Source organism: Salminus brasiliensis, chromosome 7 (assembly GCF_030463535.1).
Source record: "Salminus brasiliensis chromosome 7, fSalBra1.hap2, whole genome shotgun sequence".
NCBI classification, from domain to species: Eukaryota; Metazoa; Chordata; class Actinopteri; order Characiformes; family Bryconidae; genus Salminus; species Salminus brasiliensis.
Genome location: NC_132884.1, coordinates 44,113,844 through 44,216,343, shown reverse-complemented (window position 1 = coordinate 44,216,343; position 102,500 = coordinate 44,113,844). Strand labels below are relative to the sequence as shown.

The following is a 102,500-nucleotide window of genomic DNA, read 5'->3' as shown; positions in this document are numbered from 1 at the left end:
TCAGCACTTCCCTGGAATTAAACAAATGAGGACTTCTGTTACAGGAGTTTATGCTCGTGTTGCGTCACACTGAACCACATCTCTGAAACATCCAGGAATGTGCCGGCTTATCACTCCGAGGGGAAGGGCTGCCCAGAACGGCTCCCAGCGCCAAACCGCCCAACCGCCCAAACCGCCCAACCTGCCTCTTTAGTCGAGCTGGGCGAAAGTCCAACATCTGCTCCTCGGTTCTCAGTATGACGGTGAAGACCACAATCAGCATAAAGCTGAGACTGACTCATTTATCAACCCGCTCTCACAGTCAGTCAGTGGAAGAACGATGCAGCTCACATCCGTACAGACCCAGAACTAGAACCAGCACACCGTTAAACACAGTTTGGACTTTTTCTGCAGTTAAACTGGTTCCAGTAGAACAAGCTTTTGATCTTCTTCTCCTGCAACACCGTCTACCAAGCTTCCCACCATCAGAATCACATTTCTCCAGATCAGTCCTGAAGGCTGTTTCTGTACCATAACAGTGTGTGTGATGACTGAGGTGTGTGTAGAAGTGTACTGTAGATGTGATGGTGGGTCAGTCAGGAGTGTACTGTAGATGTGATGGTGGGTCAGTCAGGAGTGTACTGTAGATGTGATGGTGGGTCAGTCAGGAGTGTACTGTAGATGTGATGGTGGGTCAGGAGTGTACTGTAGATGTGATGGTGGGTCAGTCCGGAGTGTACTGTAGATGTGATGGTGGGTCAGTCAGGAGTGTACTGTAGATGTGATGGTGGGTCAGGAGTGTACTGTAGATGTGATGGTGGGTCAGTCAGGAGTGTACTGTAGATGTGATGGTGGGTCAGTCAGGAGTGTACTGTAGATGTGATGGTGGGTCAGTCAGGAGTGTACTGTAGATGTGATGGTGGGTCAGTAGGAGTGTACTGTAGATGTGATGGTGGGTCAGGAGTGTACTGTAGATGTGATGGTGGGTCAGGAGTGTACTGTATGTTATCATTTATTTGGATGCTGGATTTCCATATTTTCAGAATCTGATGGGATGTAATATTATAACCAATCACACTGCACCTTTGGCTAAGCCCCACCCCTAAATACTAAGATCTTGTAAGTCCTGTTGGACCTCCAGGCATATCAATCAGTCTTGGGCACCATGGCCGTGTGACTGTGTTGTCCTTGCTTGGAGAACTTCTGGTAGGTTCTAACCGCTGCTTACCAAAACGCCTCACAAGACCTGCCTGATGTTTCTGAGATGTTCTATATCCACTATTTGACATCCTTTCTTTGCACGGGACTCCAGACTGAGGTGTGTGTGTGATGGACTGAGGGTCCCTAAGAAGACCCTAAGAACATACTCACCACTCCAGAGCACTACAGCACTACCGGACTGGAGGAGAGTGAGATTTACCTGGCGGGAGCTCAGATGTTTTAACAGTTGGGAAGTACAGCTTCCTCCTTTCTGTTAATGATTTACAGCAGGTGTGCTGGGGGACAGGGGATGGGGATGGGGGGTCAGACTGACCTCATAACCACACCTTTGTACTCTCAGTTCCTTTCATGTTCTAATTGCTCCTGTAATTTTACACCATTACTAAGCGGCCAATAACAACCAGAGCAAACAGGGTAAACTGTAAGAATCAAACGGCCCTTTCAACAAAACACCACCTGCAGGTCACTGCAGTGTCACCTGACCTGGGCTTCCACTGGTCATTCCTGAATGTCCAGGCATTGAATGTTCAATATTATACAGTTGAAGGTCGGGACAGACCAGACGCTTCACTTAAAAAACTTAATACAATAAAATGTAACCATATTTTTGTTGTTTAAAATACATTACATTGTTACATTTGCATTTGTGATTCTATTAATAGTTTTAGATATTTTCATTATAATTTTTTTTTATTATTATTTTAAATATCAGTGAATATTTTACAGCTCATTCAAAAAGCAGGAAAACTGAAGTCGCTCTTTTTCTATTAAAAATCCTGGTTTGCTGTTATCAGTTATCAGCACCATACCCTAGCAACACCCTAGCAACCACCCTATTTGTATATGGGTGGATTAGAAAAATTTTAACTAGCATCACCCTACAAATATCCAACCACAAAGAAACACCCTAGCAACCACCTGAGACTCCATAGCACCCACCTAGTGAACCACTCTGGATTAAGCTTTCACATCTGAAGAATCGGGTGACGTTACTGAGCTGAGCTGATGTTCTGTGAGAGTCGCAATGGAGAGGAAATGATGAGAAATGTTTCCTAGGAGAACATCAGAGCAGCCGACCTGACAAGAGTCCAGACAAGAGTCCAGACTCCGGAGCAGGAGAGGAAACCCAGCAGAACCAACCACTCAGATATCCACTGTTCAGCAGCAGCGTTCCGACGCCAGAGAACTGAGGAACAAACAGAACCCAAACCCAGTCAGACTCGGTGAAGGACGAGGACACACTGAGAGGACCACTGGTCCAGACTGACTCATATCCTTCACCGAAGATGTTGGAACATTGCTGTGAGGAGAATTGGATTGCTTTTGGCCTTCAGAGTGAGCACCAGTGAGGTCAGGTTCTGATGTTGGATGATCAGTTCTGATCCTCCAGCTCAACCTGAAAGTACTGGACGGAGCTCCACCATAATCCCAGGGAACAGCTTCAGTGTCAGTGTTTTCTTTAGGGACTACTTTCTGTAGCCGCACTACACCCTGCAGCATGTATCCCTCCACCATTTTAATGATCTGGTTCTAAAAGCAGGTTCTAGAGCCGAGCTCTTCTCAGAACTCTGGTAGAACAGTGTCTCAGGCATCAGGCAGCGTCATCACCACCATTAGGTGAAGAACTTTCTGTGAGGAGCTTTTATTAGAGCTTCAGACGTCTGCTTCCCTTCACCTCCACTGTAGAACTCCAGCTCTGACTGGAGGAGCTTATCTAGAACCTCCACTGTAGAACTCCAGCTCTGACTGGTGGAGGTTATCTAGAACCGAGCAGATTCAGACCAACCCCCCCTCTGACTGTCTTTAAAAGATTTGATGGACTTTCTCTTTGTGTAAGGGGGGGGGGGATGTTTATGTTTACTGTTGTTTATGTTTACTGTTGTTGTTGTTGTTGTTGATTGGGGCTGTGATGTGTGGAAGGCTGTGGTGTGGATTTTTACTCTGGTAATGTTGGACTGGAGGGTTAATGGTGTGAGTCAGTGTCGGCTCTGTATGGATGAACGGCTCAAAGGAACTAAAGTAAAACTGTGACTGGTTTTGAATCTGCTCAGACTTATTCATCCAACACACACACACACACACACACACACACACACTTTCCCAAACTACACAATCTGATAATATAAGCCTTTCAATGAACTCAGTATGACACACGAATTGTCCAAAAAACACACACACAGGTTAAGGATCAGGTTTGCTGAGTGTGTGAGTGTGTGAGTGTGTGTGTGTGTGTGTTCTGTGGTTAAGGAAACTGTGTGGCAGAAGGCCAGCAGCGCCGGCTAATCTAACGCTCTGGAAGTGAGTCAGTAAACAAACTCAGCACTGGGATTAAAATACACAGAGTCACTCCCTATAAACCACCTCTCTCTCTCTCTCGCTCTCTCTCTCTCTCTCTCTCAGTTATTTTAATCTCAATTTTATTCAGAAAAACTTTGAATGATTTGTTTAATGATTTTTTTGAAGTGTTTCTTTAAACCCGACTTTATTTATATTACCATGTTGTGTTCATAAGCTTTTATTCGTGTTTAGCTCTGCAGCCCCCGAGTCTCAACTTCCATTTCATCTGGATTCAAAATAAAATACATTAAACATTTATTATTATTACTGCTCTAATTATTAATCATTATTTAACCAATATAGTCTCATCACCATCACAGCATACTCAATCATTTCTATAACCATCATCTTTAATAAAATCACCACCACTCCTATTTTCATCATTACTATTAATATCTTCATCACTGTGATCCTCCTCATCTTCTCCAGCATCATTATTAAGATATTCAGCAGGAGCTAATTCCCAAAGTTCAGCAAAAACAGAAACGGCAGCTGAAGAGAAACAAACAGAAAAACAAACAAACAAGATCAGAAGGAGGAGGAGGAGGAGGAGGATTGGGGTTGTTGTGAGCTGAGAGTGACTCAACCCCCCATTAAATCCATTTAGTGTCTGTCAGTGTTTTACAGTAACTCAGCTGAGAGACGAGCAGCTCAGATTATTTAACCTTCAGTCCTGAAGATCTCAGAGCTCTGCTGGAAAACAGGAGCTGAACTGGATTTACGGTCAGAGATAAGCCCGGAGTCTCTGTGAGCCTCTGTAGACCATGTGTGATACGCTCACATCAACTACCTGTCAATCAGCCAGGGGTGACCAAACTTTTGCATAAGACTGTGTGGACAGATGGATGAATGTTCTGTAAACACACTCTGAGCTATTTTGGAGCAGGGCCTGGAGGGGGGGGTTAAAGTGTTCACTCCCCCTGTAGGAGTCTACTGGAGTCTTAGAGGAGAAAACAGCGCAGCGTCTCGGGCGTCTCGCCCCTTTTTGGTGCCACACAGAACCGGTCAACTATCTATACTGATCTATAGCTTATCAATGAACATCTACAGGAGGATTTGAGTGTATTTAAAGAACATCAACTCAACCAGCCACACAATGATTCGGGTGTTCAGAGTTTCCCTGCAGATGGGCCGATACAGAACCAGAACCGCCACCTTTACGGGTGTACAGCTCAGTTCTACAGTAACTAGCCCAGGCAGTCATTCTGCACTGCAGAGCTGAGCGCTGAGGGAAACAGGACGAGAACATGAGGGCTTCAGGTCTGAGAACAGTCCACACTTTCCCTGACACTCCAGGACTGGAAGCAACTGCAGTGAGCAGCGGCCTCTAGTGGTGGAGGGAGGAGCGTGTGGGGAGTCAGAGCGATGTAACAGAGGTGCAATACTGAGTGGCATGTAGGTCAGATGAGATCACTGGTGTAATGTGCCTGGCAGAGTCACACCGCTGCTCTGAAAACGCTTCGTCACGATGATGTGGACTCTCTCCTCTGCAGGGGGGGGTGAGTCACCACTGCAAATAAACAGCATCAGACTCTGACCAGATCACACGTCTCACTGAGTCATTCAGTATTATATAATTTGAATAATGTTATGATCAGATTTCCATCAATAGAAGCTCAGGAGGTTTCAGTTTAAGTTCAGTTTAAGATCAGGACTGAGGTGATTTTCCCACTGTTCTACAGAACGTCCTCAGACCCAGTCCCCCTGGTCCTATTGCACAAGGCTGAGGTTAAAGGCCAGAATGGCCTCTAATAGGGGAGCAGGGCCGAGGGGGAGCAACCAATGTGGATCTGCAACTACGGGGTGTCCACACCGGTCAGATTTCTGGAGAAGCTGATTTGTCCTGCAGCGTAAACGGGTCAGAGTTCTGAACAACGTGACAGAAAAACAGACTCCAACACTTTCCTTTTTTGAACATTGGTATATTTTCCAAACCCACATTTCAGTTTAAGGCTTCAGCATCAACTACACAGACAAATGAGACAGTCAGCGTCGCACAGAGAGGAACATACCTAGAACATTGAGAGGTCAACTCTCTATTACACACCAACCGGGGAAAAGGAGCCGAGGGCTTTCGCACTGCGGTACATCAGCGCTCTACTGCAGCGCTCCACTGCTGGGTCCGGATGTTGGTTTTGAGGTGAAAACCTTCTACACTCCAAACTAAAAGGGTTCTATAAAGATGACTGGTAGAAGTGAAGACAACAATGTGAAGAACCCTTTATCAGCCAAGAACCATTAAGCATCCACAGGGTTCTCTGCACTCTCTGTTATAGAACCTTAGAAAGACATTCAGAGAGCGTGGAGCTGGAACTGCACCTGAATGTCTGAATAAACCGTTAGTGCTGGGCGATATATCGTCGTCTCTTCTGCTACGCCGACACACCGCGATACTGCTGCTCAGGTTTAGACTTTAATGATCGATCAGTTTCTGATTATTAAATGTTCTGGTGACCAGCAGTTTGAGCTCAGGAGCTGACCGTGAGGATCTGCAGCTGCGTCTAAAGCCCAAAAAGGTGAAACCTATAAACACTAAATAAACTGAGTTTCCTTTCTGTAAAACTGAATCAGGGTCTGGTTGAAGGGACACTCGGACCTCACTAGCTAAACACCCTTAGAATGATGCCTCTCGGAGGGGGGAGGGGCATTTCACTACTACCACTGCTTTTTTTTGGAGCCATACTGCACTGTTTCAAATTCACTGGTTTTGTAGCGCCACGTTACCCAATGGATTAACCCAGAGTATATCCACCCATTCAGTCTACAGCAGTTTAGCACCGCCCACTCCCATTGGTATTTCAGCCTGGACTGCTTTTAAATGAGGTGCAGCCAATCTGAACAGAGCTCATTTACATATAATCAGTGTTAAAGCACAGTAACTGAAACAAAAAAAAAACAGAAACTGATTTAAAAATGGACCCTGAATGTTTTTGGTACATAAACAAAAAAGAGAAGCTGGAAACAAAATTCAAGAAAAAGAAGGACATGAGCTCCTGATACCGCGGCGTGCTCAGAAAACTGCCAGATCATCAGCATCACCAGCACTACATCCAGAGCAGAGGCCATAACGACGAAAAGCAGGAAGACCAGATGACTGGAAATGAACCGAGGATTGTGTTTTCCGTTCCAACTGAAAAGGCAGAACGTCCTTCAGGAGAAAGTTCTTCATCTCACATTCCTTCCATTCCACTCATTCTGCTGGTCTTATATAAGAGGAGCGTTCTCAGCCCCCAACAACCTCATCCCTCCGCTTAATTAGGGGAATCAGATGACCGACTAAAGCTTCAGACACCCAAGAGATTTTCAAGGCCTTTGGAATTCCACCAACGTGGAGCACTTTATCCTGATTTGGGCTGATCTCAGACTCCACTACACTGCGATTCACATTTGGGTTAAGGGGAGCTGGACCCTGATTGTATATACGGCAGCAAAAACAGGCTCTACCTGCCTAAACACACCTGAACATCACTCAGTTCAGGCAAACTGGGCAGCTTCTACTGGACTGGACTGGACGCTACACTACATGTCCAAGAGGTACCAGCGCTTCTTCTGAAGGGTATTAATTAGGGGTTTGTCCCCCTTTGTTGCTCTTCTGGATAGATGTTGCAACATTGCTGTGAGGAGGATTTGATTGCATTCCACCCCAAGAGCATGGGAGAGCATCAGTGAGGTCAGGTTCTGATGTTGGATGATTAGTTCTGACACTCCAACTCATTCCCATCATTACCATCATTCCAGAGAACACAGTTCTCCCACTGCTCCACAGCTCAACACTGGGGGGCTTTATACTCCTCTAGCCCACCCTAACGGCATGGAGACTTTACAATGTTTGCACACTAGAGCTGGGCGACTTTGGGGGGGGGGGGGGGGAAGTCATTTGCGATATTGATTTTGACTCAAAATACACTCCATCCAATTAAATAAGACTGATTACACTCTTTGTAATGAAACGTGCAGATAATCAGTGTTCTTTAAGGACTGACGATATCTAGAAACACTTAATACAATCAAATATTGTCATACTGCCCAGCTCTATTGCACACAGCTGCTCCAGAGCGTCCTGTTTCACGGGTCAAAGCTGTCCGGATACTTTTGGACATGTAGTGTATGTGAGCTGGCAGCAGCTGTAAAGTAATCCTGCTAGCCTGACAGAAACTCTACCACACGTAAGCATGTTCCAAGTGTGTGCAGGAGGCGGAGGGAGGCTGTAACTCTATCTACACAGTGACAGGTGCAGGAGCGCTTTCAGGTATGAATCACAAGAAAGAAAAGAAAGCGCGGAGCAGCAGAGGAGGCCTCGAGGAGGATTGAATTACCTCAAGGTTGCACTTCCACTGCCTTCAAAAGTAACGAGTCATTATAAGAAACAAAAACAAAACAAGAGAAAAAGCCCACCACCATCTGCAAATGTGGGTGAAATCAAAAGTTCTAGATCTTATGAATCACTTTCAAAACTGCAGTAGATGTTTTTTCATTTCTACATTCAAAACTCAGATCGCTACAATAAACAGCCTCAACTTTCATGCTCAGAGTGTACTTCAAACAATGAAGGAACTTAATCCCTGACCAGTCAAACTGCCTCCTCGAAACCAGTATCAGAGCTCGAAAGGGGAAAAACACAGATTTATCATATCTGAGAGTGAGAGCTGAGCTCAGTCAGAGTCGGGGGTCCGGTGTGAAACTGAGCTTCACTGTAGAGAAACTGACCCACTCTGATCTCTCTACAGTGGAGGTGAATGGAAGCAGGTGTTGGTCGCCATGACAACAATACAGATACAGCCCATAATTCCTATCCAAACCCACCAGTGCAACACGAGTCTTCTGAGTTTTATATGGAATGATGATGATGATGATGATGAAGGTAAAATAGTGAATAGAGAATCTGAACTAATGCAGTTCTCTTTAGGGACTACTTTCTGTAGCCGCACTACACCCTGCAGCATGTATCCCTCCACCATTTTAATGATCTGATTTTAAAAGCAGGTTCTAGATCTGAACTCTTCTCAGAACTCTGGTAGAACAGTGTCTCAGGCATCAGGCAGCGTCTTCATCACCATTAGGTGAAGAACTTTCTGTGAGGAGCTTCAGTTTATTAGAGCTTCAGACGTCTGCTTCCCTTCACCTCCACTGTAGAACCACAGCTCTGACTGGAGGAGCTTATCTAAAACCTCCACTGTAGAACCACAGCTCTGACTGGAGAAGCTTATCTAGAACCTCCACTGTAGAACCACAGCTCTGACTGGAGGAGCTTATCTAGAACCCAGCGTTTCACACCAAATCCCACAAACCTCCCTCTAACTGATTCTTTTTATATTATAATAATTTAATTATGCAGTAATTTACAATGTTGTTGTATTTTCTTTTACACTGTTTCATTTGTAATGTTCAATATTACTCTCAGATACACTTGAAAAATAATGGTTATGGTCAGATAAGGTAAGGCTTAAGCAATGGCTATGCACTTGTCTGAAAGCTACTGACCAGCATTAGCTTTCTTTTAAGTGGGCAGTAAAATCAAGCAGAACAACGAGAAGAACCAAAAGTGAATTTCTCTTTGAGACAGTTCTTGAAGAAATACAATTAAACACAGTTTGAAAAAGCTGTAAAAACAAGGCAAATGTCAAAGATAAGAATTTGGACTGGAGATGCTGGAACAGAAAAGATTTTTCTTAGAAATAAAGGCCAAAACTTCACCAAACTGTCTTGAATGCCAAGGACAAGAGGAAAAACAAACGAAAAACAGCAGAAATCTAAAGCAGGGGGAAACACCAATGCTACACAATATAGCATGTCTAAACATAAAACAAATCTGTGGAGAAAAAAAACAACAATGCAAACTTCTGATTTCAAAATATAGCTAGCTCACCATGAGGCAAGCACTTCGAGCTGCTCATTTTCCGCAGTAAAAGCTTCAAAGGCCACTTGGGAGAGCTCGGCGTTTGCAGTGGAAAATGGGCACGTGATGTAATTACAACCCTCCATCTGACTCTCACTGTTTTGAATTTGAGTAAGTCTGGGGGGACGCAGATCTCACAGGGAGGGAACGTGCTTTTGTAACTGTTCTGTTTCAAAAGTGGCACTGTCTAAAAAATACAAAAACAAAACAACAATATTAATATAAAATCACTACTAATATCCTGTATAGACATGTATATTGCTCTAAAGACAACTCGTAGAACAGGCCAGTGTTTTCAATTTAAGCAAGACTAGCGTCTGTAATAGTGTTCTTGGCATTGTGCCTTTTTTAATCGCAACAACTGACAGCATTAACCTGAATGCCTCTTTAAACACGTAAAAACAAACTATCTAAACTATTTTGGAAAAATTATTTTAGAGACTGAAATAATCCAAGGATTTAAATTAAGAGATTCCAAAATAAAAATAAAACAAAAAAGTCTCCACCAGAATTCTGTCTTTGAAAACAGCTTGGAACTAATTCAAGAGTAGAAATTAAAATGCTGACCAAAATTTCCACAAACAGTCTGCTGCCTCATCGTCCGCCTGCCTGTGAGGTCCTCACGGTGAGCAGGTTTGGGGGCAGGGTGGGTTTAAAGTCCTCTAAAGGGCTTTAAGCTTCAAAGCTTTGGTGAACAGGCGCCGAATGATTAATACGATTCAGAATCGAACAGGAGTCGAAAGATCCGGTGTACGCTTCGGAATCGCACAGGTCGAATAAATAGCCACAGTGATGCCTCGTCGTCGTTAGCAGGAGATGAACAGTCCATGTTTCCCGTCCTTCCTTCATCAATCCGTCTGCACTCCCTCACCCCCACTTTTCGTCCCCTAATCTGAAGTCCGGTCTTTGGACAGATAAAGGCAGTGGAGCCACATTCTGTTACCCTGCAGTTAAAACTATACAAAAATAGATGCTCAAGAGTCACTTAATCTAGTAAAACTAAACAAAACCAGCCAGAAAATGTACTTCTCAAAGTTTCACTAATATATACATACCCCGTCTTCATATATATCTGACCGTTAGAGTATAATAAGACTGAAATAAGAGAAGCCTTGCTTGCTCGCTCAATGACAATATAAACAACTTGAATATATCTGAAGCTCAAATTCTTTGTCTATATCTCTACGCACATTTTTATATATATATATATATATATATATATATATATATATATATATATATATATATTTTGATAGCTAGATATATTTACAAGCATAAAGCACTGCAGAATTAATATTTAATTTATCAAGAGCTGACATTCATATGGACACGCCGTTGTCGGACACATTGCCACGAAGTCGTAATTAGCACAGTGTAGCTAAATTATGTTGATTTTTTTTACGCCTCAGTCATGACACGGACCTACAGCACGGAAACCTGTCCCCTTTAGAAACGTACAGCCGAAGCCTCAGACGGCTCACTGAGCAAAAGAGAATGCAAAAAGGAAAATAACTAAAGAGGAAGGAAGGACTGAGGAGGAAACTGATTCAGTTGAGATAGTTGGTGGTGATGAGAGGAGCCGAGCGGTCATTGGTGAGTGTCCGGCGAAGCTTCACTCCTCTACGAATCATGGTCAGCATGTCACCTCCACCGCTGGACGTCTGGCTGGGTTCGTCAGAACCGTCTGGAAGATCTGCCCCACCATCCACTGGATTGCTGGAACAGTTGTGCGCTATGGCGTTTGGCTGTTCGTGCGGCTGATTTACTTGTTCTTGCAGATGTTGGTTGTTCTGTTGTTGGTGGAGGTGCTGTTGCTGTACTGGGTGTTGTGTGGGAGGTTCTTGTTGCTGAGCCGGTTGGTGAGGTGCTTGCTGTTGGTACTGTTGTTGCTGGCTATAATGTTGTTGTTGCTGTTGTAGTGCTGGGTTGTACTTTTGTTGATATTGGGGAGGCTGCCGTTGTGCTTCACTGTAGTGCTGTTGATATTGTTGCAGTTGCTGCTGTTGATTGTACTGTTTTTGATATTGCTGCAGTTGCTGTTGTTGGTTGTACTGTTGTTGTTGATGCTGTTGTTGTTGGTTGTACTGCTGCTGCTGTTGCTGATATTGCCTTTGCTGTTGCTGATGTACTGCATACTGCTGCTGTTTGCTCATTTGATACAGTTGCTCTGTGCTGCCTACAGGTGGTGGCCCAGGGAACATAGCATAATATGGTGGAGGCATGGCACTCAGACTCTGGGTGGATGTGCAGAGAGTGTGTTTGGCATGAGCCAAGTCCGAGCCGTGGGCCCGGGGAAGTTGGGATAGCGCTGGCGGGAAGACTACCTCCTCGCTGCCGCTGTGGGCTGAAGCCAAGCCCACTGTGGATGTTGATGGTTTTAGGGGCACCTGTGAACAGAAACGGGGGGTCCATTAACACAGAGAAACAAAAAAGATTTGATAACGACAACAAGTTTAAATTATTAAGCTACGGTAACCATTTAAAATGGTTAGCTTGAAAATGTTTGTGCTACCAATTTCATATTTCAGTCTTGTGGCTGAAAGGAGATGCAGATGGCAGGTTCTTCTCAACCCAAACAGTCAGAAATAAGGAAACACTTCACATAAGTTTCTGCTTTATTAATACTTTTTTTTAATCAATTAAGTAATCATGTCCATGTATTTTTTTTAATTCTTCCACTGTGTGTTTATGTACTGTCCCCTTAAAAACATACTACAGTGTGGGTAGTCACATGACTCCGCCCCATCCAGACTGTGACATGGAAGCAACATGGAGAACTCAAACATTGAGCCAACTGAACAGCTTCTTTAATCGTTCAATAAACGTAAATCAAGTAAAATATTCCATTAATCGTCATATTTATTTGAGGTTATATCACCCAGCTTTGCTATGTACAAAAGTGAATGCAGCATGATCGTCCTGAGTGGACGTCTAGAGAACATCCACAGTAGAACTATGAGGAATCCTGAGAATGGCGAGGAACTGCTAAACCTGCTGTTAAACTGTAGTAAATAGTTAAAAAAAAAAAAAAAAAAAGCTACTACTACTTTTTAGCTCTGCTTTAGCTGCGTCAGACCAGCTGCCACCTACCAGTCCGACCAGCAGTTATCAATAATTTATAAATAGTTCAGATCAGAGGACGGGTCGGGTCCCCCTTGTGAGTCTTGGTTACTCCCAAGGTTCTTCCTCCAGCTCTAAGGGAGGTTCTCCTTGACACTTTCGCCGTTGGCTGCTCACTGGGGGTCTTCAATTTTTTCATGACTTTTTATGTTATTTATCTTATTTTACTGATTACTGATTGTATAAAGCTGCTTTGTGACAACAGTCATTAAAAAGCTATACAAATAAATTTGACTTGACTTTAGTTCAGCAAACTGAATGGATGCTAAACTGATCAGCTTCTCCAGACAGCTCCGGAGTGCTTCAGCTGACAGACCCACTCACCCAACAGCAAAGGAAGACGAGCGCTCTATTGATATCTTTGATTTAAGGAGAAACTCAGGTGTCTAAATGGTTATACATATAGAGTAGACAAAAGGGCATGTAGTGTAGGCTCTAAAACCACACCTGTGGTGTGCAAATGGGGATGGGCACTCCGCCGCTGATGGTCCCACGGCGGATGCTGGGTTTGCTGGACGGTTTGCGGCGGATGGTGGCTGTCTGGGGCTGCCGTAAGAGGGGCTCAGGATCCACCAGCAGGCTAACCGTAGACGCCGGTCTCTTATTCTGGAAGAGTTTCCGGTAGTTCTGGCTCAGGTCGCTGTTACGGGGAATGGTGGAGGACTTGTCAAAGTCAGACTGGCTATGGGCGTCGTCTCCTCCGTGCAGAGAGATATAGTCATAGTCTGGAGAAAGGAAGGGGGAGAGAGAAAGCAATAGAGAATATTTAAGAACAGTAACAGATATTGGGCAAAGGGGAATGTCTAAGAGTAACATTTTATTCAGAGTGGGCTTGGTTTGAAATGCTTCATTCTAGAGAAGCGGACAGAATTGTTTACAGTGAAGAATGGACGTCTAAGACAGTTTTAGTTCTGATTATCATAAATCATGTTTTTAAAATGGCATATCATTAAAAAGGGACACATGCAAAGTGTCACATGGCAAACATATGCTCTGCAGAGAACTTATTCGTTTAGATGTGCCACTATTTTACCATCACCAACATCATAAAGAAATCGGTCATATTCTTGATGATGCACCAGTTTTACACCAAACCCACTCTAAATGTCCTCAACGCTGAATACAGAAAATCAGTGAAGTTCTCCTTGAAAATAAAATGGTTTGATTGTCATATGGAAATTAAACTCTCGGGCAGTAAGGATGGGCTACAGTGCGAAGGACTTCTTCATGCAACAGGGGAGTTTTCTGGGATGTAGAATGAAAATTGTTTATAAACAACAAGCATTTCTCACAAAAATAAGTTTCATGATTCACTGAGAACTTTGATTTGGAAAATTGAGTTTGCTCACAATGACAATAGTGGATGAGAGTGAAGTGAAAACTAGGGGTGGGAGAAAAAAAATATATAGTATAATGTGATAGTTTGGGTTAAAAAAAGTAGTAATATTTAATAGGATCTTTAAAAATGTGTATTAAGTAGGGGAGCAACAATGCTGATATTAGATATCACATTGTTTATATATCTTCCTATTATTTTAGTGCTGCGCTGCCGGTGCTGGCTGACTGTAACAGCCCCAAGTGCTTGCGTACAGGCAAACAGACGCATCTGATCATTCACATTCATGTCGCATCCCAAAATCAGATGCAAATCCGATCTAGGATCACATATGAAAGTGACTCAGACATGTTCTCACAGCCCTTAGAAAATCAGACCTGTGTCACATTAAGCCAAAAAAATCGGATTTGAGTCACTTCAACCTGGTAACGTGAGCCTTAGCTTTAGTGGAGATACATACACGGTAAAATGAATAAGACGCAGATATTTAAGTGCATTAGTACAGCCTCTCCTAATCACTCTGCTCTTCTGGCAGCACAGATCAGATATCACCTAATCACCTGTCAGATGACAGGGTGTCTGTTTAACTGTGTATTTCTAATACTAAGCCCATAGTTAGACTAATACACTTCCAAAATGCATGTCCATCTCAATCCACAAGATGGCGGTGTTTCTCTCTGGTAATTCCGACGCACTCGCCCCACATACAGGACTACTGAGTTCAATATGGAGCAGAAATCTGGATTTTTTTTTTGGTGTAGGGTGTGGAGAAATGGGCAGCGTTTGACGAAACTTTGGTGAGGGTCAGACTGTTATATGTCCAGAGCACTGAATGGCTCCAAGGCTAGCTCCGTCAACAGTGGTAAGTACCTGCTGATGGTGGTCCAAGGAGGGACACAACACCAACCGAGCGGTCAGAAGTTCTACTGTGGTCTCAAATGTTTAATGATTGTTACGGGAGGAGGAACATGTCGCTCCCCTGCAGCGTATGGAGCTGTGCAGCTGCAGACACCTGCAGTCAAAGATCTCCTACACTGGACACGCAAGCATAAAAACTACCCCAGATATCACTTCCAGAGGTCTGTAGAGGGAGCAGTTTTGGCAGCACATGGAGGAGCAGTATGTGGTCATAACATTTGGACTCATGATTATCCTGTTTTTCTTTAACAGAAAGTTGTATAAGATGTATAAACTGCCCTTAAATCACCTATTTAATCATCTGTATGTCACAATTTGCCACAGCGATATACTCTCAAAATCCCCCAAAATTACAATAGTGATATTGTCCTTGTGTACAATAGTGTGATATTGTCCTGCAATGATTCCCACCCCTGGTGAACACACACACAATGTTGTGGGGTAAACAGGATGGCTCTGCATTACTGAACGAGTCATCATGTTCTGAAAAGGTCTGGTAGCTCTTGATGAAAATAAAATAAGAAAATTAAATCAAATCATTCTGTACAATTCAATCACAAACCTACCATATAGAGGAGGCTCTTTCTTTACAGCTGAAAAAGAACAATAAAGTAGATTTAACTCGTATAGAAGAGGTCCACAAAGACAGCAATCTGCCGTAAACATGTGACCCGGTGCCAAACAGTCAGATTAGCCTCACTTAAAAGACAGGAAACTGGGTAAAATAACAGAACCGTTAATATGTATATCCATACAGTAAATATAATATACACACACACGCACGATAATCAAATACACTGTCACAATATTTGACCTTTTGTAAGCTAATAGAGGATATTTAAAACATTGACATAGGTAATAGTTTAGCAGTAAGTTACATTACATAACATTAACATTTACTTGAGTATTAATGCTAACTTATTAACACTAACATTTATTTATATGCACAAACACACACTTTACTAATATATATTAAATTTATTAGTACTATTTATTTATTTTTAATGACATGACATGAAAGTGATTTTTCTTTAATAACAAAATGTTAGCATTAATAAATGTTATGAGATTTCCTGAACATCAAAGGGAATCTGACAGTGCTGTAAACATTAACAGGAAGGAAACTCATTGTTTATTTGGAGTATTCAAATGAACTTCCAAAAAATAATTAATTAACTTTACTACTCATTTTACTTTCAAAACTAAAACGAACCTTCTAGTAATTGACACAGCTTTAGGTTACTATGAGGAACACACACAAAACACACACTACAAATAACACTGACGGCTGATACTGAAGCAATGTTACAGAGTTGCAGTATCAGCAGTATATAACGGAATCAGATACAGAATCAGATGTGCATTAAATAAAACCTGCGCGGTGTTTCACTTCAAATCATCTGCATGACCACCGTAAAGACGCTGGCTTGATCGCAAAACGAAGGAAGAATGAACAGATTTTCAGATTTTCAGAGAGGACATGCTGCTGAAGTGATGTGTGAGTGCGCGGGAACTCACCGTGCTGTGAGGGTATCGTATCTTCAGAGCAGGACGGCGTGGTTGTCTGGGTGCTGTATCCGCTGGAGCAGTGCAGCGAGTCCCGACTGGTCCGAGGCGCTTCAGAGTTTAACCCGCCGCTCAGCGTCAGGGCCAGCTGCTCTCGGGCCGACTGAGGCTATGGAGACGAGAGACAGCTAATTAGAGTGCGTCAAGAGGAAGAACACCGGCATTTCAACTTGTCCTTGACATCAGAGTACAAAACATTGGCACCTCACTAAGCAAAAGCATGAACAGCTGGTTAATATTTGTAGCTCGTTGGTGCAGATGGCGTGATATTTTTGCTCGTTGATATTTTTGCTTGTTGGTGCAAAGGCGTGAAATTTTTTGCTGTTCTATCTCCTAAAATAAGTCTGTGTTGCCACTTCTAGGCTTAGGCAACATCTTTAATAAAAAAATATTACATTAATTAAAATCCAGTTTATCCAGATTAAAGCTTTCTACCCATTAATTGAATACTCCATAATTAACCTTAATTAATTAAGGAATGTCAGCATTCCTAATCTCTACCACCTGGCCAAGCTTTGTGTACCTTTCCAGATGTGGACTGCGCTCTGACTCGTTCTCCATGTCCACTGTACGGCTGGTGAGGAGGTGGCATCGAGGTACCGTTCTCTGTGCCCGGAGCATTCTGACCTGCCCAGGACTGACTGTTCACACCACTCTGATCCTGTACAACACACACATACACATACACATAAGCACACGACATTACAATCTGTAATACAATCTACACACTACTGTCCCACTCCAAAACCTGCTCATCTGACCAGCTGGTCACAGACACATGATTCAAAATGAAGTCATGCAACACTGACACGACCCTGTTCACCCAATATCCTACAAGAGGTGTAGTATGGAGAAAGCGGAGCTGCTTAAATGTGTTGGAGAGAAATGGAGAGGAGCAAGGCGGTGTAGTGGTCCACATGTCTGGACTAGGCATGTGCCATAGGACTTGTCTTGGCTGCAATAGTATTTGTACTTTGGTTTGTCTTGGTCCTGATAGTATCTGTACTCAGACTCAGACTTAATATTCACACTCGGACTCATGTCGGTCACAATAATATTTGTACTCTGATTTGTTTTGGTTTCAGTAGTGTTTGTACTCAGACTTGTCTCGGTCCTGATCCGATCTGTACTTTGACTCGGACTCAACAGTATTAGTACTCAGACTTGTGTAAAGCCTGAGATTAGAGTGTGGCAGTGCAGTGGGAGTGTGTAAAAACAAAGCAGCTGAAAAAGATCTCTACTGAAGGTGAAACATGTTTCAATTAAATGCGGTGATGATATTTTAGACTGTCCACAGTAATACTGTATATTCAATATCCTCACATGACTAGTTTGGACAGAGAAGAGGCTGCAGGGTTAAGTCTGTCCAGGAAGAAAACGTAACGCATCTTTGTGAAGCTTCTTCTTGAGGGGTGTTGTTCTTGTCAGACAGCTGTAGATATCTCTTTGTTTGCTTTTCTAAATGGCCTTATCTGAAGGTCATCTACTCCGATCTTTTGTCCACTTACAAAACCCTGAACACAGACAGATTACAGACAAGCTCCCTGAGCCGATAAAACTGAAGAGCCGTGCCATGCCAGTTCGTCCTCAGAACATCTCTGTAGCAGTCTGAGTGAGCTGAGCTTGAGGATGCTCTGGAGCATCTGTACCCAATGGAAAGCGTGGGCAACAGGGGGAATTAGCAGTTAGCGTCGACTCCAGACGCGTTGAGCTCCAGCAGTGTTATGTTAGTGGCAGTTTGAGTTTTTTCCACAGGTGTCTGAGGAGGACTGTGCTAGCCTCCATCCTTCCTGTGCTGGTAGCATTGTGTGATGGGGAGTTCTAGATAGTGGACTTGAACAACTAAACTGGGGAGAAACTTTATATTGATATCAAATTATTTTATATAAAAAAAAAAAGTAATTATATGAAACTGACACTTTTGTAGACAAGCTAAAGACTCGCAATCAACTGCAATGTGATACACTGGACCGTGTGATGTAATCAACATTAAATAAATATAAACCTTTATATAATATATATTACAGTACAAATACAGGCACACTCAACAAAACCATATCAAACAATGACACACACACACACACACACACACACACACACACAATTACACCCAGTCCACTGAATCTACACTGAGACTTTGCTCACAGTGTTCCTGTGGCGAAGGCGGGGGCCGCGGGGGCCACGTGGGCCACGTGGGCCGCGATGGCCAGAGCGGAGAGCTGTGGGAGAGTTCCCCTCGCTGAGCGAGCGAGAACTCCCCTCTCCCCCAACCAGGAGGAGAGGAGTGGGAGAGCGCTGAGAGTGAGATAGAGAGAAAGAGAAGGAGAGAATAGGACGAAGCAGAGCAAGAAAGCATGAGAAAACAATAAATGCAAAGAAGAAGAGAGAGAAGAACATACAGAAAAGGCCACGGAGGAAGAGTATGATAAAAAGGAATACAGAAAAGAAAGGAAGGAAGGAAACAGAGGGGAAAGTGAAGGAAAGCAGGACGTTAGGTGATCTTATGAAGTCTGGCAGCACTGTTTTTTGCCTCCACACAGACAGATGTTTTATGCGCTGTGAGTGGAAAAGATAATGAACAGTGCGAGTGACTGAGCGAGAGCGCCATCAGCGGAGAGTGTGTGTTACCTGTCCTGCTTCTCTGAGATGAAGCCCATCCACAGCGCTGGAGATGGAGTCCAGAGAGGGCACGTGTCGTACAGAGGTGTAGTTACTACAGAGACACAGATTGAGGAAAGGGGGGAGACAGAAAAGGAGAGAGAGAGGTGTCACCATTCACAAACACATCTGAAAATACAAACACATGTGATGTTCTGATCTGGTCCAGCGGATGGAGACTGACGGTCTGAATCAACACCAAGATTTCATTGGACAATCATGAATCTAAGGCTTGTTAATTAACGCTTCTGAGACTAATAATCAGCTTAACGACACCGGTGTAGACAACTATATCATTCAGGACATAAAACACAGGTGCAGCTATACCTGCTGATGCTGCTCTTGCGTGACAGTGTGTTGCTAGGAGAGGCAGGTGGGGTTTGGTATGAGTAGCTGTAGTCAGAGCCCTTCAGGTCAAGAATTACCTGAAAGAGTGAGAGAACAAGAGTTACAGTGAGCTTCAGGGTGGAGGGTACACTGTGGGTAGAGGCTGTGTAACAGTGGTGATTACCTGTTCACTAGCAGGTGGCAAAGTGTTGGGGTCTGCTGTCAGGTTGCAAAGGTCCTCAAGAATGGACTGTAGGTGTGTTACTTCTCCAAGCATACTAATCTCCTCATCCTAACCAGCAAGAAACAGAGCATAAAGCAGAGCGTACAATCTAAACAAATGGTTCTCTAAAGTACTGAAAAACAACACTTTATGGACAAAAGTATTGGGACACCTGTTCATTAATTGTTTCTTCTGAAATCAAGGGTATTAAAAGAGTTGATCCTGCTTTTGAAACTGTGCAGGAATCCGGCTCTCTGGGACCGGAAATGACCACAACTCTTTTAGATGACATAACCACATGTAACGTGTTTGTGATCATATAGCACCTCATTCTGGACTGCTTTGTCAGGCTGTGTGTGGATGTGTGTAAACCCACCAGGACAGGTTTGAGCATAGTAACAAAGGAGCAGAAGCGTCCTCTTTCCTCAACCAACGCTCGGCACACAGCCCTCTTCTCGGTTTCTTCCAACTCTGCGTAGCGAGTGTTCACGTCTTGAAGGGCGCTATCCAGCTGCATGCGAACCTCATCCTTACCTACACACAGACACAGACAAATTTTATAAAATACACTACAACATGAACATCCTGGGGTTTGTAAACTCCAACATTTCTGAAATCAAGGCTATGAGCCAGGAGTTTGTTCATCTTTGCTGCAGAAACAGCCCATATTCTATTACACTATATGCTGAAACACTGCTGTAAGGAGGATTTACTCCCCTAGCTCAACACTGGGCATGGTGACCATGTGTTCATGGCTGCTTACAAGATGTCGGCAACAGATATATGAACACCTCAAAGCAGCCGATGGGCTGACTGGACATTTTTGGACGTATCCTTTCTGATTTTGAAGAAAAACAAAAAACGCAATCTTAAAAAGGAGGGGGGTGGTTGGGGGGGTCTAAGCTCATCAAACAAATAAACCTCAGCTCAGCTGCTTTGGGTGCACCCACTGATCTTTGTTATGGAGACTCAAACACACAGCAACCCCACCTCAAATATGGTCAGAAACATAATTATAGTGGTTTGAATATAATGGCACGTTACATTCTAACACCACATAATTAAGAGATCAGCTTTTTAATGTTCCCATAATGAGTAGCTGAGAGGTTTATGTGGGAAGCAGGCTTGCCTGCACAGTGATGAATACTATGCCACCACCAGGTGGCAGCAAAACCTAGTGCACTGATTGAGTCAGTCTGATGTGTCACTTAATGGAAACACTGGCACTCAGTCATTTGGCAGAGGCTCATCGTTCAGTGTAAAGAGAAGTACACCGAGAAGTGTGCTCGCCCAGACAGGCCGACTATAAGTGTAAATTCAGGCAAATAAACTTTATAAAGTGTAACAGTACACAAATAAGCCCAACCTTGACACACTGAGCCTGATTTATTTATCCAATAAAAGTCTACAAATATTCAAACACTTCGCAGATCAAACACAGTATTTTGAACTGTGCCATTTTCTTCATCCAAATCTTTCCAAACTTAGATGATGGGACACTCAATAAATCTTTTGTTGTCATGGTGACAGCCAAGATGATGGATCAGCTGTGCCCGACGAAGGATCCTACCCAACAGAAGCCAAAACACTGTCCATATCAGCCACGCGTGACAGAGTGCCAAGTGTTGCGATTAGCCAACACCAGTGGGCACTCGTTAATGCTGAAGTTTTCAGCTGTTGTTCAGCCAGAATTGCTTTTTGAATGAGGCACAAGAGCAGCCAATCAGAACAGAGACTGTTTACATACATCAGTCCTAAAGGTGCAGCAACAAAAAAAGAGAAGCAGTGTTTAATTCTAAGGGGAGAGCAGGTGTGTAATGCTATGGAATGTTTTAGAGAATATTATTAATATTATAAACTGAGAGGATTTTGGATACAGTATTTGTGTCGTTACTAGGTCCTCAGAACAGTATCAGTATTGGTCTTGATGTTGGCCATTTGTTATTGTCAGATACTTGAGGATCAGTTACCCGTATTGGAAAGAGTGTAGTGGTATTCCTGAGCATCCCTAAACCCTTCTTTAGTCACAACCAGAAGAAAGCTTCATCTCTTCACCCCGGCTCAGAGTAATAAACGCTCTAATAGCTCTGATTAAGGGCAGGAGGAAAAAAAGTGCCCGTAATCAGATTTGGAGGTTTGTTTACAGAGAGAGGGAGGCTTCATGCCAGCATGCAGCATGTGAGAAGGGTTTGGATATCACATGACCAGGGCTTTCCTTCCATCTCTGCATGCATCATTCTCCCTCCTTTTCAGTGTGCTTTCAGTTTTTCCTTCCTCTGTTTGTAAAATTGAGCTATCAAAATACAATTTATTATTCAAATGTTCAAAGCAGGAAATGTATTTGAATGTTTAAACGATTTGGGTCAGTTAGTCACACGTGACTGCTTTAAAAAATACACAAATCTGCTTTAAGGTTCTGGATTTTAAATGAATAGGAACCAGGGACATCCCCATACAGTTTTTCTGGATCTGAACAACCTAACTTCCCACAGGCTCCCTATTGGTCATTACACTGGTGGAAATGAATATGGAAATGAGCTGGTTGAGTGTGTGTTTACTGGTGTAAATGTGCTGGTTGAGAGTGAGTGTGTGTGTGTGTGTGTGTGTGTGTTTACTGGTGTAAATGTGCTGGTTGAGAGTGTGTGTGTGTGTGTGTGTGTACTGGTGTAACTGCGCTGGTTGAGAGAGTGTGTGTGTGTGTACTGGTGTAACTGCACTGGTTGAGTGTGTGTTTACTGGTGTAACTGCACTGGTTGAGTGTGTGTACACTGGTGTAACTGCACTGGTTGAGTGTGTGTACACTGGTGTAAATGTGCTGGTTGAGAGTGAGTGTGTGTGTGTGTGTGTGTGTGTGTGTGTGTGTGTGTGTGTGTGTGTGTTTACTGGTGTAAATGTGCTGGTTGAGAGTGTGTGTGTGTGTGTGTGTGTACTGGTGTAACTGCGCTGGTTGAGAGAGTGTGTGTGTGTGTACTGGTGTAACTGCACTGGTTGAGTGTGTGTTTACTGGTGTAACTGCACTGGTTGAGTGTGTGTTTACTGGTGTAACTGCACTGGTTGAGTGTGTGTACACTGGTGTAAATGTGCTGGTTGAGTGTGTGTGTGTGTACACTGGTGTAAATGTGCTGGTTGAGTGTGTGTGTGTGTACACTGGTGTAAATGTGCTGGTTGAGTGTGTGTGTGTGTACTGGTGTAAATGTGCTGGTTGAGTGTGTGTGTGTACTGGTGTAAATGTGCTGGTTGAGTGTGTGTGTGTGTACTGGTGTAACTGTGCTGGTTGAGAGAGAAAGAGAGAGTGTGTGTTTACTGGTGTAACTGTACTGGTTGAGTGTGTGTGTTTACTGGTGTAAATGTGCTGGTTGAGAGAGAGAGAGAGAGAGAGAGAGAGAGAGAGAGAGAGAGAGAGAGAGAGAGAGAGAGAGAGAGAGAGAGAGTGAGAGTGAGAGTGTGTGTGTTTACTGGTGTAACTGTACTGGTTGAGTGTGTGTGTACTGGTGTAAATGTGCTGGTTGAGAGAGAGAGAGAGAGAGAGAGAGAGAGTGAGAGTGAGAGTGAGAGTGTTTACTGGTGTAACTGTACTGGTTGAGTGTGTGTGTTTACTGGTGGACTTTACTGAATCCATCAGCAGAGCTCTGTGAGCGTTTTACTGCTGTATAAAAGATGGAGGAGGCTTCTGTTTGGAACACTGAGCATGTGTCCTGATCTCACTCCCGCTCTCCTAGCCCACACCCCGCTCTCCCATCACTCACACTTCTCCACCAACTCTCGCTTTCTGACTGATCTCTTTCCTCTAACTCTACTCGCTTTGTTGGTGTGCTCTCTCATTTCAACCAGAGGAGGTTCTTCCCCTCGCTCTGATGGTCTTTTTCTTCTGGTTCATGTACTCAGGGTTGAGACCTGGATCTCTGTAAAACTGCTTTGCAACAAAGCTCACGGTTAGAAGCTCTACATAAATAATTCCCTTGAATTCCCTTGAATCTTTGAGAAACTGGTAACTTTATTTAAATAAAGCAACAAATTTGACGAACAACAAATTAAGAAAGTCTGAATTTCATTTCTAAGCCACAGTGACACGCCTAGTTTGGAATATGATGATTTGAAGTCCTTTGTGACCGTGTGTGTGTGTGTGTGTGTGTGTGTGTGTGTGTGTGTGTATACACATATATACACATATATATATATATATATATATATATATATATATATATATATATATATATATATATATATATATATATATATATATATACACATATACATATACACACACACACCTAAGGCTTTGCAGTCCTCAGCATTAGAGAAGCTCAGTAAAAATACACACGTCCACATTTCAAACATTCCAGTAGCAGCGCGACAGCTGTGTGCGGGAGGGTAGAGGAGGTCTCACACACACACACACACACACACACACACACACACACACACACACACACACACACACACACACACACACACTTAATGTCATCTATCTTGGCGGCCTCATTACTAACAATAACCAGTGGACGCTTCACAGGTCCTCGATCTGCTACAAGACTTTTACCTTGATTTCACAATTCTACAATCCAGACTTCAAACAACCATCACAATTTCAATTCCAATACAATAAACGTAATTTACATAATGAGTGCAATTTATTCATCTTTAATTGTTCTATTACTTCTATTAATTGATTCAGTATCATGCTTTGTTGTATTTATCATATACTTTTGTATTCATTATTTACTTTATATTTTGCACCAAATAGACTCTACGTCCAAAAGTTTGTGGACACGCCTTCTTATGAATGCATTCAGCTAAGTTTTAGGCATCCATTGCTGACACAGATGTGCAAATACACACACACAGCTTTTCTAGTTCCTGTACAGAAGTACTGCCAAAGTACTGTACAGAAGTACTGTCAATAGAAATGCTGCCTAATGCCAGGCGTGGGCTAGAGGGGTATAAACCCCCCAGCATTGAGGAGCTGTGGAGCAGTGGAAGAACTGTGTTCTCTGGAATGATGGTGGAGGAGCTCCATCCAGTACTTTTAAATGGGATGAGTTGGGGAGTTGGAGATGATGAGGTGGAGTGGTCATCATCCAACATCCTGACCTCCCCTAATGTTGAATGCAGTCAGATCCTCACAGCAATGCTAGAAAGTCTTCCCTGATCAGTAGATACAGTTACTCCAGCAAAGGCAGGATAACCTCTTTAATACCTGTATGTATAGTGAATATTCTCCCACTCTGTGAAAATGTGACCTCATTTTAATGCAACATTATTTCATTCACCCTCATCATTCCTGCAAACTTTCACAGCTGAACTCACTCAACCAATCACTGCTGTCAAACAGGGCAGAGTTTAGGACCAGGCATGGCCAGGGGGAGGAGTCTCAGAACAACTTACTACCTTTTACTATTAATGATAATTTACTCATTTGTTTCTGCTGTGCAGGTCAACCTAAGGTAGATGGCTTCCTCAGGGTTTCTCCCAAGGTTTTTTCCTCTCAGTTTGAGGGACTTTTTCCTTTCCACTGTCACCACCACCTCCACTGTGGTGCTTGCTCATAAGAGGCGTGGACCTGGATCTCCGTAAAGCATGTTGTAACGCATGTTGTATAGGTTATATATAAATACATTTAGAATCGAACTATTGCTGATGTGGACATATTAGGACAATATAATGATACTGACTTTATATGACCTGCATCAATATTGCCAACCCTTTTCCACTGATGATCTGGTAATGATAAATAATAAGTGGACTAAGTAACTTGGTTTAGGATAAAATTACATCACACTAAAGGAACTGTGGCACTTCAAAAACCACCAATTTAGCTTTTCCAAGCGATCATTGTGTGAGAAACAGAGCTCAGCACCATTAGTGCATTTAGGGACCGAAACAATAGACAGACCAACATTAAACCTCACCACAGTTCCACACAAGCGCGCACACGTGATTCCATTCACTACAACATTTTCACATCATCTTGTTTTGGGAAGCTGCTTTTAAAGGTTTTTTTATATTAAAACATCTAAAGGCCCCTAAACACAGCCTGTGTACTGGACTACAGTGCAGTGAAATCCTAAATCCTAATTTCTTATTTCTACATGGTTTTAAGATTTCATTTGTTCTAGACCTGTTTCTTTATCTACTAAAAGGGTTTGACTTTACTGGAAGATCATTTGGAAGCATCAGTACTTACAAATAGCAAAATTCTCCATCACTTTCTACTAGTTAAACATCATTGTCTCTAATGAGTTTCTAAATGCACTGAAAATAATATTTCTAATAAGTGATGGAGAATTTGCTAATTGAGCAATATGCAGTTGGATTCACTTTTAGTGAATAAAAATAATCAACTAGTAGAAAAGTCTAGAAATAAGTGGCTAAAAAAAAGATCTTAATGAGACATATTAGACACTCAGACCACATATCAGAGGACTGTACCTGCTAAGGCAGCACTTTTGCTGTGTAGACCGTAATGCTGCACAATGCTCTGCCAAAGCGAAGGTTAATTTAGGCTTTAAATTTTGTGTCCTGACAGGGAGGGTCACTTTACGGACTCTAAGGGTACAGAGGTCACTCTGCCTGAGTGGATTACATTTTTCTGAAAGGCAGGAGCTGCTGGTTCCACCATGACATTCTTGCATTCCCGGCGTTATTGCAGTGTTTTATCATCAGAAGACAATGCTTTTTGCAATTTCAACTAAATGACATCATATTCTGGCTATATGAAAGACCACTGGGTCTCATACCTGAAAACGTTCGGTCAGACAGGCGCTCAAGCCTGTGCAAAAACTCCCATTTTCCCAGAATTCTCACATACCACACACAACTGAGAGCTAAAGCTGGCATTGAAGTGAGAGCTGCTAAAAGAACATGTTAACAGAGCTCAATCTGATTGGACTGTTTTTTTTTCTTAACTTGACTCCAAAAGGAATCTGTACACGTTACAGAAGAAATCAATCAATATTTTAAATTCTCTGAATAATTCAGATGACTGCACTCAGTCAGGTTTGGAGTGAAACCGAGCTTCACTGTAGAGAAACCTACTCTAATTTCTTTACAGTGATGGTGAATGGGAACAGGCATCGGTTGCCATGACTACAACAAAGATACAGCCCATATTGTATTTCCTTTCCAAACCCACCAGTGAAGCTACTCAAGTCTTTTGAGTGTTATATGCAATGATGATAAAATAAAAAGACAGTGGCAAATCTGAGAACTTCATTATTATGAATATTAAGCTCATTATCCATCACGAAATACCAAAAGTAAACTAAACAAATGAAACCATCCAATACTCCGTGAATCCCACTTCTGGATTTGAGGTGTGATGGAAATCTCCCCAGCCCAAAAAACACCCGTTAAACTTTCCACTAAAAGGACAGTGGAGGCTTTTCAGCTGAGCTGTGTGATCAGGCCGAGGCGTATTTTCACTCAGGTCTAGACTTTCCGCAAAGGTTTAAGCCATGAGGTCATCGCCAGACCTCTTCCCTCAGTCAACAAACGTGAGTTCCAGGTGTGCAGGGTGTTCCCGCGAACACACACCCACACACAGTACTGTAACATCCCTGCCGACATCCCCCTGACTCATCACAGAGAGACTGCATAAATAAATGAGGAAAGCAAAAAGTGAACGAATGAACTTTAGGTTGACTTAACTTAAGTCATCATTCCCAGCCGGAAGTGTGTGAGGAGCATTTAGAGACATTAAGAGAACAGGTTAGACTCTGCAGTGTGGAACTGTTTTACAGTGGACTTGAGAATGATGTAAAATCTGCGGTTCTAGAGCTTCAATTGTGTTTGAGACACTTTTCCTCCAGATGTTTTGTCCATTTCCTGCCGACGCCATGTGTGGAAACACTCCCACCACGTCTTTACTCTTGAATTACAGATATTACAATCTAAACTACAGTGCGTTCCGCTCAGTTTTACTGGTAGGTGAACCATGCTTCTCTCTATGGTTCTAAACCAGCACTGAACAGCACGTCCAGAACCGAGAGTAAGAGGCTAAAGGCTAAACACACACTCATGCACACAGAAACCGAACAACCACAGCCCATTTGCACACAATTGTTATAAACACAAATTTATACAAACAAAAATAGTTATTACACATCAGTAGTCTTCAAACAACAGATATCACTCAGTGAAAGACACACAATCTAGTCTAATTGACCGTCCTGACCACTCTGCTGTGTGTCAAAGTATGCGTCTCCACTGTAATGCTGTAAATTTCTTATGGATCAATAAAGTACTTCCATATATATCCTATTATAAGATATAAGCACACTATATGACACTACAAAACCAATCAGTCCAGAATGTCTCATTACATAAACCATTTATAAAATCAAAGAGATTTTACTTCAGTATTAATTAGCAGCACATCATACCTAACTGTGTGGCTGAATTATTTATACAAAAGATCAAATAAGATCAGCTGATATTCAGCATACGGTGCTCGGACTGGATCAGGGGAATACAGACTGGATCATGACAGCTCTAGCACAGTCAGTAATTCTCAATCAGAGGGAGGTCTCTGGTTCTGCACAGCTGAACGAAGGGGGTCTTTCAGCTTGGTATCTCTTCACCCTCCAGCAAGCTGTAATTCAGGCTTCAGGCTAAAACAGAGACGGCATGGACTGCCGACTCCCGACTGAGAAGCCCCAAGGGCCTCAGATCTAACCCAATCAGGGCAAAACACACCCCAACATGTGAAACAGACCTGACCTAGATCGAAAGAGAGACTCGGAAGCGCTCCCCCTCTTTCAAAACGAGCTCCAACACCATTAGAATACTGATGCGCTTTAATAATTTAATAATGCACCAGAGCTGCTGCATTCACACCCAGCACACATCAGCATGATTAGCCTGTCACTCAGAAATAAGAAAGGCACCCTGGATTAGCTTTCATGTTGCGTGATGTGGATCCTTTAGTGTTGTATGTGGGATCACTGTGGAAGAAGCAATGTTGTACAAAAGATTTTAGAAAAAAAAACATTAAAAATTTGTGGCACATGCCACCACGTCCTGAGCTCCAAGGATCTGCAAAGGGCTGGTAGCACAGGCTCGGACTGTGAGTGGGGCAGAGTAAGTGGAAATCTGGTGGCATGCCCCCAAGCAGGGACACGCTGAGCCACTGTTGTATCGTAGTGCTGTAGTGCATCCCTCCACCGGTCTACTGCACCGCAGTGTCACTAGGCATATTTACTGTACCAAGACAAATCTCTTGTACACCTGGCACTTGGCAAACTGGTACTGGTCAGATTCTGATTCTATCGCACTGCACGTTAGTTGAAGCGCTAACCTACCTGACTTATCCGCTTCATGGGAGCCATCTCTCAGGGTCGGTTTCTCCTCCACCGAATGGTAAGAGGAGAGGTGGATGTTTTAAATTTAGCTCCTTCAACCTTCAGGTTCTAAGCCACTGGAAGTTCTAACAAATCCTTCCACTGCTTTATGGAAAATAAGGTGAATACTACACGATTATACTGTACAGCAGGATCATAACACTTGCTTTTAAAATAGATTATTTGTTTAGTTTTTTGCCAAAATACATTTTTCAAATAAAATACACAAACCAAAACAAGCCTGATCTTCTGAGTTTTACCAAATGAGCAGCAGAGGAAACGCAAACATGAAGGCACACATGACAATGCACAAGCACTGCAGAGACCTGTGATTCACCCAGTGACTGACCGTCTCACAGCAACAGAGGTCTGAGACACATTAAGGTGACTAATGTCGCACTGCTCAAATTACAGTCAGTCACATTCACCTTTCAGTGTCTGACGTCAAGGATAGACTTGAACTGTATCCAAAACTTTAGACACCAGCATTCCGTTGCAAAGCAAGAGTATTAATATGGTGTTTGTACCAGTTTTCTGCAGTAACAGCGTCTAGTCTTAGTTTCTCAGCATGTGAAATCGAGTCGATATCTAAATCTCATTTTGAAACGCATCTAAAATGGTTGCTTATTTCTTTACATTTATATATATATATATATATGTAAATATATGCCTTGTCTTGAATAGTGTAAAAAGCAGAATGAGTGATCTCTTAAAATACTGTAACAATCGTACTTCTTTAAAAAATCTAAACATTGTAGAAAAAAGATGAAAAATGATAATTCACTAATATTCTTACAACAATCTCAGAATGAAGAAACATTAGATCCAGATCTAAGCCATTGTCCCTCACAGAGATCATATTCTGCAGTGCATGAAAGCTCAGTAGTCCACGACCATCGCTGCTCTTCAGTTCTCAAAAGCGCTAGCCTGCAATCAGCCCCTTTTCTTTAATCTTCAATCTTAGTCCTCATTCATTAGTCGGTAAATAGCTTCTTTTATACTGAAGTGCTCTGAGATGTCGGACCACAGTCACACTGTATACTGTGGCCTAAATGCACAGTACATAAAGGAGGGAGTGTATGACCACAGGGTGTTTCCCTGGCGAAAAAGAGGACATACCAATGGTAGGAAGTGCTGGGGGGACTTTTCCCTTTTTGTTTATGTGTGTGTGGCCCTGAGCTAGAGGCTTTTTCACTTATCACTTTCTTTGACAAATTTACATTTATTAAAACACTAAATGCTGAAGACAGAAATGGAAAAATCTACCAACTAAATATCACAATAACTGCGTTCACTTCACTCGGTTTATTGATGAAGAAATGTGAGAAACTGATAAACAGATTTTGAGAATAAGTGACAACGTAGCAGAGTTTCGGCATTATGACCAATCAGAGCTGATTGCTGCAGAGTGGGTTCCCAGTAAACGGTCCAATGGCAGCTCCGTCTGACATCTCTGAGTTATAGTCGTGCACAGCGGACATAAGCTGTGTTTTGAGCAGCCTTTTAAGTGTCTACTTCCCTTTAACTTAGTCATGGGAAGATCTTTGTTGATGTGCTGACTGTGTGAAAAACATTTGAAGCTTGCCAAACATTTGAATAGAAACCAGTCTACCGTTTTACCTGTGGCTCATTTCCATTGGGCTAGCTACACGTCAACACTGGTTCCCCTCTCGAACACCACTAAACACTGCCTAATGCAGTCCACTGCCACCTCAAGCACTAAATCCAGTTCAGCTAGCTGGAGAAATTCTCATGTCAAAGTGATACACAATACCCTAAACGAGCCAGTGCCAAAAGCAGTGTGTCAAAAGCAGAAGTTCCGTTTGGTAAAAGAGATAAAAAATTAAGAAGGTGGTATAATAAATAATAAAATATCTAATCAACAAACCATATCCGCACTGTGTCTAATGTACCAACTCATCTGACAAGATTAGAGGTGAAAGTAAAGTCATCCAGAGATTTGCTCGGAGTTCTGACTTTAATTCTTCTTTTAAATCCTGATAGAACTGCAGAGCCAACTCTCCTCACTCTATAGCCGTGTAAGATGATCTACATCATCTGCAGAATAATGTGGGGACACTATCAGATCTTTGGAAACAGTCTCCGATTCATAAGCCATGATTACCAGAGGTTTAATTTAACATGAAATCTGGCACCACTAATAACGATTAGTAAAACAACATTGTCACACAAAAAACGCAGTACACAGTTATGAACCCTGGGGTAAATATCCTGTTAAGAAGCTAAAATACATTTAATGATCTTAAAAATAAAAAAATAAATAATTTTCTAACATGTTTGGTCTCAGAGATGAGTTCTGATGGTGGTTACATAGGGCATCTGATTAACCTCATCTTTAAAAGCTCAGTCTGATCTGTTTGGATTGTAAACATAGTAAAAATCACAGCTGCAACTGAGAGGATCTCCACTCTTCAGAAGGAGTTCAGAGCATTAATACACAATATCCAGTATTACACAGCAAGCTCACTTAGTATGTTCAAACACAACAAACTCTTACTACAAAAAAGTGAGATTTTATTTGTTTAACTCTCTAGTTTATTTGATTCAGCTGGAAGTGATGGCTCAAACAGCCCACTAGCCGACTGTGTGTGTATAATATTAATAAAAAATAAATAAATAAAAAAAAATAATAATATATATGTGTGTGTGTGTGTGTGTGTGTGTGTGTGTGTGTGTGTGTGTGTGATGGATTCCATTAGAATGCTGACTACTACACATCTGAAGTGGTTTATCTTGGCCATAATCACAGAGTGCATCCATAAACACCTCCTTCCCTCCCACTCAGTCTCTCCCTCTTTCTCTCCTCTTAGCTCCTCTTCTATATCTCACTGTATCCTAGATTAACCTCTAATAAACTTTATTCTACACGAGCCGTTTTAAATATGTAATCTAATGGATTTTAATACACAATCACATTTAACAGACTTGGAATCATCTTTCAGCTCGATTAACTGATCAAGGGCAGGCCTGGCTGCTGCCTTAACTTATAACGAATATGATCTGATCAGCTATCAGGGTCGGCCAAGTTAGAGAAATATTGTCCAAGAGCCAATCAGATATTTTGGTTACAAATAGTCCAATACCAATGCATAGCTGATCAATTTCTCTCATCTCTAGCTAAATATGAAAAGGTAAAAAACTTAAATGTGTCACATTTTGTGTATCAGCTACAATGTATGATGCACAGTACATTATAATCTGGCTTCTGTATAGAATATTTTAAAAATGGTTCCAAAGAGAGTTTCACAGAGTCAAAGTTCCCTTTTTTCAATACTAGAACCATTTCAGAGTGTATCTAGAACCATGACTACTTAAACAAATGCTTAAATATTTCTGTACTATAAAGAACTATAAAGAACACTACACACATAAAACTGAAGAAACCTGAAGTGAAAAGGCACACCTTTCAAAATGACTCTGCTGTATCAGACTGCACACATGCTGATCTCAGCTTTCCCTGTTCCACAGGTGAACCATCTCAGATCTTTGATGTTTCCTTATATGGCAGGGTGAGTAGGAAAGACTGGTAAGGGCGTGGCACCATGACAACAGAGGGTGTGGCAGCATCACAGCTGTGCTACTGTGTGCTCAGTCAGAGGGAGGTGTGTCAGTGTGCAAGTGTGAGTCTGTGTCCGTGTGTGTGTGTGTGTGTGTGTGTGTGTGTGTGTGTGTGTGTGTGTGGCCATGTACCTACACGTTTTGCATTTCCCTAAGCCTTGTATTAGGTCACAGTCTGCTCTCTTTTCTTGCCCTCTAATCTAACCCCCAGGTACTTACTCACACTTCCTCTTGGACACACTCACCACGCCTCTCCTTACCTTTCTTCACCTTCTTCTGCAGTTTGATTGTGTCTGAGGATTTCTTCTTGATGTCTGCTCGTGCTTTTTTGTATTCTAAAAATACAATAGATAACAGTCTGCGGTGAGACAGCAGCTAAAACCTCAACACAGTGAGAGTATGCATGGTAAAAAAAACAATCAATTATTAATACAGAGCTAATAATACTAATAATAGCTGTACTGCATAATGGCTTATTCATATAAATAAATGACCCATTAGGCATCTGAATGTTGATTGATAGACTGGTACAGAGTTAAGTGCTGTTTAATAATTCATACAGATCATTTCAGAGCAGTAAATTAAGTCTGAAATAGTCTGCTATCCCAACTGCCATCTTTCTAAACACATTACTTTATATACTTTTAAAAAATGTAAGAAATTAAAGTTTCTAGTTTAATTAAAGTTTAAAGTAATTATGGTCTGTTTTAGAGCTATACGTAGGAGCAGTTTACAGTTAAAGACAGACACCGTAAAACTCCATAGCCTTTGTATGAGACACATCCTTTTAAATATGAAAACATTTACATCTACTGTTTTATTTAGTGTGCAAATACCAGCATCTAATTACAGTACAGGTGCTCAATATCATCATACTCTTTAAAATAACAATTACTTAAATTAAATACATATCACAGACGTAACAAGTAGTAACATTAGACAGAACTGTGACTGGTACTCCAGATCAGCAGATACTTCAGAAACCAAGTATTATATTGGAAGGGTTTAGGGACACTTTGCTGAGTTTGGAACACAGAGATCGCTTCATTTTATACTAATGACTGGTTTCACACAATCCAGTAAGGTGATTACTGCAATACTGATCAACTATCTAAAGAGCTGGATTCTGAGCCAGGGTTCAGTAAATAAATCATTAGTCTATGTGGCACATTCACTGGGGCATAAGCAGATTAAGGCAGTGTTGAGTTTGTACCTTTGGCGTGGTCTTTATCGAGCTGACCAGCCACTTTTTTCCACTCCTCAATTTTCAGTTCCAGAGGACTGATCAGGTTATCCATAAGAGCCCTGTAACACACAAACACAATCAATCAACTGTACTGAGGACATAGAGACTGAGATGATATAAGGGCAACCACAAACAAGATTGTTATTCAAAGTGCAGACAGGCTTTTCACAAATAAACGAGAAATATTTAGACATTTATCATCAAAAGGCAATATTTTTGGAATTTCACTGTGTTGTTTACATCATAGAAACAAGCTGAATATCTTCAAGCATAAGAAGGTTCTTTGCTCATCATAAAACTGAACTGTGACTATATTCTAAATATGGGAAAAAGGAAACTGGAACGGGGAGATAAAACACAGCTCTTATCTCTGTCACTCAGTCTGAGCGGTCTTTGGAGACACTAGTCCCAGCATGCGTCAAACTTAAACTTGTGTGTGACTCAGGGTCCCAGCATGTGTCAAATTTAAATAATGTTGTAGAAATTGTGTTTAATATGCAAGACGTGTTGTATGAGTTGGGGATGAGGTGGGGTGGTGATCATCATGCAACATTCTGACCTCAGTAAGGTTCTGGTCACTAAATGCAATCAAATCCTCACAGCAATGCTCCCATATCTAGTAGAACACCTTCACTGGACAGTAGAGACAGTCCCACCAACAAAAACAGGATACTTTTTTATGTTTAGTCTGTGGCACCACCCCCTCAGTTTGTTTACTCGTTATTCCCTTCAGAAGGGTCCCCCTCTATCACACTGGCATAGGCCTTACAATACTTTTGTCCATACAGTGTATAAGAAGTTATAATTAGGGGTGTAACTGTATGTGTATTCGTACAAACCATCAAATTTGGGAATTTGTGCGGTTCAGTAAAATAAACAGCACACAAGAAGCTATGGTCAAAGCGTCTGCACAGAGATGGTGGATGATATGCAGAACCAAATTTCAAGTCCGTGTTCCACCAGAGCGTTAGTGAGGTCAGAACGTTTGACAATTACCAACCTACCTCATCCCAACTCTCAAACTCATCCCAAAAGTACTGGATGAACTGGATGTCCTATTTTATTGGCAGTACTTCTCTACAGGAACTAAATAAGCTGTGTGCGCATTTGCACATCTGTGTCAGCAGGGTGTACCGTGTGCAACCTAAAGCAGCTGAATACATTCATTAGAAGGGGTGTCCACAAACATTTGGACATGGTGTAATTTTAACTAATTTATTACTATCCAAAAAAATCAAGCTCTGTGTGTAAAGGCCTTCACCCTACAGCATAAAGCTTTACATAATGACTGGCTCCAGATGTCTGATCACTGGAATTAATGTAATGGAGGGAAGAGCTCCTTACGTGGTGAACAGTTTGAGCTTGTTCTCAATGCTCCTGTGTCTCATGCACATTCTGGTCAGCGCTGATCCAATCTCTTTTGTCGCCCCTACCAACACAAAAACAAGATAGAGAGAAAACACTCATTAGCATGCGCAGCCTTAATTACACAAATCCTACGTGTTCAGCTTAATGTGATTCAGAGAAACCTGAGGGGAGAAAAATAAAATAATCCCTGCAGTGTTTGTAGTCAGACCTCTGAGAGAGAGCACTGTGCGAGCTGAGTCATCCAGTCTCTATTTTTCTCCCATTAATTAAGAGTTAAAAGACCTTTTAATTTAGAACCCGTGTAAAGCTGAGAGAATTACACTGGTTCTCAGTCAGGCCAAGTCGACGCTGGTGGGCTTGAACCTGCAGATTTTGGAGCAATGGGGCCTGCAACTGTCTGATCTCAGACCGTTTCATTTAACATCTTGGTTATTGCTACTGCATTCTATCTTTCTTATAACCAAGCATGTGTTCTGCTCAATGTTAACATAGCCTTGGGTTTCCTGAGAACAGGTTGGATTTTTTTTATTTTAGAGGCATCAGTACAGAGTTAGCCCTGGCTAAAGTGGCCAATGATTTACAGACAGCCCCAGATTATAAAAATGTCTCTGTTCTGTTAAAGCTACACCGGAGCACAACATACAGCTTTACACAGTCAACCATGATATTTAAACCAACAGGCTTGAAAACAGAGCTGGTTTGGTCAGACCAGTTCTTACTTGGTTTAGATCTGATCATACTGTTTGTAAAATATTTTAATTAAAATGACCAACACAATGTCTGAGTATTGTAGGCAATCGAGTGTATTTTCATAACTCTCTAGCAGGTGTGGGTGTGTGCAGGGAGGGCTTAGGTCTTCTAAGGGTGGGCTAAGTCTGTTTATGCCCCTCCTCCTTACGGGGTCTGTTCCAAGTCCACAGATGGGGTGTGTTAACAACACTGCTTCCACAACATAGGTAATATGCAATGCTATTACTCTAATCCTAAACATTACACTCTAATCATGAAGAACGCTTACACTTGCATAAATGAAGGACTGTCAGCCTCAGGCTGTACATCTGCAAAAAGACTGCTGGCCTAACTGCACAGATTTAAATAGAATACAATAGTTTTAATTGTTCGCAACTAGACCTCACACATTAATAGAAGATTCTTCTGGACTTTCCACGCTCACTAAAACTCATTATTTAAATGAAATTTTATTTTTATATTGCTTTTTACAACCAGAGCTGGGGTGACTAGTTAAAAGTTATTAGTACACTCGATTCGAGTGTAGAACCATGTAATTGTTATTAGAAGGCTGCATCTCTCTGGATGCAAGATCGTCAACAAAAGGAACAAATTAGAGAGAAAAACTTTTTGGCTCTTAAAATCACATCAGCTATGACTAAGAACTTCTTCTGAAACGGAGCTTGTTGTGACTTGATTTGAGAGGCTTCCTGGTTAAAGTGACTGTTTACCATGTGTCAGCTCACCTTTAGCACTACTGAGTGTCCCTCAATGCTCTGTGGTGTGTGTGTGTGTGTGTGTGTGTGTGTGTGTGTGTGTGTTCTGTAGTACACTAGTACAGTTTTTATTTGACTTAATTCACACCCTGCTGATATACGAATCCTGTCTATATAAATGGGTCTTGTGGGTCACTTGTCTGAGACCAGTTTTGGCAGTTACTGTATAATTTATGCAGGTATTTGGGCATGCAGAGGCACATCTGGAGATGACATCTTATCCTGGCATTGAGAAAACAACACCCACGATCGAACGCTATACCATTCAATTATGCAGGTGGGTTTGAATTTACACCAATACTCAAAATCTCACAAAACCCTTTCCAGTTCTTTTACGATATGGTATACATTACAAGTTCTTGGTGGGTTGTGAAAACCAACCCTACGTGTGAGGTCTTGGCAAAAGGATTAGTTCGGTCGGGCCTTGCGATTGGAGTTTCATTAGTATTTGTCAGATCATGTTCAATATATTGTGACTTCATAAATAATAATAAATATATAATTAACATTTATGGTAATTTTAGTAGAATTTAGTTTCAGTTTTTCCATTGGATTTTACATTTACAGCATTAATTATTTACAGTATTGTGAATCATGTTCCAGAGGAAGGAGAATATAGAGTTTAGAGTCTAACCCAAGAACTCGTATTGGTGTATGTGTGGTGTGCTTACCCAGATAGGGTATCAAACCCTAGTCTGCCACAAGGAAGGACATGTTATAATCTGTAAATAATATTGTTTTTTCACAGTTTTTTATTTATTTTATTTTATTTATTTATATTGTGTATATATTGGTAATTTATCTATGTTTTGCATCTGAGTGCCTTGCTATCCCTTTGCTGCTGACACTGAATTTCCCCACTGTGGGATTAATAAAGGATTATCTTATTACCCATGATACACCAAGAGTTTTTATTTTTCATATGATGATTTTAAATAGTTTTTGCTCGTTTTTCCGTGTTCTGCTACATTAGAATAGCACTAATGACCATTAGACCATCGGGCCACTGCCGCAGCTCTTGGCTCCACCTTCAAGAATTTTGATTAGTTGAGAAATTTCAATGTTCCATCACAAACAAACCTATCATCGCTGTCTGCACACAAAAAACAAACAAACCCCCTGCAACTTCACAGGAGAAGCAAAAAACAAAAACACCACATCTTATAATTTGAAGGACGTGTAAATGCAAACAGATTTCGTTTTCATTCCAAGTTATTTTGAATGGTTTCTATTGGCTCATTTATTTTAATAATCATTAAATGTAATGTAACCACACAATGTAAAAAGCAGCTGACATTTTCAAATTATACCAAAAAGTGAAAAAACAAAAGGTTTAAAGTTTGGTTCTACAGCGACTCCACGCTCCCACCTATATTTAGCTTACACTCGTGGTCATTCCCACTGATCAGTGAGGGTGCATGAAGGGGGGGGCAATTCTTTTAGAATTCTCAGTTGCCAGCAGACTGCATGTTTCCGCCATAGTGTAAACACCACCTGTACTAAAGTGGCTACTTTAAGTTTTGTCTTTTTTTGTGTCTTAGTGAACATTCCAACTCTGGTTGTGAATAAGCCTGACAGGAAATTTATTTTCCTTTCCTCCTTCCTGAGCGTTCACATACTGAGTGGCTTGCCCTCACTGGTCATCTTACATGAATGAGGCCGTCGCTATGATTAAGCACAAAACGAGGAAAAGTGGCAGCCACTTCCCCTGCCTCATGTTTTCCTATTGTTCTGGTTCAGCTTAAAGCAACACACCACGTCTTACATCTGCATTAGATTACTGATTACTACAGACAGTAATTTAGACAATGATTTAGTGAGTGTTTAATTTTGGAAAGGGGGGCTGCTGGGGCTTGACCAATATGAAAAAGCTGGGTGCTGATAACCATCCCAATCCTGATAACCGATACATTTCCAACAGTTTATGTAAATACATTTTGCCTTAAGCGTTATACAAGTTCTGAAACCAAATTCACTATCGAGGGATCATTCCCAGGAAAAAAACAACTAAAAACTAAATCATGATTTTATCATGAAAACTTTGGTGCACTCAGACTAAAATGCATACTCACTGGGTTCAACAAGTCTGTAAGTACAAGTTATGACCAAATATGACTTCTAGGTATTCTGATCTCACCAAGGTCAAGACAATCATATTCACTAATTGTGTCCCTCTCTCACTCACATACACACAAAATGCACCTGGGGAGTAGAGAGGGTTAAGGGTCCCAACAGTGGCAGCTTGCCAAGCCCAGGAACCGAACCCAGAATCCTGTCATCAGTAGCCCGGTGCTCTAACCCCAAACCCGAAAAGACACCACTGCCCCAAAGCATTCCACTTTTGACATTTGGGGCAGAGGTTTCTCAGCAGTTAGAGCACCGGGCTATTGTGGGTCAGAGAGTATGATTTTTTTTTCAGTTTCAATTTCAACTTTATCTGAATACTAAATGGCAGCTGACTATTGTTTGCAAACATGTAAAATTAGTACTCAAATACTATTAAACAAAATCTAACTCTGGCCAAATTAAACAATCCTTATTTTAGTGGTGATTAGCCCATAAAAATTAAATACTAAATACTACTATCGGTGGTTTGGTGAAAAATCAGCCTGAACAGCCATTTGAGAAAATCCTCAACAATAGAAATAGTGTAGCACTGGAAGTCTACGAGAAGGTTTCGGTCTCTTTTCGGTATTATTTATTATAATTTATTATTATTATTAATAATAAAGGTATTTTGATCATGTCAAGATTCAAGCGTAAATGTTCACAGCCATTCTAAAAACACTGTCCATTGTCCGCAAAGGTGCTTGGACCCAGATGTATGATTTAGTGTCACTGTAAGAGGAGACGAGATAACATTAAAGTGAAGGTAAAGATGAGCGGTAAGCAAAGCCAAGATTGCATTTCAGCACAAACTCCCCAATATGTCTCCCGATACACACACGTCTGTGTGTGGATCCAACAATGGCCCTTTCACTGCACTCCTGTGTATGATCTATGGAGTCCATTAAAACTCTTCGTCACACAATGACGACCTTTATTGAGGAGAGACTCGACATCTCTGTGTATTTCCGCTTGAATTGGATTCAAATACTTTCCACGTTGTAATTAGAAAAAGGCCCCCAAACCGCTTACTATATATAACATGTGAACTGGCTCATCTAAAAGTAAATTTCGTACAGAATTCTAAATAATTCAGTACTTCAGCTCGTTCAGAGTGGGGGGTGGGGGGCTGGTGTGAAATTGTGCTTAGATTTCTTTACAGTGGTGGTGAATGAAACCAGGCATCGGTCGCCATGACAACACAGATTCGTGTTTTCATATTCATATTTTATTTTCTATTCTTCACTGTAGTCTTCTGAGTTTTATTTGGAGTGATGATGATGGTGGTAATGATGTAAATTCTCAGGCATTATGCAGTGTCCTTGTCACCATTAGGTGAACCCCCCCCAAACCCCCACTCTGACCGAGTCTGTTCATCTGAAGGGTTTAATTATGGAGAGAATTTTGAAAACAATTTCCCTTTAAACACAGACTTTGCATTAAACAAACAAACCTCACGTCCAACGGTCAAGATTCTTCTTAAGAGATGATTATTTTCCCCTCAGGGTTTTTTCTTAAATGGAAACCCGCTATTTAATTTCCTAGAATGTCTGTAACTTTGCATGTGCAGGTCCAGAAAGAACAGAGGGAGCTTTGGGGCCACGTTCTCAAAGCTGTACTTTAGTTTCTGAGTCCGTTTGACCACAAGCCAGTCACAATGTGGTCATTCACACACACACACACACACACACACACACACACACACACACACACACACACACACACACACACAGGTAGAATGTAAGCTCAGTGTTTGGATGTAAGGTCACCAAAGGCTATGTAATACACAGTCTGTACCCGTACACTGCATAGAGATGACTGTACCACTTTTTATTTTTCTGACAATGAAACTAATCAGTGATCCGGTTCGTTCCTAATAAAATGTTATAAAACTATTTAAAAAATAGTTAAAATAATAATAAAAATAAAAAATATAATATATATATATATATATATATATATATATATATATATATATATATATATATATATATATATATATATATATATAGTATTAATATAAAACATGCATCATAAAATATAAACATGCACTTACTGAAGGAAAACCAGAATGGCTGCCCGTCTAGTGCAAGGTTGTTGCCATGTGTTCTCTATGGTATAACTAGGTAGTTGCTAAGTGGTTGCTATGGTGTTGCTATGGTGTTGATTTGTTATTGCTAAGATATCCCAGATGGCTGATATGGTGTTCCTAACTGGTGCTTTGCAAAGTACAACCATAACTAACACCCCAAATTAAAAATGTTTAAAATCGTATATACTGGTGATGCCACAGAAACACTGGTGAAGTATTACACCCCCAAACACACCAATTCGCTAAGTGAACTCCAGTACAGAATGGATCAGGTTTAAGTATTTCCTGTTTTTCAGCATCCAGAAGTAGCAGAGCTGCTGTAGAGCTGAACCCAGTGAGGGAAAGTAAAGCTCCAAGTACACTAATATAAAATACAATACACCTTATATAAACGCGGTCACTATTCACTCGATTAGCGAGTCAAGTGAGTCTCTCAAATTAAAACTAGCAGGGTACCACACTAGAGATCCCACAGCCACTAAGGACACCATAGCAACTACCTAGCAACACTCACTGAAGCAATTGCCTGTGACACCACAGTAACCACAGAGCAACATCCTGGTAACCACTTGGAATAATACAGCAACCTCCTAGCACTGGGTTACCATAGCTGCCACTTCAGAATTCAGCTCATTTGTTCATCTCAAACATCTGATGCAGTATTTTCCAATATCAGCTCTATTCTGATAAGCAGTGCCACGTCTAATACCATGATCCAGATTTCCAGCTTTTGTAATATTGTTGTTGTGATCTACATAGTTGATTAAATGTGTATGAAAGAACCAGGCACATGCTTCCCTTCTTTTAAACATCTCACACTGTGCAACACTGCAACAGAATACGTGGGCTAAACAGCCAGAAGAACAGTCAGAAATACCACTTGACAAGTAGTGTAATCTCCCTGAGAGGCAACATCATACTGATTTAGTGTATATCACAGCACCACCTGGAACCACTCTAGCGACCAACAGGGAAAATAAGAAAATGCACATTTCTAGTAATTCATCTCCAATATCAGACCCAGTATTTTCTGCAATCAGGTTCATTCTGTAACCCGATACCCATTATTAGTTATTATTAGTGAAACTGTAATATACCATTACTGTCAAAGAAAAAAAAGTCTTAACTTTTTAATGGAAGTAAATATACAAATAAACTGGGATTAACACACACACACACAAACACACACACACACCCCTCACAGGACCTTTTACTGAACATTGATCACTTCTTGTTCTCATTAGCTCTTGCTCTTTTGCACAGCATTATGTTGCTACTTTTGTCGATTTTCCACTTTGCACTCAGTGCTCATGTCTACACTGCACAACGGTCACCTGTAACTCTTAAAAATGTCCTACATTGTGTAAATTGTGTATATTTTCCATTTTTCTCTAGATATATTTGTCATAATTTGACATCTTTGCTTTCTCTCTTTTATACAGTATTTTTTTTTTCACTGCTAGCTGTACTGTGTAGGACTATGCATTTCAACTTTTCCAAGTCATTTTGGAGTATTTGTATTGGTCAATTTATTGGGAAATCTGGACAATGGATGGTAAAGAACAACCACCAGATTCACAAAAAAGTGAATGTCAAATGGGTGGAAAAAAATGTCAAAAACTGTGCCAAAACAAAAATAAAAGTTTTTGTCCAACACTGACAGTATGTAGTAGATCAGAATTTGCATGAAAGACCCATGCTTCCCTTTCCTCACACAGTGCAACACTGCGTCAGAATTTTCATGCTACACAGCCGAGAGAACAGTCAGAAATACAACTTGACAAGTATCATCTCCCTGAGGGGCAACATCATACTGATTTAGTGAACCAAATATCTCCCACTTACCCGGCAGGTCTAATAAGAAATAAAAGCTCCTGCAGTATTTCACACTACTGACATCAGTCACCAATGGAGAGTGGCGGCCTCTGGTACACTATAAAGGCCCTGTGAAGAGAATATTCACTGTACAGAGCTTTCAAGACAAGACTCTCCAGCCAAACTGATGAAATACGGAGCTGAATTCTTTGGCAGTCTAACCGTAGCTGAAATTCTGGCAGGATATATGAACAACTGGCTAAGCTGCTGAACTGAGCCCAGAATGAACGTGATTCACCTTCCTACGATGGGAAAAATGAATCTGGTTGGATGTCTTTCCACTGTAAACCCTAAATGACTCAACTGCTTAATGGAGGAGTGAATATAACACAAACACAATCCAGTCACATCAGCACAGCCCACATAAACACTTACACACACCTAATACTAGCACTAATCTAATGCTGTCAGGACAGCGTATGTAGTTGCCAAAAATAATTTAAAAAGAGCTTTCAGCTAAGCTTTCCCTGCATGATGAAAACTGAATTTCCAAATCACTGAAAAACTCACAAAAAGTATGTAGACAGCCCCCCTGATTAGCGTGTTACACACACACACACACACACACACACACACACACACACACACACACACACACACACACACACACACACACACACACACACACACAAATAAAATGTGCATAAGTGGTTGATGGACAGTTGCTATTCTGTTCAAAGTGGTGGCTATGGGGCCCCTAAGACGTTGATATGTGGTGGTAGCAGTGGGGATGATGGGTGACAATGTTGCTCCAAGTGGTTGTTATGGTGTTACAGTTTCTAAATTGTTCTACTGTTTTTTTGTGCTTATGTTGCTTTTCAACAAATATTTGAAGCAAATCGATGAAGATTTTAGGTGTGAATTTACAGAGATGAGACTGGTGACAGTCCAGTATTTATTATCAAACGAAAGAAGCACACGTCAGACACCAACAGGTTTCTCAACTTGATTGGCTGAATGAATCTTGGCTCAGTGATCAATCATGCTGCTCAGATTTTTAGCTGAACTGTTCCTAAGCATACTGGCTCAAAGATGGTGTTGCCATTTCTTTCAAAGCCTTCTTCTGTTGAGCACTTATGTTCTGCTTTGCTAAATATAGCTCAGCTGTCAAGTGGTTAAGTCAGCAGTGGGTGGTTAATGGTCACTGCGTTAATGGAGCAGGTGGTGTGTGTGTGTGTGTGTGTGTGTGTGTGTGTGTGTGTGTGTGTGTGTGTGTGTGTGTGTGTGTGTGTACAAGAGGTAGACAGACAGTGCTCAGTAAAGAGACAGTCAGGCAACTCACTCTAACTGTGGGGACAGCTTCCTTTCCTGGTTGACTGCGACACATTATATTCTGGCGTCTTTAGTCTTTCCTTCCGCTGCAGGCACAGTCTGCACTTAAACAGCCATATGAGCGTAAGTGCATAAGAGCGTGCCTGTGTGGGTATCGACTGTGACCCTTCAGTCTGCTCTGAAACTCCCCATAACAACAAGAAGTCATAACATTAAAACCACTGCTAAAATTCTATAGACCACCCGCGTGCTGCCTGTGGCATCAGGCACAAAGACGTTAGCAGTAGATCCTTGAGCTCTGCATGATCATTAATAAGCCTTGGGGGCTTTTGACCCTGCCGCCAGTTCACCGGTTGTCCTTCCTTGGAGCACTTTTGGTAGGTACTGCCCAGTACACACCGGGAACACCCCACAAGACCTGCTTGATGTTTTGAGATGTTCTGACCCAGTCATTGTCTAGAACATCACAGTTTGGTTCTTGTCAAGGTGTCACAGATTCTTATGCTTGTCTATTTTTTCTGCTTCAACACCTTTAAGAACTGACTGTCTTCAGAGGCTTTATCTGTGGATATCTGCAACAAATAAAATGTGACCCTATAATAAAGAAGAGATAGTTTGGGTTTAAAAGGGGGTTTAAGGTCAAATGTTTAAATGGATTATTAGGAGAAACACATGCAACTTATGAGCTTAGTTAGACCAGTGTATAGTGCAGTTCAGACATTTTTGGTAGATATTACTACAGTTATTTCTGAGGTCTTAAATCACGTTAAATTAAATGTATGTTTATAGTGCCTTTGCAAATGTAGGTCAAAACATAAAACCCACACAGTGGCAAGGAAAAGGCAATACTACTGAGATGAGGCACAAGGCACTTAAGACTTCTAAATACATTGTCAAAATGAATGTAGCATGCATCAATCACTAGTAAGAGTTCATTCTGCTTCACAATCTCTCATGTGGGTAAAATAAACACAATTATGATGCCTCTCCATCTCTCTCCATGCTCAGCTCCAACTTCTACTTGAAAAATCAACAGGTCTACCTGTCTGAAGCAGACCTTCCCTCTGGCTTGGGCCAAAACAAACGCCAAACCTTTTCCTTCTTTACACAAATGCTAGTGTAGCTAATGCCCACGCAGCGCTGCCATGCACAAAGACAGTCCTGTCACCCAGACATACAGCCTGTCTCTGTTCACACCTACTCACTTCTCCCCGTTACTCAGGAACATCAAAGGTGGCAGCCATAAAGGATAACAGAGGCATGTTTAAACTAAATGCACATTTTCCACAGCTGCCAATCACAGATGTCTTTTGATTCGCAAAACATAATCAGCCGTCGCAGAAAGCTAGAACAGACTCATTATATCTGCCACAGATCGACTGTACAGAATGTCTTCCATGCGTTTGAAGTGTGTTTACGAGATCTGAACTCAGCACAAAAGTACTGGATGGAGCTCCACCATCATTCCAGAGAACTGCTCCTCAGCTCAGTGCTGGGGGGTTTTATACCCATCGGGTCCACACTCAGCATTGGGCCTTAGAGTCATGTGATCACGGCTACTTCAGAGCACCCCATTCCATTGGTCAGTGCTTTTCTACGAAGATAATCCAGCCTCGAAGACATCTGTGTCAGCAATGTGCATTAAAAAAAACAGCTGAACTTATTAATTAATGAAACTCACTCATTAAAAGGGATGCCCAGATAATTTCATTTATAGTTTACATCATCATTTTCTATTGAAAGATCCAGTGAAAATCTGTTTCCTGCTAATCCGCCATTTTGGAGATGCAAGGTTTAGGTATGAAAGCCTACGACATGCTTTTAAAACACACCATGCTTTAGAAAATAATAATAAATAATAATAATAAATAAAGACATGTGAATGACATCAACTATAAGATTGGAATCAAAGGAATCATCGGCTTTTGCGTTCTGAGTCAACCGCCTGACTGACAGGCTAATAATTACAAACCGAGAACCATCTAAAGATCTTGTGACCGAGAACTGTGGAACTTAAGTCGACTCTGATAAAAGGGCGTGCCACGCTAATTATGTAACAGATACCTCCAGTGCCATGGCAACTAGTCATGAGGGAGTTCCCTGAGTCCTGGGAGAGAATCGCCGTATTGTTTGATCAGCCTCTTAAAAACAGCCAAAGCCACGAACGTCAAAAAACAGCCCAGAGGAGAATGTTTCTCCACTGTCCTCAACCACATGAATCATACGGCAACATCACAGGATTCCTCAACACAGACTGGAAAGACAACTGGATACAGCTTTGCATTTAGAAGTAGAGATGGATGTGATTATGCAACATAGAGAACACCATACTGGTGAATCATCAGGTATGTGAGGGAGCGCGGCACACTGGAAATAGTTGAAGCCTTTTTTAAAGCAAACATAAGTACATCCCGAAATCATAACCGAAACTACCAGACCAGCCACCATCACTGACAGTCCCCTCCAATACTATCTGTAACTCCCCCTATTACACAATGCGAGCACTGCTGGGAGGGTAAAGGCTAGAAAACAGTCATCTACCAAGACATGTGAAGCTCTACCACCTTCTCCAACTGCCTCTAACACAACACCACTGCAACTCAACACGTTCAGAGGAGAACGCTAACTGCTAATTTTCTCTCATGTCAGCCAAGAGACGCCCGTACTGGCCATCACTTGCCCCTGCTGAGTAATGGGGACTCTCTCTGGGACACTGACGGATGGCTGTGGCATCACCAGGGGTATGAGCCAGTGATTTCACGATAATTAAGCAATTAGGAGGCTGCACTACTCAGCAACCCTGTTTAACATGAAGGGGGGAGACCATTTTGCCACACAACAAAATAAATTAAATACAATTTAATTTTAGAGGTTCAGACACCTGGTTCCATTCACCACCACTGAACAAAAACTGAAGCAGGACTTTAGACAAACTGCTCTGAATGAATTTTGTCAAAACTGTAAATATTTGGTGGACCTTTCTCTGAGAGAGAGCTCTAATGGAATGAGGCTCCCTGAACAAAGAGGTGGCACACCGATAAAATAGTGGTCCCTTGTGTACGGACCTGCTGTTGCAGTGGCAGGGTCAGGCCAGCTGTCCTCCCCATGCTCCAGTGCTCTCTGGTGGAGTTAAAAGAGGGGGTGGACAGGGCTTAACTGTGGTCAGTGTGCGCATGAGTGCAAAGAGAGAGACACATTCACACACAAGGCACATGCTGAGGTCCTGTGGCTGGAACGAGTGCAGTCATGTCAGACACTTGGAGACTCATATGAAACGAAGAGGGGGTTGGGGGGCTTTACAGACAGCTGTCCCTAAATGGGGCCTGGTGGTCACTTGCCCCTCCCTACCAACACCAGGCAGTTGAAAGCAAGGTAGGGCCCCTGATCAGTCATCTGTCTAGAGCCACGCCATGCTTTGAACAGGTGTAAAACCAAAACACAGTCCTCAGCAGCGTCTGGAAAAAGGCCATGTTCCAATTTACACTGCAGTACTGTAATAAGCCCAGTGCACGGGTCACTATTTGTGCGCATGAGTGCAAAACAATTACTAATATATATATATATATATATATATATATATATATATATATATATATATATATATATATATATATATATATATATACATACAGTCATGCCCGAAAGTATTCATACCCCTGGCAAAGTTTGACTTAAATTTACTTTTATTTAACCAGAAGTTATATTTGTGCCTTGAAACGACACAGGCATCTCCCAGGAGATAACACGATGATGTACAAGAGGCATCATTGTGGGAAAAAATATTTCTCAGCTTTTATACACATTTGAACAAAAAGTGGCATGTCCAAAATTATTCATACCCTTTGAAAACTGTCACAGTATATGGGAAAATCCAAAGTTCTATACCATTCCAAATAGTCCAAGCTGTTTTAAAGCATCCTAATTACCCTGATTCATTGGGAACAGCTGTTTTAATCAACTCAACAGGAGAAAAACAGCAGCTCTCTGCAGTTGGTTTGTGGACAGTCATGGCTAAGACAAAGGAGCTCACTAAGGACCTGCGGCTGTGCATTGTGGCCGCTCACAAGTCAGGAAAGGGATATAAAGCCATATCAAAATGTTTTCAAGTTCCAGTGGCTACAGTGCAAAGTATTATTAAAAAATACAAGAAGTTCCGCACTGTGGAAAATCTCAGAAGATGTGGTCGGAAGCCAAAAGTGACACCTGTGCTGGCCAGGAGAATAGTGAGAGAGGTGAAGAAAAATCCAAGGATCATCACCAAGGCCATCCTGGTGAATCTGGACTCTGCTGGTGGCGACATCTCAAGGCAGACAGTTCAACGGACACTGCTGGGTTCCACGGACGCAGGCCAAGGAGGACACCACTTCTCCAGAAAAGGCACACAAAAGCCCGCTTGACCTTTGCAAATGCTCATCTGGACAAAGAAGAAGACTTCTGGTGTTCTGTTTTATGGTCAGATGAAACAAAAATTTAACTGTTTGGCCACAATGATGTGTGCACCATTTGGCGTAAAAAAGGAGAAGCCTTCAACCCTAAGAACACCATCCCCACTGTCAAACATGGTGGTGGGAACCTAATGTTTTGGGGGTGTTTTTCAGCCAATGGACCAGGGAACTTGATCGCAGTAAATGGCACCATGAAAAAAGAGCAATACATCAAGATTCTCAACAACAACATCAGGCAGTCTGCAGAGAAACTTGGCCTTGGGAACCGGTGGACATTTCAGCACGACAACGACCCAAAAGTGCCAAAGTGGTGAAGAAATGGTTAGCAGACAAAAACATTAATGTTTTGCAGTGGCCCAGCCAGAGTCCTGACTTGAATCCAATTGAGAATCTGTGGAGGGAGCTAAAGATCAGGGTGATGGCAAGGAGACCCTCGAACCTCAAAGAGTTGGAGCTCATCACTAAAGATGAATGGGCAAAAATACCAGTGGAGACATGCAAAAAGCTGGTCAGCAATTACAGGAAGCGTTTGATTGCTGTAATAGCCAATAAAGGCTTTTCTATTAATTATTGAGAAGGGTATGAATAATTTTGGACATGCCACTTTTTGTTCAAATGTGTATAAAAGCTGAGAAATATTTTTTCCCACAATGATGCCTCTTGTACATCATCGTGTTATCTCCTGGGAGATGCCTGTGTCATTTCCAGGCAAAAATATAATTTCTGGTTAAATAAAAGTAAATTTAAGTCAAACTTTGACAGGGGTATGAATACTTTCGGGCATGACTGTATATATATATATATATATATATATATTACTCAATATTGTAAGTATTTATATAATCATTACGAATCCTTTTTTATAATAAAATAATACTGTACAAATTGTATTACAGTTTTCTATTTAGGATCACTTTAAGTCTTAAAAGGTTCTGCTTTGAATAAAATTTTGATACAGCTTCCTCCTGGAGGTTAGCTGCCACAAAAGCAGACTTAACATGTGTTCCCTGCTGAGTCACATTATACTTTCTTTTAGCTGCTAACAGAGGGTCTCTTAGTAATCCCCCCTCCCTTTCTGGAGGAAAACAGGCAGGAAATGCAATAAAAAGAGAGGATCTACATCCTGGATCGCTCTCCAGCTGACTACACCTGCCCTACAAGCCGAAAACTGACAGAAAAAGAAAAGGGGCGAGTGTTACGTCAGGAAAGCGTCTCAGGAGGCAGGAAGAAAATCAATACTGAAGTCAAGCGTCTGAATCACTTCAAGCCAAGGGAATCGGCAAACGCATGGGGGATGGAAGAAGGGATCAGAGAGAAGGAAAACGAGATGAATGGATAATTACAGGGTTGACTGTAGAGGGAATCTTCTCCACCCGAGGAAAGATGGGATATGGAGCTAAAAGTGTCCAGCTGTGCTCATGAGCGAACTAAAATAGACATGTTTTTAGTGTCAGCACTCGAACAGATGTGTGAACTCTAGAAAAATGGTTTTATTGTGGAGCTCAGGGAGGCAGTGTTTAGGTCAGGCTACTGGAGTGAACCTCTGATGAACACGTTACAGAAAAGTCCTCTCCCATGGTGCGGCGAGCGTGTAGTTCAGTTCCCTTAATCTGGACCAAGCAAAAATATATTGTGCACATAATCCACGCAATAGCTAGTGGGAATCTAACCGTGGGATCCTTAAACTTGTCAAATGAAATCATATCGTCTTGAAATCAATATTAAAATATGGTTTTGAGAATGTCCACATACTAATTTGTTTACGTAACTCTGTACGTTTAAAATAGTCCAATTTAAGGTTACTGTGCCTGCATCCCAACACGCACGTCTTTATTCAATAAGGAAACTACTGTAAGACTGCAAATCTAATAGGGGCTAGTTTAAGGCCCTGTTTAGTTTGTTAGTGGGTGGTTTTGGACATGGCCACGCTAAACTAAACTACCTGTGATTAAGAGGGCAGATCCGAATGGCATGACATTAGTGGAGCGAGGGGAAGGAGCAGGGTTGATACTAGAATTTGTGAGATGGAGTGACCCTGTGCTCGTATTGCCTTTATACTTGTCTCAGTTTGTTTGGCAGCGTTCACACTTACCCTAATGAACTGCACTACCAGAGCACAAGGGTATGTTTTAATCGAACCACAACTGACCAGTATGGTAGCCATGTGGATCCATAAGATAGTGGTAAGCTCTACCAGTAGATTTACCAGACAGGAGAGGAAGGAACAGTATTGGGAGGGAGATGAGCTTACAGTGGATTTGGAGGTTGCGTCTGGAGTAGAGTGGAGTTTAAAACACTGCAGATCAAAAACTGGAAGTTACACAGTAAAACAGTGAATGGAGCGCTCCCTATTAGTGTCAGTACTTGTAACTTTGTAATTAGATCTGATTAATTGTTCATTGTGTGTGTTCATGTTTGGGTCACATTGCTACAAATGCTACACCATTCTATGTTATTCTAGACTCCCATCACACATTCTCCATAAAAAGCTTTGTAATGAACACTCTTCTCTACTTTCACACTCTGCTTGATACACAGAACCCAGCGGAAAATACATTTCTATGATGACAATTACTCTGTCTACACACACTGTTAGAAATTACCAAAAACTAAACAGCCAAAAAAAAACATGCTCAAACATTCAATGCTCTGGATGAACAGCTTTTTTTCTGTTGCATTACTGCATTCTAATATAATACATTTAATTGAAGTTACCTGCTTACAGCTAGCTCAATTTCATTCAACTAAAAGCAACTCCTCAATAATAAAAAATTGTACTTTATGTATTACTCTTAATATTTAGTGTGTTTACTGCAGAAATTATGTTTTTATTTTCATTTTTTAGACAGGAATTTCGGTTTCACTAGAACATTTTTACAGCAGATGTTTTATTCCTTAATCATTCATTCTTAGCTTTAAGGACAGTGGCTTATAGTTGAAGTTCCATCAGATGTTACTACTGTATGTGTATTGTTACTATGCAATTAAACCTCAAGCATTTAACCTAGATATGATCAGACTGACCAGAGAATCATCCACATGTCTCAAACACATAACTGCACATGCAGACAACCACAGTTTAGTTAAACAGAAATAAAAGTATAAAATCCAGAAGGTGCTCAGCAAACCATCTGAAAAACATATGACACGCAGGAAATAGAAGCAAGTGAAATACTCGGTCAGCACCTCATTCTTAGTCATGAGGTCTGAGCTGTGACTAACTCTTGACCAAACAGTTTCCCAAGACTCCTAAAACTGCAGCCTGGCAAGCCAATTCCGCTGTTTAGGTTGCTACAGTAACAAAGGTACACTAAAACAGGCAGATGAACCACACAAACGCCACAAACCTCTACGTTCATAATTATACATTTGATCAGGACAGTTGTGCATCTGAGAGATCTGGATTTAAGACTGGGATTTGCCAAACCCGTGACCAGTCAGAACACAGAACACCCACCTGTAATATCTGGTGCACTTCAGCTGCGGACGTGCAGTCAACACATTTCACACTGCGGCACTAAACCCAATTCAAGAGTACTAACTGTGCTCCATAATTACGCACAGATAGACAGAACTGAGTCCAAAGAAAAATGCAGTGTTTAAGTAGCCATATATTTCAGAGCACTTTAGACCAAAAATATTATTACTGAGAATAAAATTATTGGCCTACAGTATAAAATGAAAGTTGAAAACGTCCAAAACACACCAAAGAGAACAGATGTGATTTTGGGTAAACCTAATTTCAATATTTGTATTAAATAGGTCATGAACACAATAATAATACTACTAATAATAACAACAACCACCACCACCAACAGCAGCAGCATCAGTTCTAACACATTATTAACTCTGAGCTGCTGCTTTCCCAACAGAGCCTCACATTCCTCCACACTGGTAAAGCTTAGCTGGTTCCTGATCTTACTGTGGGTTCTCCATCAGTCAGTGTACAGTCAGCTTCAGCCAAGATCTGTTAATAACTGACTACAGTTAAACCCCAATAGGCGCTTTAATTACTCACTAATAATCATCTGATCAGCTCATTAACATATGAAGAGACTACTCTCACAGTCTGAGCTCTGGGTGATGTTGCTGAGCTTCATAACTTCAGCAGTGTTGATCTTCACGTTTGGAGCTGATGAGTTTTACACTTTACAATAAGAGCATTTCTGCTGTTTATTAGTGTTAACTCATTAATAAGTGGACTCTAAACACTAAACAGGAGGAAACAAGGTCCGATGAAGATCTGGGAGTAAAAGACTGATACTGATTGGGATTTAATAGTAGTAACCTATTGAAGATCTGCTGAAGCTGAGAGGTTGAACACTGATTGATAAAGACAAAGCAGAAGCAGAAACCTCTTAACTTCAACAATAGAGATGAACACCTCTTTCTCTTTCTCTCTTCAGACACGCTCCCTCTAAAAACAGCTCGGCTGAACTTTACCTTCTAACTGTCAGGCAGGTTTGACACGGCAGGGCTGGGATGCCTCTCGCTGTGCACATTAAGGTGTGGCAACACCGCAGGCAGGTAAATCTTTAAAATGCTCTTCACCTGTACACTCCCTTCTCTGAGCATGTTAAAGTTTTTTTTGTTTTTTTACAGGAGCAGGTGATGCACAGATGAACCCTCTCCAGGCAGGTTTATGCTCTCTAAATGCAAAACATGGTTATGAAATGTGTTTATGTGCAGTGTTTCTCCACACTAGTCACCCACTTAGCTCACTCATTCACCTTCTCTCTTTATACTAAATAACACCCACCAATAGTATGGCCGGCCCTAAAAGCATTTTATAGTAAACTGATTCCAGTCCTCAAAAATCACTAAAGAACTCCCTTTCTTAAAAACCTATACGCCACAGTGTAGTAGTGCCGGGATGACTTAAATGAACTCATATGAGCAGTAAACATATTAAGCGTTACCAGTCTAATGCCAGGGTTGCCAGGTTGGCGTTTTCCCATTCAAATTGAGGTTGTTTGAAATTGCAATCAAGGACAAAAAAAAAAAGGTTATGGGGGGGGCTGAAATGTTCTACAGAAAGAGTGTATAATGGTGAAGGTGCAAATGAACTGAAATCAGCTGTGAACATAGGACTGGGCAATGACTCGAAACCTCTAGCTGACGTAAACACGCCCATGTCAGTTTTTTCTCTTTCCATTCTGGAGGTCTGAAGCTGAGCCTCCTGTTGTGCCTCCATGTCAACCAGCCACTTATTATTATTATTATTATTATTATTATTAACAACAACAACAACAATAATAATAATACATTCAATTATACCAACTAGTTTTGCTAAGAGAGAAAAAAGAATAAACTGAAGTAAACAGAGTAAAACTGTATGAATCAATGTTGGCTCTATGAGGAAGGTTATAATAAATTAAAAAGGTCACCTCAGTGAAGAACAGAACACTGCAATCTGATCTAAGCCATTGTGAAGCAACCATGCCTTACTCCATTGTCCACACTGAGGACGATACCTAGCCTGAGGGAGCATGATGACATTTCTTTCCACTGCATGAATGAAGGAGGTTGGTCCAACTTGCTGCATGGTGTTATAAGTTCTTAAGTCTTTTGAGAGCAGATAACGGATCAGCTCGCCATTTCTGCACGAGCTCTAGCACACAACTAAACCTCGGTAAGCCAGGATGATACTGTAGTTTATAAAAAATAAACACACAAAACCGGGTCATTACAGAACCTGCTAACAGTGGGCCTGAAAACATTTGGGGGAACAATTAATGGTGGAGTACCACACTGTGTTATGTAGAGAACAAAAAAGCTGACAAGACATTGCAAAAAATGTAAGAGCACCGACCACGCAGGAATGGAGGGATCAGCTTTAGTGTCTGTGAGTTTATCTTGCAGCTGTTTAGGCAGTTCTGAATGAAGCAGCACTTGTGTTTGTGTTTTACAGAGCACAGTCTGTGTTTTAAAATCTGTTTTTCTGTGACCGTTAAAAATCATGCCGTTTGGGTGGTTCCTAATTTTCTCCCCAGTCTGGACATTACCAGTCCCCACAATGCTACTAATGCTAGAAGTGTGAAGGCTGGACACATGAAGCTCCACCACATCTTTTCAAACTGCTGCTAATGCAACACCACTGGATGTATTCCATTATGTGCTGTGCTCTGAGAAGAGAGACATGTAGATACACGTCTATCACCTTCAGGCTTTGCTTTATGGATGTGGACTTTTACTGGAGATGTTTAAGACTGGTGACTTTAAAAATGAGGCTACAGCAAAAACACTGGAGGGGAAAACAGTGGTATGCACCGACACAAAGATATAAAGCTTTTTTTTGGGTGGCCCATATCATGGAACACTGGGCATGAATTATTTGTCTGATGTCATATTTGTGTAGATGAGAGACAAAAGATCAACATCTCTCACTGCGGAGAAAATAAAACATAAATCCAGTTAGAAATTGTTGGACTAGAGTTTGAGTGTGAGCTCAAACTATAAGACTTCGGATGATTCATTATTTGGCTCAGATTCAGCTATTTAATTATTGTATTGTACATGGGTTGTTAATTTACATTTACAATGGAACAATTACACAACACACTCAATTGACAAACCCCTTATATGTGTGTTAGTTGGGGCTAGCCCAGAACCTGAACACTTGTCACATTGTTTCTCTCTAGATAGTCAGAACAGATTTCATTTACGTACATCAGTCTTCGAGGCACAGTAACAACAGCCAATGCAATAATGACCTTAAAAAAATTACACTACTAGGACAGTTTGAAATGTATGTCTACCAAACTCCTAATGGATTTTTTTTTTACACAATTGCACTTTTTAATGCAGTTTTGGGGATATAAGCGATTAAAAAAATGTTTTAATTGTTAAAAAAGTCTTACATTTTAAGTGTGCTTTGGATATTTGTCATGAGGTTTTTGAAAAAAAAAAAATCACCACAGTACAAAAACGGGAGTAAGAAAGGGAGGAAAATAAGAAGCTCCTCACCTCGAGTTCCAGTTGCAATGTCAGCCACCTTCTGAAAGGCATCAAGAAACGAGCCAGTGACGATGACGGTCGTCCTAAGAAACACAAGGACACATTTTAACTGCAACCAAAATGAAAAAATGTACCATGCACTACAAAAGCTACATAAACATCCATACTCTCCTTCAACCGCAAAGCAAGACATTATAGTTTAAAACAAGGAAAATTCCCCTCTCATGGAGTAAGCTTGAGGTGGCAAGCTCATCTGTGGTAACAGGCTACCTAACACTCAGTCCAAAGGGAATGATTTTATCGTAAAGCTTGACACTGTGTGCACTTTTGCTTTTTAAAAGAAGCATAGACTTCTTAGATTGCTAATAGATAATTCATCATTAGCAAAGTTTGGCTAAAGTGTGCCTGAGTGTGACCGAAGGAAAAAAAGGACAACTGGACCACTGACTCTCAGCTCTACAGTCAGCCTGTGTCAGAGCTACACTATAAAAGCATGTCCTAAAAACCTGTTCTTGAACAGAGTCAGTGTTTAGTGTTTGTTTAACCCTGCAGAATTCACCCAGTGCTCCAACTGTGCTAACTATCCTTTCTGGAAAATATCAGGTCCTATCCTAGTGTGGCAGCAGTTTCATAAAAAAAATGAATAAAAAAACGACCCCCAGTGACAGACATTTAGTAAATTTCACACAGTCTAACACAAACTGTGACCAAGTGTCTATTAGTTTGTGCATTGCAGTAAAAAAGTCAAATAGTTCTTTAAAATCTATTTTGGTCCTTTAACAGATTAGTCAGCGGAGGCATTCTGTTGCAGAATCAGAACTCCGGCTGTTTCACTGTTTGGCAGAAGTCTTTCTACTGCGGAGTTTAACCCCTCCTCTCCGTTCATGTCTATAGTTTCAGAGAGAGACTTATTTTAAAAGCAGCAGCACTCAACAAAATAGTCGCCATTTAGAACTTGGATTCTAATTCCATTAGAAAAGAACCATTATCTAGCCGGATCCAGCTCGCCGGCAGCAGCGTTTGGGTCTGGACCTGAACTGTTACAGAGCTGAACAGATTTACATGTTTAATGTGGAAATAATGAGTCCTTCAGAACAAAGAGGACGACTGAATTTGCGTGAATTTATCATCAACTCCTAAAGGCACCGCTAAATTCAAATGAACAAATTATTTTTACATATTCAAAATATTACCTGCAGTAAGTACTAACACACCAAAAAAAAGGATATTTTAATTAGCCTGTGTATTTCTTTACATATACAAAAGGGTTAATGAGGACAAGAAGCCCACCAATTTGTTACTAGTTTCGGAGTTCACAAAATCAATTGATTAATTCAGAAGATTAATCACAAGAGCTCCACCACACTTTTAATTTATCTTCAAAAGGGAGACACTTCCCATGCATTTTTATTAATTGACTGTTATAGTATGTTTTTTTTTTTGTCCAAAAAAGGAAAAAAAAAAAAAAAGTGAGAAAATGAGAAGAACAAGAAAAAGAATTGTTAAATATTGTATACCGTGATACTGCAAAACCGTGATATTTTCTATCACAGCTATCATACCGCCGCAACTAGAGCTGGGCAATATGATTATTTTATTATTTTATCATACTGTGATCAATTTTGTTACCGTGGTACACAATATGCTTTTATGAGTGTATCGTGGCTGTTGTCACTGCTTAAAGAACACTGATTAACTGCATGTTTCATTACAAAGAGTGCAATCAGTCTTATTTAATTCAATAGAGTAAAGCATAGTTAAAGTAAAAATCCTGGTACTGAGTACAGGAGAGTATTTGGATAGCAGTTTGTTTATTTTCTATGCGGCTGGTGCATTTTGTCTACATGACAAAACATTGCGATAAATATTGTACATAGTAAAAAATGTCTTTAAATATAGAATATATTCCTCATCGCCCAGCTGTAGCTGCAACCCCACTTGAAGTTGCAGAACTACTCATCCAGTAACCGACCTTACAGATGCTCTTACTCTGGGCTAAATGCAATCATATTGTCCTCATAGCAATGTTCGACCTGAGTACTGTTACTGCAGCAAAAGGGGGACAAACTCTGAAATCATATCCTTGATTTCAGTAGAAATGCTGGAGGAGAAGGCGCCCTCATACTTCTGGAGACGAAGTAAAGTGTATATATATGGAATGTATATGCAGGACGCATTCAATCAATCATATCCGACATGCTAATGTTCCTCTGTTAGAGAAAGAACCTTCAAGGCAGGTCAGTAGGGCATCAGTCTGCAGAACATCTGTAGGACTAAAGCACAGAGTTCAACAAGCTCCTGAACAAACAGGCACACAATGCGTCATCCGCCTGTGTACCCCCACCTCATTCTTTCACTTTGCATCTAAACTACTGACTGCAACCTTCCTCCCACACTCCTGGAAAACGATGTGGCAGCCGGTCTTCCGCCAAAGTTCAAACTGCAACATTGAGCAAAACGCAAACATAAAGCCAAAAATAAAAGGTACAGTTTTAAGTCGCCCTGCAAAACACCTTTATCTCTTATATTTAAACCGCTAAAAGCAAAACTTAGAGGAACTAGTCATAACGAGCAAAAGTCAGTCCTCACTTTCAGTAACATTATAAACAGAACAACATACAAAAACTATCCCTTTATTAAGGCAAAGAACCACTAAGCAACCAATGGGTTCTTTAAGATGACATACATCACATGCACCAGGTGGGTTACTCTTTAAACAATGCCATGAAAGAACTTTATTTGGTTCCTTAAAGAACCAAAAAGCTTCTTCACACTCATACCTCTTTATTACAAACATGGTTCTTGTTTTTTTCCATTGCTCAAAAAAACAAACATTCAAAGCACCTGGTACATATGATCCATGACCAATCAAAGAACCCTTCAGTTGCTTAATGGTGCTTTGCATTATTAAGGGGTTAAATTAACAGGTTCTGTTTAGAAAAAGGGGAAAAAGGGTTTCACAAAGTACTGAAAAGGGTCCTTTCACTTGTAACTTCTATACAACCCTTGTCTGAGACAGAACCTTACAGTGTCTGCTGCAGTCGATTTCTGCCATGGTCCTTACAGTCTCCCAGCCTAATCTAGGGACAGACCTTAAAAAAGCAGACAGAATATCGGTGGACAGAAACTCACAGATCTAAAACCTGCAAGAAGAATGGACATAAATCTCCCACTGAAACCGAAAGACTCTGAGCTGCTACAAAACAAGTTTGCAAGCTGTGATACTTGCTAGGTACTGCTAATACAGGGTTATACAGGGTACAGGGTTTGTCTCAGGCTCTTTTACTTTTTTGTTGTATTTATTATTTTGTTAATGTAAAGAATGAGGCTCAAGTTTTAAATTATCTTACTTCAAATATTTAAGAATATATATATATATATTTATATTTTTTTCCAAATCAGGTTCAAATCAATCTCACAACCATTCACACTAGAAAAGATTTAACCAGCGGTGCCTAAACTTAGACAATACAACATATCGTCTCAGTATCATAATCACATGTAGGCATGCACGATAGTAACGATAGAAAATTTTATTCCATGTTTACAACTGTTTGATGACTTCTGGTGAAAATCATGTATTGAATATCGAATTTGAATACAATTGCAATATGCAATTTACATATTTTACAGGTATGAATGACAAATCTTTTACGACTCAAATCTGAGACAGTCTTCTCATGACAGAAACCACAAAGGACTTACAAATAACTATCAATCATTCCCTTACAGGGCATATACAAAGTTTCTAAATAGTACAAAGCTTGTGTGCCAGGAGGCTGAGCCACACCAACAGGGTCAATAGTGCTATTGTAGAGACCTATTCAGAGCCCCTCTTCTGTGGAGAGATCTGTTAGTGCTAGTTTATCAGAAAACGCTGGGGTATCAGGTGATATGGACTACAAAGTACTATCTTTCAACACCAACCAGCTCCCGAAAGAGGCCCCCCAGCCATGCATAAGTCTGTGTCCCTTAATATGAATACGAGACCTTAGGTTTTCATTGTGAAGCCAACCGATAAGAATTTATCAGAATAGTCAGCAGAGTATAAATAACTGTACTACTAAAGACTGAATACATGTCTGCAGGGCTGTAGACTGGACTCAAATAGAACTCAAACTTGTGTACGAGGACAGAAATTCAGTTTATTTGTGGATAAATGCAGTGCTTATGTAACTGTACATAGATAAACAGCGTGTTTACACTTATGTTGAATGTGATGGTGATTAGTCTATGATCATTCTCCAAATGTGGTTTGAGCGATCCAATCGCAATTCAATTACATGTGTCACATGTGTTTTTACACCTGCTTTTTGTGTAGTCCAAATGGATCTGAATGTGATCTGATAACAGAAAACGCATGTTAACACAAAGTGTAAACAGTCTCCAAGTGTTAAGTCAATGTATGCAAGTTAATCCTCGCTGAAGCAATCCAACATTGTCACATATGCTATTTTTATCAGTCCCAGAGATGACTGGACAGCGTTAGCTTGGATCTTTAATTGTGCTTAAATGCAGTGAGCAAACAAACACACACAAAAATAAATTAAAATTAATAAATAAATAAAAATACCCTGAATGACCAGGAATATGCAAATCGGTGCATTTACAGCATTGACTAATCACAGCAGCCTTACTTAGGTCAGAGGGAAGCAGGCCAGTCAGTGGAGCAGGCAGCAGTAAATTGTGTGTGTGAGTGGAGTGTGTTTGATGTTTATCAGAGAGACTGGAGTGGACCTTCGGGAGGGTCATTATCCTGTTTACTGTTTATTCTGTGGGGACAGAGCGGCAAGTGAGCGAGCAGACTGTAAACGGTCGTGACCCATGGGTCAATTCCGAGGCACTGCTCCAGATTCCTCCAGCATTTCAATTTAAAAAAAATTTGCAGAGATCCCTTTTAGAGGTTGCTAATTGTTTGTCAGTTAACAATTTTTTTTTTTATTTGATCAAGGGTCCACAAACGTTTTCAAATCTATCACCCCTTATTTTGTCATACTTTCCAACCATCCAATGACCTGTTCTGCACCAGAGGGTTGTTTTTCCCCCCAGAAGAAATTGGTGACAGTCAAAGTCCAGTGTTTGTTCATAAACTAAAGAAGCACATCAGATACCAAAGATGTCTTGACTGATCGACTGTGTCTGGGGTCAATCATGCGCTTTTAATTTTTATTTATTTTTTTTTTTGCCAAGTCACTCCTGCCTGTCCAGACATTCCCTTACTCCCACAATTTTTTCCCTTTCGCACTTGTAATCTACTCATTGTCTCACTTCTAAGCTCCTGGTTCTCAACGGCTTCTCCCTCAAGCAGTTTATGAGGAAACAGGTAAACACCCCAAGACCTAGCCTACAGCTGCAACCGCCCGCATTTCCAGCATTTAAGAACACTGTAAGGATCATCATAATCTTCCACACCTGCCTGAGTACGATGTATGTGAGAAGAGGAGGAGTCAGCTCTTACCTTAGCTGGGACTGCAGCTTGGTCCCTTTCGTGACAAAGTCCTCCCAGGCCGGGTAACTTGCCTATGGGGCAGACACACACAGACAGAGAGCAGGAGAGAGGTAAGTCAGGGTAAACAGTGGTAAATCATTATACTAAACCGGTAAGTCATCTGGAGCCCATTATCGAGATGAGCCCGGTTCTCTTGTGCTGATTAGGTTCACGTTAAAATAATTTCAGCTGATATGACCATCGTGAGGCAAATTCTTGTTTGGGAGCTGGTGACATACAGCACTGCACAGAAGCCAGAAAATAAGTTCTTGAAGTCCATGCCTTAAATGCTCTGCTCTGTTGTGGTGGCACGAGGGGTCCTACTAAATATTAGGCACGTAGGTAAATTGTAGCGGTACAAGGTTTAGATTGGACAACAACAAAACATTTATTCATTGATTGATTGATTTTTTTTTTTTAATTTTCCAATTTTATTAGATAACTTTATTTGAGCAAACTGGATTAATGCTCAATGTTTTATTTTTTATATATATATATATATATATATATATGTGTACATACAATATCAATTTGACGGATCATAAATATCATTTGACGGATACACTTTTTGTAATACTAGTCTCACCATAAGGCAGTCTATCATTAATCTGACCTAGTACAAAACCTTTAAAAGTACAAAAATGTCAAGATTTGTGCCACACAAATCCAAAACACAACTTAATATGAAGCTAGGCAGAGCTAACTAAGCTCAGCATTTCTGTGGGAAAAGATTTCATGTCATTTTAATGCTCTCTGGATGTTTTTATGCTGGCTTAGAACATAAAACGATGAAATAAGGAGAACACTGAACAAATGTACTGACATTTGTCGACCGCTCTTGGACAAGAAGACAAACATGTTCGGTCCATTATCTCCTGGTCATACTGTTAAGTTGTGCCGTAAAGCATCACACATTTTTTAGATTAGATAGATTTTAGGCAATAAACCAATCCTGTCTACCACTACTGTCTACTAAAGCCTAATCCACACAGCTGTACCTAACTGACCTTGAAAACAGATTACAGTTATAGACTATACAAATCAAGCTGATAATGTTCTTTCAGTTGACCATAAACAAGGAAGAGTCAACTTGCTTAATTCAATATCATCTTAAACAGGTCTTCCATTTCCCTCAGGGGAATTCCAGACTTTACCTCTAAAGGCCATTCCATTGCTGTATTAGCTCAAGTGAAGATGGTTAAGTTGGCAAGGGAACAAGTTAAATGCGGATAGCAGCAGCAAAACTTGCCCAATCACTGCTGTCTGATGCATTACAATTTTAAATAGATACAAAAAAAATCCTAGTGTGCGAAGCACCTTAAACCTGTGCTTAAATAAAGAATGATTATTATTATAATCTATCCCAGATTCCTCCATACCTGCCAATATCCTGTCACATCCATACTCAATACCCACATCCATCTATATACACAATATCAAACCAACCCATATACAACAGTACAACATCCTTCCACACCTGAACTCATTCTTATATCCAGATCCATTCTTTATGCAAGCCCATCCATACCCACCCAATGTCACTATGCATTTTAAGTGAATGCTGTTAAAAAGTTGTCACTTTGTTAAAGTGAGTTTTCTCTCCAGGATAGGTGTCGGAGGAGGTAGGGGCAGAGAAAACTTTTAAATCAATTTTATATGCGCATAGACAAAAACTTCAAAGGGTCAATTTGATTTCAGGATTGACTTTGTCTTACTGCCAAGACATCTTAATCAGTTAACTACTGGGCTAAAACTTAGGTGCCAATTTTAGCCTGTCAGCATTAACTAACATGAGTCACAAAACTCTCCTGACATACCCATTTTATGTTCCTCTTCTTTATTACAGGAAAGAACACTACAAACTTGAAACCCTCTGTACTAAAAAGGGATGAGTGGCTTTTTTGCAGGAAAAATAATGCTGAGCTCGAATATGAGGAAGGCTCCTCCACCCCTCCACTAATTGTGCAACGCTACCAACGGGTTACCAAATACACACATACCGAACAATCTTTCATATGAAGATCATGAGACTGGCACAGAAATGTATCATTTTGCTCGGTCCAGGACAACTACCTGGTTCAACAAGTCATTTGTTTAAAAAACTGACTCCACACTACCTAACCAAAAGTATGTGAACCCCTGTTCCTCCTACAAACAACTCCCTATTGAGGTCCTTTAATTCATTTTTTCTTGTAGTAACAGCCTCTACTTCAAGTCTCACAATAATTAGGACATGTCTGCTCCAGAGTGCCCTGTTCTATTCGTCATCTGTATTAGCAATAGAGCACCATAAAAGTACCTGAACTCATTGGCAGGGCTGTCTATGGATTCACAGATCTGGCTTTTTTCAGTTCCGATACAGATACAAATACATAAACTTTGCATATCGGTCGATGATTCAAAAATAAAATCTAGCAGCTGAACCTGAGAATAAGTAAGTAACTTGGTCAAACATACAAGCAGCAACCAAACATTGTACATTTACATTTACGGCATTTAGCAGACGCTCTTATCCAGAGCGACTTACAAAGTGCTTTGCAAAAAAAAAAGTTACACAAATCCAGAAAGAAAGTTTGGAGAAGTAATTCAAGATGGACCTGGTTTCAAAGCCACATTGCACTGCTCCAGTGTGGGAACACTTTGGCTTTAAGACAAATGAGCGCGGAGAGTCCATCAGCTTTAACGAGGCGGTATGTCGTCTTTGTCTAAAAACAGTGGCAACACAACTAACCTAAGAGCCCATTTAAAGCACAACCATCCAGTTCAATTTACCGAGCTGGAAACAAAGAACCCGGTTGGAGAGGGGGCGTCCAAGCAGGTGACCATCACGGATGCCTTTGATTACAAATAGTGTAACTCACTATATAGCCAAAGAGATGCTGCCGTTAAATACGGTGGAAAAAACAGCATTCAAAAACATGCTGAAAACGTTTGACAGGCAGTATGAATTGCCAAAGAAAACATACATCTCTCAAACTGCCATTCCAGCTTTATATAATGAAGTGAAAGACGGCATTCTGAAGGAGATAAAAGACATCGCATTTTACTCTGCATATTACAATATTATTGTTTATCGCAATAATTTAGGAGATGATTAATCGTTTAGAAAATTTTGTTATCATGACAGGCTAGAGATCGGTGCATCTCTAGAGCGGTCTTTATATTTTTGGACATGGTGTGTAAACAACTCTGGCTTATATTTTTGAATTTAGAACATTAAACTAAAATTAGGCTTGTCTAAGCCTTCTTTCTTCATGAGGGTCTCCAGTTTCACATTGGAATCTCAGGTATCAGGTGGAAAGGCACTTTGGCAGCACAGCAACATTCTCCATGAGTGTGACAAAGTGGAATTTTTAAGCTCTAACAAGTACAGAGTGCTATGAGTAGGGATGCCCAACGTGGGACCCATGAGGATGTTTGATTTGGCCCATCCTGTTGCAACAAATGAGGAATTGTAGACTGATCATGCATTCATGTGTATTTCTGTGGATGGTGACCAACATTTCTAAAGTGCAGAAATTGACTAAACCAAGCTGGATCAGCTTAACCAAAAATATATTCATTAACAAAAATATTTATTGGAAGAGGATTCCAAATGCAGTCAATTTAATAAAATGCAAATATTTTAGTGCAGTAGTCCCACATCACCAAAAAGCTCTGCTCTTCTGAAATTCCAGTGTCTACACTGGAAACGCCAAGTCTTGACAACAAGCCTAAATGTAAACAATCTACAGACCTATCAGATAACTGTTCCAGGTGTCAACTACACAACTGTGAATGTGTCTCATTTTTTTATTTTTGGGATTTTCCCCCAATTTTCTCCTCAGTGTTATCATTTTCAGTGCCCCCCAACTAGCTTCGACTCACCCATCACGCAATTAAAACAGCTTAAAGCATTGCACCGCTCTGACATTCTTGTCTGATGTGTACAGCTTTACTGATCATGATGAGCGTGTTTTGAGTTTGACGTTGACTCAAAGCACTTACTGTTGTTCATGTGCTGTAAATGTCTGGTGGAAAGGCTTTCTACTACATTTTGCATTGCTGTGAGGATTTGATTGCATTCAGCGACAAGAGCATTAGTGAGGTCAGGATGTTAGATGATCACCACCCCACGTCATCATCCCCACCTCCCTGACGCATCCCAAAAGTACTGGATGGAGTTCCTCCACCATCATTCCAGAGAACACAGTTCTTCCACTGCTCAATACTGGGGGGCTTTATACCCCTCTAGCCCCTGCCTGGTATTAGGCAGTATGGAGCCAATAGGTTCATGTTGATCTGCTGCAGAACTATACACATAAACCCCTTGACATGAGTCATTGGAACCAGATCATCAATGTTATCCACTTCAACTGTTTTTCAAATGTTATGGCAGATCGCTGTGCATCAAATTCAAGAAAAATAAATCTTTAAAGAGGTGTTTAAACAGCTTACACATTTGTCAGGGTTCTAGAATATGCAGTGTCTTCATTTGAATAAGGTTGTTCTAAAGAATAACAGGTTTTTGTTCTGCTTTCTCCGGTGCATGTTCTACGTGTCATACCCTCCAGCACAGGGTGAATCACAAGCAGCGCGTTCTCTTAGGAAACAAATGACAGTTTGTACAAAACCCCTTCCTACTAAAAGCTTGAGGGAAGGACCCGCCCCCACCCACACAAGCCACCCCTCCACGTTCATCCACCAGTCTTTCATCTGTTCCCTTCCTTCACTTCCATCTCTTTTCTCTTTTTCTTTAGAGATTTTCCCCCCAGAGTTTTGGCCTTACAATTTGCCATAATTTTTTTTCCTCGTCTTTTTCTAGTCCTACAGTGCCATGATCTCGTCTCTCTCTGTTGCTATGGCAAAGACGAAGTAAAGGGAAAGAACAGGAAAGGAAAAAAACCTGTCAGTCCACTGTACTGAATAACAAAACAGAAACATGCGAGGCAGCATACAGTTAGCGAAGGTTGGCTTTAGGGTCATTTAAACCTCAGAGGTTGTCTGGGTCGCTGTAGACACAATCCATTTCATAACGTTAGAAGCATTCACAGACATTAAATGCAAATTGTGCTTTACTGTGGGGGTCCAGAATTTTACTGTTTAGCTGGAAAACAGTTTTATCATGTATAAATAAAACATTTTGTGGATGATTTTGTTGATTATTTTAACTTTAGCAGGTAATTCCCAGCTGATAATCAGTGAACAGCAGACATGTCAGGCTTGAGGACCGCTCATACATCTTGTCATTTAGTCTGTACAACAGTCAGAAGTCCAATTACCCAGCAACACAGTTGTGTGGGTCACCAATGACTGAAAAACATGGATGAGTATAAACGGTAAGACCGGTGAGCAGTTTAATATAAATGGGATGCTGAATATGGCGTCTTTTTTCGAATAAAGTCCCCCAAAAAATAAAGAGCGCCTAACAGCTTGCTGGTTACGCAGCCAATCACATTCATGCACTAAGGGGGAAAAACTCTCCTTAATGCAAAGATCTGCACCAGAACAAGCAAGATTAAATCTTTCTGTAGATGTCTAGCACAATGCAGCTCCAATGTCAATTTATTTATTGTTTTATTTATTCATTTCTGACAGATCTAGATTTTGCAGTTGTGACCATTAAAGAGCAAATATTAAAGACTTTGTTGCACTTTTGCCTGTACTACAGTCACCAAATCTGTCTGGCAGGAATCGGCACTGGCCAACTTATGAACTTTATTAACACCAACGTATTCTCACTTTAATAGTAGGATTACATTTGGAAATATTGTGACACTGAATTGTAGCATTCTCACTGAGCTCTAGATAAACCCCTGAAACTAATCACATGGAATCTAGAACCGTGGATTACTAGAGTCTATTTACATGCCAGGGAACTCTGTGTCCCAGGTTCTCCAAACTACTGCCACCGCATAGCCAAAACTGTTTAGAAGGGGCAAGTGCATTCTCATGATGTTCTACAAACATCTACACATGATCACATCTCCTATGACAGTTAAAAAACACTGAATAATATCCCTGCCCCACATTTAACCCAGACTGGACAGTTAAGCTGGATCTACACTTCTGTTCGCACTATTTATTTGGACAGAAGTGCAGCACACGCTTGTGGACAGAATTCCACACCCACCTGCACAAATACCAGAGGAGATTGGTTCCTATCATAACACTCAGACCTGGGCTGAGGGGTGTGTTGGTGTAGAGTTCAGGAGCTTTCAACAAGCCCAACCAAGGTTGAGAGGCCGGCAGGTAACTGGAGAGGCTTCCCCTTTAGCTGCCCTGTTTTATAAAAAGGTCTTAGGAGTCCATGTCCATGAAGACAAACCAGCCCCATCCCCAGCCCCAGCCCCAGCCCCAGCCCCATCAAAAGGCTTAAACACTTCAAATGTAAATCATTCATTCAATTTATTCAGCCAAGGCTTGGGCACAAACATAAATTTAGACCAATATCATCTACAGAATTATTACGCTAAATGATTCAGTTACTAAGCACTACAGGTGACCGAAAATGTAATTATAGATGGGAAACCTTCTAAAACTGTCTCAGTGAACAGTGAAGGTTTTTTTTTTTTTAAGAATGGAGCGTATCACACCAAACCCATCAAACCACACTCTGAATGACTCTTCACATCTTAACTGTTTATGTACAATTAGTGAAATTCTCTTCTATTAAGACCAAACATTAAGATTATTTATTTTAAAATATGCACTCAAAACCTGTAGCTAAACAGTAAAGACATAACCTAGATCGGACGACGTCAGAGTTGACCAACTCGGCAGGGGGACAAACATCACCACACTCGCAGTCTGCAACCAAGGTACTGCTTTGCTCAACACATTCCTGAGATTCTCACACACACACACACACACACCTCCCCCTCCATCTGTGTCCTTCAGCTACTTCATCTGTCATGTGCACACACACTGACTTACACAGGACGGCCTCTGCGTCAGCTCTGAAGGTGAAGCCCCTGAGAATACATCCACACGTGCAGCACACACATACACAGACAGCAGTGTTGATTTTCAGACACTTTCGCTGACTAATCTAAACAAAGTACGGATAAAGTTTAATGCTAATTATACAAGTCTAATGCTGCTAACAAACACTGGACAGACGATCTAGTATCTGTACATTGTTTTAATTATTTAGTTTTGACTCATTGTGTAGAAACCATTTGCAGTTTCAGCATGTTTGGAAAAGTTAGACATAATACTGGCACTCCAACAGCAATCTTAACCAATAGGAATAACCCTTCGCCACACCTGCTTTTTTGCTTGCCAACTTCCGATAGACCGCCTTTTGAAACACCCACTACTCAGTTCTGCAGAGACCTACGCTTGATATGGGTCTGTTAAGCTCCTGAAAACAAGCTGACGTGCCAGGATTAAAGATTAGTGACTGCCTGAGGAGGGGGGTCTGAATGTTCATGACTTACTTCACAGCTGTGTACTCACGGGAAGAGAGATACAGCATAATCTAGTTAATGTAATCCAGTCTTACACCCAGACTTTTCTTCACCTAGGTTTAAAAAAAAAAAAAAGACTAGGACTAGGAGTGTAATGGCACACAGAAGCCACGGTTCTGTTCACAGCACGGTTTGCTAGTAGCCAAGCTTACCACACACTGTATATTCTCAGTATGATTGCATGCACCAATCCATGATGTGTGTACCGTGATGGTTAGGTAGGAGTACACTTCGTAGGAGTGCTTCTTCTAATGTTTAACAGCCATGTGAAGAACTTAGTGGACTTTTGATCTTCATTTAAACAATACAATTCAAAATAAACCAAAGAATACTGGAGGTAAAGATAGAGGTAATATAACTAAATACACAAAACTGAAGAAAGGTCTTTTAACATCTATAAACTTCAATTAAAAGTTTTTATCTTGAGTAAAACGAGTAAAGAGAACACTCTCATATTTATCATTTCTTCTAATGTGTAGAATTAGAACCAGGTGCAGAACATCAGCTGCAGATGATCACAACATGGTTGGAGAGGATTATTCTGGAGGAGTCTGTCTTATTTAAACTTCAGACATTTAGTGTGGTCTGCTCTTGATGGTTGACGTGAGGGGTGAAGATCACCATGGCCAGATCCAAAAAGCTTTCGGAGGCCTTCAGAAAGAAGGTTGGAGATGCAGAGGAATCTAGGAAGGGGTTTAAAAAAGGATCTCATTTAAAAATGGTTCCACTGTCATCATTTACAAGTGGAACAACCAACCAACATGGCCAGGTCAGACCGTCCTAGAAAGTTCAGTCCAGGAGCAGAACCTCAAGATGAGTAAAGAATAATCCTAAAATGTCATCACAGGACCTACAGGTAGCGCTTGCCATCGTTGACGTCAAAGTAAAGCATCTAGTATTTTCAACATTCTTCTGTCCAAAGTATGTTGCTCCAGAAGTCCTGGTCTTTGTCTAGGTGTTTAATTGGCAAAAAATCAGTTTGTCTATGGCAATGTCATCATCTGAACTCATCAGAAGAACCCACAAGCTGTGTAAAACATCTGCTGTAGGGGTCAAAACCAGGCTCAGGAAGCAAAAAAGGAATAAAGTTACTCAGTTTCTTAGTGTTTTTAGCCGCTGTGGTCCCGATGTGGCCAGGGCAAGCGTAAATGACTATATACAATGCCTTAGTGCTAATTTCATTTTTGGAAGGAATTTAACTTTTTTGTTAATGTGCAGGAATATGCGCACACATATCCTGTATGCTCCAGTTTTCCTCCTAATCAAATGGCCCAATTTCACCACCCTGAACCTAAAACGCACATCTTCAAAGTTAGCCAAAAAAAAACCTGGCCACCAACAAGCATTTCCCTGTCATTTTTACCAGAGCTGACACATCGCTGCCTACCTAAACACTCAGCTCTGACAAATCACGTTATTAGACCAATGTAACTCACTGAGTCAACCCTGAGGATGTTTGCCCTGTTTCTCACTTCCCCCGAAGCATAAAACCACAAATCACACAAGATAAGACACTGAGAACACCTGGCGGGAGCTGAACGATACATCGCCTATATCACAAGATCACCTCTATACCGTTATCCTGATATACACAGACATTTATCCATGGAATTACTGAGTGTCCACTTTTATTCTAATATGGATGTTTTACTTGAGGCATCACGTGTAGCTTCACTGGTGGGTTTGAATAGGAAATAAATTATGGGTTATATCTTTGTTGTAGTCATGGCGACCAAGCCTAGTTCCATTCACCACCACTGTAAAGAAATCGGAGTGGGACAGTTTCTCTACAGGGAGGCTCAGATTCACACCAAAACCGACTGTGAATCAGCTCAGCTCAGCTCCCACACTGAGAAATAATTTAACATTAGATTATTTATGGAGACAAAATATTAACCTAAAAACCGTCACAATAGTGATACATTGCACATCCTTCCATTCAGTGCATCAAATATTACAGTACATACGCGTCCTCCTAGACTCATTTCGTTACGTATTACTACACCATATGGACAAAAGTATTGGGACACCTGCTTATTCAAGGACATATGTTTCTTAAGAAATCAGGGATATTTAAAACTGTCCATGGAAGGCTTTCTACTAGATTTTGGAGGAGCATTGTTGTGAGGTCAGGCTGTTGTATGATCACCACCACCACCACCCCACCTCATCATCCCCTCTAAAAGTACTGGATGGAGCTCCACCACCACCATCATTCCAGAGAACACAGCTCTTCCACTGCTCCACAGCTCCTCAATGCTGGGGGGCTTTATATACACCCCTCTAGTCCACGCCTGGCATTATTAGGCAGCATGGAGCTAAATGATCCATGTTTATCTGCTCCAGAAAACAATACTAATTACTACACAATATATATATATATATATATATATATATATATATATATATATATGTGTGTGTGTGTGTGCATTTGCACATCTGTGTCAGCAATGGGTGCAACTTAAACTAGCTGAATGCCTTCATTAGAAAGTGTGTCCACACACATGTAGTGTATATCTCTCCTCTTCAGCCCATTAGTGCTCAGTGGACCAACCAGAGATCTGTTGCCAGCCAGAGCGAAGCCTCGCCGCTGTTGTGGAGCCGCTAATGCCCAGCAGCTGGAGGGTCCCTCACACCCCGGGCTTTCCACCCTGCTCACACCCCCGCCTGCATTCACACACTCGCTGAACTCACGCATTTCATCCATTTCTCACCTTCATGTCGATCATGATGGTTTGGAAGAGCCCTCCCAGAGCGCTACACTCCTTCTCCATGCCCGCATCCATTTTCCACGTCCGAAAAAAATCCCCCCCAAAACTCACACAGGCACAGCCCGAGCTGTTTTCGTGGCACAGGCGAGCTTGTAGGTAGCTGGGTCGACGCTGCCGTCAGTGGGATGAGGTCAGCGGGAGGGGAATGCTGAAGGAGAGGCCAGAGAAGAGGCAAACACGGACAACAACACGGTAGCACAGCTAGCTCTGCTCCGCTAGCCGGCTAACCAGCACTACCACTAGCCTGCTAACTTGGGTAACCGATGCAAATACATCTCGATTCGGTGTAAAAAGTGTTCGAAATGAGACACATGCGTCGGAAATCCCTCGAAACGCGTCTTCGGTGCAAGATGTGGGCCCGGAGCCTCAGGTAGAGCCGAGAGGTCCGTGTTACAGCGAGCTGAGGAGAACCACCTGGCGGCTGGGTCGGGTTAACCCGAGATGCGGATCGAGCGAGCCGGTGTAAACCCTCTCGGTTCTCTGTTCGGTTCAGCCTCCCTCCGCTTTCACCATCCTCCTCCTCTTCAGCTCCGAACCACGCACACCCCGCCGCCCGAACCGAGCGCAGTTCGGCTGAGTTCGGCCGGTTTCAGAGTACCTGGCTAAAGTTTCCACAGCGCTGCGCGCGCGGCCGCTGCCTGAGGTGATTCCCGCGGAGCTGCTTCCCTCTCTTCTCCTGCGCGCGTGTGAAAAGCTCCCAGTTCACGAGCTCTGTTCGGGGGCGGAGCGAAGGCGCGTTCGGGAAGCTTCGGCTTTTTCCGGAGTGTAACGTGATTGGCTGTGGAGCCTGTCCATTCATTCGCAGCTGCAGCGGCTCGGGTTACGGGCTGCTGTTGTTATGAGCGCTTATTTTCCCAGTGTCGCAAAATAATGAACACCTGAACATCTCTCTGTACAGTACACAACTGAACATATATATATATGATATATATCACAGAAAAATGCCTTTAACCCATCTCTCTGTTTGAAGGATGTTGCTTTATTTTTATAAAGTTATAAGTTAGCAGTGGGTTATTAAGTTAACATCTACTAAGTTAGGTTAGTAATGTTAATATTTTAGCTTCAGTAATGTTAATAAAAAAGGTTAGCATGTGTTAGCATTGATAATGTTAATAATTTAGCATCAATAAAATGAATAAATGACCAGTAATAAAGTTAGTAGATTTACATTAATAACGTTGCTATGTTTCATATGAACTATAAACATATTTAATAACATGTTTAGCGTCACATGAGCAACATTGCTGTGCAATAAAACATTAGACCTGTTAAGTTGCTTATGTTAAGTATTTGTTATTTGTTATTTGTTATTATAAGGCTGTGTATATTAAATACATAACTAACCAGATTAATAAATGCTGCTGTCTGAGATATTAAACATGTTGCTAAAAAAAATTTAATCTGAAAAGCAAAAGTACAGAATACTGATATACACTGATCTACCATAACATTAAAACCATGGACAGGTGCAGTGAAGAACACTGGTGATCTGGCTCCAGTGGCTCCTCTCAAGGGGTGGATCTGTTGGTCAGCAGGTGAATAGTCAGTTCTTGAAGGTGCTACTGGGTCAGAACATCTCCATAACATCAGGCAGGTGTTGTGGGGTGTTCCCGGTATACAGTGGTCAGTACCTACCTGCACAATATTAGGTTTTAATGTTATGGCTGATCTGTGTGGATTATCTTACCTAATTATGAAGCTAAACAGAGAAACACGTCAGAACTAATGTGGTTCTGCCTCCTAATTGAAACACAGCCCCCTGTAACATCCTGCCCACCAGTCTGTTCTGGGGTGATTACTGTCACACACTTCAGGTCTGCTCTGCCTTTTAGATCAGTCTCATAGCAACCCAGCCAGGCTCTCCATCACAGCCCGCGTCCCCTAGTGGCTCTCAGCCCGCCAGCTTAGCGTGAGAGAGAGAGAGAGAGAGAGAGAGAGAGGGAGGGAGAGAGAGAGAGAGAGAGAGAGAGAGAGAGAGAGAGAAAGAGAGAGAGAGAGAGAGACAGAGAGAGAGAGAGAGAGAAAGAGAGACAGAGAGACAGAGAGAGAGAGAGAGAGAAAGAGAGAGAGAGAGAGACAGAGAGAGAGAGAGAGAGAAAGAGAGAGAGAGATAGAGAGAGAAATAGAGAAATAGAGAGAGAAAGAGAGAGAGAGAGAGAGAGAGAGAGAGAGAGGTCACCTTGCTGTCTGCTAGGCCTACATTTACACAGCATCCAAAACGCTGGTCTCATTTTCTCCAGTCAGGATCGGCTGCTGTTTAGATTTCCACCTGCACTTTATCACACATACACTACATGTCCAAATGTTTGTGGACACCCCTTCTAATGAATGCATACAGCTACTTTAAGTTGCACCCATTGCTGACACAGATGTGCAAATGCACACACAGCTTGTCTAGTCCCTGTAGAGAAGAAGTACTGCCAATAGAATAGGACTCTCTGGAGCAGATCAACATCATGACCCTATTGGCTCCATGCTGCCTAATGCCAGGCGTGGGCTAGAGGGGTATAAAGCCCCCCAGCATTGAGGAGCTGTGGAGCAGTGGAAGAACTGTGTTCTCTGGAATGATGGTGGAGGAGCTCCATCCAGTACTTTTGGGATGAGGTGGGGATGATGAGGTGGGGTGGTGATCATCATCCAACATCCTGACCTCACTAACACTCTTGTAGCTGAAGGTGTGAGAAGTCCATTCTTGGTACACCTCCACTATGGCAGCTCTACAACATCCCAAAAAGTTAGCGGTTCCTGAGATGCTACCACCCTTCGCCCACTGTCACAGTCATATCAGAACATTATGACCACCTCTAGTTTGGAATGAACTATTCCAAGGGCATTATTACAGGGGACCGGACGAAGGGTGGTCCAAAGGATAGGAAACTGCTAACTATGTAGGTTGTTCTAGAGTTTGGGTGGTTAATCAGACAGGTGATATAATAATATTCTGATATGACTGTATACTTTCCTGTAGACATTTGTGCAATTCAAAAGGACAGTCACATTTAACATGGGCATAAGTATTCAGACACTTTGATATTAACTTTAGCTCTGGCAGCCTCCCATTTCTCCTGCTCATCTTTGAGAGGTTTCTACACCTTGATTGGAGTCCAGCTGTGGTAAATTTAACTGATTGGACATTTGGAAAGATACACACCTGTCTGTACAAGATTTCACAGCTGATAATGCATATATGAGCAAAACCAAACCATGAGGAGATAAGAACTGCCGTAGAGCTCAGATTGGACTTCTTATTAATTATATTATATTAATTAAATTTGAACATTTTCTAAAATTCTCTTTGTACTTTATGATTCTGGTGTATTCAGCACAGAAGAATGAGGATAACTTTATTTTAGCATAAGGCCACAACTGAAATTGTGAAAAAAGACCAAGGGTGTGCAGACGTTCTGAAAGCATTGTATTCATCTATACATTTGGACGTATAAATGTATATATGTGCAGTTTTATTTCATAAAGCTGTGCAGTATGAACTGGAGCTTTTAAAAAGCTTTATTTTTAGCTTTTTGTTTTTTGGCATTTTTGTGGGTGTATTTTAATTATGCATACAAATAAAAAAAGTTAACTTTTATATGTGTATTATTATCATTATGATCCAATAGAAGCAGAGTTTAAATGACTTTTCTGCCCTCTGGTGGTGAAACACTGCAGTGCAGTATCATACACATGGAAGACTCCCACAACATTTATTGAAAAATTATTTATTCATTTCTTGTAACTTTTTGCACTTTATCATATCAATTCATTCAGTGCATCAACTTCACAATCTTTACAAAATGTACAAATATGGAAATCAGGATGACACAAAGCCAGTGATGACATAATGGAGATTATAGTTGATATTTACTCTAAGGATGTCATATTTCAGAAAATATATATGGAATGTTTTACTGCACTCTATATAAAGTATTTATATAAAAATGACAAAATAAAGCTGCTTTTGCAAGTCATGATAAAAAACAATTCTATGAAACTCAGATTAAGGTGAGAGTTCATTCTACAACAGATTCTCCCTCGGTGGAGTTCCTGTGTCTCTCTGCTGATTTCCTTCCTGCATAAGGCCGCTAATGTTTAGACGGCAAAACACAAATTTGGCCACTTTCCACCTCATAAATATTGCTAATAAGAGCCTCACACTTTATTCAGTTATTATTATTGTACATTGTAGGGTCAGTAGGGTCCTCTTGTGGTCAGAGCTGGTAAGTACAGTCTGTATTACAGGCGTCCGACCTTTCTATTTTGGTTGTTTTTTGTGAGAACTGTTCATAAACGGTTCATTTTTTAACTAAAACTGGTGTTTTGAGTCTAAATTACCTGGCCATCAGAATGGCCACACCATTTCCCATGCAATTTCCAACAGGACACGTATTAAACTGTGCACTGTATATACAAACACTGTCTAAAAGTTTGGATCCAATGTTTTACAATAATATAAAATTCACTTCAGCTGCAGTTAATGAGGAGTATAAACGGACTGGTTCTACTAATATTAAAACATACAGACTGATCTAAAAGTAAACCGTAGAACAGAAGTTATATAATGAAAATGTAAACAGAACGATTGCTTACGGTTTCTAAAGCACCTGAAATGTAGAATAAAAGATCTAAAAATACACTACATGTAAAAACAGGTAAAGAACAGCTGTGAGATTAAAAGTGGAAAACAGCAAAAATGGAGATACAATGTTTGTGCAGGAAAGTGAGGACACCCCAATTCAAATGGCATATCTAGAGTAGGAGTAGAAGTCTCTTCCTCCACAGAAAACAAAACATTTGACATTTTTTAAAGTTACTTACTGAGTTTTATGACATTTGATGAGTCGCTACTTTTGCACAGCATGTTTAATGCATTTGTGCCGGTCCTGCCGTGAGAAACTGAGTAAATAAACAGTAGTTGTGTATAAAAGTGCTTCTCTGTAGAACAAAGAACAAATGTTTCCAAACTTTTGAACAGAAGCATGTAAACAGTGATTTTACTGGAGAACCACACGCTTATCTGGGCTCTCTAATACACAGACAGGTCGGAGGGGATCAGAACCAGGTGAGCTCATGTGATCTCTCCTTATGGCCTGACTGAGTCTTTACTGATCATGATGAAGAAACCGGGTCCGGTCGGGTCTAAAGGATCTTTAGGAGAGCAGAAATGTTCTGCATGGCGGCGGAACCAGACCAATCCCTGAAGATCTGCAGCACAGTCTCCATCTGGTCACGTACGACTGCTCAGCAAGTCACTTATTAACCAGACTGATCCCCCCCCCAGTACGGACCTTCTAAACACACACTACATGTCCAAAAGTATATGGACACCCCGCAACGTTTCTTCTAAAATCAAGGGTTATTAGCCTATTGGTCACTGCAGTTACAGCCTTTACTTATCTGGGAAGGCCTTAGAGCAGATTCTGGAACATTGCTAAGGAGATTTGATTGCATACAGAGTTTTTTGAGATGTATTTAAACTTCTACTGCAGTCAGTCTGTTCACGAGGAAGCTGAGGTTTGGAAGGAGCCTTTAATGCAGCCTTCAGTGCAGGTTAACAAAGGGAATTTTACTTTCAGGTCATGGAGCAATTCCATTGGTCCAGTCATGTTCAGAACAGCTACTGTGATCAAATGTATGAAATATATAAATCTGAACATATTGAGCTGCAGGTTTTTTGGACTGCTGTGATACGAAGGTTCTACCGACTGTTCTACCGATCCCTGCTTTTCTATAAAACCAGAGCGTCTTGAGTGCAGAATCCTGTATAGTAGCTGGACTGCACTTCTTGGAATGGCCGTCTGGATACTTTTGGACACGTGGTGCACACAGACATACTCAACACGCTTTCTGTTCCCTTTACTGAGGTGTATCATACTCCCCTTCCTTTTCGCACCAGCAGTGCCATCCTTCTTTGTGGCAGCTGGGTGCATACTGACGGTGCTGTGAGAGTGTAGCTGCCCTTCCCTGACCATCAGTTAGCGTCGCAGGAAGGTCAGAAGGTTGTTTTCAACCTGTACCCATTTCCTACTGTCACTCCATCCATGCCTGTTCAATCTCTATGCATCCAGAGTGCAGTTGGACAGCTGGCAGCTCAGCAAGTGTCCGACGGAACTCTCCGGCACGCTCTCCTGCCCTCTGATCCTTCGCTTTCGCACAAGATCGCAGACGATGGCTAGCGCTCCGCCCTTCAGGAACCGCACAAAGTTCTCGCCCACCAGCGGCCCCATGGCATAGAGCCCAGGCTCTTGTACGCTCTCGTAGGTGTACGGGTCCACATCCACTGGGTTCCTCCGACAGCTGATGGGCTCGTCGGGCTCCAGCCCAAGCTGGCGGCCCTGATCGGGAAGGAACGACAGGTTGGGGTGGGATCCGATCAAAACCAGCGCCATGGAAACCTGCAGCACCGTCTGGCCGCCGCCCTCGCCTTCCAGCACACACTTCCCATCGGGTTTAAAGGAGGCCACACGGTGTTTGGGGAAGCTGAGGTAGCCGGGGTAGGAGCAGGAACAGCGCGCTCGGTCATCTCCGGTCAAGGAGAGGCGCTGGCTCACCACGTCAGCTGCAGACTCTCCTGTCTGGTGCTGCTGCTGGCTCATCATCTGGTGCACCTTGTGGTACTCCGGGTACAGCAGCTTGGGCAGCTGGTTGAAGATGAGCGCAGGGTCGGCCACAGCGCGCCGGAAGGCGTGGTACACGGGAGTGTTGAGATGGTGAGCGGCCAGGATGGCGTCTGCCGCAGTCAGCCCCGCCCCGACCACCAGGATGGGCTCGGACGCCCGGTCCAGACGCCCAGCAGAGATGGCAGCCTCCAGCTCCCAGAAGCTGTGGCAAACGAAGGGCAGTGTCTCGCCCTCCACACCCAGCCGGGCAGGGATGTCATGGGTGCCGGTGGCGAGCACCACGTTTTCGGCAAACACAGAGAAAGGGATCTCCACCACTTCTCCTGCTCTTCTCTGCAGACCCTGGACCTCCCAGGCAGAGCTGCCGGACCCAAGGGGCACGCGGCGGACCGAGGTGACGGTGGTGCCACAGACGAAGCTCCTCTCCAGACCCATCTCTCTCACATAGTGCTGGTAGTAGGAGGCAATCTCAGCAGGGGTGGCTCGGTCGTTACGCACGTTCCTAACAAACAGAAGAAGTACAGGTCGAGGTGGTGAATAACCCCTTACTCTTACAAGCTTTACACACAAACTCCTGCGAGGTCAGACTACAGCAGGTTTTTTGAAACAAAATGTTTTTTTTGTCAGCTAAACAGATATGTAACACTACATATACAGCCAATGACACGATATATGACATTGTGTGCTTCACAGAGCCAAACTGGATAAAAAAAAAGTAGTTTAAATAAAAGACACTGACGGCAACAAGCTGGTCGATTCCGATCGTTTCCCTCCGATCCCTTACTGCTATTCAATTGGATTAGTGGGTTGGATTTCTGGGTTTAGTTCAGATGAGAATAAACAATTATTAATAAAACGAATTATTTTAATGATCTGACAGGACTAGTATTTTTACTTTCTGAAAGGAACCGTCAACTATTTAGCTTTACACCAAGTACACAGGTACAGACGCCGGAGAGGAAATTTCAGTTGAGAGATCTGTTCATCTACAATTTCAGTAGAAGACTAGATCACAGGAAGAGAGTTAAATGGCAGTGAGGGATTATGGGGGACGTGTGGAGAGCAGGAGTCCGCAGTCCAGCACAACAGGAGTCTTTAGAATAGAAGACAGAGTGAAATATAATTGTTATTTTGCTGTTTCAGATCTAATCTGGAAACCTTGAGAGGAGCCACAACATGGCTGTTTAACAGGCGGGCAGCACGTCGCCACATTTCTGGGAAACAGAAATTTGCATGTCAGATCTCAACAGGCTGGCAGCAGCTCACAGGTTCTGTACCAATGAACCAGTCAGAAGATTATTTGGAGAGACTAAAGTGGCCTGAGTCACACAGTATTACTGTAGCTTATTCAGAACTGTAGCCTCAGAGCATACCTACCACCTTTACTATTTGGACAAAAGTATTAGGACACCTGGCTTTTTACTAGATTTTGGAGCATTTCTAAAATTTGATTAATGGCATCATTAAGAAGTCAGTTCATTTTTGTTTATGTTCAGTGTTTAAATAAACTGCAGAATACTATGGGAACTCCGTCAGTGGAGAACCAAACACTGCGCCTTTATGGGAGCTGCCCAGTCAGACTTCCCTGGTCAAACCCCTGCGCTGATTTTTTCAGTATCTGCACCATGACCCCAAAAACCTTCAGTAACAGATAAGCTACAACCTGTAGAAGCAGCTTCAGCCACTGGCTCATTCCACCAAGGTGCTCTAAGGGGCGCTGCTGGGGACCTGGACGGTCTTCTGCACCTCATCTCGTCTGTACACCTTTACACTCTGTGTGTGTTTATGTGTTCAGTGTTTGTGGATCATCAAGCTCGCCTCTGCACACCGTGTTTCAGTTTAACATCTAAAACCATTACAAAGCAGGACCTTTAGAGGATGATGATCATGTAGTTCAAGTTAAGGTTTATCCAGAAGGTTTTATTGGTTTTACAAGTTTCCTCTTTATTTATTTAGTAACTGGTTTCTGCAGCTTCATATTTTAGATATTTTTTAAGCATTTTGAGCGCATGCCTACGAGTTAGCTGACAGTCCAAGTCCAGTGTTTGTTAGCAGTGTTAGCATAGCATCTTCTGTTGTAAGCTAAACACCTTCACATCAGATACCGAACAGGTCTTGGCTGATTGACTGAATCTGGGCTCCAGGATCGATCACGTTTGTTTGAGTGCTTAAAGAACCTCTCCTCTAAAGAGTCAGTTCTAAAAGTCTGGGTCCGGGTGGGGTTTATACCTGCGTTTCTCCCTCATCCAGTCCTTCAGTTTAAGGCCTGGTAGTTCCATCCAGTTGGCAAGGCTGAGGGTCAGCATGGATCCCTCCATCGCCTGAGGGCACGACAGAGAGAGAGACAGAGAGAGAGAGAGAGAGAGAGAGAGAGAGAGAGAGAGTGTCAGCAGAGGCAACCTGATGCGCCATATGCAAAGCACAGGACCAGCAGCTGATCTGGCCTGCGGAGACACAACAACAACTCCCTGTGTTCCAGAAAGGACTCGGGCGAGCCAGATTGTAAACTATGCTCTTCCTTGAAACTTGATGTGGTTTTGTTTACTGCTATAAATATATTTCCCTGCATACACTACCCATTTGTTCTCAATAATAGACCTTAAATGCATTCAAATGTATGAAATGCTGTAAGGATAACATCCAGTAAGATGTTCTAACAGCATGAACTGTTCTGGATTATTAACATGTGCTGGTTTACTCCCACTGCAGCTCAGAAATCCTCTGATCCTCTGATCCATTTCACTGTGGCCAAAACTGACCTGCAGCTCAGACACTACAGTAGGGGCTAATTTACCTGCGGTGAAACTGAAAGAGCGTTGCTTGCATTCACCGCCACATTCCACGCTTATGCAAGACGAGAGGGTGGAGTACATGTTTCCTAACCGTGTAAATACAGTTATATAAACTACAGAATACTATGGAATCTTCTGCGGTGGAGAACCAAACACTGCGCCTTTATGGGAGCTGCCCAGTCGGCCCAGCAGCTGCAGACTTTCCTGATCAAACCCCTGCGCTGATACAGAGAAGCTACAGCCACTGGCTCATTCCACCAAGGTGCTCTAAGGGGCGCCGCTGGGGACCTTGTCTCTTGTTTGTACGATTTTACACTCTGTGTGTAGGGTGGGTGTGTATAGATCCATGCAGGACAACAGGAACAGAATAACGTGATGATTGATTAATAAGAAGTTCAACTTAATTGGCAGTTTCTCCGAGGTGTGTCCACTTACATGCCATGCTCCTCCAGGTGGGCCTTTCCCCAGCACCAGGTGAGGTGTGGCCCTCTCCGGTTCGCACCGCCACACCAGCGGCGAGGCATAGTCCAATCCGAAGTCACTGTCAGGCAGCAGCAACGAGTCGAAGAGCACAGCGACAGGGTTCGACGATCTGCCCTCCACGCCTTCACACAGGTACTCCAAATCCTACACACAAGCATGAGTCTGTAGGTTTATCACTAGGACTGGTGTGATTTGTCCACTTAAACCATAGATATGTAAATGAGTGTCTCTACAGTGTCTGTAGTTGGTCCGTTTATTTATATACTGAATCACATTTCTCACAAAGTCCAGTTCTAAATGCTGCACGTGAACAAAAGCAGAGTGGATCCAGCGCCACAGAAGTGCTGCTGAGACTGGAGTAAACACAAGTAATCACGTTTCTGGTCCGGCTACATTGGCTCGGCTGTGGTTTGGCAGTTCTTGCTGTTGGTTAAGTGAATACCACTTCTTATTAAAGTCATGTAATTAATAAAAGGTCACTGCTCACCCTCCACCGCCCACCCCCCCGAGCAGATTACAAAACGCCCGTGTTAGAACACCTCACCCCGCACGGTCAGGTGACAGAGGGGTGTGACTACATGTGCATGCACGCACGTTACCTGCTCAAACAGGGACAGGTGAGGGTTCTCAGCCAGTTTGCTGTGCAGGATGGGGTTAGGGTGGGAGCCCTCAGGTGAGAGGTAGGGAGTGTATCCAGACAGCAGGTACGACAGACAGATTCCTGAAGGCCCGTTTCCTGTTGAAGAAAATACAGACACTCACTTTGCCATTCGTCACAGCTTTCTGCTCTGAGCACTGTTAATACATACCCCTGTGTTTCACATCCTACTCTGATCCTGTATTGCTGTAAACACCCTATTGTCTTTCATTGAGTGTAGTGAAACCTTCCCACAGCAGACCTCTCAGGCCCTCATGAGCAAGTTAACTTCTGCTGGTTTGCACTATTTATTTAACATCACTTCATTCAGAGTCACTGAGCCGCTATGGTGGTCTGGTGTTTGCAGTTATTCCTATTTATTATATTTTAAAACTCTAAAGTGAAGCCAGCTTGCTCTGCTCAGCCACTGTCTGAAATGGCAGAACGACAGCAGCACCAGTCTGCCCTGGGGTCACTCTCCTCACGTACTTACTGCACCATGATTGTTTACTGACTTTTGTGCAGAATTTTACAGTATTTCCCTTTTCTAATAATTTAAATCATAAATCACCTCATTCATCATTATCATCATTATACAGCATAAGGTTAAGAAAGCCTCTAACTGTAAACTATTAGACTAGTATAGTGTTATAAGAATGTTGCTAGTCGGTGTCTGTGGTATTCTGGGCGGTTGAGAAGTGGTCACTATGGCATTGCAGGTGGTTGCTATGGTATTGCTAAGGTATTATACAGTAGTTGTAAGACAACTGCTTGTTTTTAATCATTCGTAGGTAGAGTGCTTTGCTTGGTGGTTGCCAGGGCACTGCTGTGTTATTGATAGGTGGCTGCTATGGTAGTTCAGGGAGTTGCTATGGTGTTGGTGGTTGTAGGAAATTATAGATGTTAAGTGATTTCTTGTTTTTATTAGTTGTTAGGAGTGCTTTGATAGGTGGTCGATGTGGTGCTTTAAGTGGTAAACTGGTGTAAAGGTTGAGTAAACCAGGTAAACTTTCCGTTATAATATGAAGTATTTGATAGGTTTTTTTTCACACTGTAATAAACGATGCAGCTGTTATTTATAGTAATACAGGTCGTTTTAGTGGTTTAACACTGACGCATAATTCCACATTTAATTAGTTAATGTAACTGAAGTCTTACTGTGTTCATGTAGTGTGGAACTGCTGTCAGTAAACTGGGTGTTCAGTGAAGGTTTAAACTGCTCATTTTCACATGAGTTTTTAGGTTGGTTTTAAATAATCTGAAGGAATACCCTGAATGAATCAACACAAAGCAGAATTTTACTTAACAAGACCCAACCAGTTCTGTAACAGATCTCCACATGCCTTTTCCTTCCTGTCCGTCAAACGTCTTACCTCATCACACCCCCACACCGACAACCCCAACCTGCCTTTCAGAACAGCTACACAGTGCTGTTCAGTGCTGTCCAGGGTCTAACCGGCAATGCAGGTTCTTACCGATAACGACCACAGGTAGGACGTCCTGAGAGAGCGGCTCTTTGTTATGCAGATCCATGGCTGACGTGCTGCAGCTCTGAAACCCAAAGGAATGCAAAGTCAGTCTTACAGAAACTCCCTTAAATCACATTCACACCTTCCTTCTCCCGGCTCATCAAAACGGACGTCTCCTTTTAGAGCCGTTCACCCCCGCCCCCCCTCCACTGTCCTTCACCCCCCTCCAAAGACGACAGCTGTGCAGTGCTGGCCTAAAGAGCACGGCGTCCACTCCCCCTCCAGCTACAGAGCAGAAAAAGGAGATGACCCCAACCCACATACTCCACACACACGGAGGGGTGAGGGGGTCTCCTCCTTCCAGCAATGACATCAGATGGCCGGGAAAGGGACGGCTCCGGGACGCGAGCCAGTTGAAAGTTCGAGCATGCTGACGGAGGGGGTGTGTAGAGTCCAGAAGCATGGACGGAGAAAGTGAAGCGGGGTCAATGGGGAGACTTACTGAGGGCTGGGCAATAAAACCTCTATATAATAATACCCCGAGACTGCTGTACTGAGATCTCAGTGATATTCAGTGTAATAAATATTTCCCTACAGTGATTTGTTTTATTATTAAATATGATTAATTAAATTGTATTCTTTTACACAGCGTTTGATTTAAATTCAAAAAACTCATGTTGAGGTGATCAGAGCTTCATGCTGGAGGTTGGATGCTGAGAGCTTGGTTATAGAGGTTAATTACACTAGGCAGTCAGTGCAGGGTGTGCAGAACTGCTCGAGCCTCAGCTGATCTGTGCACCTCTGAGTTGAGCGCCTCCTCTGGTGGATAAGTCCTCCTGCACCCAGAGCAGTGTTGCATAATGTGTAGAGTAAGCGTGACTCTGCAGAAAGCTTAAAGTGATAGCACACACTTTAACACACGCCCTTAAACGCCGTGGAACCTGAACTGTTCTAGAACCGAGGGCTCCCAATTTTCAGATCAGGAGCCAAGAGAACGGTAGACCTGCACATGCAGTGTTCCACTTATTCCAATATTACACTCTTATACAGGCGTAATAGACACAGACTGATCCGCTTACAGACATGAGCTAAAAGGGTTCTATATAGAACCGAATAGGGTTCTTTAATGTAAATCAATACTGCAACTCCTTTTGGTGCAACATAAACACACTACCAATCAGAAGAACGATTTAGCCGAGCATAGAACCATTTCAGATACGGAATAACCACGGTCTTCCACACTGCGGGAATTTACATAGACTAGTTGTTGAGACTCCCTTCAATAAAGAACCCTTTTAAAAAGGGGCACACTCTGCACACAAGGTTCTATGTGGAATCCATAGAGATCAGGGACTTTAAATGACAGGGGAACCCTTTTTAAGAAGTTCTATACAAATTCAAGGAAACCTTTAAATCAGGCAAAAACAAAGATAACAAGCATAAACTGGGTTCTTGCATATAACCATTAAAGAATCTAAATGGTTCTTTAAGTGGTCATGGTCATACACAGACCCCCTGCCTTTACTAAAGAACCCTAAAAGAACCCTGTCTGTGCAGGTCTGGGGATGGGGGCTGTTGGGACCTGAGCAGAAACTGTCCTAACAAAGCAGAAGCACTGTGTTCTCACACGGGAAAGGAAGTCTTGAGCCATTGCACGCAGAGTGTGTGTGTGTGTGTGTGTGTGTGTGTGTGTGTGTGTGTGTAACTACATGCGAGAAAGCCTGTGTTGTTATAGCTTTAAGGGGCCGGTCTGTGAATGAGGGAGGGGCCGGGGCGTCACATCTTTACAGAGTTCGGATGAGGTTACACCCCTGAAGGGGTTCTTTAGTGAGAAGAATAGTTTTACACTATGGACAAAAGTATTGGGACGCCTGCTCATTCACTGTTACTTCTGAAATCAAGGACATTAAAAGAGTTTCTCCTGCTTTTATTGGAGTAACTGTAGAAGACTTTCCACTAGATTGCATCCAGCCACAAGAGCGTTAGTGAGGTCAGGATGTTGGATGATGATCACCACCCCACCTCATCATCTTAGACAGTTTATTATAAAAGTAGCATCACCATCATTATAAGCTAAAGAACCTTTTTAACCGGACACAGAAGCAGAGCTCCGTCTGCTTGACTATTAGAAAAGAACAGAACCTGGACAACATGAACCGGTTAACGCACAAATCGTCAAGATAATGGTTCTTCATATTGGTGAAAACCCCTAAAGAAATGGTTCTGTATAGCATTAACATGGTTTCACTATCATTACAAGGCAAAGAGCCCCTTTGTGCTGATTGAATCTTGAGCAAAGGCAACCCTGGTGCCATGTAGACCTGTCATAGCAAAAGAACAGTTTTACATATTTAAATAATATGTTTCTTAATGATCCTAAATAACATAAAACAACATCTATTACCCCTAGAGTTAAACACACTGTACCTTTAAGACTAATAGGTAAATGAGCTCATTCTGTTTGACTGTGGAAAAAGCCCCCGGAGCAGAAACGGGCCTGAGAACAGTGGTTCGAGTGGGTGAGGCTGAACTGTGGTGGGGGTCTGAAGAGGCGGTTCTTACAGCTTAGCTTTGATTATTGCTGGACTTCATCAGTTAAACGAAGAGAACCATTATACCATTATATTTAATACATATAAGCAAACCATGTTTACCTTAAAATCTTAAGTACACTGCTGTGACTCCACAATTCCACAATACTTCATCTGTATGGAGCTGCGTGCTGCTGTAACACTGTGGAAACACCCTGGTGTAGTCTGTGTGTAATACAGAGCACTGTCTGCAAATGATCTGCAGCTGCATATCGATCATATTAGAGACACGGCCTGTATCTGCTCATTTAAGAGGGAGAGGACTGCTGTTTATGCAAAGCACAGCAAGCAGACAGGCAATCAGAGCAGAGCTCATTTACATATCAGGCATGTTAAACCCTGCGATTCTCCTGGATTAAAGAGGAGGAGGAGGAACCGGGGCTGCTTTTGGGGCAGAACTAGGGGAGCCGGGCTGGGGGGGTGGGGGGGGGGGGGCTGCACACACTGCTCGGGGTCACTGCTGCATAGACACGTGTATGAACTCGCTGAAGAGATGGTAGAGCTGTATTATACACGCATTAACTGCATTGTGTTCATATTATTAAACATTATAAACTGCTTTATTTCTAAACGCCGGCTCTCAATGGGCTAGCTAACGTGCTAAAGCTAGCACCTCAACACCCCTCGGCTCTGCGGGGCTTCACTGCGGGTGCAGATGTAGTCTCCAAATCTCTCTAATAGGATCGACATCAGCCCGGCCGTCTACACGGGATTAAGGCTGGCAGGGCAGAGGGGCCGCTGGGTCACCCGGTTTCTGCTGTTTGCAGTAAACTGCGTCCGGCCAGCCAGCATTTTCCCAGGTTTGTGGAAACTACGCGTTCAGAAGTGTGTTAATCTGCTAAAAGATGGTGATGAGATGCGGGATGAAGCCGGGCTCTCATTTGAAGCCGATCACGACGATCACGTTGGTTTCCTTTTCGAATGGCCCGTTCCACCTTAAATGCCCTGCAGCTACGTCCTGGCGCCTGTGCAGCATTTAAGGTGGAACGAGTAATCCGACCCAGCGAAGCGAAGAACTGCTTAAAGCACAACCCTGAGCAAACATCTTAACATAAAGGCACCAGAATTCACCACCTACATGATTAAAAAGGTGGAGCGGAAAATATGAATCAGAACACGGAGCCAGTTTCCCTACACCAGCGCGAACGAATCGTTCGACTGTATCGGCTCTACAGTGACTCGACTCGCGAGGGTAACCTATGAATGAATGAGTTTTATACAGAATAAACTTAAGCAGCTTACATCAATCCTGCGTTTAATGACTCGGGTTCTGTTCACAATTCAAGCTCCTGAAAATAACCTAAAAACGTAGGCTGCTTTGAACCGATTCGCTTAAACGCACGGTTCAAATGAATCGAGCTTTCTTCACTACTCACCGGTCCCGTTGAATTGAAGGTGCCGGACGCCGGCTGTGGGAGGTCGTGAGTGAAGTGAAGCCCTACAGCCTCGGTTGTATTTGCCCTCCTGACACCGGGTCCGGGAACAGGTCCGAATCTGAGTCTGGGAGCAGAACCAGCTGAGCGTCCGCAGCTGCACTGCAGCGGGTCTGTCTGATGGAAGCGTGCTCCACACGGGCTTACCATTTCTGTCCGCTCGCTCAGCTTTAACCAATCATAGACCGGGGCAGTGACGTTGGGGGCTGTGAGTGGTGGGGCCGCGATTGCTGAACGCAGCCAATCAGAAGAGACCGCGCTGTGCAGCGATGAAACACATCGTGTTCTCATTCGAGTAGCGAGGGAACGGAGGACGTTTCTGGAAAGATGCTTAATTTAAAGTTACATAAGTTAATCAAAAGACTAGAAATGTATATTCTATTCATATATATATATATATGGTGTTTGACGTGGATTATATATATATATAGTTATGTAAATGTTTTAATATTAGTAATATTGTTATCCATATTTATTGTTGTCAAAATCATTTATTTACATTATTATTTGAAATCATATATTTACATATAAATGTAATAATATATACACTGAATTCAGTACGGTTACAGTGTTAAATACTAGTGTTAAGACTCACAAATCTCTATATGTCCAAATGTTTGTAGACACAAATTACATTGAGCTGTGGAGCAGTGGAAGAACTGTGTTTTCTGGAATGATGGTGGAGGAGCTCCATCCAGGACGTTTGGATGGGATCAGGTGTTATGTGGATGGGGTGGGGAGTTGGGGATGATGTAGGTGGTGGTCATTATCCAACATCCTGACCTCACGGACGCTCTTGTTCCTGACGAGCGATCATTTGCATTTAAATTAAAGTAGTAGAAAGTAGAAAGTCTTCTTCTCTGGACAGTAGAGACAGTTACTCCAACAGAAGCAGGAGAAACTCTTTAATATCCTTGATTTCAGAAGAAACACTGAATGAACAGGTGTCCCAATATGATGTACGGACTGATCTTCAAAACAGGATCCTCAGCATGTATCACAGCCTGCTATGACTCAGGACTTTTTGCCTGTAATCAGGTATCAGATGACACACAGGTAAATAAACATTAACTAAGTGAGGCGGAAACATGATAGGTGGAAACACTGTTTCCAGGTTGGGTAAATTGATGGAAAACTCCACGTATAGTTTATGAAGTGAGTGTAAACAGGTCACACTACTACACATTTTAATACACAATTACTGTTTATTTACTGAATTTAACATTAAAAACATTATGGAACATTTTATATTTTCAGCATCTAACTGAGATACTACATTATCCAGTAGATAACGCACTTTTTCAGATTCTACTGCTTTGTAGTAGCTGTCTGAAAACATAGTATGAAATATCTTGTGTTTCACAAAGCAGCTTTACAGAATCAGTAAGAGGACGAGAGATCAGCAAGACCTAAGACCCCCAGTGAGTGCAGGAAAACCTCCCTCAGAGCTGGAGGAGGAAACCTTGGGAGGAACCAAAACTCCTCTGATCAGAACTATTTATAACTGTAGGAATATTAGAGTGTTAGGATGTTAAGATGTTAGGATGTTAAGATGTTAAGATGTTAGGATGTTAGAATGTTAAGATGTTAAGATGTTAGAATATTAGAGTGTTAGGATGTTAAGATGTTAGAATGTTAGAATATTAAGATGTTAAGATGTTAAGATGTTAGAATATTAGAGTGTTAGGATGTTAAGATGTTAGAATGTTAGAATGTTAAGATGTTGAGATGTTAGAATGTTAAGATGTTAGAATATTAGAGTGTTAGGATGTTAAGATGTTAGGATGTTAGAATATTAGAGTGTTAGGATGTTAAGATGTTAGAATGTTAAGATGTTAAGATGTTAGGATGTTAGAATATTAAGATGTTAAGATGTTAGAATGTTAAGATGTTAGGATGTTAGGATGTTAGGATGTTAGAATATTAAGATGTTAAGATGTTAGAATGTTAAGATGTTAAGATGTTAAGATGTTAGAATGTTAAGATGTTAGGATGTTAGAATGTTAAGATGTTAGAATGTTAAGATGTTAGGACGTTAGGATGTTAGAATATTAGAATGTTAGGATGTTAAGATGTTAGAATGTTAAGATGTTAGGATGTTAAGATGTTAGAATGTTAAGATGTTAGAATGTTAAGATGTTAGGACGTTAGGATGTTAGAATATTAGAGTGTTAGGATGTTAAGATGTTAGAATGTTAAGATGTTAGGATGTTAGGATGTTAGAATGTTAAGATGTGAGAATGTTAAGATGTTAAGATGTTAAGATGTTAGAATGTTAAGATGTTAGGATGTTAGAATGTTAAGATGTTAAGATGTTAGGATGTTAAGATGTTAAGATGTTAGGATGTTAAGATGTTAAGATGTTAAGATGTTAGAATGTTAAGATGTTAGGATGTTAGAATGTTAAGATGTGAGAATGTTAAGATGTTAGGATGTTAGAATATTAAGATGTTAAGATGTTAGAATGTTAAGATGTTAAGATGTTAAGATGTTAGAATGTTAAGATGTTAGGATGTTAGAATGTTAAGATGTTAGGATGTTAGAATATTAAGATGTTAAGATGTTAGAATGTTAAGATGTTAAGATGTTAAGATGTTAGAATATTAGAGTGTTAGGATGTTAAGATGTTAGAATGTTAAGATGTTAGGATGTTAAGATGTTAGAATGTTAAGATGTTAGAATGTTAAGATGTTAGAATGTTAAGATGTTAGGACGTTAGGATGTTAGAATATTAGAGTGTTAGGATGTTAAGATGTTAGAATGTTAAGATGTTAGGATGTTAGAATGTTAAGATGTGAGAATGTTAAGATGTTAAGATGTTAAGATGTTAGAATGTTAAGATGTTAGGATGTTAGAATGTTAGAATGTTAAGATGTTAAGATGTTAGGATGTTAAGATGTTAAGATGTTAAGATGTTAGAATGTTAAGATGTTAGGATGTTAGAATGTTAAGATGTGAGAATGTTAAGATGTTAAGATGTTAAGATGTTAGAATGTTAAGATGTTAGGATGTTAGAATGTTAGAATGTTAAGATGTTAAGATGTTAGGATGTTAAGATGTTAAGATGTTAAGATGTTAGAATGTTAAGATGTTAGGATGTTAGAATGTTAAGATGTGAGAATGTTAAGATGTTAGGATGTTAGAATATTAAGATGTTAAGATGTTAGAATGTTAAGATGTTAAGATGTTAAGATGTTAGAATGTTAAGATGTTAGGATGTTAGAATGTTAAGATGTTAGGATGTTAGAATATTAAGATGTTAAGATGTTAGAATGTTAAGATGTTAAGATGTTAGAATGTTAAGATGTTAGGATGTTAGAATGTTAAGATGTGAGAATGTTAAGATGTTAGGATGTTAGGATGTTAGAATATTAGAGTGTTAGGATGTTAAGATGTTAGAATGTTAAGATGTTAAGATGTTAGGATGTTAGAATATTAAGATGTTAAGATGTTAGAATGTTAAGATGTTAGGATGTTAGGATGTTAGAATATTAAGATGTTAAGATGTTAGAATGTTAAGATGTTAGGATGTTAGGATGTTAGAATATTAAGATGTTAAGATGTTAGAATGTTAAGATGTTAGGATGTTAGGATGTTAGAATGTTAAGATGTTAGATTGTTAGAATGTTAGAATGTTAAGATGTTAGATTGTTAGGATGTTAAGATGTTAGAATGTTAGGATGTTAGAATGTTAAGATGTTAAGATGTTAAGATGTTAGAATGTTAAGATGTTAGGATGTTAGGATGTTAGAATGTTAAGATGTTAAGATGTTAGGATGTTAGGATGTTAGAATGTTAAGATGTTAGGATGTTAGAATATTAGATTGTTAGGATGTTAAGATGTTAGGATGTTAGAATGTTAGGATGTTAGAATATTAGATTGTTAGGATGTTAGGATGTTAAGATGTTAGAATATTAGATTGTTAGGATGTTAAGATGTTAGAATGTTAAGATGTTAAGATGTTAGATTGGTAGGATGTTAGGATGTTAGGATGTTAAGATGTTAAGATGTTAGGATGTTAGAATATTAGATTGTTCGGATGTTAGGATGTTAGGATGTTAAGATGTTAGGATGTTAAGATGTTAGGATGTTAGGATGTTAGAATATTAGATTGTTAGGATGTTAAGATGTTAGAATATTAGATTGTTAGGATGTTAAGATGTTAGAATATTAAGATGTTAAGATGTTAGAATGTTAAGATGTTAGGATGTTAGGATGTTAGAATATTAAGATGTTAAGATGTTAGAATGTTAAGATGTTAGGATGTTAGGATGTTAGAATGTTAAGATGTTAGGATGTTAGAATGTTAGAATGTTAAGATGTTAGATTGTTAGGATGTTAAGATGTTAGAATGTTAGGATGTTAGAATGTTAAGATGTTAAGATGTTAGAATGTTAAGATGTTAGGATGTTAGGATGTTAGAATGTTAAGATGTTAAGATGTTAGGATGTTAGAATGTTAAGATGTTAGAATGTTAAGATGTTAGAATGTTAAGATGTTAGGATGTTAGAATATTAGATTGTTAGGATGTTAAGATGTTAGGATGTTAGAATGTTAGGATGTTAGAATATTAGATTGTTAGGATGTTAAGATGTTAGAATATTAGATTGTTAGGATGTTAAGATGTTAGAATGTTAAGATGTTAAGATGTTAGATTGGTAGGATGTTAGGATGTTAGGATGTTAAGATGTTAAGATGTTAGGATGTTAGAATATTAGATTGTTCGGATGTTAGGATGTTAGGATGTTAAGATGTTAGGATGTTAGGATGTTAGAATATTAGATTGTTAGGATGTTAAGATGTTAGAATATTAGATTGTTAGGACGTTAAGATGTTAGAATATTAAGATGTTAAGATGTTAGAATGTTAAGATGTTAGGATGTTAGGATGTTAGAATATTAAGATGTTAAGATGTTAGAATGTTAAGATGTTAGGATGTTAGGATGTTAGAATGTTAAGATGTTAGGATGTTAGAATGTTAGAATGTTAAGATGTTAGATTGTTAGGATGTTAAGATGTTAGAATGTTAGGATGTTAGAATGTTAAGATGTTAAGATGTTAGAATGTTAAGATGTTAGGATGTTAGAATGTTAGAATGTTAAGATGTTAGATTGTTAGGATGTTAAGATGTTAGAATGTTAGGATGTAAGAATGTTAAGATGTTAAGATGTTAGAATGTTAAGATGTTAGGATGTTAGGATGTTAGAATGTTAAGATGTTAAGATGTTAGGATGTTAGAATGTTAAGATGTTAGGATGTTAGAATATTAGATTGTTAGGATGTTAGGATGTTAAGATGTTAGAATGTTAGGATGTTAGAATATTAGATTGTTAGGATGTTAAGATGTTAGAATATTAGATTGTTAGGATGTTAAGATGTTAGAATGTTAAGATGTTAAGATGTTAGATTGGTAGGATGTTAGGATGTTAGGATGTTAAGATGTTAAGATGTTAGGATGTTAGAATATTAGATTGTTCGGATGTTAAGATGTTAGGATGTTAAGATGTTAGGATGTTAGGATGTTAGAATATTAGATTGTTAGGATGTTAAGATGTTAGAATATTAGATTGTTAGGATGTTAAGATGTTAGAATGTTAAGATGTTAAGATGTTAGATTGGTAGGATGTTAGGATGTTAAGATGTTAAGATGTTAAGATGTTAGGATGTTAGAATATTAGATTGTTAGGATGTTAGGATGTTAGGATGTTAAGATGTTAGAATATTAGATTGTTAGGATGTTAAGATGTTAGAATATTAGATTGTTAGGATGTTAAGATGTTAAGATGTTAGGATGTTAGGATGTTAGAATATTAGATTGTTAGGATGTTAGGATGTTAAGATGTTAGAATGTTAGGATGTTAGAATATTAGATTGTTAGGATGTTAAGATGTTAAGATGTTAGAATATTAGATTGTTAGGATGTTAAGATGTTAGAATGTTAAGATGTTAAGATGTTAGATTGGTAGGATGTTAGGATGTTAGGATGTTAGAATATTAGATTGTTAGGATGTTAAGATGTTAGAATATTAGATTGTTAGGATGTTAAGATGTTAGAATATTAGATTGTTAGGATGTTAAGATGTTAAGATGTTAGGATGTTAGAATATTAGATTGTTAGGATGTTAAGATGTTAAGATGTTAGGATGTTAGAATATTAGATTGTTAGGATGTTAGGATGTTAGGATGTTAAGATGTTAAGATGTTAGATTGGTAGGATGTTAGGATGTTAAGATGTTAAGATGTTAAGATGTTAGAATGTTAGGATGTTAGAATATTAGATTGTTAGGATGTTAGAATATTAGATTGTTAGGATGTTAGGATTTTAGTATGTTAGAATATTAGGATGACCTAAACGAACCACAAAGCAGCAAGTTTGCAGTCGAGCATGAGCACAGATCAAAGCAATTTTCACGTCTAGCGAGAACAGTGCGACCCCAGTGACCTCGGCCTCCCACGACCCGCCCCAGAGTTTGTTTTACGCATGAGAGGATAAACATAACAGACGAACACATCAAAGCATCTGTGACGTAAAAAAGAGAAGAACTGATTTTCTGCAAGAATATCGTTACTGTCAGAACTAGTCGCCACTGTTGTCTGTTGTCACTGTTTTTGCTGTAATTTAGGTTTCACAGGGTGAAATTTTAAATTAATGATGAAAGGACAATAGGAATGATCCCAAATGACTCCAATGACCTCTATTTTAGTTAAAGAGCGCCTTCATGAATTTCCCATTCAGCCTACAGCAGTTTAGCTCCACCCATTCAGCCTACAGCAGTTTAGCTCCACCCATTCAGCCTACAGCAGTTTAGCTCCACCCATTCAGCCTACAGCAGTTTAGCCCTACCCATTCAGCCTACAGCAGTTTAGCTCCACCCATTCAGCCTACAGCAGTTTAGCTCCACCCATTCAGCCTACAGCAGTTTAGCTCCACCCATTCAGCCTACAGCAGTTTAGCCCTACCCATTCAGCCTACAGCAGTTTAGCTCCACCCATTCAGCCTACAGCAGTTTAGCTCTACCCATTCAGCCTACAGCAGTTTAGCTCCACCCATTCAGCCTACAGCAGTTTGGTGGTATGAGGTTTTGCTCTGACATCAGAAATATGAAAAACTACGACACTGATACTCTCCGTTCTAAGCCGACACTTCTCTGAGGATGACCAGATGACCTGGTTAAAGAGTTCTTCATATACAAAGAAAAGATCTTGTAGATGGTTCATTTACGAAATGTTTATTTTCATGAAAGGCAGTTTGTTTTTTTAATTGTCGCCAAATAGTTTTACTCTGATTGACTTCATCAGTCAGCTGCACTGGTTTACAAACACTTTTCAAACACTGAGTTGAGTCACAGGTAAGATTTCCTTCTTAGGTCTCTTCCATGAAGATCATGTTTGTTCAAGCAAAGCTTCCTTTTCTGACTTTCTGATTCACTTACTGTCAATCTGGGAGTTGTTTATTATATTGCGACTTCCATTGAACATGAAGGTTTTCCCTGCTCCTGTAAAGCTGCCGTTTTGGAGATGTGAGAGTATTTCATTCTGCCTTTTTGGTTTAAGAACACTAAAACATGCAGACTAGTAAATCTATGTTTTATTAATTCTTAATTAGCAGTGAGTGGTCTGTAAGGCCTACAGGCAGCGGGGGTCTGTGCTGGGCCAACTGTGTCCGAACACTTTACAGATACAATAATGTTTGACCTTTTTAAAGTCCACCTGAGAGTGTAGGCAATAATCAGACGTGATCATTTTTCTGCTTTGTCATGCTCCATCATCCCTCTTTCATCTGTGGATTTATTTGCCGTTGCCTCGCAGCCGTGGTATGGATTCATTTAGCTGTTTTTCCAGATTCACAAAGTAAATGATTGAAATGAATCACAATGGAAATGGCAGCCCTGGATTTACTATAATGACATAGTCGACACGGCGCTGTCTCTCCTCACACGCAACGCTTTCACATCCATAACAGCCTGTTGTTGAACTGCACTGAGCTGCTGTTGAGACTGGCTGTGTTTACATAATCACAATCTCAGTGAAGTGCACCTTACCTGACCAAACCAGCCTTTTCAACAGGGTTTACCATCCCTCCACATCTGTTTGGATAGTGGCCATCTCAATGGATGGAAGTGCAGACCTTTTCCAACGGTTCAACAACAGAACTGCATTCCCTGTTTACAAATTACAGCCATTTTAACACAATCCCTCCATTTTTCCTTTTTACACTGGCTTAAAAGTAATTGGACAGTTGACATAAACAGGGTCATGGTCAGGTGTGGCCTGTTCACTCATTATTTCATGTCTAATTAAAAAGATAAAAGGTCTGAAAAGAGTTGATTCTAAGTGTGGAATTTGTGTTTAATGGCTGTTCAGTGAAACTCACAACACACCGTCCAAGCAGGTGCTGATGGAGCAGTCATTAGACCAAATTAAAAAAACAAACCAATCAGAGATCAGAACGTTTTGGAGTGTCTAAATCAACAATACTGTTCATTCTTGAAGAGGAAGAGCGACTAACTAACTTCACATCATCTAGTCCAGAGCAATCTCTGGAAAGTAGACGTGTCACTGCCAAAGTCTGCAATCAAGAAGCGCCTTCATAAACCCTGACAGCAACAGTTATGTTTTTTTGGAACCCAGATATATTTTATTGTTTTGATCTTCATCTGCTGAATGAAAAGACTCTCAGACTCTTCATATAGACATAAACCCTATTCTTTTCCAAGATATGACATTTTTGCACAGCAGTGATTCTGTTCAGAAAGACTAGTCTGGGTTGGGACACGACGTTTTAATCCATTTATCTTCAGAGCTATATCGGGGCTGTATGTGTTCTGAAGAAGACGTCCACTTTAAGCAGAATTTGGACCAAATCAGACAGATTGAACACAGCCCAACTGTCAGCGTCTCTTTTTGGGCTAAATAAAGTCCATGATGGGCTGACCAGATTTAGCCCAAAACAACGTCCATATGACATCGACATCTACATTTACGGTATTTAGCTGACGCTCTTATCCAGAGGGACTTTCAAGGTTACCCGTATTACAGAGGAGGGTCAATGTAGTGTTAGGAGTCTTGCCCAAGGACTATTACTGGTGTAGCACAGCACAGTCACCCAGACCCGGAATCACATGATATGTAAGCTCAGTGGCAGGTAGTGGTGTTGTCTGTTGCACCACACCAACATCAAGTGCTAGGTGGGTCAGTACATTTACATTTACATTTACAGCATTTAGCAGACGCTCTTATCCAGAGCGACTTACAAAGTGCTTTGCTATTTACCCCAAGGGTCAGTACCAAAGAACATGATAATTGAAATGAAATTACTAATTATATTTAAATCATTATACTTATTACTTATTATTTAAATAATTATATTTATATAATTACTATGCTGAAGTATTTAATGCTACATCTGTCTGTTACAGATGTGACAGAGCATCTCATCCACCTCTAAACCAGCACTGTCAGAACTCAACCACTAGTTTAACAACTAGATCTACTTTGGAATTTCTGTTCTATCATTTCAGGTGCTATGTGGGCCACTAGGACATGCCAGATGTGGTCCAGGTTCAGGGAGTGTAAACACAGAGGGGTTACTTCAACAACAACCCCTGGTCACCCTCAAGAACAGAAAGGTCAGATTAGACTGATTGGACACATCTAAAAGTCTGATCAGATCTGGAACAAAAGTCTTGGAGGAGGAAAGGACAGACTCACATCATCTGCCAAACATGGTGGAGGCACTGTTAGGAAATGGGCATGTATGGCTGCCAGTGGACCACTGATGATGTTCTGCTGATAGAAGAAGCAGGAGTTGTTCTGGAGTGTATGGAGCTCTACTTCCTGATCAGATTCAGTCAAATCCTGCAGAACTGAAAGGACAGAGCTTCACAGATGGATAATGACCCAAAACACACTGCAAAAAAACGTTCTGTTGAGGCGGTACACAGAGGCAAAACTACAACAACCGTGTAACTGTCCAAATACTTACGGACCCGATTGTATATTAGCAACATGACAAGACTGGTGTTGAGTTGCAGTGTAAATGATAACCTGTTGCTGCTTGTTGTTGCAGCTGCTGTGATTCACTGCAATCTAAAAGTGAGTTTCTGTTCTTTTTGTTTTGTCTGTCTGGAGCTTCTCTGTGTCCAGCGTTAGACTCTTATCTGACCACACGCCGTCCTGCTGCAGCTGTACATTTACATCTCTGCCGATTCTGGCCGGACAGGGACAGGTATCCCTCCAGATCCCCCTGAAGGCTGTTTCTGGACCCTAACCGTGTGTGTTCATGGGTACAGCTTATGCTCTTTGTTGGATTAGAGGTGTTCAGTGAGAGTGTGTACACTAACCTGCATGAATATCTTAGTGATTATGATATTATTTAGTTCAGGAAACAGTTTAATTTGAGGTGGACGGTAATTTCATGACTTTCAGGAAACCAGGTTAGGGTTAATCTGTGGTCAGCACTCTCTGCTGTGGTCAGGATGTTCTGCTCTGTTTGAAAAGCCTTCAAAGGCACTTCCCTTTAGTCTGCAACCAGACACACACACACACACACACACACACACACACACACACACACACAGTAAAACAAAGTGTCGCTTGACCGGTCTGGGAGAAAACAGCATGAATATCTGATTCAACAACCCCAGTGTGGTCGTTATGGCAACACAGAAGTTATGTAAATACACTTATGTAATATTAGCCACGGGCGGGACAAGAGACTTAAGGGGAACAGCTTTACCTCCAGCACATTACTCACAGTCTACTGTACTGTACACACTACTGTACATCATCTATCATCCATTATACACTGTACATAAAGCCATTCAACTTCTTACTGGATATTAATATTAGAGATTCATACTGGATATTAACATTATTAGAGCTTCATACTGGATATTAATAATATTAGAGCTTCATACTGGATATTAATGCTATTAGAGTTTCATACTAGATATTAATGTAATTAGAGCTTCATACTGGATATTAATGTTATTAGAACTTCATACTGGATATTAATGTAATTAGAGCTTCATACTGGATATTAATGTTATTAGAACTTCATACGAGATATTAATGCTATTAGAGCGTATTAATATTATTAGAGTTATCATTCTGGATATTAATAGTCTGTTCTGAGTTATAGACTGTAGTCATAAATGCTGATTGGCTGTTAATGGAGTGTGTGTTTGTTTGGTCATTCAGAAGCTATAAAGGAAAGTGACTCTGCACAATCGAGCATTATTGTTGCTGCAGGGTGGACTCAACTTTTCACCTGGTTTACAGACGTCTACCACCTTTATTCCAAATGAACATCAGCAGCATTTATAAAAACACCCTGTCTGTCAGAGGTTATCAGAATAATCAATGCTAAAGTTTAATTCCTGTGCTACACTCATTATTATATGACAGTTCAGCAGATCCAACTGTAATAAACTCAGGATGAAGTTATTCTGTAATGATTCTACAAGTTCAACCATTTCAGACTGGAACATGTTCGAGTGCAGTGCGAGGATCAGAGCTGTGGATGATTCTAACCTGACCAAGAAACTGTAGAATGTCGGAGGTCAGTAATAAACATGGAAGAAAGTCGGGGCTTCTGTTAGATCTACTTCTCTGACTGGTGCACTTTCTAAACACAGGAGATATATCTCCAATATATCTCCAATATATATATATATATATTAAATTCCAATCTTCTTGACATTCTGATACAGTATAAAAACAACTGCCAGATTCACATTATATAATGTCAAAATTTTACACATTAAAATGTACACATTTTATTTCCATCTCTTTACTGAATTTAACAGAAATCAGTTCAGCCCCAATGTGTTAAATTCAGTAAAGACAGGACGTGTGTATTAAGGTGTGCGATAGATAGATAGATAGATAGATAGATAGATAGATAGACAGACACAGACAGACAGACAGATAGATATGCAGATAGACAGATCAATATTAGTCGGCCCCTTTACTTTCTGTGCAGCAAACTCCCTCCAGAAGTTCAGCGAGGATCTCTGAATGATCCAATGTTGACCTGAATGACTGATGATGATAAATAGAATCCACCTGTGTGTAATCGAGTCTCTGTATAAATGCACCTGCTCTTTGATAGAGTTCTGTTTAAAGCACAGAGAGCATCATGAAGACAAAGGAACACACCAGGCAGGTCCCAGATACTGTTGTGGAGAAGTTAAAAGCCGGATTTGGATACAAAAAGATTTCCCAAGCTTTAAACATCTCAAGGAGCACTGTGCCAGCGATCATATTGAAATGGAAGGAGCATCAGACCACTGCAAATCTACCAAGACCTGGCCGTCCCTCTAAACTTTCAGCTCAAACAAGGAGAAGACTGATCAGAGATGCAGCCAAGAGGACCATGATCACTCTGGATAAACTGCAGATCTACAGCTGAGGTGGGAGACTCTGTCCACAGGACAACAACCAGTCAAACACTGCACAAATCTGACCTTTATCGAAGAGTGGTAAGAAAAAAGCCATTTCTCAAAGATATCCATAAAAGGTCTCGTCTAAAGTTTGCCACAAGCCACCTGGGAGACACACCAGACATGTGGAAGAAGGTTCTCTGGTCAGGTGAAACCAAAATTGAACTTTTTGGCCACAATGCAAAACGTTATGTTTGGCGTAAAAGCAACACAGCTCATCACCCTGAACACACCATCACACCACACCATCCACCACATGGTGGTGGCAGCATCATGGTTTGGGCCTGCTTTTCTTCAGAATGGACAGGGAAGATGGTTAAAATTGATGGGAAGATGGATGGATCCAAATACAGGACCATTCTAGAAGAAAACCTGTTGGAGTCTGCAAAAGACCTGAGACTGGGACGGAGATTTATCTTCCAACAAGACAATGATCCAAAACATAAAGCAAAATCTACAATGGAATGGTTCACAAATAAATGTATCCAGGTGTTAGAATGGCCAAGTCAAAGTCCAGACCTGAATCCAATTGAGAATGGCAGGAGCTGGAAACTGCTGTTCACAAAAGGTCTCCATCCAACCTCACTGAGCTCGAGCTGTTTTGCAAGGAAGAATGGGCAAGAATTTCAGTCTCTCGATGTGCAAAACTGATAGACATACCCCAAGCGACTTGTAGCTGTAATCGCAGCAAAAGGTGGCGCTACAAAGTATTAACGCAAGGGGGGCGAATAATATTGCACGCCCCACTTTTCAGTTTTTTATTTCTTAAAAAAGTTTAAAATATCCAATAAATTTTGTTCCACTTCACGATTGTGTTTCACTTGTTGATTCTTCACAAAAAATTACAATTTCATATCTTTATGTTTGAAGCCTGAAATGTGGCAAAAGGTTGAAAAGTTCAAGCTGAATACTTTTGCAAGGCACTGTAGATAGACAGATAGATAAACAGACAGACAGATAGATAGAGAGAGAGATAGATAGAGAGAGAGATAGATAGACAGACAGACAGACAGACTGATAGACAGATAGATAAACAGACAGACAGATAGATAGAGAGAGAGATAGATAGAGAGAGAGATAGATAGACAGACAGACAGACAGACTGATAGACAGATAGATAAACAGACAGACAGATAGATAGAGAGAGAGATAGATAGAGAGAGAGATAGATAGACAGACAGACAGACAGACTGATAGACAGATATTTAGACAGACAGACACACAGACAGGTAGATAGACAGACAGACAGACAGACAGATAGACAAACAGACAGAGACAGACAGACAGACAGACAGACAGATAGACAAACAGACAGACAAATAGATACTGTTTTAATACCGAAGGAAATTTTGCATCCAGCAGCACAACACAATTAGCATACGACAGAAATGGTACAGACAGGACTCTGATACAGATACACACACTAATACAGTAAATAAATAATGAAATTAAGAAGATAAGAACTCCTAAACTAAAAGTATGTAAGACAGTAAACCCGTGGTGTGTAAAAGTAAAGTTGGATGAATAAGGAAATGAAGTGGCTTTAAAATGAACACTATTTCTGCAGTCAGTTTTATACCCCGACCATAATTATTGCCCTCAGCCCTTTGATAACATACAGGATGTGACATATCTACATGTCATTTGATCAGGGGCGCCCAAACATTTGAACAGTGCTGCATATACTACACAACAATTAGCCACAACATTAACACCACCTCCTTGTTTCTACACTCACTGCTCTATTTACTATGTAGGAGCACACTAACACACCACCACCAGGTCAGTCAGTGTCACTGCAGTGCCGAGAATGACCCACCACCCAAATACTACAGCCTGCTCTGTGGTGGTCAGTCCTGTGGGGTCCTGAGCACTGAAGAACAGGGTGGAGGAAGGAGGGTAATAACAGAGGCTGGAGTTAGAGAACTACACAGCTCCTATATGCTCAGTGGAGCTGATAGGATGGACAGCACTGGCAGAAATAAGGAGGTGGTTTTAATCTTATGGCTGATTAGTGTACGCACACACGCACACTTTTACACAAAAGTGTGAAGGTAAATGATTCATTACTTTGACACTAACTAACTTTGACACTTTTGGATTTGCCCTGCAGTTCTCAGTTCTCAGTGAAAGAGGAGGGTCAGAAACATTACCCTTCAGCCTGAGGTCATGCATATTTAACCGCACTTCTTCATTGTTTTACGGGAATGTTCCGCACCGTTCTGGCTGAGATCTGGAGATCTGCATGTGATGCATGTGATTTGCTGAACTAGCCTAAGCCGGCCTCTTCTTGGTAAAGATGACCCAGCAGATTGCACTTCTGTTTCTGCTGGAGAATGTGAGGGTTACTCAGCAGAGGGGTTTACAGCCATCCTGAACTCGTCCTCCAGTAAAAGCTCTGCTCCTGCAGTGATTCACTGACACACTGAAGGTAAAGGCAATCTTCCCAAAGAACAGACGAAGCAGCTTAAAAAACAAAAGAAGTGCTGAGAAACATCTAGAACTGCAGAGGAACATCTTAGAACATCCAGAATCTCTCAGCACAGAAACTACATGACTGAAACTGGCTGATCTGAATTCTCCATTCAACCCTAAAACCCTTATGCTCTAGAAAAGCTGCGTCATTTGAGGTGGAATGAAATATTGTGATTAGAATCTGAAGCCGTGCTGCAGCTGAAGAGTGTTCGGCTGTTGGTGTAAAATAAACCCTGCAGCTCCAGGGAGAGGACTGATCTACAGTGAAGTAGTCCGGAGTTGGGAGATCCTCAGGAGAAAACTGAGAGCAGTGAGGGACCTCACGTTCTCCTCATACTCAAAGTCAAAATAGTAGCAAATACTGACACTCAGCAAAACTGCCCTGGTGTAACTGTACTGGTGTAACTGTACTGGTGGGGTGTGTGTACTGGTGTAACTGTACTGGTGGGGTGTGTGTACTGGTGTAGCTGTACTGGTTGAGTGTG

General features: G+C 41.1%; 2 protein-coding genes across 4 annotated transcripts; both read right to left on the bottom strand.

Moving 5' to 3' along the window:
* Positions 1 to 10,680: 10,680 nt before the first annotated feature.
* Positions 10,681 to 71,771, bottom strand: mtss1 (MTSS I-BAR domain containing 1). 3 transcript variants are annotated; one of them, XM_072684954.1, is made up of 16 exons: positions 71,018 to 71,771; positions 60,823 to 60,884; positions 55,374 to 55,447; positions 35,089 to 35,173; positions 33,712 to 33,803; positions 32,759 to 32,833; positions 19,958 to 20,115; positions 19,543 to 19,650; positions 19,359 to 19,456; positions 19,002 to 19,086; positions 18,519 to 18,668; positions 16,897 to 17,034; positions 16,326 to 16,482; positions 15,374 to 15,400; positions 13,001 to 13,278; positions 10,681 to 11,820 (listed from the first exon to the last, which is right to left on the bottom strand). In XM_072684954.1, the coding sequence occupies exons 1-16, from the start codon at positions 71,087 to 71,089 to the stop codon at positions 10,981 to 10,983; spliced, it is 2,499 nt and encodes an 832-aa protein (XP_072541055.1). In that variant the 5' UTR covers positions 71,090 to 71,771; the 3' UTR covers positions 10,681 to 10,980. The 3 variants fall into 3 exon arrangements, with proteins under 3 accessions (XP_072541055.1, XP_072541056.1, XP_072541057.1); XM_072684955.1 differs by lacking the exon at positions 15,374 to 15,400; XM_072684956.1 differs by lacking the exon at positions 18,519 to 18,668.
* Positions 71,772 to 74,774: 3,003 nt separating this feature from the next.
* On the bottom strand, positions 74,775 to 87,196 carry osgn1 (oxidative stress induced growth inhibitor 1). The gene is made up of 6 exons (XM_072684953.1): positions 87,037 to 87,196; positions 83,076 to 83,151; positions 81,563 to 81,699; positions 80,916 to 81,107; positions 79,918 to 80,009; positions 74,775 to 78,190 (listed from the first exon to the last, which is right to left on the bottom strand). The coding sequence occupies exons 2-6, from the start codon at positions 83,131 to 83,133 to the stop codon at positions 77,125 to 77,127; spliced, it is 1,545 nt and encodes a 514-aa protein (XP_072541054.1). The 5' UTR covers positions 83,134 to 83,151; positions 87,037 to 87,196; the 3' UTR covers positions 74,775 to 77,124.
* Positions 87,197 to 102,500: the final 15,304 nt, after the last annotated feature.

What these genes read in the sequence shown, in the direction of transcription:
- mtss1 (XM_072684954.1), bottom strand. Translation starts at nt 71,089, where the DNA reads ATGGATGCGGGCATGGAGAAGGAGTGTAGCGCTCTGGGAGGGCTCTTC. An exon ending in CCATCATGATCGACATGAAG is followed by an intron (nt 60,885 to 71,017) that starts GTGAGAAATGGA and finishes TCTGCCCCATAG; the next exon opens with GCAAGTTACCCGGCCTGGGA. An exon ending in CTATGCTCAAACCTGTCCTG is followed by an intron (nt 19,651 to 19,957) that starts GTGGGTTTACAC and finishes CTTGCTGGTTAG; the next exon opens with GATGAGGAGATTAGTATGCT.
- osgn1 (XM_072684953.1), bottom strand. Translation starts at nt 83,133, where the DNA reads ATGGATCTGCATAACAAAGAGCCGCTCTCTCAGGACGTCCTACCTGTG. An exon ending in ACCTGTCCCTGTTTGAGCAG is followed by an intron (nt 81,108 to 81,562) that starts GTAACGTGCGTG and finishes GCTTGTGTGTAG; the next exon opens with GATTTGGAGTACCTGTGTGA. An exon ending in CACCTGGAGGAGCATGGCAT is followed by an intron (nt 80,010 to 80,915) that starts GTAAGTGGACAC and finishes TCGTGCCCTCAG; the next exon opens with GCGATGGAGGGATCCATGCT.